Source organism: Leptodactylus fuscus, chromosome 11, assembly GCF_031893055.1.
Source record: "Leptodactylus fuscus isolate aLepFus1 chromosome 11, aLepFus1.hap2, whole genome shotgun sequence".
Taxonomy (NCBI): domain Eukaryota; kingdom Metazoa; phylum Chordata; class Amphibia; order Anura; family Leptodactylidae; genus Leptodactylus; species Leptodactylus fuscus.
Window position 1 is genome coordinate 75460987 of NC_134275.1, and position 144179 is coordinate 75605165.

Sequence of the window (144179 nt, forward strand, 5' to 3'; positions counted from 1 at the left end):
CGCCTGAGGTATGCAGAAGCACATTTGGACAAGCCAGCTTCATTTTGGAAGAAGTTCCTGTGGACTGATGAAACAAAGATTGAGTTGTTTGGTCATACAAAAAGGCGTTATGCATGGCGTCCAAAAAAAACAGCATTCCAAGAAAAACACTTGCTACCCACTGTAAAATTTGGTGGAGGTTCCATCATGCTTTGGGGCTGTGTGGCCAATGCCGGCACCGGGAATCTTGTTAAAGTTGAGGGTCGCATGGATTCCACTCAGTATCAGCAGATTCTTGAGAATAATGTTCAAGAATCAGTGACGAAGTTGAAGTTACCCCGGGGATGGATATTTCAGCAAGACAATGATCCAAAACACCGCTCCAAATCCTCAGGCATTCATGCAGAGGAACAATTACAATGTTCTGGAATGGCCATCCCAGTCCCCAGACCTGAATATCATTGAACATCTGTGGGATGATCTGAAGCGGGCTGTCCATGCTCGGCGACCATCTAACTTAACTGAACTTGAATTGTTTTGTAAAGAGGAATGGTCCAAAATACCTTCATCCAGGATCCAGGAACTGATTAAAAGCTACAGGAGGCGACTAGAGGCTGTTATCTTTGCAAAAGGAGGATCTACTAAATATTAATGTCACTTTTCTGTTGAGGTGCCCATACTTTTGCACCAGTCAAATTTTGGTTTAATGCATATTGCACATTTTCTGTTAGTACAATAAACCTCATTTCAATCCTGAAATATTACTGTGTCCATCAGTTATTAGATATATCAAACTGAAATGGCTGTTGCAAACACCAAAATATTTAGAACAAAAAATGATTAAGATTAATAGGGGTGCCCAAACTTTTTCATAGGACTGTACATTATATATTATGTATATTGTACTGATCCTGAGTTACATCCTGTATTATACTCCAGAGCTGCGCTCACTATTCTGCTGGTACAGTCACTGTGTACATACATTACATTACTTATCTTGTATTATACTCCAGAGCTGCGCTCACTATTCTGCTGGTGCAGTCACTGTGTACATACATTACATTACTTATCTTGTATTATACTCCAGAGCTGCGCTCACTATTCTGCTGGTACAGTCACTGTGTACATACATTACATTACTTATCTTGTATTATACTCCAGAGCTGCGCTCACTATTCTGCTGGTACAGTCACTGTGTACATACATTACATTACTTATCCTGTATTATACTCCAGAGCTGCGCTAACTATTCTGCTGGTACAGTCACTGTGTACATACATTACATTACTTATCCTGTATTATACTCCAGAGCTGCGCTCACTATTCTGCTGGTACAGTCACTGTGTACATACATTACATTACTTATCCTGTATTATACTCCAGAGCTGCGCTCACTATTCTGCTGGTACAGTCACTGTGTACATACATTACATTACTTATCCTGTATTGTACTCCAGAGCTGCGCTCACTATTCTGCTGGTACAGTCACTGTGTACATACATTACATTACTTATCCTGTATTATACTCCAGAGCTGCGCTCACTATTCTGCTGGTACAGTCACTGTGTACATACATTACATTACCTATCCTGTATTATACTGCAGAGCTGCGCTCACTATTCTGCTGGTGCAGTCACTGTGTACATACATTACATTACTTATCCTGTATTATACTCCAGAGCTGCGCTCACTATTCTGCTGGTGCAGTCACTGTGTACATACATTACTTATCCTGTATTATACTCCAGAGCTGCGCTCACTATTCTGCTGGTACAGTCACTGTGTACATACATTACATTACTTATCCTGTATTATACTCCAGAGCTGCGCTCACTATTCTGCTGGTGCAGTCACTGTGTACATACATTACATTACTTATCCTGTATTATACTCCAGAGCTGCGCTCACTATTCTGCTGGTACAGTCACTGTGTACATACATTACATTACTTATCCTGTATTATACTCCAGAGCTGCGCTCACTATTCTGCTGGTGCAGTCACTGTGTACATACATTACATTACTTATCCTGTATTATACTCCAGAGCTGCGCTCACTATTCTGCTGGTGCAGTCACTGTGTACATACATTACATTACTTATCCTGTATTATACTCCAGAGCTGCGATCACTATTCTGCTGGTACAGTCACTGTGTACATACATTACATTACTTATCCTGTATTATACTCCAGAGCTGCGATCACTATTCTGCTGGTGCAGTCACTGTGTACATACATTAAATTACTTATCCTGTATTATACTCCAGAGCTGCACTCACTATTCTGCTGGTGCAGTCACTGTGTACATACATTACATTACTTATCCTGTATTATACTCCAGAGCTGCGCTCACTATTCTGCTGGTACAGTCACTGTGTACATACATTACATTACTTATCCTGTATTATACTCCAGAGCTGCGATCACTATTCTGCTGGTGCAGTCACTGTGTACATACATTACATTACTTACCCTATACTGATCCTGAGTTATATCCTGTATTATACTGGGCTCACTATTCTGCTGTCACACTATTCGCTGTGTACATACATTCCTTATGTTTGGTAATATCAGGTATACTCACTATCCAGCCCCAACCATCAGTATGCATATCACACAGGACCTTCAGGGGCGTCTTTCCATCCGGGTATATGGTGTACCAGTCGCTCAGCACTGCCCCCTGACCCTGCAGCTCCTTGCAGTTCCTGGCCACTATAGTATTATGGAGATAACAGGCAGGATATGTAATAATCCACCACATAATCTATTGTACTATAGACTGAAGCACGGGTGTCTGCTACAAAGCTCCAAACCCTCTGATTTCTTTCAAGGTCATACAGTTGCCCACTAGGAAATCACTCACCATATTCTGTATCAGATTTACTGCTTTCTCCTTTTTCACCTGTAAAACATTTCCAGGAGTTATACATAAACTGATTATATATTTTATTATACATTTTTTTTTTTTTTTTTTATAAGAATTACTTTGTGGGCCAAATAAAAAATGTTTGAGCACCTAGTGGTCAGCACTGGTACTACACCTGACCAAAGACACTTTGGGATCCATCAGTCACATCATAAGACAGGTTGGATTCTGCTGATTGATTGATTGATAGTTTATTACAGAGATAAGTGGCACAAAGTAAAAATGGCAGCCACTCCTCTCCATCCTATCTATCATAGAGAAAAATGTAAAACTATCTTGTAAGGATTATCAGACTGTATATTTCAGATCTGTGGCATGTCCTCACCTTTCTCCCCTTTAACTCCTCTGAGGCCAGATTCCCCTATTTTGGGAGGAAAAAAGTAAAAAATAAAATTAATATTCCATAGATACATTGTACTAACGTGTAAGAGAAATGACCTGTGTGTAATAGGATGTATTAACGTCCTACTGATCAGTCCATAGGTATTTCTTGTACATCTATAGGAGGTTCGCTCTGTGGTTTTGCCTGTATTTCTGTATACTATACTGCTTCAGTCTATACTTATACGTAGATAGGCATTACTGCAAATTCCTGTACCATAAATGGATCATGTTATAAGCTGATCAATCAGCCCCTCCCCCAAAAGTACTATAAAAACCATATTGTGTTAGTCTTGGTATGGATCATGAAATAGATGCCATGCACGTATGGAAGTCATAAAGCAACGGGTGTATATTGGTGCATAATACACATAGGGTCCCCATCCAGTGAGCTATTACATAATTTGTAACCACAGCTACATATTAACTCTTTTCATTTATCAAACGCTTATTTTATGATATTCTGATGTGATTATTGTCATTCTTTGACCATCTTTGAGTTAACTTGTTTGAAAAACCTGTTTGCCTACAATATGTCAGTAAAGGTCAAACCTTTCTGCCCCGTCGGCCCGGCTTTCCCTGGATCTCCTTGACGTCCTGTAAGATTAAAACATCATTGAGAAATTGTATATGAAAGAATAACCTCATATAACCTGGGTGTATTCTGTATATAGTAGTGGTACAGCTGGTATACGTTATACATCTTCTTGTATATAGAGATATGGACCATGCTGGTATAACCTGGGTGTATTCTGTATATAGTAAGGTTACAGCTGGTATAACCTGGGTGTATTCTGTATATAGTAGTGGTACAGCTGGTATACGTTATACATCTTCTTGTATATAGAGATATGGACCATGCTGGTATAACCTGGGTGTATTCTGTATATAGTAAGGTTACAGCTGGTATAACCTGGGTGTATTCTGTATATAGTAGTGGTACAGCTTGTATAAGTTATACATCTTCTTGTATATAGAGATATGGACCATGCTGGTATAACCTGGGTGTATTCTGTATATAGTAAGGTTACAGCTGGTATAACCTGGGTGTATTCTGTATATAGTAGTGGTACAGCTGGTATAAGTTATACATCTTCTTGTATATAGAGATATGGACCATGCTGGTATAACCTGGATGTATTCTGTATATAGTAAGGTTACAGCTGGTATAACCTGGGTGTATTCTGTATATAGTAGTGGTACAGCTGGTATACGTTATACATCTTATTGTATATAGAGATATGGACCATGCTGGTATAACCTGGGTGTATTCTGTATATAGTACGGGTACAGCTGGTATAACCTGGGTGTATTCTGTATATAGTAGTGGTACAGCTGGTATACGTTATACATCTTCTTGTATATAGAGATATGGACCATGCTGGTATAACCTGGGTGTATTCTGTATATAGTACGGGTACAGCTGGTATAACCTGGGTGTATTCTGTATATAGTAGTGGTACAGCTGGTATAAGTTATACATCTTCTTGTATATAGAGATATGGACCATGCTGGTATAACCTGGATGTATTCTGTATATAGTAAGGTTACAGCTGGTATAACCTGGGTGTATTCTGTATATAGTAGTGGTACAGCTGGTATACGTTATACATCTTCTTGTATATAGAGATATGGACCATGCTGGTATAACCTGGGTGTATTCTGTATATAGTAAGGTTACAGCTGGTATAACCTGGGTGTATTCTGTATATAGTAGTGGTACAGCTGGTATAAGTTATACATCTTCTTGTATATAGAGATATGGACCATGCTGGTATAACCTGGGTGTATTCTGTATATAGTAAGGTTACAGCTGGTATAACCTGGGTGTATTCTGTATATAGTAGTGGTACAGCTTGTATAAGTTATACATCTTCTTGTATATAGAGATATGGACCATGCTGGTATAACCTGGGTGTATTCTGTATATAGTAAGGTTACAGCTGGTATAACCTGGGTGTATTCTGTATATAGTAGTGGTACAGCTGGTATACGTTATACATCTTATTGTATATAGAGATATGGACCATGCTGGTATAACCTGGGTGTATTCTGTATATAGTACGGGTACAGCTGGTATAACCTGGGTGTATTCTGTATATAGTAGTGGTACAGCTGGTATACGTTATACATCTTCTTGTATATAGAGATATGGACCATGCTGGTATAACCTGGGTGTATTCTGTATATAGTACGGGTACAGCTGGTATAACCTGGGTGTATTCTGTATATAGTAGTGGTACAGCTGGTATAAGTTATACATCTTCTTGTATATAGAGATATGGACCATGCTGGTATAACCTGGATGTATTCTGTATATAGTAAGGTTACAGCTGGTATAACCTGGGTGTATTCTGTATATAGTAGTGGTACAGCTGGTATAAGTTATACATCTTCTTGTATATAGAGATATGGACCATGCTGGTATAACCTGGATGTATTCTGTATATAGTAAGGTTACAGCTGGTATAACCTGGGTGTATTCTGTATATAGTAGTGGTACAGCTGGTATACGTTATACATCTTCTTGTATATAGAGATATGGACCATGCTGGTATAACCTGGGTGTATTCTGTATATAGTAAGGTTACAGCTGGTATAACCTGGGTGTATTCTGTATATAGTAGTGGTACAGCTTGTATAAGTTATACATCTTCTTGTATATAGAGATATGGACCATGCTGGTATAACCTGGGTGTATTCTGTATATAGTAAGGTTACAGCTGGTATAACCTGGGTGTATTCTGTATATAGTAGTGGTACAGCTGGTATACGTTATACATCTTCTTGTATATAGAGATATGGACCATGCTGGTATAACCTGGGTGTATTCTGTATATAGTAAGGTTACAGCTGGTATAACCTGGGTGTATTCTGTATATAGTAGTGGTACAGCTGGTATACGTTATACATCTTCTTGTATATAGAGATATGGACCATGCTGGTATAACCTGGGTGTATTCTGTATATAGTAAGGTTACAGCTGGTATAACCTGGGTGTATTCTGTATATAGTAGTGGTACAGCTTGTATAAGTTATACATCTTCTTGTATATAGAGATATGGACCATGCTGGTATAACCTGGGTGTATTCTGTATATAGTAAGGTTACAGCTGGTATAACCTGGGTGTATTCTGTATATAGTAGTGGTACAGCTGGTATACGTTATACATCTTCTTGTATATAGAGATATGGACCATGCTGGTATAACCTGGGTGTATTCTGTATATAGTACGGGTACAGCTGGTATAACCTGGGTGTATTCTGTATATAGTAGTGGTACAGCTTGTATAAGTTATACATCCTCTTGTATATAGAGATACTGACCATGCTGGTATAACCTGGGTGTATTCTGTATATAGTAGTGGTACAGCTTGTATAAGTTATACATCTTCTTGTATATAGAGATATGGACCATGCTGGTATAACCTGGGTGTATTCTGTATATAGTACGGGTACAGCTGTTATAACCTGGGTGTATTCTGTATATAGTAGTGGTACAGGTGCTATAAGTTATACATCTTCTTATATAGAAAGATATGGGCCATGCTGGTATAACCTGGGTGTATTCTGTATATAGTACGGGTACAGCTGTTATAACCTGGGTGTATTCTGTACATAATAGTGGTACAGGTGGTATAAGTTATACATCTTCTTGTATATAGAGATATGGGCCATGCTGGTATAACCTGGGTGTCTTCTATTAGTAAATTTATATTAATAAATAGAATGATTAGATTACCCTGTAATCTCCATATTGGGATACAATAACCTGACCTTTTGGACCCAGTGATCCAGCTTCTCCTTTTTCTCCAGACACTCCGGGTACACCAGGACATCCTCGGAGGACTGTCAGCTTGTCCTTGTCTCCAACCCCAATGACCTTCACTTCTGTATAGATAACACAAGAAATACAAATGAATTATAGGGGATAGTGACTGACTGTGTCTGTTACAGCGCTGTGGAATATGTTTGCGCTATATAAGTAAGCTCGACCCATTATCTCAGTCCATCCTTAAACTGGACCATTACTTGAACTACCCATCCCCTAATACTCAGAGGTAGGACAGTCTTCTTAAAGGTAAGTGTGGTCAATATGATCTCACATTCCATAGATAGAAGATCAGACATTATCATAATCTTTGGCCATCACTGGAAGGGTTGCGCATGGTGCCCATAAATATAGATATAGAATATGGCTCAATGCATTAAAGGACCTTATGCGGCCATGGAAAGATTAGTAGATATAGAATTTTTGTCCCCTATATGTCTACAATTAAACTTCTGGGTCACTACCTACCTGGGCAGGTTTCCTCCGCAGCACAGAATGTGCTAAATAAGTAGAGAAGGGAAAGTGCTGCCGTCCACATGATAGCCCACTGTGTACTTTCAGAGCCCTCTGCCTTCAGCTTCCAAAGATCTTTCCATCTGAGTATCACAGTGAAGTGACCCAAAGCAGATTTATCTCCTGGGACCGGATTTTCAACCGGATACAAAAACCTTCCTCCGGAATATCTGTAGCATCATAGTGAGCAAAATCATGTGCACCATCTTCCTGTATTCCTATGGGAAAAACTAGGGCATAGGGTCATTGGGTGGAAAGGGAGACAGACAGGGGGGTACTCTGTATGATATATCATTATTGATCCCAGGATAATGGGCGATACTGCTTACAATTAATTCACAGGATGGGACGTCCACTATAATCAACTAATATCATAACATAACCATCTCATAGGGTCTGGTGGGCATAGATGTACATAGGGGCAGTATTATAGTAGTTATATTCTTCTACAAAGGACCAGTATTATAGCAGTTATATTCTTGTACATAGGAGCAGCATTATAGAAGTTATATTATTGTAAATAGAGGGCAGTATTATAGCAGTTATATTCTTGTACATAGGAGGTAGTATTATAGCAGTTATATTCTTGTACATAGGAGGTAGTATTATAGTAGTTATATTCTTCTACAAAGGACCAGTATTATAGCAGTTATATTCTTGTACATAGGAGCAGCATTATAGAAGTTATATTATTGTAAATAGAGGGCAGTATTATAGCAGTTATATTCCTGTACATAGGAGGTAGTATTATAGTAGTTATATTTCTGTACATAGGAGCAGTATTATAGTAGTTATATTTCTGTACATAGGAGGTAGTATTATAGTAGTTATATTTCTGTACATAGGAGGTAATTTTTATTAGTAAAAACAAAACAGAAATATAACATTACATTCCAGCAGAATTAATAACTAATAGTAATATAACATAAATCAAACATGTCCGTCAGATAACACAAATGATAATCACTTTAACTTAAGAGTCCATTTCTGGCAGGAAAAAGAGGGGAAAAAAATAAATCCATAAATAAATGAACAGACTTACATAGGAGGCAGTATTATAGTAGTTATATTCTTGTACATAGGAGCAGTATTATAGTAGTTATATTCTTGTACATAGGAGTAGTATTATAGTAGTTATATTCTTGTACATAGGAGACAGTATTATAGTAGTTATATTCTTGTACATAGGAGCAGTATTATAGTAGTTATATTCTTGTACATAGGAGGTAGTATTATAGTAGTTATATTCTTGTACATAGGAGCAGTATTATAGTAGTTATATTCCTGTACATAGGAGCAGTATTATAGTAGTTATATTCTTTTTTTTTTTTTTTTTTTTATGTAGATTGTGAGCCCCACATAGAGCTCACAATGTACATTTTTTCCCTACCAGTATGTCTTTTTTGGAATATAGGATGGAAATCCATGCAAACACGGGGAGAACATACAAACTCCTTGTAGATGGTTTTTTGCCCTTGGCGGGATTTGAACACCAGGACACCAGCGCTGCAAGGCTGCAGTGCTAACCACTGAGCCACCGTGTGGCCCCTTAGTAGTTATATTCTTGTACATAGGAGGTAGTATTATAGTAGTCATATTCCTGTACATAGGAGGTAGTATTATAGTAGTTATATTCTTGTACATAGGAGTAGTATTATTGTAGTTATATTCTTGTACATAGGAGTAGTATTATAGTAGTTATATTCTTGTACATAGGAGGTAGTATTATAGTAGTTATAGTCTTGTACATAGGAGTAGTATTATAGTAGTTATATTCTTGTACATAGGAGGAAGTATTATAGTAGTTATATTCTTGTACATTGGAGTAGTATTATAGTAGTTATATTCTTGTACATAGGAGGTAGTATTATAGTAGTTATAGTCTTGTACATAGGAGTAGTATTATAGTAGTTATATTCTTGTACATAGGAGCAGTATTATAGTAGTTATATTCTTGTACATAGGAGTAGTATTATAGTAGTTATATTCTTGTACATAGGAGTAGTATAATAGTAGTTATATTCTTGTACATAGGAGTAGTATTATAGTAGTTATATTCTTGTACATAGGAGTAGAATTATAGTAGTTATATTCTTGTACATAGGAGTAGTATTATTGTAGTTATATTCTTGTACATAGGAGCAGTATTATAGTAGTTATATTCTTGTACATAGGAGGTAGTATTATAGTAGTTATATTCTTGTACATAGGAGGTAGTATTATAGTAGTTATAGTCTTGTACATATTAACAGTATTATAGTAGTTATATTCTTGTACATAGGAGCAGTATTATAGTAGTTATATTCTTGTACATAGGAGGTAGTATTATAGTAGTTATATTCTTGTACATAGGAGCAGTATTATAGTAGTTATATTCTTGTACATAGGAGGTAGTATTATAGTAGTTATATTCTTGTACATAGTAGCAGTATTATAGTAGTTATATTCTTGTACATAGGAGTAGTATTATAGTAGTTATATTCTTGTACATAGGAGTAGTATTATAGTAGTTATATTCTTGTACATAGGAGTAGTATTATAGTAGTTATATTCCTGTACATAGGAGGTAGTATTATAGTAGTTATATTCCTGTACATAGGAGGTAGTATTATAGTAGTTATATTCCTGTACATAGGAGGTAGTATTATAGTAGTTATATTCCTGTACATAGGAGGTAGTATTATAGTAGTTATATTCTTGTACACAGGAGTAGTATTATAGTAGTTATATTCTTGTACATAGGAGTAGTATTATAGTAGTTATATTCTTGTACATAGGAGTAGAATTATAGTAGTTATATTCTTGTACATAGGAGGTAGTATTATAGTAGTTATATTCTTGTACATAGGAGTAGTATTATAGTAGTTATATTCTTGTACATAGGAGTAGTATTATAGTAGTTATATTCTTGTACATAGGAGTAGAATTATAGTAGTTATATTCTTGTACATAGGAGCAGTATTATAGTAGTTATATTCTTGTACATAGGAGGTAGTATTATAGTAGTCATATTCCTGTACATAGGAGGTAGTATTATAGTAGTTATATTCTTGTACATAGGAGTAGTATTATTGTAGTTATATTCTTGTACATAGGAGTAGTATTATAGTAGTTATATTCTTGTACATAGGAGGTAGTATTATAGTAGTTATATTCTTGTACATAGGAGTAGAATTATAGTAGTTATATTCTTGTACATAGGAGGTAGTATTATAGTAGTTATATTCTTGTACATAGGAGTAGTATTATAGTAGTTATATTCTTGTACATAGGAGTAGTATTATAGTAGTTATATTCTTGTACATAGGAGTAGAATTATAGTAGTTATATTCTTGTACATAGGAGCAGTATTATAGTAGTTATATTCTTGTACATAGGAGGTAGTATTATAGTAGTCATATTCCTGTACATAGGAGGTAGTATTATAGTAGTTATATTCTTGTACATAGGAGTAGTATTATTGTAGTTATATTCTTGTACATAGGAGTAGTATTATAGTAGTTATATTCTTGTACATAGGAGGTAGTATTATAGTAGTTATAGTCTTGTACATAGGAGTAGTATTATAGTAGTTATATTCTTGTACATAGGAGGAAGTATTATAGTAGTTATATTCTTGTACATTGGAGTAGTATTATAGTAGTTACATTCTTGTACATAGGAGTAGTATTATAGTAGTTATATTCTTGTACATAGGAGCAGTATTATAGTAGTTATATTCTTGTACATAGGAGGTAGTATTATAGTAGTTATAGTCTTGTACATAGGAGTAGTATTATAGTAGTTATATTCTTGTACATAGGAGGTAGTATTATTGTAGTTATATTCTTGTACATAGGAGTAGTATAATAGTAGTTATATTCTTGTACATAGGAGTAGTATTATAGTAGTTATATTCTTGTACATAGGAGGTAGTATTATAGTAGTTATATTCTTGTACATAGGAGGTAGTATTATAGTAGTTATATTCTTGTACATAGGAGTAGAATTATAGTAGTTATATTCTTGTACATAGGAGCAGTATTATAGTAGTTATATTCTTGTACATAGGAGCAGTATTATAGTAGTTATATTCTTGTACATAGGAGGTAGTATTATAGTAGTTATATTCCTGTACATAGGAGGTAGTATTATAGTAGTTATATTCCTGTACATAGGAGGTAGTATTATAGTAGTTATATTCTTGTACACAGGAGTAGTATTATAGTAGTTATATTCTTGTACATAGGAGTAGTATTATAGTAGTTATATTCTTGTACATAGGAGTAGAATTATAGTAGTTATATTCTTGTACATAGGAGGTAGTATTATAGTAGTTATATTCTTGTACATAGGAGTAGTATTATAGTAGTTATATTCTTGTACATAGGAGTAGTATTATAGTAGTTATATTCTTGTACATAGGAGTAGTATTATAGTAGTTATATTCTTGTACATAGGAGTAGAATTATAGTAGTTATATTCTTGTACATAGGAGCAGTATTATAGTAGTTATATTCTTGTACATAGGAGCAGTATTATAGTAGTTATATTCTTGTACATAGGAGGTAGTATTATAGTAGTTATATTCTTGTACATAGGAGGTAGTATTATAGTAGTTATATTATTGTACATAGGAGGTAGTATTATAGTAGTTATATTCTTGTACATAGGACTAGTATTATAGTAGTTATATTCTTGTACATAGGAGGTAGTATTATAGTAGTTATATTCTTGTACATAGGAGGTAGTATTATAGTAGTTATATTCTTGTACATAGGAGCAGTATTATAGTAGTTATATTCTTGTACATAGGAGGTAGTATTATAGTAGTTATATTCTTGTACATAGGAGGTAGTATTATAGTAGTTATATTCCTGTACATAGGAGGTAGTATTATAGTAGTTATATTCCTGTACATAGGAGGTAGTATTATAGTAGTTATATTCCTGTACATAGGAGGTAGTATTATAGTAGTTATATTCTTGTACATAGGAGGTAGTATTATAGCAGTTATATTCTTGTACATAGGAGGTAGTATTATAGTAGTTATATTCTTGTACATAGGAGTAGTATTATAGTAGCTATATTCTTGTACATAGGAGGTAGTATTATAGTAGTTATATTCTTGTACAAAAGAGCAGTATTATAGTAGTTATATTCTTGTACATAGTAGGTAGTATTATAGTAGTTATATTCTTGTACATAGGAGCAGTATTATAGTAGTTATATTCTTGTACATAGGAGTAGAATTATAGTAGTTATATTCTTGTACATAGGAGTAGTATTATAGTAGTTATATTCTTGTACATAGGAGTAGTATTATAGTAGTTATATTCTTGTACATAGGAGGTAGTATTATAGTAGTTATATTCTTGTACATAGGAGGTAGTATTATAGTAGTTATATTCTTGTACATAGGAGCAGTATTATAGTAGTTATATTCTTGTACATAGGAGCAGTATTATAGTAGTTATATTCTTGTACATAGGAGGTAGTATTATAGTAGTTATATTCTTGTACATAGGAGGTAGTATTATAGTAGTTATATTCTTGTACATAGGAGGTAGTATTATAGTAGTTATATTCTTGTACATAGGACTAGTATTATAGTAGTTATATTCTTGTACATAGGAGGTAGTATTATAGTAGTTATAATCTTGTACATAGGAGGTAGTGTTATAGTAGTTATATTCTTGTACATAGGAGCAGTATTTTAGTAGTTATATTCTTGTACATAGTAGGTAGTATTATAGTAGTTATATTCCTGTACATAGGAGGTAGTATTATAGTAGTTATATTTCTGTACATAGGAGGTAGTATTATAGTAGTTATATTCCTGTACATAGGAGGTAGTATTATAGTAGTTATATTCTTGTACATAGGAGGTAGTATTATAGCAGTTATATTCTTGTACATAGGAGGTAGTATTATAGTAGTTATATTTTTGTACATAGGAGTAGTATTATAGTAGTTATATTCTTGTACATAGGAGGTAGTATTATAGTAGTTATATTCTTGTACAAAAGAGCAGTATTATAGTAGTTATATTCTTGTACATAGTAGGTAGTATTATAGTAGTTATATTCTTGTACATAGGAGCAGTATTATAGTAGTTATATTCTTGTACATAGGAGGTAGTATTATAGTAGTTATATTCTTGTACATAGGAGGTAGTATTATAGCAGTTATATTCTTGTACATAGGAGCAGTATTATAGTAGTTATATTCTTGTACATAGGAGGTAGTATTATAGTAGTTATATTCTTGTACTAGGAGGCAGTATTATAGTAGTTATATTCTTGTATATAGGAGTAGTATTATAGTAGTTATATTCTTGTACATAGGAGTAGTATTATAGTAGTTATATTCTTGTACATAGGAGGTAGTATTATAGTAGTTATATTCTTGTACATAGGAGTAGTATTATAGTAGTTATATTCTTGTACATAGGAGCAGTATTATGGTAGTTATGTTCTTGTATATAGGAGCAGTATTATAGTAGTTATATTCTTGTACATAGGAGTAGTATTATAGTAGTTATATTCTTGTACATAGGAGGTAGTATTATTGTAGTTATATTCTTGTACATAGGAGTAGTATTATAGTAGTTATATTCTTGTACATAGGAGCAGTATTATGGTAGTTATATTCTTGTATATAGGAGCAGTATTATAGTAGTTATATTCTTGTACATAGGAGCAATATTATAGTAGTTATATTCTTGTACATAGGAGGTAGTATTATAGCAGTTATATTCTTGTACATAGGAGCAGTATTATAGTAGTTATATTCTTGTACATAGGAGGTAGTATTATAGTAGTTATAGTCTTGTACATAGGAGCAGTATTATAGTAGTTATATTCTTGTACATAGGAGTAGTATTATAGTAGTTATATTCTTGTACATAGGAGTAGTATTATAGTAGTTATATTCTTGTACATAGGAGCAGTATTATAGTAGTTATATTCTTGTACATAGGAGTAGTATTATAGTAGTTATATTCTTGTACATAGGAGGTAGTATTATAGTAGTTATATTCTTGTACAAAAGAGCAGTATTATAGTAGTTATATTCTTGTACATAGTAGGTAGTATTATAGTAGTTATATTCTTGTACATAGGAGCAGTATTATAGTAGTTATATTCTTGTACATAGGAGGTAGTATTATAGTAGTTATATTCCTGTACATAGGAGGTAGTATTATAGTAGTTATATTCCTGTACATAGGAGGTAGTATTATAGTAGTTATATTCCTGTACATAGGAGGTAGTATTATAGTAGTTATATTCCTGTACATAGGAGGTAGTATTATAGTAGTTATATTCCTGTACATAGGAGGTAGTATTATAGTAGTTATATTCTTGTACACAGGAGTAGTATTATAGTAGTTATATTCTTGTACATAGGAGTAGTATTATAGTAGTTATATTCTTGTACATAGGAGTAGAATTATAGTAGTTATATTCTTGTACATAGGAGGTAGTATTATAGTAGTTATATTCTTGTACATAGGAGTAGTATTATAGTAGTTATATTCTTGTACATAGGAGTAGTATTATAGTAGTTATATTCTTGTACATAGGAGTAGTATTATAGTAGTTATATTCTTGTACATAGGAGTAGAATTATAGTAGTTATATTCTTGTACATAGGAGCAGTATTATAGTAGTTATATTCTTGTACATAGGAGCAGTATTATAGTAGTTATATTCTTGTACATAGGAGGTAGTATTATAGTAGTTATATTCTTGTACATAGGAGGTAGTATTATAGTAGTTATATTATTGTACATAGGAGGTAGTATTATAGTAGTTATATTCTTGTACATAGGACTAGTATTATAGTAGTTATATTCTTGTACATAGGAGGTAGTATTATAGTAGTTATATTCTTGTACATAGGAGGTAGTATTATAGTAGTTATATTCTTGTACATAGGAGCAGTATTATAGTAGTTATATTCTTGTACATAGGAGGTAGTATTATAGTAGTTATATTCTTGTACATAGGAGGTAGTATTATAGTAGTTATATTCCTGTACATAGGAGGTAGTATTATAGTAGTTATATTCCTGTACATAGGAGGTAGTATTATAGTAGTTATATTCCTGTACATAGGAGGTAGTATTATAGTAGTTATATTCTTGTACATAGGAGGTAGTATTATAGCAGTTATATTCTTGTACATAGGAGGTAGTATTATAGTAGTTATATTCTTGTACATAGGAGTAGTATTATAGTAGCTATATTCTTGTACATAGGAGGTAGTATTATAGTAGTTATATTCTTGTACAAAAGAGCAGTATTATAGTAGTTATATTCTTGTACATAGTAGGTAGTATTATAGTAGTTATATTCTTGTACATAGGAGCAGTATTATAGTAGTTATATTCTTGTACATAGGAGTAGAATTATAGTAGTTATATTCTTGTACATAGGAGTAGTATTATAGTAGTTATATTCTTGTACATAGGAGTAGTATTATAGTAGTTATATTCTTGTACATAGGAGGTAGTATTATAGTAGTTATATTCTTGTACATAGGAGGTAGTATTATAGTAGTTATATTCTTGTACATAGGAGCAGTATTATAGTAGTTATATTCTTGTACATAGGAGCAGTATTATAGTAGTTATATTCTTGTACATAGGAGGTAGTATTATAGTAGTTATATTCTTGTACATAGGAGGTAGTATTATAGTAGTTATATTCTTGTACATAGGAGGTAGTATTATAGTAGTTATATTCTTGTACATAGGACTAGTATTATAGTAGTTATATTCTTGTACATAGGAGGTAGTATTATAGTAGTTATAATCTTGTACATAGGAGGTAGTGTTATAGTAGTTATATTCTTGTACATAGGAGCAGTATTTTAGTAGTTATATTCTTGTACATAGTAGGTAGTATTATAGTAGTTATATTCCTGTACATAGGAGGTAGTATTATAGTAGTTATATTTCTGTACATAGGAGGTAGTATTATAGTAGTTATATTCCTGTACATAGGAGGTAGTATTATAGTAGTTATATTCTTGTACATAGGAGGTAGTATTATAGCAGTTATATTCTTGTACATAGGAGGTAGTATTATAGTAGTTATATTTTTGTACATAGGAGTAGTATTATAGTAGTTATATTCTTGTACATAGGAGGTAGTATTATAGTAGTTATATTCTTGTACAAAAGAGCAGTATTATAGTAGTTATATTCTTGTACATAGTAGGTAGTATTATAGTAGTTATATTCTTGTACATAGGAGCAGTATTATAGTAGTTATATTCTTGTACATAGGAGGTAGTATTATAGTAGTTATATTCTTGTACATAGGAGGTAGTATTATAGCAGTTATATTCTTGTACATAGGAGCAGTATTATAGTAGTTATATTCTTGTACATAGGAGGTAGTATTATAGTAGTTATATTCTTGTACTAGGAGGCAGTATTATAGTAGTTATATTCTTGTATATAGGAGTAGTATTATAGTAGTTATATTCTTGTACATAGGAGTAGTATTATAGTAGTTATATTCTTGTACATAGGAGGTAGTATTATAGTAGTTATATTCTTGTACATAGGAGTAGTATTATAGTAGTTATATTCTTGTACATAGGAGCAGTATTATGGTAGTTATATTCTTGTATATAGGAGCAGTATTATAGTAGTTATATTCTTGTACATAGGAGTAGTATTATAGTAGTTATATTCTTGTACATAGGAGGTAGTATTATAGTAGTTATATTCTTGTACATAGGAGTAGTATTATAGTAGTTATATTCTTGTACATAGGAGCAGTATTATGGTAGTTATATTCTTGTATATAGGAGCAGTATTATAGTAGTTATATTCTTGTACATAGGAGCAATATTATAGTAGTTATATTCTTGTACATAGGAGGTAGTATTATAGCAGTTATATTCTTGTACATAGGAGCAGTATTATAGTAGTTATATTCTTGTACATAGGAGGTAGTATTATAGTAGTTATAGTCTTGTACATAGGAGCAGTATTATAGTAGTTATATTCTTGTACATAGGAGTAGTATTATAGTAGTTATATTCTTGTACATAGGAGTAGTATTATAGTAGTTATATTCTTGTACATAGGAGCAGTATTATAGTAGTTATATTCTTGTACATAGGAGCAGTATTATAGTAGTTATATTCTTGTACATAGGAGTAGTATTATAGTAGTTATATTTCTGTACATAGGAGGTAGTATTATAGTAGTTATATTCTTGTACATAGGAGCAGTATTATAGTAGTTATATTCTTGTACATAGGAGCAGTATTATAGTAGTTATATTTCTGTACATAGGAGGTAGTATTATAGTAGTTATATTCTTGTACATAGGAGTAGTATTATAGTAGTTATATTTCTGTACATAGGAGGTAGTATTATAGTAATTGTATTTTGTCTGCTGAATGGCAGATTAATTTGTTGCGGGCATCCAAGTCCTTGACCTGTGTGATGTTTTAGGAGGCACAATACAAACTTTTAATGTACTGGTATCATAACCCACACTACCTGAATCCTATGATTTGTTTCGACTTGTAGGAGATGTCACTCTAATGTGAGTAGACTGTATCGTGTACTCTCGGTCTGTTCCCTGATACAAGGTTTCTGGAGGGGGTTAAAGGACTCACTGATAGACTCTTTTTGCAAGAAGTTCCCCTTGACCCATTCACCTATGTACTAAACCCGCTCCCATGACAGTTAGACAAGATGTCTGCCAAGTTGTTTTTGTATTTATGTAGAGTAGCTAAAACCCTGCACTTCACTGGAAATCTGTTAATTCCCCATCTGATACTGATTTGCTGGCCCTGGTTAAGGATGTCTACAATGTCTACAGTCTGGAGTACCAGTCCAAAGACATTTGATAAATTTGGGATAAATCAATAACTTTTGACAAGGCAGTACCATTTTTGGCAGCACAACACTCATTTCTTTATTACACTCTCTATGCTATGACATATAAGATGTATTAGACATTATTGTAATTATATTTTACATTTCAAGTAATTGCAACAAAGATTACAATAAAATCAAATTAGATTCATCAATTTAGCGTCATCAGTATGAGTGGAGTATGTGTAAACCACCATGGGACCAGCTGGTTTTTGTCAAATTTTTAATCATTTCTCTTCAAATATACTCCACAGCCACTTGTAGTTATAAGATGTAGGATATTTAGGAGGTTTAGATAATATGATATAACCCAGTACATGCAGCAGGGTCTACGGCTGGGGTTACTTGGTGACTTACACCTGAGGCTGCTGCGACTAACACATCTAGTTGCAAGAAGATTGAGTAGCTCTCATTTTTTTGTGAACTAGAAGTTATAGTTTCAGTAGCCTCAGGGTTATAATTAGAGATGAGCGAACAGTGAAATATTCGTTATTCATTTTAAATAGCCCCTCAATATTCGACTGTTCGAACGAATATCGAATCCCATTATAGTCTATGGGGAAAAAAAGCTTTGTTTCAGGGGAAGCCACACTTCGACTAAGGAGAGTCACCAAGTCCACTATGACACCCCAGGAAATGATGACAACACCTCTGGAATGCAACTGGGACAGCAGGTGAAGTATGTCTGGGGGCATCTAACAAGCCCAAGTACCTGTATTACGTCACTAATAATGAGGGAGCTGACTTTTTCCCATAGGAATGCATTGACCAGCGTTGATTGGCCGAATGCCATACGGAGTACAGCATTCGGCCAATCAACGCTGGTTCTGCCGGAGGCTCGTCTGTGAGGAGGCGGAGTCTAAGATCGGTCCACAGCAGTCTCCATTGTGGTCTGATCTCAGGTATAGCAGAGTTGACACAGCTCTGCTACATCTCAGGTGTAGCAGAGTGGTGCGCTGAACTCTGCTATACCTGAGATGCAGCAGAGCTGGCCGTGCACTGAGCTCTGCTACAGTTGAGATGCAGCAGAGCTGTCCGCGCGCTGAACTCTGCTACACCTAATATGCAGCAGAGCTGGCTGTGCGCTGATCTCTGCTACACCTAAGATGCAGCAGAGCTGGCCATGCGCTGAACTCTGCTACACCTGAGATGCAGCAAAGCTGGCCATGCGCTGACCTCTGCTACACCTGAGATGCAGCAGAGCATCTTAGATGTAGCAGCGCTGTGTCAACTCTGCTATACCTAAGATATAGCGGTGTAGCAGTCTCATATGAACCGAATCTGAAATCCAATCTTCGTATAAAGTCGAGGTCACCTGATTTAGCCAGCTAATTACTTTGTCTACGTTGTCGTAGTTCCTGTCCCACGTCCCCTGCACAGTTATTGGTGCAAAAAAAGCGCCAGGCAAGGTGGGAGGGGATACGAATTCTTAGTGCATTTGCCGCGTGGTATTCAATTGGAATCGAATATCTCGAGCAGCCTGATATTCGATGAAATACCAATTCGATCGAACGCCGTTCGCTCATCTCTAGTTATGTCTCTGTGAGGAAGTTGCAGACACAGTGATCTTTGGTTGCCCAATAGGAGTCACAGCCAAAGACACCACGCAGCCTTAGCCTAATGATCCCATGGTCTGCCTCAATCATACAGGCCTGATCTTCATTTCAGTACGCTGATACGAGTAGTTGTATCCTTTCCCTGTAGCCCAGTTAATGCCGACAGCCTTAGTCGTGTGCTCTCCTAGGAAATACTGTCCATTCAGGTTTGAGTTATGACAGGAATGGTACCACCACGACCCCTTGTACATCTCAGAGCAATTGTTTAAATGTTTATCATTGTCTTGGTCTTTGGTGCTAAATTTCATATTATTGTGGTTGATCATAGAGTCTCCTGTGTGTGCAAAAAAAAAATCCATCAAAAAGGAGATCAGATTCTGTTGTGGGATTACTTGTGTGCCACTAGGGGGAGCTTACTATTGATCATTGGTCTCAATAGGAGCATTATACATTACCAAGCAGTAAGCACCCTCTAGTGGTGGTTGCATAAAGTCACCCCTAATTCTAAGGCTTACTTGCACATGATCCTGTTCATGTAGCTGGTCTGTGGCTGATCAGCATGGTCTCCACTGACCCATTTGCTTCTCTGTGAGCCCAGGTTGCACAATGGACAGCTACAGGACCTGTGTTTTTGCTCCAGGGTCACTGCTGCATATATTTGCTAGTGATAACATGTATGTGGCCACAGAGATGAATGGGTCAGGCTGCTACCCAGGCTAGCACACTGACCAATTGCATGGTCAGGTGCATGAAGCCTAAATGTGATATGGACATCTATCTCGATAACTCATACATATGGGGTTTCTCATTGATAACAGAATGCACCTTTAATTATTATCCTATTATAATACTAATTGGAGCTGGGCGATTAATTGAAACATAATCAAAACAAACTCAACCTGGATAACTAACGTGATTTTGTTCACGCTGGTTACTTTGGTTCAGTTATTACAATAATTGCAGTTTTGTTTAGGCCAATCCAAAGCTGCTTTTATACTGTGGGGTGTCTTTAGACCCCAAAGTATAATAAGTGGAGACCCAGGGGAGTTGAGGACACCTAAAAAATATGTTACTTACCTCTCCTGCACTTCTGTGCGATGCCAGGGACTGGTTGATGTCACATGGCGTTGTGACACTTGCTTTTATGTGTTACAACACCATGTGATGCCGAGGCGCCAATCCCTGGCATCAGCCAGAAGTCCCAAAGACTTCAGGGAGTCGTGCTGAGGCAAGTAACACTGGGAGACAGCAGGGCGTTGTGCCGAGTGCAGGAGGGGTAAGTAACACTTTGTTTCCTCACCTCCCCTGGTCCTCCACGCTCAGGTCTGAAGAGACCCCACAAAGTTTCAGTTAGGCTGTGTTCGGTCTGAACGAATGTGCCTGGCAAAACTAGTGAGCCAAATCTTGCGAGGTTCATCCAATACTTAACCATACTAAAAGGGGAAATGCCCCAAATAATCTCCATTAGTTGTGAAAGAGGTAAAATGCCCAAATAATCCCATTTCTTTCTTGTAGGTCATAATTGCCCAGCCCAAGTAGTCGCACCTTCACTCTCCTTCCTTTAGTTGTGAGATCAGCTCCTCTAGTGGTTAAACAGGTGCATAACAGCCAGCTCTCTGCACTTACCTGCATCCCCCTCGGTGAAGCTCCCCAGGATTAATTTGTACTTTTCTGACTCCTCCAAAATTTTGAATGAAGAATATTTAGCAAATTGTTTCTTGTTTTCAAAGTCTTGCAGATCCACCCGAAGCTCCCAGGTGCCTGCGGGACCAAGATATGTTTTATAATTCACTACCGTAAAGGAAGGGGGGGGGGGGTGACTGGGGGGAGTTAAATCTGACTTGTGTCACATAACCCTGGGGTTGTGATGTTGCCAGAACCCAAGGATTCATCATCTGCATCTCAGGTAAATTGATTAATACAATCAGTGAAAAAATTAAGCAAGAAAAAGGATTTGATACTCAGCCCAAATGTTGTCGAATCTCGGTTTTCATGTATAAAGTTCCTTTTCACCGATATATCCTCGATAAGGCTATGCCCGGAAGGTTGGACTCCCTCGACTCGGAGTAGTAGGCACAAATTTCAAAGGTAAAAAAGATCCAGCAAAAGCCAAGGTGGATGGTTCAATGTAGAAAAAATTCCTTCTTTATTGTAAATCACAAATTTTCAATAAAACCGCAACGGTACAAACATTACTAGCAAAAAATAGCGTCAGACTGACACGTTTCGGATCCTATGTCCTTCCTCAAAGTCTGAACTGCCACCATTGAGATCACCACGCTATTTGAACTGTTGCTGATGAAACTATAAAGAACACCTGTTGTTGATTAATACTCCCCGGGCAACCCCTTTATTGTAATGGCCTGTCTTGGATAAGGGATCCCTTTAAGGGACATATTGTTGATATATACCTGAAGATGTGATCTTATGGAGATTGTCGTTCCCTAACCAGAACTCCGTCAACCGGCTTCCAAATCCATTCTTGTAGGAGTCCCAATCGCGAGAAAAATCAATTGATCCATCCCAACGTCTCTGGAAGACCTAAAGAAGAAGTTGGGAGTGAAATGCAAGAAAAGTTTCTTTAAAAATCCCTGTCTTTTCCAGCACTGGCCTAGCACTTGTTATTCGCTCTTATCTCTAACATCACAGCTTATCTCCCTTGTCAGATCAACCAGCAAATGCTTAGAAAGGGACAGTGAAATAAATGTTATATGACATGTAAAAATCACTTTACACTGATGTATATGGGATGTGACAGTAGAGGCCGAGCGAAGAGCCTCAGTAAGTTACTGTGATCACCCTGTGTAGTGCACAATAAATATGGACTCTCCTCAGCATCCCTCACATACAGCGTGGCCAAGAAAGACTTTGGAGACTGTTTCTTAATAAAAGTAACCAAAATCCTTTAATAAAATATATTACAAGACTGTATGAAATACAAATAATTCCCCTAAACAATGTAAAGAAAAACTTGAAGACAAAGTGGACGGTAATAAAATTAAAATGCAGATAAGGCCAAAATAAAATTACTCTTACGACCTTTGACACACTCCAAGGGGGGGGGGGGGGGGCGGTTAAACCAGTCCTTATGTCCTTTTACAACTAGACACACAGACACTTCAAAGCAGCAATAGAAACCCTGAAAGCAAAAGCCTGTAGAACCTTCTACTCCATCAGAAGACAACTGTACCACCTCAAACCACCGGTGAGGGTCTGGCTGAAGATATTTGACGCAGTCATCTCCCCGATCCTTCTCTACGGCAGCGAGGTTTGGGGCCCAGCCACCTACCCAGACCAGTCAAAGTGGGATTCCAGCCCAACAGAGAACTTCCACCTGGAGTTCTGCAAATACCTGCTCCATGTCCATCGCAACACCACCAACATGGCCTGCAGGGCAGAGCTAGGCAGACTCCCCCTATGGCTCACCATACAGAAGAGGGCGCTATCATTCTGGACTCACATACAGGGCAGCAGTCCTGGCTCTTACCACCACCAAGCCTGGCTGAGCCACAGAGCCCTGAGGAAAACTGATACCCCCAACCAAGCATCAGCCATCTGCCAAGCCAAAACCCCCAACATGCCCTGAACAAGGCTCAAATAAAAGGAGTAATTGAGAGAGACAAAGAGCGGTACATCGAGGAATGAAGAAGCGCAATAAATAACTCCAAGAAACTCACCGTGTACCAGTCACTGCAAAGGGCTACACCATGGCCACCTACCTGGAGAGAATACCCCACCCCAAACATAGACAGACCCTGAGCCGGTACAGACTGAGCGCCCACAACCTAGAGATGGGGCGGCACAGGCAGATGTACAAGCCACGGGAGAACAGACTGTGCCAGCACTGTGACCAGGGGGTCCTAGAAGACGAGACCCACTTCCTGCTACACTGCACCAAATACTCAGCTGTGAGGGCCGTCTACTACCAAAGACTCTCTGCCCACATCCCAGACTTCATATCTGCAGACGAGAAGAGGAAACTCTACATCCTACTGGGAGAAGAAGAGGCCACTGTGGAGATCGCTGCCCAATACGTGTCCAGCTGTCACCAAACAAGAGGAAGATGAGACTCCATGGACTGTTATATTTATCCCAATACACCCACCCCACCCCCACCCCCCCATATAGCGGTCACCAACTAAGAGGAAGATGAGACTCTACGGACTGTTATACCCCAAACCACCCACCCCAACCCCCCCATACCCACCACTCCCCCCCCCCACTTTACTAGCTTTGGCAATGCCAAATATCTATTCAGACGTGCCAATAAAGCCTTTTTGATTTGATTTGACTAGACACCACGTCAGTGATCAGAGGAATCATAAAACTCAAAGAGCCTTCCTGTGAACTGACATTTTTTTGGACTGTGTTTATTTGCTTGTACTGCATTCCATCAATTCTGCACCAAACACTGTATTCCAGTATAGATGTGCTTGTTTTCATATATTGTATTATATCAGCCTGATGAAGGAACCTAGCAGTCCCGAAAGCTCGCAATATGTCATCATATTTTGTTAGCCATTAAATAAAAGGTATCAACTACTGAGGACTCTCAATCTTTACATTTCTTACTATAAAGCAATTTATAACTGTGTACATACATTACATTACTTATCCTGTATTATACTCCAGAGCTGCACTCACTATTCTGCTGGTGCTGTCACTGTGTACATACAATACATTACTTATCCTGTATTATACTCCAGAGCTGCGCTCACTATTCTGCTGGTGCAGTCACTGTGTACATACATTACATTACTTATCCTGTATTATACTCCAGAGCTGCGCTCACTATTCTGCTGGTGCTGTCACTGTGTACATACATTACATTACTTATCCTGTATTATACTCCAGAGCTGCGCTCACTATTCTGCTGGTAAAGTCACTGTGTACATACATTACTTATCCTGTATTATACTCCAGAGCTGCGCTCACTATTCTGCTGGTAAAGTCACTGTGTACATACATTACATTACTTATCCTGTATTATACTCCAGAGCTGTGCTCACTATTCTGCTGGTACAGTCACTGTGTACATACATTACATTACTTATCCTGTATTATACTCCAGAGCTGCACTCACTATTCTGCTGGTGCTGTCACTGTGTACATACATTACATTACTTATCCTGTATTATACTCCAGAGCTGCAGTCACTATTCTGCTGGTACAGTCACTGTGTACATACATTACATTACTTATCCTGTATTATACTCCAGAGCTGCGCTCACTATTCTGCTGGTAAAGTCACTGTGTACATACATTACATTACTTATCCTGTATTATACTCCAGAGCTGCGCTCACTATTCTGCTGGTAAAGTCACTGTGTACATACATTACATTACTTATCCTGTATTATACTCCAGAGCTGCGCTCACTATTCTGCTGGTGCAGTCACTGTGTACATACATTACTTATCCTGTATTATACTCCAGAGCTGCACTCACTATTCTGCTGGTGCAGTTACTGTGTATATACATTACATTACTTATCCTGTATTATACTCCAGAGCTGCGCTCACTATTCTGCTGGTGCTGTCACTGTGTACATACATTACATTACTTATCCTGTATTATACTCCAGAGCTGCGCTCACTATTCTGCTGGTAAAGTCACTGTGTACATACATTACTTATCCTGTATTATACTCCAGAGCTGCGCTCACTATTGTGCTGGTGCAGTCACTGTGTACATACATTACATTACTTATCCTGTACTGATCCTGAGTTACATCCTGTATTATACTCCAGAGCTGCACTCACTATTCTGCTGGTAAAGTCACTGTGTACATACATTACATTACTTATCCTGTATTATACTCCAGAGCTGCGCTCACTATTCTGCTGGTAAAGTCACTGTGTACATACATTACATTACTTATCCTGTATTATACTCCAGAGCTGTGCTCACTATTCTGCTGGTACAGTCACTGTGTACATACATTACATTACTTATCCTGTATTATACTCCAGAGCTGCACTCACTATTCTGCTGGTGCTGTCACTGTGTACATACATTACATTACTTATCCTGTATTATACTCCAGAGCTGCAATCACTATTCTGCTGGTACAGTCACTGTGTACATACATTACATTACTTATCCTGTATTATACTCCAGAGCTGCGCTCACTATTCTGCTGGTAAAGTCACTGTGTACATACATTACATTACTTATCCTGTATTATACTCCAGAGCTGCGCTCACTATTCTGCTGGTGCAGTCATTGTATACATACATTACATTACTTATCCTGTACTGATCCTGAGTTACATCCTGTATTATACCCCAGAGCTGCAGTCACTATTCTGCTGGTACAGTCACTGTGTACATACATTACATTACTTATCCTGTATTATACTCCAGAGCTGCGCTCACTATTCTGCTGGTAAAGTCACTGTGTACATACATTACATTACTTATCCTGTATTATACTCCAGAGCTGCACTCACTGTTCTGCTGGTAAAGTCACTGTGTACATACATTACATTACTTATCCTGTATTATACTCCAGAGCTGCGCTCACTATTCTGCTGGTGCAGTCACTGTGTACATACATTACATTACTTATCCTGTATTATACTCCAGAGCTGCACTCACTATTCTGCTGGTGCAGTTACTGTGTACATACATTACATTACTTATCCTGTATTATACTCCAGAGCTGCGCTCACTATTCTGCTGGTGCTGTCACTGTGTACATACATTACATTACTTATCCTGTATTATACCCCAGAGCTGCGCTCACTATTCTGCTGGTACAGTCACTGTGTACATACATTACATTACTTATCCTGTATTATACTCCAGAGCTGCACTCACTATTCTGCTGGTGCTGTCACTGTGTACATACATTACATTACTTATCCTGTATTATACTCCAGAGCTGCACTCACTATTCTGCTGGTACAGTCACTGTGTACATACATTACATTACTTATCCTGTATTATACTCCAGAGCTGCGCTCACTATTCTGCTGGTACAGTCACTGTGTACATACATTACATTACTTATCCTGTATTATACCCCAGAGCTGCGCTCACTATTCTGCTGGTAAAGTCACTGTGTACATACATTACATTACTTATCCTGTATTATACTCCAGAGCTGCGCTCACTATTCTGCTGGTAAAGTCACTGTGTACATACATTACATTACTTATCCTGTATTATACTCCAGAGCTGCGCTCACTATTCTGCTGGTAAAGTCACTGTGTACATACATTACATTACTTATCCTGTATTATACTCCAGAGCTGCGCTCACTATTCTGCTGGTAAAGTCACTGTGTACATACATTACATTACTTATCCTGTATTATACTCCAGAGCTGCGCTCACTATTCTGCTGGTGCAGTCATTGTATACATACATTACATTACTTATCCTGTACTGATCCTGAGTTACATCCTGTATTATACCCCAGAGCTGCAGTCACTATTCTGCTGGTACAGTCACTGTGTACATACATTACATTACTTATCCTGTATTATACTCCAGAGCTGCGCTCACTATTCTGCTGGTAAAGTCACTGTGTACATACATTACATTACTTATCCTGTATTATACTCCAGAGCTGCACTCACTATTCTGCTGGTAAAGTCACTGTGTACATACATTACATTACTTATCCTGTATTATACTCCAGAGCTGCGCTCACTATTCTGCTGGTGCAGTCACTGTGTACATACATTACATTACTTATCCTGTATTATACTCCAGAGCTGCACTCACTATTCTGCTGGTGCAGTTACTGTGTACATACATTACATTACTTATCCTGTATTATACTCCAGAGCTGCGCTCACTATTCTGCTGGTGCTGTCACTGTGTACATACATTACATTACTTATCCTGTATTATACTCCAGAGCTGCGCTCACTATTCTGCTGGTGCTGTCACTGTGTACATACATTACATTACTTATCCTGTATTATACTCCAGAGCTGCGCTCACTATTCTGCTGGTGCTGTCACTGTGTACATACATTACATTACTTATCCTGTATTATACTCCAGAGCTGCGCTCACTATTCTGCTGGTAAAGTCAATGTGTACATACATTACTTATCCTGTATTATACTCCAGAGCTGCGCTCACTATTGTGCTGGTGCAGTCACTGTGTACATACATTACATTACTTATCCTGTACTGATCCTGAGTTACATCCTGTATTATACTCCAGAGCTGCACTCACTATTCTGCTGGTAAAGTCACTGTGTACATACATTACATTACTTATCCTGTATTATACTCCAGAGCTGCGCTCACTATTCTGCTGGTAAAGTCACTGTGTACATACATTACATTACTTATCCTGTATTATACTCCAGAGCTGCGCTCACTATTCTGCTGGTAAAGTCACTGTGTACATACATTACATTACTTATCCTGTATTATACTCCAGAGCTGCGCTCACTATTCTGCTGGTACAGTCACTGTGTACATACATTACATTACTTATCCTGTATTATACTCCAGAGCTGCACTCACTATTCTGCTGGTGCTGTCACTGTGTACATACATTACATTACTTATCCTGTATTATACTCCAGAGCTGCACTCACTATTCTGCTGGTACAGTCACTGTGTACATACATTACATTACTTATCCTGTATTATACTCCAGAGCTGCGCTCACTATTCTGCTGGTACAGTCACTGTGTACATACATTACATTACTTATCCTGTATTATACCCCAGAGCTGCGCTCACTATTCTGCTGGTAAAGTCACTGTGTACATACATTACATTACTTATCCTGTATTATACTCCAGAGCTGCGCTCACTATTCTGCTGGTAAAGTCACTGTGTACATACATTACATTACTTATCCTGTATTATACTCCAGAGCTGCGCTCACTATTCTGCTGGTAAAGTCACTGTGTACATACATTACATTACTTATCCTGTATTATACTCCAGAGCTGCGCTCACTATTCTGCTGGTGCAGTCACTGTGTACATACATTACATTACTTATCCTGTATTATACTCCAGAGCTGCGCTCACTATTCTGCTGGTAAAGTCACTGTGTACATACATTACATTACTTATCCTGTATTATACTCCAGAGCTGCGCTCACTATTCTGCTGGTAAAGTCACTGTGTACATACATTACATTACTTATCCTGTATTATACTCCAGAGCTGCGCTCACTATTCTGCTGGTAAAGTCACTGTGTACATACATTACATTACTTATCCTGTATTATACTCCAGAGCTGCGCTCACTATTCTGCTGGTAAAGTCACTGTGTACATACATTACATTACTTATCCTGTATTATACCCCAGAGCTGCGCTCACTATTCTGCTGGTAAAGTCACTGTGTACATACATTACATTACTTATCCTGTATTATACCCCAGAGCTGCGCTCACTATTCTGCTGGTAAAGTCACTGTGTACATACATTACATTACTTATCCTGTATTATACTCCAGAGCTGCGCTCACTATTCTGCTGGTAAAGTCACTGTGTACATACATTACATTACTTATCCTGTATTATACTCCAGAGCTGCGCTCACTATTCTGCTGGTACAGTCACTGTGTACATACATTACATTACTTATCCTGTATTATACTCCAGAGCTGCGCTCACTATTCTGCTGGTAAAGTCACTGTGTACATACATTACATTACTTATCCTGTATTATACTCCAGAGCTGCGCTCACTATTCTGCTGGTAAAGTCACTGTGTACATACATTACATTACTTATCCTGTATTATACTCCAGAGCTGCGCTCACTATTCTGCTGGTGCAGTCACTGTGTACATACATTACATTACTTATCCTGTATTATACTCCAGAGCTGCGCTCACTATTCTGCTGGTACAGTCACTGTGTACATACATTACATTACTTATCCTGTATTATACTCCAGAGCTGCGCTCACTATTCTGCTGGTGCAGTCACTGTGTACATACATTACATTACTTATCCTGTATTATACTCCAGAGCTGCGCTCACTATTCTGCTAGTGCAGTCACTGTGTACATACATTACATTACTTATCCTGTATTATACTCCAGAGCTGCCCTCACTATTCTGCTGGTACAGTCACTGTGTACATACATTACATTACTTATCCTGTATTATACTCCAGAGCTGCCCTCACTATTCTGCTGGTACAGTCACTGTGTACATACATTACATTACTTACCCTGTACTGATCCTGAGTTATATCCTGTATTATACTGCGCTCTCTATTCTGCTGTCACACTATTCGCTGTGTACATACATTCCTTATGTTTGGTAATATCAGGTATACTCACTATCCAGCCCCCACCATCAGTATGCATATCACACAGGACCTTCAGGGGCGTCTTTCCATCCGGGTATATGGTGTACCAGTCACTCAGCACTGCCCCCTGACCCTGCAGCTCCTTGCAGTTCCTGGCCACTATTGCATTATGGAGATAACAGGCAGGATATGTAATAATCCACCACATAATCTATTGTACTATAGACTGAAGCACAGGTGCCTGCTACAAAGCTCCAAACCCTCTGCTTTCTTTCAAGGTCATACAGTTGCCCACTAGGAAATCACTCACCATATTCTGTATCAGATTTACTGCTTTCTCCTTTTTCACCTGTAAAACATTTCCAGGAGTTATACATGTAAATATGTAAATATATATATATACAGTATATATATATATATATATATATATATATATATATATACAGTATATATATATATATATATATATATATATATATATATATATATATGTTATACATTTATATATTATTCATTTTTTATAAGAATTACTTTGTGGGCCAAATCAAAAATATTTGAGTACCTAGTGGAATCTATGCAGCAGTCCTATCTTTAGGGACATAAGACAAGTTGCATTCTGTTGTTTCCATAAGCGGCGTCAAGTGCAACTGGCAGCCATTTATCTCCATCCTGCCCATCATACATGTCCTTACCTTTCTCTCCTTTAACCCCTCTGATGCCAGATTCCCCTGAGCAGAAAAAATAATAATTTAAGTTTGAATACAATATTCCCATAGATACATTGTATTATGTGTGCAGAGTGTTATCTATGTCAGACAGGGTTGTGAATAAAACAAGGAATCTATGGACAAACCTTTCTGCCCCATCGGTCCAGCCTTCCCTGGATCTCCTTGATGTCCTGTAACAATAAAAACATCATGGAGAAATGTTACATAAAGGATGGTATATTCTGTATATAGTGATATGGACTATGCTGGTATAACTTAGGTATATTCTGTATATAGTGATATGGACTATGCTGGTATAACCTGGGTATCTCCTGTATATAATTATATACATACAGGATACAGCGGATATAGGTTATACATCTTCTTGTATATAGAGATATGGGCCATGCTGGTATAACCTGGGTATCTCCTATTAGTAGATGTATATTAATAAATAAAATGATTAGATTACCCTGTAATCTCCATATTGGGATACAATAACCTGACCTTTTAGACCCAGTGATCCAGCTTCTCCTTTTTCTCCAGACACTCCGGGTACACCAGGACATCCTCGGAGGACTGTCAGCTTGTCCTTGTTTCCAACCCCAATGACCTTCACTTCTGTATATATAGCAGAGGAAATACAAATATTACCAGCAATCCATCAGCAGCCCATTTCCGTCCCAGTCTGTCAATTTTCTTGGTCCGTCCATGGAAGGAACCGTTACCTGCACTATTCATCAAATGGTGTAAGAACTTCAGGTGTCTCATACTCAGGGGTGTGACAATTTCTTAAAAGGGCGAAGTCCAGTTTAACATGATATTCTTGCATTCTATAGATCAGACCTTATCAGACTTATGCCATCACAGGAGGCAAATAGTCTAAACTGCAGGGTGCTGATGAATATACCATCAGCATATGGTTCAATGCAATAGTGTACCCTATGGCGCCATGGAAGAAATAGGAAGTATAGAATTTTTGTCCCCTATATGTCTACAATAGAACTTCTGGGTCACTACCTACCTGGGCAGGTTTCCAGCGCAGCATCGAATGTGCCAAATAAATAGAGAAGGGAAAGCGCTGCCGTCCACATGATAGCCCACTGTGTATTTTCAGAGCCCTCTACCTTCAGCTTCCAAAGATCTTTCGTTCGGAGTATCACAATGAAGTGACCCAAAGCAGATTTATCTTCTAGGACCGGATTTTCTACCGGATACAAAAACCTTCCTCCGGAATACTTGTTACATCACAGCGAGCAAAATCATGTGCACCATCTTCCTGTATTCCTATGGGAAAAACCAAGCAATGGCGTCACTGAGTGGAAAGGGAGAAAGGAGAGCAGTATTATAGTAGTTATATTCTTGTACATAGGAGCAGTATTATAGTAGTTATATTCTTGTACATAGGAGGCAGTATTATAGTAGTTATATTCTTGTACATAGAAGCAGTATTATAGTAGTTATATTCTTGTACATAGGAGTAGTATTATAGTAGTTATATTCTTGAAAATAGGAGCAGTATTATAGTAGTTATATTCTTGTACATAGGAGTAGTATTATAGTAGTTATATTCTTGTACATAGGAGCAGTATTATAGTAGTTATATTCTTGTACATAGGAGTAGTATTATAGTAGTTATATACTTGTACATAGGAGTAGTATTATAGTAGTTATATTCTTGTACATAGGAGCAGTATTATAGTAGTTATATTCTTGTACGTAGGAGCAGTATTATAGTAGTTATATTCTTGTACATAGGAGTAGTATTATAGTAGTTATATTCTTGTACATAGGAGCAGTATTATAGTAGTTATATTCTTGTACATAGGAGTAGTATTATAGTAGTTATATTCTTGTACATAGGAGCAGTATTATACTAGTTATATTCTTGTACATAGGAGGCAGTATTATAGTAGTTATATTCTTGTACATAGGAGTAGTATTATAGTAGTTATATACTTGTACATAGGAGTAGTATTATAGTAGTTATATTCTTGTATATAGGAGTAGTATTATAGTAGTTATATTCTTGTACATAGGAGCAGTATTATAGTAGTTATATTCTTGTACAAAGGAGCAGTATTATAGTAGTTATATTCTTGTACATAGGAGCAGTATTATAGTAGTTATATTCTTGTACATAGGAGTAGTATTATAGTAGTTATATTCTTGTACATAGGAGTAGTATTATAGTAGTTATATTCTTGTACATAGGAGCAGTATTATAGTAGTTATATTCTTGTACATAGGAGTAGTATTATAGTAGTTATATTCTTGTACATAGGAGTAGTATTATAGTAGTTATATTCTTGTACATAGGAGTAGTATTATAGTAGTTATATTCTTGTACATAGGAGTAGTATTATAGTAGTTATATTCTTGTACATAGGAGTAGTATTATAGTAGTTATATTCTTGTACATAGGAGGTAGTATTATAGTAGTTATATTCTTGTACATAGGAGTAGTATTATAGTAGTTATATTCTTGTACATAGGGGGCAGTATTATAGTAGTAATATTCTTGTACATAGGAGTAGTATTATAGTAGTTATATTCTTGTGCATAGGAGCAGTATTATAGTAGTTATATTCTTGTACATAGGAGTAGTATTATAGTAGTTATATTCTTGTACATAGGAGGTAGTATTATAGTAGTTATATTCTTGTACATAGGAGCAGTATTATAGTAGTTATATTCTTGTGCATAGGAGGTAGTATTATAGTAGTTATATTCTTGTACTAGGAGGTAGTATTATAGTAGTTATATTCTTGTACATAGGAGCAGTATTATAGTAGTTATATTCTTGTATATAGGAGTAGTATTATAGTAGTTATATTCTTGTACATAGGAGTAGTATTATAGTAGTTATATTCTTGTACATAGGAGGTAGTATTATAGTAGTTATATTCTTGTACATAGGAGGTAGTATTATAGTAGTTATATTCTTGTACATAGGAGTAGTATTATAGTAGTTATATTCTTGTACATAGGAGTAGTATTATAGTAGTTATATTCTTGTACATAGGAGGTAGTATTATAGTAGTTATATTCTTGTACATAGGAGTAGTATTATGGTAGTTATATTCTTGTACATAGGAGGTAGTATTATAGTAGTTATATTCTTGTACATGGGAGCAGTATTTTAGTAGTTATATTCTTGTACATAGGATGTAGTATTATAGTAGTTATATTCTTGTACATAGGATGTAGTATTATAGTAGTTACATTCCTGTACATAGAAGCAGAATTATAGTAGTTATGTTCTTGTATATCGGAGGTAGTATTATAGTAGTTATATTCTTGTATATAGGGAGTAATATTATTGTAGTTATATTCTTGTATATGAGGTAGTATTATAGTAGCTATATCCTTGTATATTGGAGGTAATGATATAGTAGTTATATTCTTGTACAGAAGAGCAGCATTTTTATTTTTTTTAATATAGGGCTCACAATCTACATTTTTCCCTACCAGTATGTGTTTTTGAAAACTCATTTATTTACTCTACGCACCCTTGGCTCAATTGTATCAAATATTATCGAAGATACATTGATGATCTCATATTCATCTGGGAGGGAACAGAGGAGTCTTTTGACACCTACTGCACCTTCCTTAATGATAATCAATATGGGATCAAACTGTCAGGCAAATCCGATGCAGTATCTATAGAGTATCTGGATCTTCTTTTAATCAGTAAGGGTAATCAAATACATACCAAGACATACTTTAAAACAGTCGATTGTAACAGTTTATTGCACTATGATAGTTTACATTATAATAAATAGAAGCAAAACATCCCTTTTGGACAGTTTCGTCGGATCAGACGGAACTGTTCAAATAATGCTGACTATAAGGTTCAGAGTACCATTCTAACTAATAGGTTTAGGGAAAAGAAATATCCACCCCAAATTATACAGGCGGCTGAGAAAAGGGCAGGAGCTCTTTCCCAGTCCGACTGCCTTATTCCTAAACGTAAACTGGAAAACGAGAATTACCATTGTAATTTCATAACCACTTTTAGCTCAATGCATAACAATATTCGTAATATATTGAGTAAACACTGGCATGTGGTACGAAATGACCCCTTCCTGGGAGGAATTCTGCCCGTACAACTGGGAATCACTTACAGGAGGGCTAGGTCATTAAAGAACTTACTAGCTCCCAGCCGTTTAAAATCCATCAAGGATAAAACTACTATAGCTACTAATATTCATGTGGGGAGTTTTTCGTGCAAAAGCGCACGTTGTAAGTGTTGTCTTACTATTCAACATGGACTTACACATATTCGTAGTTTCATCACAGGAGACATCTTTGAAATGCAACATTACTTTGATTGTTCATCATCTTGGGTCATCTACGTGCTGGAGTGCCCGTGTGGCCTCCAGTACGTGGGTCGCACAACAAGACCTCTCAGACAGCGCATCAGTCAGCATAGATGTAATGTAAATAACGGCTTTATGAAACACAGCGTATCACGCCATGCTACACAATATCACCATAAAGACTTCTCGGGGTTCAGGGTTATACCAATTGATACAGTTTCATCCTTGACACCGGATAGACTTCATAGCCTCAACAGGAAGGAAATGTTCTGGATGTTTAGGCTAAACACACTTCAACCAGCAGGTCTCAATATAGCATCAGAAGATGTTACTAAAAATTAATCACAATCACGGTTATTCTAGTACTCACTACATTTTTTGCACCCCTGGTTCCAAAATCCATCTTTTGATTCGCATTATATCTATATTTAACAGACCATACCCATCTTCATGTAAAAAGAGCTCTAGTTTCTTTCTTTCCCTTCCTTTCCCCCTCTTCTCCCCCTTCCCTTTACCCCTCCCCCTTTTCTTCTTTTCCACCTCATTTATCCCTACACCCCAATAGTTTTGTCATGATCATCTATGTATGATCATTCATTTACAGATCAAAGTCAATGTAGAGATTTCACATATACATATAGTTTGGTACCATTATAGGGCTTCAATCGCTGCATCAGAATGACGAACTGAATGCATCAGCTTACGTGGTGCCCATCAGCTGCCATACATACCTGTGGACCAATCTGGTTATGTTTTATTGCGCATGCGCGCCCTTTTTTCGGGTCAACGCGGGCGCCGTCATTCCTTTCCCTCATAGGGTCGGCATGCGTGTGCGCGTCTGCATTGCCGGGATGCACGCGCGCATGTAGACCATTCTCCTCGACTGCACAGGCACGCCCCTGATGGGATGACGCATGCGCATCTGTTTCTTTTTCCCCCGATGCGGTTACGTGTAAGCACGTATGTGCGTGAGGACCGGCGCAGGCGCGGCACAACGCCCACACGCCACAACGCGCACGGGGAAGAGTTCAAATGAGCTGAATGTCAGACGGGCAGGCATGCATCCAGCCCGGCTGACCCAGGTGAGATACTACATTACCTATGGAAGTTTCAGTCTTTGATGGCTTCTTATGTAAGTCCTTACCATATGTTTCTGGCTGTCAATAGCTCTTTGTGGGAGAGAATCTATATATACTAGCCTTCACCTTTGAGAACCCTCGGGGGAACAGGTGGTTGATTAAACAAATATGTGTTACAATATGTTACCATTTTGGGAGACATTAGACAAACAAATGTAACTAATACCAGATTAGCTCTTCCCTCCCTAATGAGTGACCATTACCAGCACATGATGTACTGATATAAAATATTGTGACTGTGTTGTATTATCGGAGGACACATTTTTTTGTTGGTACCCTATTATTGCCTCCCAGCACTGATATTTATTAACGTTTATGGTTTCAATTCCTGTTGGAATCGGCCTGTTTTACGCATTTGCACTTACATTTTTTAAGGTGACTAACATTATTATTTCTTGAGATGCATATTATTCTCCTGTAAACTGTTACAACATAAGAGATATGTGTTCCATTGTATCCATTTTATTGTTGCAAGGGATGGCTTGCAATGGATCTTTTTGTGTACCTGTTGGGCTTGGTGCTTTTTGCATTTTCTTGTACTTTTTGTACATTTTATGTTTGAATTTTATATTTATATTTTATTATCTTTTATATGTATGTTTCTTTTAGTTGAATCTGCACTTGAGAAAGGATCCGTGGTGGTCCGAAACGCGTCGTGCCTTTTACTCTCAATAAATCCATTCTTTACTATTCCATCTATTTTTTTGGCTGTTATTCAAGATTTACCAGTGAGCGCAGACCCCTGCCTTTAATATTTCAAGTATGTGTTTGGAGTATGGGAGGAAATCCAAGCTAACACAGGGAGAACATACAGATGTTGTCCTTGGCAGGATGCAGTGCTAACCACTGAGCCACTGTGATGCCCCCATAGAAGCAGCATTATAGTAGTTATATTCTTGTATAGAGGAGGTAGTATTATAGTACTTTCTACGAAAATAAGACAAGGTCTTATATTGTTACTAGCTGGTACCCGCGACTTTGTCTGCGGTGATTGTACAAGTGGGTAAATACAGGCGCGGGTAAGGTTTTCGTACTGTGTATAAGGTATGGGATATGAAATGTAACTTTGTATCTTGTTTTTGCTGTAATTCTGACAGCACATGAGACTTAATTTGTATTTCAGCTGCTATACGGTGTTGGTATAAACTGTACATAGTGTCTTTGGGACAGAGGGATTACAAGTGAATATACTTTGATATACGACATTGTATGATTTGTTATTTTCCGCCAGTACATGTAAGTTTTGGGCACAGGATACTGTTGAGCAAGCAACATAAAGTCTGGCCCTGTGCATGACAGTTTAGTAACTCCATGTGCCTCTTATTAATAGCAATTAACCCCATCATGTCCCTCACATTAACCCTTGTGTAACAGTTACTGATATGTGAGAGACTTGGAGGTAATAATTAAGTATCTTCATTATTGAGGTCTTTTATTAGTACCTCCATATGTCTCACCTATTAGTAACCTTTATATGGGGAACACAGGGGTTAATATCAGGGACATGATGGGGTTTATTCCTATTAATGTGAGGCACATGGAGTTACTAACACTAAACTAATAACCCCAAATGCCTGACATTAATGAGAATAGGGATCCTATGTACCTGTGTGTTTTTCAGTTTCACTTTGCTCTTTGCTAGCAGCTTCCTCTCCTCCTCGGGGAGCCTTTGCAGGATGCAGACGGCAGGAGCTATCACTATAGCAGGCAGAGACCTGAGCGATTAAGCTCCACCCCCTGGGTTTCCTGCACCCCTCTCAAAGGGGAGTGTCCTTATGCCTCAGCTCTAGCAGAGCACTGAAGGGACCTCGGACTTCATTTAACTCTTGCAGGTCCTGTGCTGCTGGGGTGCCAGTGAAATATGGCAGGAGTGCCACTCTTGGCATGTGTGCCAGGGGTTGCTGACCTCTGCTGTAGAGGGTAATATGAATTTTGTGGCTTGCTATGGTCCAAAGTGTGTGAGATTGCAGAGATAGTGATGTGAGTTTGGGTTTTGTGTGGGTCCTGGGAAAAACGTATGTGCGCTATTGTGACGAAAAGTAGCCTATTGCGCAATCCAGTGTAGTGACTATGTTTGTGGAAAATTTCAGCCAAATCGGTGGAGCGGGTTCCTTTATATTATTAATAGGATTTTTTTTCTCCAAAAAAAGGCTAGGGTTTATTTTTGGGGCAGGTCTTAATTTTTTTTCATGAACAACAGTCAGACATTTGTCTGCTTTTTATTTTATTTTCTATCAGAAGTGAAACAGTGAAAAAACAGCAGTTTGGCACTTTTTTTTTTTTTTCTGGCTACGGCATTTACCATAGATGAAAAACATTTTTATAAGTTTGTAGATTGGGCGTATATGTTTCACAGTAATATTTTAGTTCTATAGGTATTCTAATGAAAGTGTGTGTGTGTGTGTGTGTGTTTGGGGGAAGGGGGGCTTGTACAGACTAGTACACTCAACAATGCCCGCGATCATAGGAGGTACTTTTCTGGTACATATGAGGTAGTTATTATTGTAGTTATATTCTTTTATATAGTATTAGGGAGCATTCTGGTGGTACAACCTTTTATTCCTATATTTATACATATACCACATATTAGAATAAAGCTTTTATTTACAGTGATATAAAAAAAAATGTATACATTATAGACATATTTTGCATAGTTCCTCCTCGCATTCTTCTGCAGGGACTTTCACAGCAGTATTTATGGTGATACTTCCTTGTCTTTGTCCTCCAGAACAGGATTATTTCTGGGATTTCCTTATTCCCTGTGTTTATTACCATTGAAGGGCTCCAGTTTGTTATTATCATATATGGCACCCTTTATAACTGGCCTCTGTGTTCTTGTCTGCAGTAAGAAAAGTCCCTGGATTTCTATGTGTATAAAGCCTGAGTTATTCAATCGAGTCTCCATATTTGTTCCGCTTTGTGGTTTCTGACATTTGCTGTCCTGAAAGGAAGAGGATGATATTATTACATGGCAGAACGTCTGGCAAACAGGGACGGCGTTAAGGGGAGGGGGCAAACTGGGCAATTGCCCAGGGCCACAGACTCCAAAGGGGCCCCGGGATCCGCAGCACTAGACATTTGGTCTGATGCTCCGGATCAGGGGAGCCCTAGTTACAAGTGTATTGGCGTGCTATGCATGCCAATATTGTGTACATGAAGATCTAAGATAGAAACAGGGAGCTGCAGCCCCTGCTCTGAATAGATCACTGAACAGAAGACTGAGAAGGACCTGTGGTGACGTCATCACAGGTCCTTCTGCAGAGTCCACAGCAGAGAAACACTTCAGACTCAGGACACAGCTGGGAGTCTGGGAAGGTGAATAAAAGTTTTATTATTTTTCTGACAAATTAAAGGGGCTTAGTACTAATAAAGGGGGCACATATTTACCAACAGGGAGGGGGATTATTTATTAGGAGGACTTATTGTTAATAACAATAGGGGAACTATTATATAAGGAGGGGGGATAGTTCCCCTTGCTTTATTAACAATAGATCATCCTTATAACCCCCTTACCCATTTATTATTAATATTGCCTTTATATAATACCCCCTTATATAATAGGTCCCCTAGACTTACAGTTATTATAAATAGTTCCCATATAAATAAATAAATAAATAAATAAATATATATATACAGTGTTGGCCAAAAGTATTGGCCCCCTGCAATTCTGTCAGATAATACTCAGTTTCTTCCAGAAAATGATTGCAAGCACAAACTCTTTGGTAATATCTTCATTTATTTTGCTTGCAATGAAAAAACACAAAAGAGAATGAAAAAAAAAGTCAAATCATTGATCATTTTACACAAAACTCCAAAAATGGGCTGGACAAAAGTATTGGCCCCCTCAGCCTAATACTTGGTAGCACAACCTTTAGACACAATAACTGCGCACAACCGCTCCCGGTAACCATCAATGAGTTTCATACAAGGCTCTGCTGGAATTTTAGACCATTCTTCTAAAGTGGCAGCAATGAGTCCAGCACTGAATCCCATAGAACACCTGTGGGGGAGGGGGAGAGATCTCTTGATGGCAGTTTGGAGAAGGCCCCCTTCACATCTCAGGGGGGACCTGGAGCAGTTTGCCAAAGAAGAAGGGTCTAAGATTCCAGCAGAGCCTTGTAAGAAACTCATTGCTGGTTAGCGGAAGCGGTTGTGCGCAGTTATTGTGTCTAAAGGTTGTGCTACCAAGTATTAGGCTGAGGGCGCCAATACTTCTGTCCGCACCAGTTTTGGAGTTTTGTGTAAAATGATCAATGATGTGACTTTTTCTTCATTCTCTTTTGTGTTTTTTTCATTGCAAGCAAAATAAATGAAGATATTACCAAAGAGTTTGTGCTTGTGATCATTATCTGGAAGAAACTGAGTACTATCTGACAGAACTGCAAGGGGGGGGCCAATACTTTTGGCCAATTATATATATATATATATATATATATATATATATATATATATATATATATATATATATACACCATATATACTCATATATACTCGAGTATAAGCTGACCCAAATATAAGCCGTGGCCCCTAATTTTACCACAAAAACCTGGGAAAACTTATTGACTCGAGTATAAGCCTGGGGGGGGGATCCACCATTGCAGATAAGGAGACTGGTCATGTGCTTAGTAACTCCATGTGCCTTATAGTAATAGCAGTTAACCCCATCATGTCCCTCACATTAACCCCGTGTGCCTCACATAAGAGTTACAAATATGTGGGACATATGGAGGTAATAATTAGGTATCTTCATAATTAAGGTCCTTTATTAGTACCCTCATGTGTCTCACATATTAGTAACCCTTATATGGGGCACACAGGGGTTAATATGAGGGACATGATGGGGTTAACTGCTATTAATGTGAGGCACATGGAGTTACTGAAACTAAATTAATAACCCCAAATGCCTGACAGTAATAGGCATACCCCAGCAGGTCCCTTTGTTTTACTTTCACGTCACTGTAGCTTCCTCTCCTCCATACGACAGACATCTTCTATAAGACACAATGAATCCTGGCCACCTACTTATCTGCAGATGTTACATTCTAGTGGCTACAGGACCATCACAGTCACATGACCTACATGACAAACCAATCACAGAGCAGTAGCACTTAAGGACCTCCCCCTTCGTTTAATTTTTGCAGGTCCTTCAGTTCTCTGTGCTCCGTGGACCCGGCCTCCATGTGCTGACAGCTTAGGCTGAGTTCATACGGGCTTTATTGGTCAGGATTTTGACGTGGGTACACTGATCCCATGTCCACCTTCATTCCAGTCCACTGTCCTAAGTCGAGTAAAAGTGCATCTAGTCAACAGAACAATGTAGAATTTTACTGGGGTATGTATAGTTATCACACTACCTGCGTCATGTAGCTGTGATATCTGTCCTTTCTCCAGGTAGACCCACAGCTCAGTACACTTCTCGGTTTCTCTTTTGGTCACTATGTAGCTGGCCACCGACCCTGCAACTGAGATCAGACTGAGATTTAGAGACTTTAATAAAAAAAAAAAAAAATGGCACCAATGGTGATTTTGCCCACTTGCAGCCTATGTTTGGCACTTTGTTAGGATTGATCTTTGCTATATTCACAATAAGCAAAAGTTTCCACTGTCACAGATTGGAACGACCACACGAGGCGTGGGAAAGGGCGCGATCCTGGCGGAGGGCCACGACACCGCTATGGGGCACAGGTACTAAGGTGTGGTGCATTCTTGGTGGTGTACCTTTCCTCTCACTGTTCCATATCCTGCAGCTCATTAGGAACGCAACAATTTCAGGGTTGGGGAGGGGATTAGGAGTAGAGATGAGCAAACACTGTTCGGAACACCAGTTCCGAACAGCACGCTCCCATAGAAATGAATGGAAGCGGCCGGCACGCGGGGGGTTAAGCGGCCGGCCGCCGGCAAAGTCTGCGTGCCAGGTGCTTCCATTCATTTCTATGGGAGCGTTCTGTTCGGATCGGCTGATCCGAACAGTGTTGGCTCATCTCTAATTAGGAGATGTTGGTGAATCTCGGGCCAGCCAATAGTAGGTCCATGATAGGGATCCTTGCTGTGCTGTTCTACGATTATGGTTTAGAATGGAATCACCAGCCCAGTGGACTAATAAGTTCATTTGATCAGGGCAACTCATAGATATCCGGACAATGGAGGCTGTGCTCCCTATGGGTAACATCACTATAGACATACCTACAGACAGGAGAATATTCCACCGCCGAGAATATGGCAGATGTTTTCTGAACGCACTCTGGATTACCAGCGCAGCACCTGTCCCTAGGAACAAAGACATAAAAAGGTTTTGGTGAAGCTAGTATGCCCAGGAGGTCATGTGTCTTCATTCTGCTGTAGTACTGACCCTAAGGCTCCATGTACACACCTGTGTGCCGGCTGTGTCACCACTAGCACACTGACCAATTACTATTATTGTTATTTATTTATATAGCACCATTAATTCCATGGTGCTTTACATTTGGGGTTTACATACAGTACACAAAATAATATAATACTAACAATGGCCGAATGGCACAGTGGGATACCTCTAGGTACCGCAAGGGTTTACAAAATATGAGGGAAGAGGGATAGAGACAGAAGGAGAGGGGGAGACTGGAGAAGATGGTGAAGTGGTGACAGTAGTGTTATTGGGGGTTGTAGGCCTTCCTGAATAGGTGAGTCTTCAGGGCCTTCTTGAAGTCTGCGATTGTGGAGATCAGTCTTATGTGTCTTGGTAGAGTTCTAGAGTATGGGGGATGTCTGCATACTCACAGCTCTGTATCATCAGCCCATGTATGCAGTCGTGAACCTGGGGCGAATCTCAAAACAGGTCCTGTACTTCTCCGTTTTATGGCTTGGGCTCACAGATAGTAGTGAATGAGGCTGTGATTGTATGGACAGCACATGAATGATATTGTGTCATGTATGCCATGTAATCACGTCCCAGCTACATGCCTATGGCCATGTGCATGTACTCTAAGGCCTTATTTTCATGATCAAAAATCACCATCAATAGCACAAAGTCAAATTCACTATACAGTAAGAGAGTATATGTCCTAGCCCACTGCTTATGTCTGATAATAGCCAGAGGCGTAACTAGGAATGGCGGGGCCCCCTGGCAGCTGCCTCTGCTGTAGTTACGCCACTAGCTCATCTACCAGACTTCTTTGGAACTCATCCTGTTTCCTGCATATTAATAGAAGTATATTCCACCTCTGAATCATTCGCATGCCCTTCAGTTCTGATAATCTGGCATCCCGCAGAAATAATCACATGTGGAATTAAAGGGGTTTTCCAGAATTCAGCAAAATGATGATCTGTCCTTAAGATATCAATAGATTGCTGGGAGTCATGGATCCATGAGGGATATTGTTTGAAGAAGCTGCCGTCCTTGCAAGCACAGTGTCCGCAGGTCTGTGTACCTGGCAAAGTAGTGTATTCACTTGAGTGGGACAAAGCTACAACACATAGAACCACCGAGCCTGCAGCACTCACCGGATCGCGCGGACCCTTCAAACAGCAGATTGGCAGGGGTGTGGGCAGTTAGACCCCCACACATCAGATTTGCACAACCTGTACTAAGGATAGATCAATATGTCAATCCAAAAAACTCTAACAAGAAATTATCTGGATTTATATAGGTCCATTAGTTCTAAAAATCAGGTGCATTAAAGGGGTTTATGGGACTTATAATTGATGACCTATCCCTGTGATCGTTGTGGAACCAACACCCGGATCTGCAACTTTCTTGGAATATAAATCACAGTCACACATTCATAATAGAATAAAATATAAAGTTATCACTCTCATCCACAACGCTCTCCATAATGCTGCACCTCCATACATTTCTTCCCTCATCTCTGTCTACCGCCCAACCCGTGTTCTCCGCTCACTCAATGACCTAACACTTACATCCTCTATTATCAGAACTTCCCACGCTCGTATACAAGACTTCTCCCGAGCTGCACCACTTCTCTGGAATGCTCTACCCCGGACAATCAGATTAACTCCCAATTTCTACAGTTTCAAACGCAAACTAAAAACACAACTTTTCAGACAGGCCTATCACAATGTCTAATGTAAACCCTTCCGTACTATAATTAGAATCCCCAAAATTTAACCCTCCTCTGTCCCCGCTCCCACATTTCCCTACATGATATGATGTCTTTTCAGGCTAACTTTATCTGTCCAAGCTCCATCCACATGTTAAAGGACACGACTGGTGATGGCTCAAAGTTTTATGTTTATGTAATGACAGTCACCTCTATTACAAAATTGTCTGAACACTGTATAAGCAATGCCACCCCTGCTACCTCTTGTGTCACCCCCTCTACCTCATAGATTGTAAGCTCTTGCGAGCAGGGCCCTCAGTCCCATTGTGTGAAATGAAGTTCTTTGTTATGTATCTGTCTGTATTTGAACCCTACAAATAGTACAGCGCTGCGGAATATGTTGGCGCTATATAAATAAAATTTATTATTATTTTTATTACTATTATATCATAGGGGTTGTGCTTGATGGGACTGAGCCACTGTACCATGTGACCGATGAACAGGAAGTATCTGTAGTGCAACTCTCAGTTGCATTCTCATCAAACATCACAACTGGGTCCCCCACAGATCACATATTGAGGACCGACTCTAAGGATAGGTTATCAGTACTGGAAAACCTCATTACTGGGTCAGTGGTCATTACCTGTGATGAAGGTCACTACCCCCTTCATGAATGCCTGTGACTGGCACGCTGCATAACCCTGTAAACCCTAAAAAAGAAAGGTAAATTCTGGATTACTGGCCTATCCTTAATATGGATTCCTCCTCTATAAGTCATTGTACCATCGTGTATGAGTCAGGACTATCACAAGGACAATGAGACAGCTGCATTTTGCCCTGGAGGTCACTGCAAGTCTCAGCCAGTCCTTGACTCAGGCCGGGGTTTTCTGGTTTTAAGTAAATCCAGCTCAGTCACAGTATGCTTTAACTATCTGCAGCTTTCCGATAGACCATGTGTTACGTTCCTCTGCTTACTGTCGGTGAATGGTGACATGTCTACATTCACATACTGATGGAATACTGACAGGCTGTTACAAATGTATCCAGCGCAGACTATTGTAAACACAGCAGTATGTCTCTTCTGTAGTAGTTACAATGTATCAGTCTGGAGACAAGTGTACCGACCCCTCTGCTGTGACAGGTACAATGGCACAGCCTAGTACAGGACTTACTGGGTGCTTTGCAGCCACAGTGTCGCTCACTCTCGATAGCCCAAGATTCACCATCTTCCCTCACACTGTGGATTGTACTTCCTGGTTTAGTGACAACAGCAGCACCCACTGGAGTGGAGGACTTACAGCAGTCAAACCGGACTAGCTTTATTTATCCAGGCAACTGAACAGCTTACTTACACTGCAGGAGCTGCCAGTCTTATGTTATTACAGGAATTTCTTAAAGGGGTATTCCATTTCAGCAGAATTGCCGGTTCCTCTCCCATACATCTGCATGGAGCTTTCAGAAATCCATAAGATTACTTCTATAGAATCTCCATTCAGATGTACGAAACTGATAGTCAGTTGCAGAAGTTTGTTGCATGTGAATTCCGCCTTACACTTATAAATATCGTACGTTGGATAAACTAGAACCATTAACTCCTAGTTATCTTCCAAGGTGATGAGCTCCGAGGCTGAGTTTTCGTATGTGTCATGCTGTGACATTTACGTTGCGTCACTTCCTATGAGACGAGAATCGCTTTTAGTCATTGCTGGACGACATATCGCGGACAGTCATGGAGTGTTCTATGTATTATCATGTCTTATGGACCCGGTAAGATGAGAACATACAGTGTTATCTCTTACAGATTGGCGTGTCACTGGTCTGCTGATTGTGTTTATTCACTCTCTGAGAATTTGAGATGTTTTTGGAATGTGAATGACTTGCTGGAAAATATTATTATGGTATGTAGGTCACTTCGTGTGGGATTGATATTTGTGTAACTTCAGCTTTGGCTTTCAGAGAAGATGAAGGGTCGCTGAGGAGCAACAGAGTGATGTACCAGGGCATGGGGGTGCGTATACCAGTGCAGAGATGATGCCCACTTTTTAGTAGGGGGGTGACCCTCCAGTGTAGTAGATGGGGTATTGCCTGGGGATGTAATGAATAGTAGTGAGCTCGTACCTTATACACAAGGACTACGGTATGGATCCCCTAAGTGTAGAGCTCATTCATACTTAGGAACAATCCCAGAACATCCAGGAGGCTCCTGTAAAAAAAATTTAAAAAAATTAAATGTAATGTAAAAATATTAGTTTAGGCAGTCTGATCTGGGGTCTTTATTCATTTTGGGAAACATTTGGGGGGCTATACATAAGGTTTCAGTCCAGAGTCTTTTTTTTATTTTTATTTTATACATGATAGTAAAAGGGGTCACTACTAGTGAGTAAAATACCCTACCTCGGGGGTGTGGCCTATATAAATGGGCGGGGAATTCCCTCCATTAATTACAGCCTTATGACTAATCTCATTGACTTCAAGGTATTGTGTGGTTTGGAGAAGCTGATGTTATTGGTTCTGGGGTGTAGGACCCCTCTGATCATCTGGGGACGTGCATTGGGGGACACTTCTCGCTAAACCAAAGTGTTTTTACTTTTATTCCTTATGCTTAGGAGACCAGGGCTGTGTACAAGTCTGAGGCTTGGGCTATGTTCACATCTGTGTATGAGTTCTGCGAAAAAGTCCTGCAAGTGCCAATTTTTTTTGTCCAGTGATTTCAGTTTAAAACAAGGGACACCCGGCGGTTCCTGATAAAATTAATGGGATCTATTGGGCTCCATATATAACTGCTTATATAGCCATCCCCCTCTCTTGTTCTGGTCATTCGATGGACCAGAACAACGGAGAGGCCAACGCTAGTGTAAACCGGGCATTAGTCATTAATTGAAGGAATGTTTGAGAAGGACGCAGTGCGGGGTGCGACATATTACATGATAGGGCTTAGATACACAGCTCGCTACACAGTATTACTCATGACAGAGTTAGATACAGGCATTAGAATATTTATTTATTATATATTTATTTTCAATCGCTCCACTAAATGTGTATGGCTAGCCTTAGATACAGCAACTCAACTGATAATATCACATGACACACTTAGATACAGTGACTCAGCTGATACTATTACACGACTGACTTAGATACAGTGACTCAACAGATCGTATCACTTCTAATAGAATTAGATACACTGATCAGTACAGTATCATACCTGATAGATTAGATACACTGATCAGTACAGTATCATACCTGATAGATTAGATACACTGATCAGTACAGTATCATACCTGATAGATTAGATACACTGATCAGTACAGTATCATACCTGATAGATTAGATACACTGATCAGTACAGTATCATACCTGATAGATTAGATACACTGATCAGTACAGTATCACACCTGATAGATTAGATACACTGATCAGTACAGTATCATACCTGATAGATTAGATACACTGATCAGTACAGTATCACACCTGATAGATTAGATACACTGATCAGTACAGTCTCATACCTGATAGATTAGATACACTGATCAGTACAGTATCATACCTGATAGATTACATACACTGATCAGTACAGTATCGCACCTGATAGATTAGATACACTGATCAGTACAGTATCATACCTGATAGATTAGATACACTGATCAGTACAGTATCATACCTGATTAGATACACTGATCAGTACAGTATCATACCTGATAGATTAGATACACTGATCAGTACAGTATCATACCTGATAGATTAGATACACTGATCAGTACAGTCTCATACCTGATAGATTAGATACACTGATCAGTACAGTATCATACCTGATAGATTAGATACACTGATCAGTACAGTGTCACACCTGATAGATTAGATACACTGATCAGTACAGTGTCACACCTGATAGATTAGATACACTGATCAGTACAGTGTCACACCTGATAGATTAGATACACTGATCAGTACAGTATCATACCTGATAGATTAGATACACTGATCAGTACAGTATCACACCTGATAGATTAGATACACTGATCAGTACAGTATCATACCTGATAGATTAGATACACTGATCAGTACAGTATCATACCTGATAGATTAGATACACTGATCAGTACAGTATCATACCTGATAGATTACATACACGGCTCTGCAGACATAGTCATACATTTTTCTATGTATTTCCGACCATATCGCTTTAAAGGGTGACGTCATCTCCTGTAGCTCCTCCTATCCGATCACTTCCAGTCTCTCTTCTGTACTGCGCGCTGAGGTCGGGATTTCGGTGAGTTTTCTTTCTCAGTTTTTGTCTTTTCTTGTGTATGGAGAGGCCGCGGGACCTCGGCCTGTACTGCGCGGCCCTCCCGGGTACCTGAGGAGACTGGGCGGCTACAGGCGCGGATCAGGCCCGGAGCTGCTCGGGGTCTCCCGGGTGTGAAGACTGTGTGCCCTGCAGCTGTATAGTACTACTCCTCCTATATGGTACTATTACTCCTGTATACTAGTACTACTCCTCCTATATGGTACTACTACTCCTGTATACTAGTACTACTCCTCCTATATGGTACTACTACTCCTGTATACTAGTACTACTCCTCCTATATGGTACTATTACTCCTGTATACTAGTACTACTCCTCCTATATGGTACTACTACTCCTGTATACTAGTACTACTCCTCCTATATGGTACTACTACTCCTGTATACTAGTACTACTCCTCCTATATGGTACTACTACTCCTGTATACTAGTACTACTCCTCCTATATGGTACTACTACTCCTGTATACTAGTACTACTCCTCCTATATGGTACTACTACTCCTGTATACTAGTACTACTACTACTATATGGTACTACTACTCCTGTATACTAGTACTACTCCTCCTATATGGTACTACTACTCCTGTATACTAGTACTACTCCTCCTATATGGTGCTACTACTCCTGTATACTAGTACTACTCCTCCTATATGGTGCTACTACTCCTGTATACTAGTACTACTCCTCCTATATGGTACTACTACTCCTGTATACTAGTACTACTACTACTATATGGTACTACTACTCCTGTATACTAGTACTACTCCTCCTATATGGTACTACTACTCCTGTATACTAGTACTACTCCTCCTATATGGTACTACTACTCCTGTATACTAGTACTACTACTACTATATGGTACTACTACTCCTGTATACTAGTACTACTCCTCCTATATGGTACTACTACTCCTGTATACTAGTACTACTACTACTATATGGTACTACTACTCCTGTATACTAGTACTACTACTACTATATGGTACTACTACTCCTGTATACTAGTACTACTACTACTACTATATGGTACTACTACTCCTGTATACTAGTACTACTACTACTATATGGTACTACTACTCCTGTATACTAGTACTACTCCTCCTATATGGTACTACTATACTCCTGTACGGGGCCACTACTCCTGTATGGTACTACTACTCCTATATGGTGCTACTACTCCTGTATACTAGTACTACTACTACTATATGGTACTACTACTCCTGTATACTAGTACTACTATATGGTACTACTACTCCTGTATACTAGTACTACTATATGGTACTACTACTCCTGTATACTAGTACTACTACTACTATATGGTACTACTACTCCTGTATACTAGTACTACTATATGGTACTACTACTCCTGTATACTAGTACTACTATATGGTACTACTACTCCTGTATACTAGTACTACTATATGGTACTACTACTCCTGTATACTAGTACTACTATATGGTACTACTACTCCTGTATACTAGTACTACTACTACTATATGGTACTACTACTCCTGTATACTAGTACTACTACTACTATATGGTACTACTACTCCTGTATACTAGTACTACTACTACTATATGGTACTACTACTCCTGTATACTAGTACTACTACTACTATATGGTACTACTACTCCTGTATACTAGTACTACTACTACTATATGGTACTACTACTCCTGTATACTAGTACTACTCCTCCTATATGGTACTACTATACTCCTGTACGGGGCCACTACTCCTGTATGGTACTACTACTCCTATATGGTGCTAGTACTCCTGTATACTAGTACTACTATATGGTACTACTACTCCTGTATACTAGTACTACTACTACTATATGGTACTACTACTCCTGTATACTAGTACTACTACTACTATATGGTACTACTACTCCTGTATACTAGTACTACTACTACTATATGGTACTACTACTCCTGTACTCTAGTACTACTACTACTATATGGTACTACTACTCCTGTATACTAGTACTACTACTACTATATGGTACTACTACTCCTGTATACTAGTACTACTACTACTATATGGTACTACTACTCCTGTATACTAGTACTACTCCTCCTATATGGTACTACTATACTCCTGTACGGGGCCACTACTCCTGTATGGTACTACTACTCCTATATGGTGCTACTACTCCTGTATACTAGTACTACTCCTCCTATATGGTACTACTACTCCTGTATACTAGTACTACTCCTCCTATATGGTACTATTACTCCTGTATGGTACTATTACTCCTGTATAGTACTATTACTCCTATATGGTACTACTACTCCTATATAGTACTACTGCTCCTATATACTAGTACTACTACTACTCCTATATGGTGCTACTACTCCTGTATGCTACTACTACTCCTATATGGTGCTACTACTCCTGTATAGTGGTACTACTACTGCTCCTGTATACTAGTACTACTACTCCTGTATACTAGTACTACTCCTCCTATATGGTACTATTACTCCTGTATGGTACTATTACTCCTGTATGGTACTACTACTCCTATATGGTGCTACTACTCCTGTATGCTACTACTACTCCTATATGGTGCTACTACTCCTGTATAGTGGTACTACTACTGCTCCTGTATTCTAGTACTACTCCTCCTATATGGTACTACTACTCCTGTATACTAGTACTACTACTACTATATGGTACTACTACTCCTGTATACTAGTACTACTACTACTATATGGTACTACTACTCCTGTATACTAGTACTACTACTACTATATGGTACTACTACTCCTGTATACTAGTACTACTACTACTACTATATGGTACTACTACTCCTGTATACTAGTACTACTACTACTATATGGTACTACTACTCCTGTATACTAGTACTACTCCTCCTATATGGTACTACTATACTCCTGTACGGGGCCACTACTCCTGTATGGTACTACTACTCCTATATGGTGCTAGTACTCCTGTATACTAGTACTACTACTACTATATGGTACTACTACTCCTGTATACTAGTACTACTACTACTATATGGTACTACTACTCCTGTATACTAGTACTACTACTACTATATGGTACTACTACTCCTGTATACTAGTACTACTACTACTATATGGTACTACTACTCCTGTACTCTAGTACTACTACTACTACTATATGGTACTACTACTCCTGTATACTAGTACTACTACTACTATATGGTACTACTACTCCTGTATACTAGTACTACTACTACTATATGGTACTACTACTCCTGTATACTAGTACTACTCCTCCTATATGGTACTACTATACTCCTGTACGGGGCCACTACTCCTGTATGGTACTACTACTCCTATATGGTGCTACTACTCCTGTATACTAGTACTACTCCTCCTATATGGTACTACTACTCCTGTATACTAGTACTACTCCTCCTATATGGTACTATTACTCCTGTATGGTACTATTACTCCTGTATAGTACTATTACTCCTATATGGTACTACTACTCCTATATAGTACTACTGCTCCTATATACTAGTACTACTACTACTCCTATATGGTGCTACTACTCCTGTATGCTACTACTACTCCTATATGGTGCTACTACTCCTGTATAGTGGTACTACTACTGCTCCTGTATACTAGTACTACTACTCCTGTATACTAGTACTACTCCTCCTATATGGTACTATTACTCCTGTATGGTACTATTACTCCTGTATAGTACTATTACTCCTATATGGTACTACTACTCCTATATAGTACTACTGCTCCTATATACTAGTACTACTACTACTCCTATATGGTGCTACTACTCCTGTATGCTACTACTACTCCTATATGGTGCTACTACTCCTGTATAGTGGTACTACTACTGCTCCTGTATTCTAGTACTACTCCTCCTATATGGTACTATTACTCCTGTATACTAGTACTACTCCTCCTGTATGGTACTATTACTCCTGTATGGTACTATTACTCCTGTATGGTACTATTACTCCTGTATGGTACTATTACTCCTGTATGGTACTATTACTCCTGTATGGTACTATTACTCCTGTATGGTACTATTACTCCTGTATGGTACTATTACTCCTGTATGGTACTATTACTCCTGTATGGTACTACTACTCCTATATGGTGCTACTACTCCTGTATAGTGGTACTACTACTGCTCCTGTATACTAGTACTACTACTCCTACATAGTACTACTACTACTCCTGTATGGTACTACTACTACTCCTATATAGTACTACTACTCCTATATGGTACTACTACTACTCCTACATAGTACTACTACTCCTGTACGGTACTACTTCTCCTGTACGGTACTACTACTACTGTATACAGTACTATTTCTTCTATATGGTACTACTACTCCTATATGGTGCTACTACTCCTGACATTTACAACAATAATGTTCTCATGGGCCCCTGCACACTATTGGGGAACTACAGTACTCAGCCTGCACCAGGTCAAGCCCGGACCATCCATGTTTAACCCCCAAAAAGGCATTTGTTATTTTCCTCACAAACTGGGACTATAACCCCCAATATACACACAAGTTTGCGGTCACCTCCTATTTTGTTACACTGGCGTGCTTCAGCTTGTGCTGGACTAAAACTTCCAGCATCATCTCTAAAGAAGTGGCATGCTGAGACTTGTAGTCCTTTTTGAGGATTGGATTTGGAGAACACCAGATTATATAGTAAAACATGAAATACACTATACTGCCAGCTGGTTGTCGGGATATATTGGGAGACTTTAACCTGCCATAAGATGTTGCAGCTTTCCAGAAGTTTATAGCAGGTCAGTGAGTGATAAATGGCGTATTAAATGGTTTTATGTCTGTGCGCCATTCTTTTGTGCAGTAACCGCTTATTTCCGGCTCAGTGTCCTGTTGGACCTTATAACGATGTGTTGTAAGTTGTTGTGCAAGAAGGAAGAACAAGAGATAAAGTCTTGGCTGAGTTCACACGGAGCTTTTTGGTCAGGAATTTGGTTAGGAAACTGACTCAAATTCCTCCTTCTATAGGACTGTATGGTGAGGTGTTTTTTGCGGAGGAATTTGAGTCAGTTTCCTGACCAAATAACTCCGTGTGAAGTTGGGTATCAGTCCTGGGTTTCACTATTACCGGCTTGTACCTTGTGCTGGCTGCTGCAGAAGGGGCAACTTCACCTACAGAAATGCATCCCCCCCCACCACTTCCAAAAGTGAGGGCACTTGCTGCACAGTTGCAAAGGAGGACGCTTGCTGCATTTTGCAGGGGAAGGAGGTGCTTGCTTGAGAAGGGCACTTGGTGCATTGTTACTTTTTTTTGTTATGGGAGGAGGGTTTGTTTGACTTTATAGCTTCAGATTATAGGGCTGAGCTGGACTGCAATTTCAAGCCTGAGTTTATAGGACACTACAGTGCAGAGCACTGTGAAACACCTATGATTTTAGGCTAGTAGTTTGTATAAGCCAAAGGTTTCACAACCAATGAGGGATCGCCACAGAGCTACAGCCCTACCCACACACTCCTTCCTGTACATGGGTCACCCAGGTTTTATTGCCTGACTGGGGCTTTCGATTTGCCTTTACAGCAATGTCCACATTTTCCATGTCATGCACTACAGCCGCACCTGCACATCTACAGTTATAACGTCTATTGTTTCTATTGAGCCTTTACCGCCCCCGTCCCCTATTCCTGCGGGTATTCTTAAACAGGTGTAACTGCTTTCAAGCAAATGAGGCTTTGTTTGGTGTTTCCCCCCTAGTCTGTAGCAAAAGTCCCTCTGTTTTGGAGCATGAACGCTTCTATCGCTGGCTACAGCTTGGTGCACACAATGAGCCTTATACAAACTTCAAGATTAAGAATATTTGTGTGGAGGTTTGACCAGTGCTGTGTGGTCCGCCACTGACATAGGTAAGGGCCCACTAGATTTGACCATTCGCCATTCCTGAAAATGAGGTCCTTGTCCTAGTGCTGAGGACTTGTATACATGGTCCATTGCTATTGAAATGTAGATGTGCGTAGTCTGTGGTTGCGGTTGCGTGCGAGGTGACAGGGAGTGTTGAAACACTTGCTTGTTCTGTCGTATGTCTTGTAACAACATCCTTCTCTTTAGACCACGAGTACGGGTCTAGTAAACTAAAATCTTTCACCCCTGCAGTGTGCACATTTTTGCACTGTATTATACTAGCTGAGACTATTCTAAGGGCTAGTCCAGACCAGTTACTTCACTTCATCTCTCTTTAGGGCGTTTTTCCACTCTACTCAAATGTTTTGTAAGTGACTTGGCCTTTAAGTGAACCGGGTATCTTCTTCAGGCCAGGCAGACCCGCCCGGTGTCGAAACGCATAGCCATTTTATGCCATTGTCCTTGGAGCGATAAACAGAACCAATTTATCTTAACCATCCACATCGTTTATTTTTACGTTTATTACAGATATTGCTGCCATTAGCGCTCTATCATTTCCCGGTTTTTCTACTTATCTGTTCCATTTTGCATCGCTGTGTGGGACGGTGTCCGGGTAAGAGCTGCAATTGGACTGGTGGGCTCCTGGCTGGAATCTATCAGACGGGCACAAGGACGTTATTCTTATACTTTTGTCATTTTGGCTAGTATTCAGTTGCCTCAATATATCGCCATTATGTCTGGGAATAGTTAGTGATACGAGTACCTCCTTCTGAAAATATTAAAACTTTAGGTGGAAACCATCAGCAGGTACCTACCCCTTTAAAGTCAGAAGATTAGTGCCTGAGCATTGAGAGGAGCAGCTGATATTAGTCCTATATGAAAGTAAATGACAATGAAGGACCTCGACATTGGAGAAGTAGTGATCGGAGGGGGGCAGGGAGGTTTGTACGCTTCCCCTTTTTACACTACAGTCAGCTCATGGTGCTGATGTGTTATGTCTGTTTTTGCTGTATATTATTCTAGTACAATTGTCAGTGTGCAGTAGTTTAGTTGCCATATTATATCTGCATATTGCAGTTCAGGGTGGAGTAGCTATTGACTGAAGTGATCCGGGCATGTACTGATTGATAAATTACAGAGGGCGCCAGTAGCCGGCGGAGCCCAGGGGCATACACCTATTCTGGAGGAGGACCCATACTTTGCATTTTAGTACAGGTGCAGCTGTTCCTAGGGACTTGTACACACACAGATGTATTCTGGCCCTGTTTTGTATACAGTTTCTGCATTTGAACATCATAGTATATGCTTGTGGTTGACTGCTCACTTCGTTTGTGGAAGTAGCTTTTTAGTGAAGTTTACCAGAGGATGTCCCCCCTGTGCAGACATTACAACGCCATTGGCTACTAAATTCAAATGTAGACTGCGTGCAATTAAAAGGGATGTCTGAATCCCACGAGTATCTGATCAGTGAGTTTCCAACATCCGCACCCTGCACCTATCCCTATGTATAAGGGATTGGAGTGCAGCTGCTGTGTATAGAGATATACACTGCTCAAAAAATAAAGGGAACACTCAACACATCCTAGATCTGAATAAATGAATTATTCTCATTGAATACTTTGTTCTAACAAAGTTGAAGGTGATAACAAAATCACACAAAAGTCATCAATGGAAATCAAATGTATTAACCAATGGAGGCCTGGATTTGGAGTCTCCCCCAAAATTAAAGAGGAAAACTCACTACAGGCTGATCCAACTTTGATGTAATGTCCTTAAAACATGTCAGTATGAGGCTGAGTAGTGTGTGTGGCCTCCATGTGCCTGTATGACCTCCCTATAATGCCTGGGCATGCTCCTGATGAGGCTGAGTAGTGTGTGTGGCCTCCATGTGCCTGTATGACCTCCTACAATGCCTGGGCATGCTCCTGATGAGGCTGAGTAGTGTGTGTGGCCTCCATGTGCCTGTATGACCTCCCTATAATGCCTGGGCATGCTCCTGATGAGGCTGAGTAGTGTGTGTGGCCTCCATGTGCCTGTATGACCTCCCTATAATGCCTGGCCATGCTCCTGATGAGGCTGAGTAGTGTGTGTGGCCTCCATGTGCCTGTATGACCTCCCTATAATGCCTGGGCATGCTCCTGATGAGGCTGAGTAGTGTGTGTGGCCTCCATGTGCCTGTATGACCTCCCTACACTGCCTGGACATGCTCCTGATGAGATTGCGGAAGGTCTCCTGAGGGATCTCCTCCCAGACCTGGACTAAAGCATCTGCAACTCCTGGACAGTCTGTGGTGCAACGTGACATTGGTGGATGGAGCCAGACATGATGTCCCAGATGTGCTCAATCGGATTCAGGTCTGGGGAACGGGCGGGCCAGTCCATAGCTTCAATGCCTTCATCTTGCAGGAACTGCTGACACACTCCAGCCACATGAGTACTGGCATTGTCCTGCATTAGGAGGAACCCAGGGCCAACCGCACCAGCATATGGTCTCACAAGGGGTCTGAGGATCTCATCTCCGTACCTAATGGCAGTCAGGCTACCTCTGGCAAGCAAAGAAATGCCACCCCACACCATTACTGACTCACTGCCAAACCGGTCATGCTGAAGGATGTTGCAGGCAGCAGATCGCTCTCCATGGCGTCTCCAGAGCTGCCACAGCTCGCATTGATGTGCCATCCTGGATGAGTCACTTGTGTGGGTTGTAGAGTCCGCCTCATGCTACCACGAGTGTGAAAGCACAACCAATATTCAAAAGTGGCCAAAACATCAGCCAGAAAGCATTGGTACTGAGATGTGGTCTGTGGTCCCCTCCTGCAGACCCCTCCTTTATTGAGTGTTTCTCGATAATTGCCAATAATTTCCATCTGTTGTCTCTTCTATTTGCGCAACAGCATGTGAAATTGATTGTCAATCAGTGTTGCTTAAGGCTGGTCTTACACCGCCGTAATGATTTTACGGTCTGCAAGTTGCTGATCAGCAGCATAGACACCGCAGCCACCCGTGAACTGCCGCACTCGCCCATAGAGTTCTATGGGCGAGTCCATGCAGTGCCGTGAATTCACAGCCATTACGGACCTGCTCTATAAAGCACGGACCTCGGTGCGGCCCGGCCACACCACGGATAAACTAACCGGTGGTGTAAGAGGCCGCACTGAATATAATGTGTCCACAATTGAAAACCCTCAATTGCGGACTTTCATTACGGCCATGTAAGACCAGCCTAAGTATTCCCTTTATTCTTTTTGAGCAGTGTACATTGTAGAATTGGAGCCAGGGAACTACAGCTCTTCTCATATTCACTTAAATAGGAGCAGAACTACTTTGTATACAACTTCCTGCAACTGAATTAACTCATCTGGATGTAGTTCGCGAGTGCGGTCCTGACGGATCTGATACTGAGACCTATCCTGAAGCTGTTTTCACTCCTTACATGCAAATTGTCCTTTTGTCTCTACTTTTTGTTTTAATGCAATTTTGCCAAAAAAAAAATCCAAACCATATTCACCGCAGTATATGAACACCAGTGACCTGATGTCCTTGTGTACACTATCTACTAGCACATGATGTGGGACTTATGATTCACTTATCGGTGACTATGAGAAAAGAAGTGTCATGTGAATGATCTATGCGTAGGGTCATGGAAAGAGGGAATCAGGGGCCTTGTACTGACCCAAAACTTCTCACAGCTGGGACTTTGTTACATTTGTTGTAATGGAGAGTGAGGGAGTCAGGGGCCTTGTACATACATGTACATAGTGTTTTGTTACAGATGTAATACAATGTATCCATCTGAAGTCTAATGGTCGGCTCACTTTAGCGCAGTCTCTCTGTTAAAAAAAAAAAAAAAAAATTGGCAGAAACTTGGTGGACCTCATTACGGTATATGGGGTCCGTGGGTTACCACTTTTTAAGCAACTAGGGTTTTCGGGTCCCCAAGCGGACCTGAAAGACATAAACCCCAACCCTAGTGTTCACCTAACCTTAACTGTACACATTACTGAGGATTCAGTCTGGATACAATTACAACCAGCCCTGAGCAAATGTTTCCATTGCGCACATTGTTTGCTCCCATAAATAGAAAAAGAAATAGAATGTGAAGCCTTTAAAGGGGTATTCCCATATTGTAAAGTGAGGGTATGTTACTAGGATATGTCATCACTTTGGGGGTCCGATACACCAGCCCCTCACTGTGAATGTGGCAGAATGTGCACTGAATTGGTGCTGCAGCTCCTTCTGTCTTGGGTCTGGTGAGGGTCCTAGAGGTTGGACCCTCACCAATCAAAGTGATGGTATAGCCTAGATAGAAATAAAAAACAAAAACTGACTTCTAGAAAATAGTAGCAGCCATCTTTAGAAGTTGTGGAGCTTATGTTTTGGTATAGGGTCACCGATAGGATGCACAGTCCCTGCGGTCTTCTCTTTATACTCCTATATTTCACACTCCCACCATAGCCTTATGATAACATGCACTTTACTTGTATAGTCGTCTCTTTTATTTCATTCCGTTTATTTTTTGTTCTGTTGCAGGTTTTCTATTCTTGCAAAGGAATGCAACCCACTTGTTCAGGGAAGTGTTGACACATACACGTCACATGGAGCGTATTACACATATGGAAAATCTAAGTTGTATCATACAACACCTATCTGTATATTCTTACGTCTTCCGGGAAGGTCCGCGTAATAAGGAGATAAGGCCTTTATTCTCTAATCATAACTTCAGCTAAAGACAACTTGAAACTTGGACTAAAACCTTGCAGGTAACCCAAAACATTGGAAAATGAATATGCAAAATGATAGGATGATGTCTGGTACCTTCCTATGCATAGAGTCATGTGAAGTTAAAGATGACTCCCACACTATTCTGTATATTGTACCCTATTCTTAGGGGGTTAAATGTGTGATACTATAGGGCAGGGGTAGGGAACCTTCGGCTCTCCAGCTGCTGTGAAACTACAACTCCCAGCATGCTCCATTCACTTCCATGGGAGTTCCAAGAACAGCAGAGCAAGTGTGCATGCTGGGAGTTGTAGTCTTGCAACAGCTGGAGAGCCGTACGTTCCTTACCCCTGCTATAGGGACTCTGGTACTCCAAGGCTGCAGATTTTCCAGGTCTTCAGTGGCTAGGATGTAATTCATGACAGAATAGACCCTGTTGTGATGTGATATCTTGGTTCTACCAATAAACTGTGGACATGGTCCAAGTAAAAAGTTGCAGAGTTTTTAATATAATATGTAACCATGGTCATGCAAGGGCCTGCAGTAGGGATGTAGACCCGAAACGGGACATTATTAAACAGTATTTAGCAATTTTTTAGATGCCTATAAGCAATAGAAAAACTGTTACAAAAGTATACACACCCTTTACATACATGACATTGTCGTCAGTTCCAGGAAAAATATGATTGCAAAGTATGCGGTGAAAATATTCATTTCTGTGACATTTTTCTATGCGAGAACACCAAGCCCAGGATGTGATTGAATTTTGACAGATTGATATGTTGCAATGGTAAATAAAAACTTTCCAGCGCCAAAAAAATATTTAAATAAAACTTAACTTTTACTTCATACAACTAAAATTGTAAATACAATGGATCCATATGAGTAAGGGGCATGTTTTGTAAGCCCCGAAACGCGTAAGCTATTCTTATTTGTATTTCATATGGATCCATTGTATTTACAATTTTAGTTGTATGAAGTAAAAGTTAAGTTTTATTTAAATATTTTTTTGGCGCTGGAAAGTTTTTATTTACCATTGCTACATATCTCATCCTCTTCAGTCGGGGATTTATCCGTAGCAGCCAACTAAAATGTTTTTCCATTCCTTTTCTATATATTTGTTTGGGGTCTGAGCGGTTTTTGGAAAAAGATTGATATGTTGTTGCAGAGTCATTGTACAATCCTCTGGGTATGTAGGGCCCAAAGCTTGCAAGGTTGTATGGAAGGCTCAGATATGGCACCTTGGGCGAGTTTGGAGAGGAGACTAAGATGCTGCCGCCAGACTTCTCATGCTGTGGTTTCTCTACCCCTGAGTACAAAGGATTGGCCATGTTGAAATCCAGCAGCCGGACTCTTTGCACTGGAGGGCACTAACCCGTCACCATAGATGTGTGAGAGAGTCAGGACACTACATTCACATTCATTGGTCAGCCAGTCCTGCCAAAATCGTCAGATTTGGGTGACATTCATCACATGCACATGTATCTTGAAACATTGAAACATTCCCTGATGGTGTATGGAGTGTGAAAAATGCCTTTAATCGGGACCACACGGTGGCTCAGTGGTTAGCACTGCAGCCTTGCAGCACTGGAGTCCTGGTGCTCAAATCCCACCAAGGACAAAAAAAAAAAAAACATCTGCAAGGAGTTTGTATGTTCTCCCCGTGTTTGCATGGATTTCCATCCCATATTCCAAAAAAGACATACTGATGGGGAAAAAGTACATTGTGAGCTCTATGTGGGGCTCACAATCTACATAAAATTTTTTTTTAAAAAAAAATGCCTTAAATCCAGGTCCTGTAGTGTGCACTGAGGTCTGAAGCTCTCATTCCTGTGCATGGCGCTACTCTACAGCCAGTCTCTTTCGTTTGGTACAGCGCCCCACTTGTCCGCAGACCATGTCAGGATTGCAGTCGAGTCCCATTCAAGTCATTCCAATTACATTGCCAAATTGCTTGCTCAATTCCGTGTTATTGTGCAATGGGCAAAAGTCCCAGTACTTTCCTTCTGTTGGTGTAAATGTAAAACTACCTGGAATGCAGTAAGAGCAGAATAAACAATGGGCGCCAACAGCAAAGATGTTCTCGCTGGTTTTCTGGGGCACCCAATGCTCAGCCACTTGGAGGTGCAGGGCGTATCTGCAGGCAGTGGAGGGTAGTAGTTGAGCTGCTATGTGACTGTATAGGGTCATTACACTGGCAAGGAAAGGTACAAGATTATAGTAGAACTCCGAATAGGTGCTGGGTTGTGTTATAGTGTGGATCATCAACATCAAACGTCTCTCTACTACGGTTGTGCTAAAAAGCTTACATACCCCTGTAGATTTATTTATTTTTTTGGCCTTTTTTCAGAGTGTATGAATGATAACACGAAAACTTTTTCTCCACTCATGGTTAGTGGTTGGGTGAAGCCATTTATTGTCAAATTTCAGTGTTTTTGTTTTTAAAACATAAGGACAACCAAAAACATCACAATGACCCTGTTTAAAAGTTCCCATCCCCTGGTGATTTTGGCCTGATAACATGCCCAGAAGGTGACACAAAGGGGTTTGAATGGTTACTAAAGGTGACCTCCTCACCCGTGACCTGTGTGTACATAAAAGCCGAGGGAGTTTCTGGGATCCAGACAGACTGTTGCGTCTTTCCTCCAGCCACCGACGTTTCTGGATTGTGAGCCATGAGGAGAGCAAAAGAATTGACCCTGGATCTACGGGAAAAGATAGTGGAAATGTATACAACAGGAAAGGGATACAAAAAGATATCCAAGGGACTGATGATGCCGGTCAGCAGTGTTCAGACTGTGATTAACAAATGGAAACTTGGGGGCTGTGTAAAAACCAAACCACGCTCAGGTAGATCAACCAAAATTTTGGCCACAACTGCCCGGAAAATTGTTCGGGATGCAAAGAAAAACCCACACGTAACATCAGCTGAAATCTAGGACTCTCTGACTACCGGTGTGGCTGTTTCAAGATGCAAAATAAGGAGGCACTCGAACAAAAATGATTTTCTATACAGTCTGTTGCCCCCATAGAGGTATAGTGGCACTGACGCCCTTCCCCTTCCTCCGAGCACCCCAATGAGAACACATGCAGACTTGGCTGAGCCCAGCAGATATATGTATGGGGGATTTGGAAAGAATAGCTGACACCAGGGAGCAGCAGATTATACGGCCGGGCAGTGAACTCGCTTCCCGCACTGTATTTGCATTCTGACACTGTAACTTTGTCCAGACTTTCCTGGTAACATCATTTCCATTTGTACATCCTCTTGCATGTACTTTGCCTGCTTTATGTGCTGACATTGTTTTCCTCGTCCTTTTCAGTATTTGCATTGAGCATTATTCTTATGAGAAAATACAGTATATTGCAAGATGTTGTGGTGTCAGGTCTGATCTAATACCTGCATTCACCACCAATGTGAAAAGGTGAAGACCTCTGCAATTTGCACTTTTGATGTCCCATGTTGTGTGTCTTCCAGGAATCCCATCCCTTTCTCTGATTATGGGGGCACGCACTTCTCACTTCACATGCTGTTTTTCTTAAATGTCCAATATTGGCACCAGCCCACCCATATAATTCTTGCATGTCTGCATCCCAAAACTGGACATACACTGTATAAACAGACAATCGACATCGGCAGTGATATATATACCGGCAGCAACTTCTTCAGTGTGAACTGTGCATACACACACACACCCCTCCCCCCCGGCATGTATGATAACGTATAGGAACTAGCAATACGGAGTGACCATTTACAGGTAAACTAGAGTAAGAGCCATTCTACATCTCCAAGAGCTGAGGACCCCCAATCCTCTCTTATCTGAAAATTCCCCAATAGTGTATAATATTAGGTTCCCTAAATTGGACAAACCCCCTTCATTTGAAAGAGGGTGTCCCACAATCACAACTTATCACCTGTCCACAGAGGATAGCGCTCAATTGTCAGACCCCCAGGATTTGCCTGGATCAGCAGTGTGCAGGCGCGATTGACACCCCATTCAAACAAAGCACCTGCTTGTGATCAGTGGGGACCTAAACCTTAAACATGGGTGTAAAGCAGTACATGGTGCAGACCCTAGTTGTGTGAGAAGTCTGTGTAATGGTGTGTGGTTTTAAGCTGGCAGAAAGGGAGGTCTGGTATATGGAGATTGGTAAGAGGGCCCCTATGAAGCTCTAATAAGAGGGCACAGAGGAGAACCTGAAGAGTCTGTCAGCGGAAGAGGTTCCCAGCATACTATATAATGCTATATGTAAAAGGAATACTTTCTTCCTTATTTCATCTTTATATTTGTAGCTTTCACTTCCTACACGTAGTCACCGGCTCATTTAGAATTTTCAAACTTTTCTTTCTCTTTCACATTTCGATCTTTTCCTAGCAGTGATTTTTTTCCCCTTTCTTTCTGTTTAGTGCGGACCTGGAAAACACAGGAATCTCCTCTTTGTGAGTAAGTGATATTTTCATTCATCTTTACGTGGACTGAACTGTGTGCTTGGTATTGCAGTGGATCCTATGTGGGAATAGTGGGGATTTCAGTGAAGATTACCCAGCTGTGCTTAATAGGGGCGCACCCTTTAATCGCACGAGCAGGGGTCCTGTATTCCACACGGCCAAGCATGTATGGTGTCCTTCCACTTATACTATATGGGGCTGTTGGAGAAAGCGGAATAACGTCCTATAGATCTTAAATGGAGCGCCATTCACACGGGGGAACTCGGAGCCCCCATTCTCATGATTAGCATGGATACTCCCCAGTTATACATGTTATAAAAGGCTTGTCTGAAGATTGAGGCTAAGTTCACACCGTTTTTTGGTCAGGGTTTTGGCAGAAATCTGCCTCCAAACCCTGAACCAAAAAACGCCTCACCATTCAAAGTGTACAAAACGCTTCTGAGTCTCTTCTGCTAGCGTTTTTTTTTTTTCGCTAACGGCAAAAAAGAAGCGAGATGTTCATTCTTTTTTGAAGCCTGAGCGTTTTCCGGCTCACGGCTTCAATGCAAGTCAATGTGAGCCGGTTTTACCTGCTCACGTTTTTTGGTCAGAAACCTGAAGCATTTTTGGCAAAAACCTGATCAGGAAACGCCAGGCGGTTTTTTAAAATATAATTCATGACTTCATCCCAAGAGGAAACAGATCAGGAAACTCCTCAAAAAAACGTCTCAAACGCTTCAAAAGGCAAAAAACGTCTCCGGAAACTCCTCACGCGTTTTCCAGTCCAGTTTTCACAATGCCAAAACCCTGACCAAAAAACTCTGTGTGAACTTAGCCTGAACGTTAACACTTTCCATAACTGTTTTGTCTTCCTTGGCTTCAGAAACCAATCCAAACCATTAGCTGTGCAATGTAAAGCCATGGGGGTTAGGGATGTAGCATGAGACAAGAGAAGGATGCCAGGCCCATTAGACAATGCTGCTAAGCTGGAGTCACTACTTATATGAAGCAGTGCTCAATACCCTGAAGCTAAAGAAGAGTCAGCTGGGATTTATATACACACTTTTGGCCTTAAAGGGGTTGTCCCATCACAAGGATCCTATCTCTACTGCTTGTTAATGTGGATGTAAGACTTTTCCTAAATACATTGCTTCAGCAAAACTGCTTTGTTTGTCCACTATCTTACTTTATTCATTTTTTTGGGACACATCCCTTGACTTATCTGGTCATAAGTCAAGTGATGTTTCTGCTGCTCTGAGGGGGGAGGAGGGGCTAAGTGCACGGGAGCGAGCCTGGGGGGGGGTAGTTTACCCTTTGGGGGGAAGGGGCCGCCAATACAGACCCGGCATTCGCTGTAATAGAGAGGCGGATGCCGGGGAGGGTTACACGCCTGCACAGATGCCTGCAACATCTCTATGCTTCTGCCCTGCATGAAGCCAGCAGCTGCAGGAGCGATGCTGCTATTACAGAGGGGAGGGGGTGGGGTGGAGGAGCGGAATAACAGCATCGCTTCTGCCGCTGCTGGCTTCATGCAGGGCAGGCACATAGTGATGTTGCTGGCATCTGTGCCGGCGTCTACACTCCCCGGCATCCGCCCCTCTATTACAGCGGATGCCGGGTCTGTATTCACATATGCAAAGCCAAGCGGTGAGATGCCACTGGCCCTGCGTGCGCACTCATAGACCAGTCTAGCCTTCACAATGCGAATACAGACCCGGCACCCGCTGTAATAGAGAGAGGCGGATGCCGGGTCTGTATTCGCATTGTGAGGGCATCTCGCCGTTTGGCTTTGCATATGTAACCCCGCCCACCAATGACACAACAAAGCCGGAAGAAAGAAGATTTCACAACAACGAAAACTGGTGAGTATGCGATGTGGGAATACCCCTTTAATTCCCTTGTTTTTTCTTTACCAAATCCTGGTGATGTAAGTTAATAGAACAAACAATAGATCATTCACCTCCAGTGTCAGCACGTAGGATGCATCCAGAATGATGTCGTTTCTGTGCCTGGGATGAAACGCTTTGATCAATCTTCCAAGGGAGATCCCCGTTGAGATGTTACTGGATGCCTCAGGGGATGACTCCTGTGATTCCCTCATCTGTGACCCTCGAGGGTAGAGCTTAAAAATAAACCTGTTGTCCGGATACTTCGCGTCTCTGGTCCAAGAGGTGGGGAAATCAGGAGATGCTCAAAAATAATCTCGAGGGTAGAGAGTGCTGGAGAGTGTATATCCAATGTATGCCAGTAAGGGGAGCGGCCTCCGATTCTGGGGTTCTCATCAGATACTTCTGGTATATCAATATATTACAGTAAAGTGGATCGACTCTTGAATGTACTGGGAGCATGACTGGTTAGGGGCCCCCCTTCCAAACTAAAAGGATTTCTTGTTTTTTGGTTTGAATTGAATGGGAGCAACTGGAGCAGAATTTCAGCAATCCCAAACCTCTCTATGTGCATGTGACGTGCCGCTGGCTCTGCCTGTGAAATGTAATAAGGGTCATGGCTGTGACTTTCTTTCCCAGCTCATACGCTCCTATTCGCTATACATATACTTATTACTGGTTCGGTAGCTTTGTTCCTGGGTCCTATGTCCTGTAGAGGAGGAGGACAGAAGTTTTTCTATCTACGTTACTAGTTATCTACATTAATGGACAAACAGTGGCTTAACACTGAACTCCTAACTTCACCATCGATGAGCCAGACTCCTAGGAAAATCTATTTAAAAGGGGGACTTCTACCTCCCACAGTAGTGATATATTGCTAGGACATGCGGTTACGTTATGATTGATGGGGGGGGGGGGTGCCTAAGGACGAGGAACCTGAAACACAAATTTTATTTTACAGTTTTTTTTCCTTCTTTGTGTTCCTGACCACTAGATTATGCTGAGCCCTGTAGCCGCCCCATTCACTAGAGCAGTGCTACATTATCCCTATATATGAGGACTGTGATGGGGCTGAGCACTGCCATGCCTTCATTTTCCATATTAATGGTGGCTCCAGTGGTTGGACCCCAACTGATAACATACCGGTAGAAATGCCATCATTTTAAGATGAACTACCCATTTTTCAGCTTTTTGCAACAAGACTTCAGCTGTGGATGATCAAATACTTTATACCATGTGGTTGTGAATCACTGTTGTATTACTTGCCTCAGGGTGGCCTATTTTTTTTTTATTCTCTGTTTTACTATAATGGCCACCAATGAGGGTCCCTTTTGATACAGTTACATGGAGAAAAGTGCTTCATAGACCTGCCTCCGGTACAGCCAGGCTGTTGTGTCATCGGCCTCGGAGCTGCAGATGTTTACACCAGACTAACAACCAGACACAATATTGTCATGTGATTTTATTGCATCTTCTCCCATCACATGCTGTATAATATATATTCCTACCCTTCGGCCTCTCGTGGGTATTTGCAGTTTTACTCGCCCCGCATGCAGTGCAATTGGAGCTGACAAGCCATACAGACCTAATACAAGACCTTGCTCAGCATTTGCTATAGTTTATTTCAGTCTAGACAATCCTCTGTGCTGCTGTCAGGAGTCCTCCTGGACTGCAGGATACTATTACTACTAACCAGTCTAGAGGGCATCATAGGGTAGGTTTACTCTAGTATTCGGGTTTCCGTTCTTTGGGTCCACTTAAAAAGCAGTTACCCGCAGACCCCATAGACTATAGTGGTGTCTGCTGGGTTTCCTCCCGAAAAATGTAGGGAGAAAAATCCTGCTTGCAGAACTTATCTCAGGATTTTTCAAGCAGATTCGGGGGACTGAATCCCCTAAATGACCACTGGTGTGAATTCAGCTTGAGACTGAACAGGTCTGTACAAGGGTTCCAGCCTCTGGTTAATAAGGATGTTCTTATTCAACGACATCAAGCAGAGGACATGAAGCTTATAGGGGAAGGTATCATAGCATTTATTATACGGTGGGGAAGTTTTATTTACAGAAAACAGTCCAGGCCATGCAATAAAAATCCAATATCTTCTGTGGATAAAAGACTTGTAGTTTGCTGTAGTCTCAGCCTGTTTGATCTGCCTCCTGCTGAATGCTCGAGTGATAACCTGCAATCACAGCTCCGGCGTGTTTCGTCTTGTTGGCGTCTTAACCTTATTTTGGCATAAATAATTTCCTTGTTGTGACTGTCACTCCTTTCCCTTCTTCTTCTAGTGTACTTTTCACATGGCCTCTGCAGCAGTCTCCATTTCTTCCCCACCTGGATCTTTAGACACAAACCAGCCGGGATTCAAGAAAGAAATCCTCGGGGCAAAGCTAGAGGTGAAATATCTCTGCACTGACTGCAAGAATATCCTTAGGAGGCCATTCCAGGCCCAGTGCGGACATCGCTACTGCTCGTTCTGCCTGAGGAAGATTATAAGGTGAGTAGGAGAAGGGCAGCTAAGGGTTAAATCAACCAGATTCAGCTGAAGCAAAAAAAAAACTACTCCTCCTCGCATGCCCTGAGCCACATCTATGTTCAGCATTAGCGTCACCCAAGACCACTACAAAGCAGTTCTATCTTATGCAGATAAATATCGTTGTAGGGAGCCCTTCTATTCTTTGTGTGGCTAAATATTCCATTTTTGTGTTTGCTTCAGCTCCGGACCTCAGAAGTGTGCAGCCTGTATCCAGGAGGGTATATTCGAAGAAGGCATCTCCATTTTGGAAAGCACCACAGTAAGTTGTATGATGAATTGAATTCTTCTGAAACGTCAACAAAATTGCAGTTAAAATGTTTGCAGAGTGCATGTATACACCCGTATATATCAGCCATGGGTGTGAGGGGTTCCCAGTATGTAGTAGTCGGTACTGACCAAAAGTGTCCACGGAAGGGCAACTGGTGATGGGGCTATGGAAGGACAGCGATCGGGGCGTGAAAGTTAGCCTGTCTGGTCTAATACCACATAAAACCTTATTGTAAAGTAAACTGTTGAAAAAGTTCCTACTGGCTATGATAGAAAAGTGTCAGTACACAGAGGACACCACAGTTTGTGTATATTGATTATAGTCACAGGTTGGTCAGGGCATTTATGCTGACTATGATAGATAGATTTAAAGGGGTTTTCCCATTTGCCTGTTTTAGCAGTTTTGCCTGTTGTCTCTTCATCTCACCCCCCCAACCCCCTCATCTTGTTGAACAGGACACTATGAAGCATCACAATACTTGTGATTACTAGAAATCTAACATAAATTTAGATCAGATAATATGCACATGTTTGTAGAGAATGGACTCAGTGTTATCTGTGTGTTTACATAGAGAGATAATAGACTCTGCTTTATCTGCAAACAGCAATTAGCTGAACTGGTTGTCCTGCTGGCAGAACAGTAAATGACGACATCACATGTCCTATTGCACAGGTCTGGCGTTATGGAAATGATGTGTAAATAGTGGCAGTGGTAATTTCACATAGCAGGAAAACAAAGCAGCATTGCAAAAGCAATTTATTTAGGAAAAGTTTTCAATTTACATAAGCTACCAGTATAGATAGGGTCCTTCAGATGGGAATACCCCTTTAAGTACTGGAGGGTCCTGGAGACCCTCATAATCCAGTGAGGAAGGGGAGAGGGTTTTAGTTTAGGATTTTTCAGGAAGGAGCCAAAAGTCAAAGCATATTACAATAGTTATTAATGTGCAAATAATTAAAGTTAAAGCATGTAAGAATAGTGAAAGTAAAAGGCAACCCATTTATGGTAACTGAAAGTGAAAGCATTTGGCGGAGTGAAAGCAAAAGTGAAAGCATTTGGCGGAGTGAAAGCATTTGGCGGAGTGAAAGCAAAAGTGAAAGCATTTGGCGGAGTGAAAGCAAAAGTGAAAGCCTTTGGCAGAGTGAAAGCATTTGGCAGAGTGAAAGCAAAAGTGAAAGCATTTGGCAGAGTGAAAGCAAAAGTGAAAGCATTTGGCAGAGTGAAAGCAAAAATGAAAGCATTTGGCAGAGTGAAAGCAAAAGTGAAAGCATTTGGCGGAGTGAAAGCAAAAGTGAAAGCATTTGGCGGAGTGAAAGCAAAAGTAAAAGCATTTGGCGGAGTGAAAGCAAAACTGAAAGTAAACATACATGTTATTATTTGGGTCTATGATGTGTAGGGGGTTGTTACTTTGCTTCTTGGGCTGCATGACGTTTTGGTTGATTTTCGTCATGTAGGAGCAGTCACGGTTTTCTGATGTCTGGTTGTGTTTTTCCTGCCCACGTAGGTATAGTGATGTAATCTTCCTGTACACATCTTCATGTCTTCTTTCCTTTCCATCTTCAGGCATTTTCAGATAACGCAGCGCGGCGGGAGGTGGAGAGTCTGCCAGCCGTCTGCTCCAATAATGGCTGCACCTGGAGGGGGACCATCAAGGAGTATGAGGTGAGACCCATGGCCACAGCATGGAAGAGGGGAGGCTGTGAGCTGCAATAGGTATATGAAGAGAGCGGAGCTTATATATCTGATCATCTGCAGCTGACTACAAGCAATACCATATCCTTAAACTCCACCCTTGTATAGTCATATCTGCCATGCAATGGAGACCGCAGAGGTCCCAGCTTGTTATCATGGGGACCTTGTGTGGACGTTTATTCTGTGTACAGTTAGTTCTGCAGCCACATTCTCCTCCTCCCCCCTCCTTCTTCTATGTGTTGCTTTTGTTTCGGTCACATTTTCTTTGCCTTTGAGGGTTGCAGCTTTTTCGGTGTACATGTTGTAATGCTGAAATGTTAGAAATTCTTGGAAGTTCTTTCCATTTGTTGGATAAGTCATAAGATTGCCTCCTTCTAGTAATTTATGACTTAATTGTCCCTTCCTTCTGCACTGTGATCTCTTAACTCTATTGTCTGATGACATTTTCACATCTTATACAATGTACTGCAGTTTTTGATACTAAAAATGAACATCCCTGGGGGTTCGACTTTCATTGAGTCAAGTACTTGTAATTTCAAGATCTTTGCTTGCTGTCAGGTCTTATAATCATATAGATCTAAGACTGCTGAGTTTGCTACAGTTGTATCTTGTCTGGACATTCTTCTTACCTGAATACATCAGCAGCATCTGTATCCGGACCTGATAACTTGTTACAATTTACCTACATTGATATATTGTAGCAAACTGTTTGCTAGGAGATTTGTAGTGCTGGTGCTCAGAGGCCTGACTAGAGGAAACTAACACCTCAACTATTAGGTTTCTATAGATATTGGGAGGAATTTTGTTAACCCATCCATGCCAGTTTTGGGTCCTAGTGGTGCATCTTTGATACATAGCTCGTTTTTGTTCCAAAGATGAGCCACATTGTTCTTTGACGCCTCACTCGTCCTGAATCTGGCGGCTTATCAGAATCTTTAGTACAGTATATTGTGACTTTGGTCTGTATAAAGCCCTTTATTATGTCCTTATCTCTTTCTCATCTTAATGTAAAGTTCTCATGTAGATAAGAACCTGTAGAAAAGTTTTGCAAATACTTCCCTTACCTTGTGCTGATGTTGATCTGTAGTCTTCTCCTCCGGTCACACCTAGAGCTGCAGTCACAATAAGTGCAGCCATTTAGGCAGAGCACTTCTGGAAGTGCCAGTGAGTCTATGGCTGGCACCTAGGGACTGTCAGGAAGGCTGATACATGCAGGTGATTGGCTGCTGACATGTCACTGTAAGCAGAGGGGAGTGTGTGGTCTGAAGAAGACGCTAGGTCTGTTAGATTTGTCATGTAGCAGTGTGGACTCTGCTATGCAGCTAGCACTACTGTTTGCTCTTGTATCTCTGAGCTCTGCTATTCCAGGGTTTCCTCTCAGGATGGAGCAGAAGCTATAATATATATAATATATTGGGAATCCTTGCCCTGTCCTTGTGTCTCCTCTCACCGCCCTCCACTTCATTATTAGCCTACTTTTTTATGTTTAATTTGATAACTTGAGAGATGTGAGCAAGGAGCGTCAGCCCAGGATGGCGAGCGGCCTATGAGGGCTGTGTGTTTACATTCAAACTGGATGAGTGGCTTTAAGGCCGAGGTTACTGGCAACCCGCCCAATGACTGCGAACTGGAAAGTACCGGAAAAACCAGCAGTCAGAGAGGGAGGAGCGGAGACCTAGGAGAGTAGAGGGAAGAAGAGAGCAGAAGTACAGCGGGGAGAGGTGGGAAGTCTCTTCTTTAGCTTATTTCCTTTTTTCTGTCTAGTTTTTGCTGCTATTTTTTAAATTATAGATATTTATTATTATTATAAAAAAGTTCAAATTGTCAATAAGAAAACATAATTAAAGAATGAGTACCGTATATTTCCCGTTTTTTTTTGTCATCCTTGTGGTGGACAGAGCGGCGTGATGTGCGAGCGGTGACCATTTAGACCAGTGATTTGCCCATCCATGGCTTTCCATCTTGCTGGGAGTTGTAGTTTTGCAACAGCTGGAGAGTCTCAGGCTGGACAAAGATAGGTAGTTAAGAGCTAGATTCACCAGCAGCACAGAGTATTTTGTGAAAGGAATTGTGCTTGGGTGACTGCGTGGAAGCAGCAGGGTCAGCAAACAGCAGCACAGATTATTTCAGGATGTGTCCTTGGTTCATGTGGTCCAGGAAGTGATTCAGGATATGCAATAGCAGGATATCCGTTGTGACAGTCCTCATTATGAAAGCTGTATCCGGGTGTACAGACTCGGACAAACTGTAATAGCAGAACATCCATTATGCCAGTCATTATTAATATGAAAGCCGTATAGAGGGCAGATCACGCCCATTCTGCCCTGCTAGTTGTACCCCCCCCCCCCCCCCAGCCTCAGCAGGCCCTGACACCCGCCCGCTCTTTATATGTTAGTGCTGATAAGGTCTATGAGCCAGCATTGTACAAAGGCCGGGCTAAGGGAGTGTCTGTAACGGAGCTCGCCTACCCCCAGCAATTCCCAGCCTCTCCCTATATTGTGTATTCAGTCGTAGACAATGGCTGCGGTATTATCACTGACAAGTTTTGGCGTCGCCTTTCACGTATCTACAGTTACAGTTCTCCAGGTTACATCTCCAAAGCCGACATCTGCACCTTGTCTTTTATTGGCTCAGACTAACTGTAGCCAGATATCGCCCCCTCACATCTGCCCTATAGACACAGAAGTGCATGGCCATGTAATAATAAAACCCGTAACGGCTGTGAACGGATAAAAGGCCCCATTGTTGTCTTGTACATATGGAACGTAGCGCAGTATGTGCTAGATGGTCACCCAGGCAGCAGGATAAGTGGCTGCTACACAACAGGGATATAACAACATGGGAGTGACCATCTCTCTATAGATACCTGCATTGCTGGTAACTATTTTTAATTATTGAAAATGACTGTTAGAATTTTTTGGCAATTTACGTTTTATTATTTCCTATGTCAAGAATTATTGAAAATGATAAAATAATTGTTTATATTAATTACTGTTGGCCACTAGAGGGAGCATTACCTGCTGTGTATCTACACCGCACACAGGGGGTTTTAGCTGCTAGAGGACATTTTGATGGCTCCAGGAATGGTCCTTAAGCAGTCGCACTGACACACAATACGTCACTTCATTGCTACCCTTTTAACAAGCAAAAATGATGATCTGCAGCCTTGCAGCGCTGGAGTCCTGGTGTTCAAATCCCGCCAAGGGCATAAAACCATCTGCAAGGAGTTTGTATGTTCTCCCCATATTTGCATGGATTTCCATCCCATATTCCAAAAAAGACATAATGATAGGGAAAAATGTACATTGTGAGCTCTATGGGGGGCTCACAATCTACATAAAAAATAAAAAAAAAATGATAATCTGGGCCGTACATATGCACTGTGTCTTATAAGCTTCAATGTAGCCGGGAAGAGATGTCACTGCTGCTGCTTTTAAGGACTTCTGAAGAGTCTTTGAGATGAGCGAATAGTATTCGAAACTGCAGTTTCGAATACCTCGCTCCATACGAATGAATGGGAGCAGCTGCGCGCCAGATGGCGTCGGCGTGCCAGGGCTCCTTAGGCAACTAGATATGTAGCAGCATAGAAGATCAAGTTAAAATAAGGTTCTCGGTGATGTGGCATGAATCCATTAGATGGCGCTGCGTCTGCTAGAGCCTGCAGAACCACACTGCTAACACAGCTTCTCCTAAATGCAGTCCTGACCCTAGTGCACCTGGTTTGACAGACACAGGGGTTGGTACCTAATACTACTGGTCACAGACACTAGAGCCAAGGCAGCACCAACGACTGGGCCCACAGCAGCGAGAGCCTGCTTCTAACTACTCCATTCTAGTATCTGAGGGAGTCGACGCCTGTCCTACGTCTGCCATGGGCTGTGCACAGATAGAGCTCCCTCTAGTGACCAACAGTGGCAAATAAAAAAATAAATTCATTTCCCCGTAAAATAATATTTCCCTAAATGCCAAAAAACATCTAAAATTAACAATTTTCATGAAAAGGTGTTTTTGTGACATTCCTTTTGAGCTAAACATTCAGGACATCATCTATATTGATATCTACGCTAATTAATATATATATATATATATATATATATATATATATATATATATATATCCTATTAATATTATAAATGTGAAAGTTTGTGGGTTTGTGTTTGGATGTTTGCATGTTCAGATGTTTGTTCCTCAATCACGGAAAAGCCGCTCCACCGATTTGGCTGAAATTTTCCACAAACATAGTTAATACACCCGATTAAACAATAGGCTACTTTTTGTCACAATAGCGCACATACGTTTTTCCCAGGACCCCCACAAAACCCAAACTCGCACCACCATCTCTGCAATCTCACACACTTTGGACCCCGATTTGGCTGAAATTTTCCACAAACATAGTCCCTACACTCGATTGCACAATAGGCTACTTTTCGTCACAATAGCGCACATATGTTTTTCCCAGGACCCTTTGGATGTTCGGATGTTTGGCGGTCAATCACGCAAAAACCGCTCCACCAATTTGGCTGAAATTTTCCACAAACATAGTTATTACACTCGATTAAACAATAGGCTACTTTTCGTCACAATAGCGCACATACGTTTGTGCCAGGACCCCCACAAAACCCAAACTCACACCACTATCTCTGCAATCTCACACACTTTGGACCATAGCAAGCCACAAAATTCATATTGCCCTCTGCAGCCTCGCCCCTAACCCCACACAATCACATACATATACTTTACCACTTTGCCCCTCACCTTAACGATTCTCTAGGAGGCGCTCTTTAACGCTCCGGAGCAGCCATGTTTGCCGACCCCCACCTCTCTGACAATCCGCGACACCGCCCACCCATGTCAATACCCCTAGGCGGTCTAATAAATGCAAAAAAAAAGTTTAAAAAAAAGTAAAAAAAATATAAAAAAAATAAATAAAAAGGATTAAAAATTCAAATCACCCCCCTTTCCCTAGAACACATATAAAAGTAGTTAAAAACTGTGAAACACATACATGTTAGGTATCCGTGCGTCCTAAATCGCCCGCTCTACAAAGCTATACAAATATTTTTCCTGTTCGGTAAACGCCGTAGCGGGAAAAATGGTCAAAAGTGCCAAACTGCCATTTTTTCACTGTTTGGATTCTGCTAAAAATTTGAATAAAAAGTGATCAAAGCAATAACATTTCCCGAAAATGGTAGAACTACAAAGTACACCTGTTCCCGCAAAAAAAGACGCCCTATACATCCCCGTACACGCAAGTATAAAAAAGTTACGGCTGTCGGAATATGGCGACTTTTCAAAAAATAATTTTTTAACACAGTTTTGGATTTTTTTTAAGGGGTCAAAATGTAAATAAAACCATATAAATTTGGTATCCCCGGAATCGTAACGAAGCACAGAATATCGGGGACAGGTCAATGTGGCTGCACAGTGAACGCCGTAAAACCAAAGCCCGTAAGAAAGTCGCAGAAATGCATTTTTTCTTCAAATCCACCCCATTCTGAATTTTTTCCTTGCTTCCCAGTACATTATATAGAATAAATAATGGTGGCATCAGGAAGAAAAATTTGTCCCAGGAAAAATTAAGACCTCATATGGCTCTGGGAGCGGAGAAATAAAAAAGTTATAGGGTTTAGAAGGAGGGGAGTCAAAAACTGAAATAAAAAAAAAACATCGGCGGGAAAGGGTTAACTTCAAATACTTCTGTCCCAAAGTCACTATGTAAAGTTTCTCACAACACCGTGTATATATAGCAGCTCTAATACAAAGTAACTTCAACACAAAAGTCTCACGTATTCTCTGAATTACAGCAACAAGATACAAAGTTACATTTCATATCCCATACCTTATACACAGTACGAAAACCTTACCCGCGCCTGTATATACCCACTGCTACAATCACCGCAGACGAAGTCGCGGGTACCAGCTAGTATATATATATATATATTGTGTGTGTGGTCATTGATACGTTTGATGACAGTACTGGACCTAGTATGAAAAAACCTTTTATAATTTTTACTGCGTTTTTCAGTAAGGACGCCTCAGGCTTTGGACCTGTAACTTAGGAATTACATTCTTTGCAGGGATTTTGGTGGGGTTTCCTCTGTATGTCTCCTATGTAGATTCTGGGAAATTTACCCCACCCAGCTTGCTTATCAGTTGCCACCAAACCTGCCTCGATTTATATGCCATCTGCTCTCTTCCAGGCCCTCCATGAAGGAAAGTGTCAGTTCATGTTGGTACCTTGTCCTGCCTGTAAGACTCTAATCAGGGCAACCGACCGAGACTGGCACAATGAGCGCGAGTGCCCCGAGCGCAAACTGAATTGCCGATACTGCAAACTCTCATTCTACTTTCCAGATATTAAGGTACAGGAGCTTCACCTTCATGTTTGTTCCTGGTTTAGAGGGACCATGCAAATTGTGTGGGCAAAACAGATAAGGAAACCTGACTGTTGCGTCTCTTTTCAGGCTCATGATGAGATCTGTCCCAAATTCCCAATGACTTGTGAAGGCTGCGGAAAAAAGAAGATCCCCAGAGAAAAGGTAAGTATTGTACTGGGATGGCTGGGCACTTCAAAGACATGGCAGCCCCTCCGCTTTACACATAGGTTCCTAACCCCACATCATATAAGAAATTATATTATAATGTATAGTATAAATCTACTGATTTTGACTTTAGTCATAACCAAAGTTCTTTTAAGAATTCATAAGCTCTACTGATACAAGACCTAGATCCTATTCCTCTCCAACAATGCACATCCCCGGTGTAGGGCTTGGTATTCTCTCTCTGTCCCACAATGCTTTGCAGCCGAGCATGTTCTGTGCATATATTAACCCTTTTTTACGTAGAATCTGCTGCTTGGCCCTCGATCTAAAAAATAGCTTCAGTCTGTGCAGTCACCAACCTCCCCAATTTGCTCCTCTCTATATATAACCACTTCTGTTTTAGTTCCAGGACCATGTAAAATCATGTGGCCGCTGCAGGGTACCGTGCCGGTTTCTAGTAGTTGGCTGCACAGAGATGGTAAGTGTTGGCTGTCTGTCTATGCTGGATACAGTCCCAGTAGTAGTGACCCTTTGCCATCATGAATGACCAAGCCCCATTTTGGGGTTTTCCTGCTAGTTGTGGGGCTCTTTGCAGCAGATTCTCCCTTGTGGCACATCTTCTAGGTATTACAGCAGTTCAGTTGTCGGCTGTGTAGCCCTCGATAAAGGCTCTGAATAATTATAGCTCCATTTTACACTTCAGATGGGGACGGCTGCCCATACAGAGCCCAGTCGGCTTCAAGCGAGGGGTTTAGTTCTGCAGTAATAAGCTGAGTTCACTTTTCAGCTATGCAGTCACCCCCATACAACGCCAGGTTAGTGGATCGTGCCAATATATTGTAATGCTCAGGATTTATGGACTGAACCAAACACTGGGAAGAGGGGAGGACTTGAGTCATGCTTAACCCCTGTGCTGTTCATACTATTGGGGCATGCTGGGAGTTGCAAGTGCTCAGGTCTAAACCTTATTAAACACAGACGCTTTTAAGTAGTGGGAAGAGAGTTACAAGTCTCTTTCTATAGATTAAACTTCTAAAGGTGAATTTCATGCACAGGGTTTATATAAGTCGCTGGTACTGGGCGGCAGTGTCCCCCTGTCTTCACCAGCAGATGCACTTGGCACTGATTTACTTCCTGTTCTAGTTCACCATGGGGCATGCTATTAAAGGGATTCTACCATTAAAACCTCTTTTTTTTTGTGGATAACATGTTGGAATAGCCTTTACAAAGGCTATTCGTCTCTTACCTTTAGACATGGTCTCCACCGCGCCGTTCCTTAGAAATACCATTTTTTACCGTTCTGCAAATTAGTTCTCTCATAGTGATGGGGGCGGGCCCCAGCGCTGAAAATGCGATCGGGGCATCCCCATTGCAGCTCGAGAACATGATCCTGCGATGCCTCTATCTTCGGCTGGATCCTCCCCTTCTCTGTCGTCTTCCTCCTGTGTCACCTCTGACGCCTGCGCAGTTGGCTCTGCCAGTGAGACACCAGCAGAGCCGAGTGCGAATGCTCGCCGGCGGCCGTTTTTGGGAGGCCGCTCCTGCATTGAACTACAAGAGCAAGAGCGGCCTCCCAAAAATGGCCGCCAGCCAGCATGCGCAGTCGGATCTACTAGTGTCTCACTGGCAGAGCCAAGTGTGCAGGCGTCGGAGGTGACGCAGAAGGAAGACGACAGAGAAGGGGAGGATGCAGCCGAAGATAGAGGAGTCGCAGGATCGTGTTCTCAACCAGCAGTGGGGACGCCGCCATCGCTGCCAGAGAACTAATTTACATACCGATAAAAACCGGTATTTCTAAGGAATGGCGCGGCGGAGATCACATCTAAAGGTAAGAGACGAATAGCCTTTCTAAAGGCTATTCCGACGTCTTATCCACAAAAAAGAGGTTTAATGGTAGAATCTCTTTACATAAGCTGCACCCCCTGCATCTGAAAACAGGAGGAGATGGTCCCCATTTGTGAGGCTATGAGGAGACAGCGCCATAATCGGTCATTTACTTTCGTTCCCAGGTGGAAAATGACAAATGCTTGGAACACGAGAACAAGCATGTGGCCGAGCACTTGGCAAAAGTGTGGGAATACTTCCAGCCACGTAGAAAGGAGCTGAGTGACCTGACGCAACGCATGGGAATGATGTCCGTGCAGGCCATTCCCGCCTCGCTCAGCAGCTTGCCTTCTGCAGCAGCGATGGTGACTGACGTCTCGAAGTCCCCTGATCTATTGCGCCAGTTTGAAATGGTGGATAAAAAAAGCACGATCCTTGAGAATATTGTATGTGTTCTGAACAGAGAGGTGGAGAGATCGAGCCTGGCCGTGGAAGAGGTTATGAGGCAGCGAAGGACGGACCAGGAGAAGATTGAAACTCTTAGCGCAAAGGTGAGTGCAGAAGCAATTGATGGTGGTATACTTGTGGTGTATATCATTCTTACATCATAGATATCCCCCTACATGGGTTGATATTGTCACTTCACACTCCTCTCCTCCTAATGAACGGCCTTTGATGTTTTGTGTTTAGGTGCGACAGCTGGAGCGTACGTTGGGTCAGAAAGAAGTGTTGCTAGCAGAGCTGGAGACCCGGGTGCAGGAGGCAGAACTCTCCACATATGACGGAATATTTGTCTGGAAGATTACAGATTTTGCCAAGAAACGCCAGGATGCAATCGTAGGCCGATGCCCGGCCATGTTTTCTCCACGTGAGTCACAGGTTTAGCACAATAAGTAAAACATGAATGATAAAAAGGATGGACAGAAAGAGAGAGGATCTGGACCTTTGCTTTTCATACTGATGGCCTATCCACAGGGTAGGTCATCAATATGTAAACATTGTAGGGTTCTTGGATGAAAAATGACTGACTGGTGGCTTTAAAAAAAAAAAAAAAAACTTTGGCCGCCTCTTCCTCCAGATTTACCTCCTGGAGAAAAAAAATAATCACAGAGAGATCAAAAGATCCCATTAATCCTGGAAATTTATGAACGCTTGTCAACGGCAAGCTGCCATTCCCCTTTTTGATATGATGTGTCCTCAAAGTCTGACAATACTGTTATGTTTTTTTTATCCAGCTTTTTACACCAATAAGTACGGCTACAAGATGTGCTTACGGATCTACCTGAATGGAGACGGCACAGGGCGAGGAACTCACCTTTCCCTTTTCTTCGTGGTGATGAAAGGGCCAAGTGATGCTTTACTGCGCTGGCCGTTCAATCAGAAGGTCAGTGCTATGTTGATTATAGTTGTGATATAAGTGGAAGTCACTGCTGCACCGCCAGTTTTATGGGGCTACTCCGCTGCTCTCATAGATGCCCATAGATCTCTTCTGCCTACCCTGAAAGCATGGAGAACAACGTTATATGTATACCTGGCACATAAGAACGCCCTAGTGACAGCCAGTCCCTTATGTTAATTTGACCCGTTATTGTGATGTCTTATGTTACTGTTTAGCTATATCTTATGTCAATATCAGATCAGAATGTGAATAGACTGCTGCATAGCTACAACCTGGCTGACAACCATGTGTGGAACATATACATCACAGAGCATCATCCTACAGACTTCAACTATATAGGAGGGACTATAATTGGGTCGGGGTGGTGGGTAGGAGAGATTTCTTGTGTCTACTGGGGTCTCTTTTGAAAGAGGTTTTCCTAGACTTGTGTATTGGTGATGGCCAAAGATCCAGGTTCTCCACACATCAGATGCTTGAAGAGGCCGTGATGCTCACAAGTGCTGCAGCGTCTTCCTGCACTAGACCTCCCATTCATCAGTCTCATGGTACAGCAGCAGATCAGTCTCATTCAAGCACAACTGTGCTTCATACTTAGTATAGAGGCGGTGACTTCTTCACACAGTTTCCCTGCCCCACAGATCACATCCTGATGACCTTTCTTAAAAGGATAGACCATCAATTGCAGATTTTTGCTGCGGTCTTTTGAGCCAAAGCCAGGAGTGGATAGAGCAGAAGGTTGAAGTATAAGAACTTCCTCGATGTTTCCCATTCCTTTTGTATTGCTTTTTGCCTTTGGCTCAAAAAACCTCAGCAAAATCTGCAACAAAAAAAGCTGCGCTTCCACAACGTGGGGCCTCAGCTTGAAGATGTATAAATCCGGTTTTGCTGACAGCTCGACTCTTCTTTGCAGGTCACGTTGATGTTGTTGGATCAAAACAACCGTGAGCACGTCATAGATGCCTTCAGGCCGGACACCTCGTCCTCATCTTTCCAGAGGCCAGTAAGCGAAATGAACATCGCCAGCGGATGCCCTCTCTTCTGTCCTCTCTCCAAGCTGGATGGCAAAAATTCTTACATACGAGAAGATACTATCTTCATCAAAGTCATTGTGGACCTCACCGGTCTTTAGCACAAGAAGAAACCCGCAAGGGTGAAATGACTCCTTCTGCTGTTCCCTTGTGGGATCCTAGCTGCAATGTAAAGGAGTGCCAAGCACTGTAGGTAGTTAGCAGAAGAGAAAGGTCTTGTCCTTACAAGTATCGTCCTCCTTATGGCGCTCATGTCCTCTGCATCTATGGGATCAGAATTACTGCCCTCACATTGATGGCTTTTAGTTATCCTGGGGGAAAAATTTTCATGGCTTCATATTTTAATCTGTAGTGTTTCCTGTGTAACCATTTTACCCCTGGCGAACAGGTCATGATGTATACTACTGTCTATAGCTTCCCCTCCAGCAGTCACCTAGGCCAGTCGTTCTCCACCTATAGTACACGTACCCTAGGGGGTATGTGCCACAGCCTCAATGGAATAGGGAAAAGACAAACAAAACTCTGGGATGCCCTAGCATCTGCTAGTGTTTTATTATTATTATTTCTCCGCACTGTGCTAGGCCCCCTCCCATTAGACATTGTCATGGGCTATTCGTGCAGAATATACCACATAATATTACTGATCCATAAGCTCTTCATGTCTCTGCTCTCCCTCAGAGTAGTCCCATTATTTAAAGGCATTGTCCGGGATTATGATATAAAGCTCATCTTCAGGTCAGTGGCATGTCAACTTTTGTTTACATGGCTTTGCTACTGCTCAGTGCTGTTCACATTAATAGGGTTGAGCTATGCTAGCCACTGTACAAGGTATAGCGCTGCTTGCTGGCTCTGCCCTCTTCAATACTTGTCAATCAGTATCATAGGCCTGGAGAACCCCTTTAAGAAATGCTAGCTCTGCACTCTACGTCTAAGGCTCTGTTCACATTACGATAAGGCCTTCTATCAGGCTTGTATATTGGGTAGCCAAAGGCTCCTATGGTGAGAAAAAGTACAGCGTGCAGTATATTATTGGCCAAACAGAGCCTTATCTTGGGGGGACGCTCCTCGGGATAAACCGTAGTCAGATCCAGCTTCATGACGTCCATTGTATGTTCTTTTTAGTCCTGAATCCTCAGCAGTTCCATAAGTGAATCATAGAACTATCCCATAGATGCAGAAGACATGGCCTGACGTCTCCATCCTGAGCCCGGGGCCGCGCACCTTCAAGTATCAATCAGTTCTCCTATTGGTTTTTGATCTGTCCCCATAAAGGGGACCCAGTTGTTCCATGTGGTCTGATAGTGGATAACAGGCCCCCACATCCCCCTGGCACAGGACAGACTGGAGGCAGGACAAGGGGCTAGCTGCTCTCTGACTCCTAATGCCGATCAGTCTTCCATGTGTAAGCTGTCTCTAGGGGCCACGTTATTGGTAGACGTGGCATCTAACTCCAGCTTTACAGAGATTGGTGATACAGTGTGTCATAAAGAGCTTAAAGGGGACCTTCCACCTAGTCCTGGTCATGAGGTGCACGATGTTAGCTGACTGCTCCTTGTAGATGTAGGTTTTTGGTGGAATTGCCCTTTTAAGTCTCCAACCTGTGGGGTGGACTCCAGGGCGGTGAAGGTGGCATGTGTAACCCTGCTAGGCACAGATCACATGGAAGCAGGGATACATATAGGGCGAAGGCGAAAGTGGATTATAATGCCTTGATTCTAGTCTGGTCTGGTGCCTACATGTTTGTGACATCTGACCCTTTACTCTCCCAATAGTTGTACCGGACATGTCAATCACACCCCCTAAAAGTAAGAGGGATGGGGTCTCATCAGGTAAGGCGGCACCTAGCTCTCCATTAATGGCCAGGAATGGCTCTTTGTTAGAGAGGGGTCTGCCATGGCTGGGACCCACCTCTGAGGGTATATTCACATTTTCCATATTGGTTGTAGTTATTTCTTCTATATGTGTGAATGGGGCATGAAGTGTATGACCTATTCCGCATGGAAAACCTCTGCAACAAGTCTGCTGCATGTGAATAGACCCCGATCTTGAAGGGGTTTAGTGATGGACAGGTTTGAGGAGACTATTATGGGATATCCATAATAATGCAAAGTGGATTATTGCAGGATACTGGAGGTGTGCAGTGCGGCCCCGGGCTGAGGCTTGGATGGACTAGGACCAACATGGAGGACATTCAGTGTACAGTATAAAACAGGCCGGCTCCACTATATATTATTGGTTATGTTATTTGTATAATATCCCTGCCCCACTACACACCAGAATCACAAAAATCAGCACCCATCTCTAAGTCACGTGGAGGACTGAACAGGGAGGTTATAGCATAAGGCGGCCAGTGCTACGGCAGACAAGTCACATGACCAGAAACATTCATGCGGCCTACTGTCTTATGATTAGATTGACTATAACAATAAGAGCCAAGTAGCGGACAAGTAGCAGCAAGTCCAAGTCAATTTGCATTGTGACCTGTGAATAAAATTTGCTAGTGACCAATAGGTTTAGATTTTTTTGAGACCGTCATGCTGCGAGAGGTCGCAACATGACCCCAGACCATTAATACAAGTGACCATGCGATTTTCATGTCTCTGTCACCCTAATGATACAGATGTCCAGATAAATAATGGAGAAGAAGCCACCAAGTGGTATGGCACAATATAGTGGAGCTGACCAGGGTGTGACCACTGCAGCCCCCGGTGAAGGGAGTGAGTCCCTTTAGTTAACTATGGGGGCTCCAGTGGTCAGGCCTGAAACTTAAGACTTCATTGAGTCGTATTGTAAAAAGATCAGACTAGTATTACTCATAGCATTGCATATTATTATTGGCAGGGGGTCCTTCTGTAGTGTAAGGGCTCAAAGACCACTGGAGCCACCTTTAAAGCGAGAGACTCTGATGTAATTTGGCTTCCTTATAGATACGAGGCCTCTGATATAATAGGTTTCCACCATTGTGATGGAGGAAGCAGTTCTTTTGTGGACAATAAGTTGGCTCCTGTGATATCACTGCTTCAGCTCATATCGGATGAATCATTATTGGGTGGACGACACTATTGTGGGGGGCATTCGGTCCCATTATCTGCTTTCAGACTGGAGGAGACCCCAGGTCCCATGCTGCAGGGAATCAATGCACCGGTTCTGTCTGACCTGAGGATGGGGGATGTCTACTGGATACTGGTGTCTAATGGATGTATTACGGATGTGCGCAGGCCGCTGTATGAGCCACACGGGGCGCTACTCAGGATTAATCAGATAATATCTGTGTATGGAACACTTACCAAGACTTTATATGGCGTGGATTTTATAGTAAATGTTCACTTTCTTTAGTTTTATGTCAGACTGTTCAGTGATAACGAGCAGAACCTTGAAAAATAGTGAGAAATCTCAGCACAAGCTTGTAGAATTTCTGCTGAAACCATAGACTGATCCGAGGTCTACAGGATGGATGTGATGAAGATGAAGATGGGGGTTGAGGTGGGAGGTTCAGTGATGGCTGGACAAATGTTATAAATGGTATTCAAGAAAACAGACGCAGGCACTCTCTTCTACATAGCACATCCATTAGCCAATATATAATACCATGAATGAAATGGTATTCTGTTTATTCTATGTAAATTTATTGTTAGTCCGTCAAAAAGATATGTTTTTTTTTACTAAGAGTCGCCCATGTGTCAGATATGAGTGTAAGCACCAATCGACTATATTGAATGCAGTAGGAGCTCCTACTGTATTCACAGCTCCGCTCCTACTTCACCGCAGTCTTCCGGCTCCTGGAGCTGAGGGCGCGATGTGATGACGTCATTCACATTATGCCTACCGCTCCGTGACTGAGACTGCGGGGGAGCGAGGAAAGGTGAGTATCAGTGATTTTTATGTTAAACCTTGAGGGTAAATTGAGGGGGGAACATGAAACTGGGGGCAGAGATGGGGGGGACATGAAACTGGGGGCAGAGATGGAGGGGACATGAAACTGGGGGCAGAGATGGAGGGAACATGAAACTGGGGGCAGAGATGTGGGGACATGAAACTGGGGGCAGAGATGGGGGGGACATGAAACTGGGGGCAGAGATGGAGGGAACATGAAACTGGGGGCAGAGATGGAGGGAACATGAAACTGGGGGCAGAGATGTGGGGACATGAAACTGGGGGCAGAGATGGAGGGGACATGAATCTGGGGGCAGAGATGTGGGGACATGAATCTGGGGGCAGAGATGGAGGGGACATGAAACTGGGGGCAGAGATGGAGGGGACATGAAACTGGGGTGGAGCTAGAGGAACTCTCTTAAACTGGGGGGAGATATTAAGGGGGACATTAAACTGGGGAGAACTGGAGGGGGACATTAAACTGCAGGAGTAGTTAGAGGTGGCCCTGTCTGTCTCTAGTTGCCCCCAGTTTAATGTCTCACTTCAGCTGCCATTAATTTATTTTTCCCCCTCCAACTACCCCCACTGTTTAATGTCCCCTTTAGTTTCCCCCAGTTTAAACTGGGGCACCAGGAGAGGGACTTAATACTGTGGGGCAGTTGGAAGGGAACATTATAATGTGGGGGCATATAATGTACGGGCGACTGTAGGAGGATTATACTGTGTGATGGGCACATAAAAAAAATGAATGTGAATGGGTGGAGTCAATTTTGCCAGGTATTTTGTCCTTCTTTCTGTTCTTCGAGAGTTGGAAGGTATGGCTGTGTTAGTATGGCAATGTCTTTCCTGCTGCCATGACTTCTAGGTCCTGGCTCTGCAGAGATGTGCATGCGGGTGTAGGCCTTAGTAACAGGAATGAACTTCCACATGGTGAATTCTCATTTTTAGGAAGCTTAGTTGCTAAAGGTTGAAACCAAATATGATATGATTTGTCATAAAACAGACACTTTAAATCAAAATTGCATAAGGGGACCTGTTTGTATATAGTACTATCCAAAAGTATATAGGTATGGGGGGCGGGGGGGTTAGTATAAAATTTTTTTAATGTTGCAATTTGAATTTTATCTATCCATTGCAAAACCTCTCTAGCTACCAATGGTGCAAAGTATCCCTGTCAGCAAAAGGGTTAAAACCATAGAACATTTTTTCAATCAGTATAGTGATTTTTTTATTTTTTGCACAAAATCCTGCTATTTTTTTTATTTAATTTCAAATAATTTTATTAAATTGATGTCAATGTTTAAGACTATATACATTAATAAAACATAGGGTCTGATAGTTACAAGGGGGAGGGAGGAAGTGAAGTTTAGGATAATTGTGGGAGGGGTAATGGAAGTATAAAGGGTGCTAAGAAGTCCGATGAGGATGAGCAGAAGGTGGAACAATAATTTATAATGGTTGCAATTGATTATAGTCTATAGTTCTCACTATTGTATCTTATACATGTGTAGTTTGTTGTATATTCTCTTTTACATGCTGTCAGTCACTAGATCATGTGAGTTACCAGAGCTTTACTGCGTCTAACCACGGCTGTGCTTTATCTCTAAGGAAATAGACAGTAGTTGGTGATTTGGTTCAGTCAATATTGCTATAAGTCAAAAAAATTTGAAATGAGAAAATATATTTAAAATATTTAATATTTTTAAAGAAAAAAAGCGTGCTGCAAAGTAACGGTAAGTACTGTAATTTCTGCAATGTAAGTAAAAAATATAACACAAAGTGAAGGATTAACACAACAGCCAAATGTGTTAGCACTCCCGGCATGCTTCATAGGAGTTCAAAGTGTATACATGCTGGGAATTGTAGTTCCACAACAGCTACAGCGCTCTAGCAAGTCTATATATGCACACATATGTGTGTACATAATAAATATATATTAGTCTCATTCACTTAACCAGGGTTCATCAGCCGTGCGGTCGCCATTGTATTAGCAGCCCGCACACCGCTTCATAGAATGTAATGGGGTCTATTTGCACAACTGTTACTATAAGATTCGGAGAGGGAATGGATACTGTGATTTCTAAAGCCTAGATCACAAATCACTCTTAGATTGTAAGCTCTTGCAAACAGGGCCCTCCATTCCATTGTGTGAATTGACTCTCTCTGTAATGTCTTTTTGTCTGTACTTGAACCCTTCACATTATTATCGCTATAAATATACTATCGCTCCGTAGAACAGGCGGTCAGGGGTCTCGTGCCGCATTACCTTCAGATGTGCCCTTGATACTGGAAAAGTCCACAACATTACTGAAGATATTATATATGCTTTAAGTAAGAGGAAAACATGACGAATCTCTGAATACAGAGGAAAAAAATAAAAAATTCTGTGTTTACTACTACTACTAATGCTTGTTTTTCTATAATCCTAGCTATAGGGGGGAGGAAAGGCTTGTTTTTTGTGGGATGTATTTTTTTTTTTTACCGGCTTTATGGAAACCCCCACAGAGAATGATCTGCAAGAGGTTTCACTGTATAATCTATGAGGGGGGCAGGACGATCCATCTTCTAGGGATTTCTCATGATAGGTCAGGGTAAAATCTAAGTTGTTTAACTTTAATTTTGCAGGTTAGCACAACTTTGGGAGGGGGGATGGGTGGGCAGATACCTACATTATGTGTTTTACTAGTCTTACATAGCACTTTTCGTGCAAAAAAACCCAAACCCTAGTACATGACATCAAGTGATGTAGACCCTGATATAACCAACAAATACCTTAATTATTCACTAACTTATTACTTTTTATGCCGAGTATTATTCTGCTTGTGCTGCGTTACTTTTTATGATACCAGCCTCTATGGAGGATATGTGTGCAGACTGGCATAAAACCGCAGTCATCATACACCCGGCCTCACTGCCATTATTGTCACTGTCATGGGTTTGGGACTTTTTGTCCACCAGATATCTGGTGTGTGAACTGAATAGTAAACCATATGGGATTTTTTTTTTTTGCAAATAAAACCACTTTTTATGGAAAAAAATGGTTTTATTTTAAAGGCACAGTACTTTGGAAATGAACGAAGTAACATAATTGGAGATGATCTTGTCTTTGTGGCCTGTCAGTCTCCAGTACATTCTGACAATCATAATGTGTTGTTCTGCCATTGGTCTGTTCCATTTGTGTGTACAGACTAAGGGGTGGGGCTTGCATATGGAGGTGGGGCTTAACATGTTTTGCCCTGCTGCAGACGGGGCACAGCAGGGAGGCTCCTGCTCCAGCCAGTTGTCAGGACAGTGATGGGGACATGGTGGAGTCCCTGGGACACAGACTTCTCTGTTTTATTATAATGTGGGATAAAACTAGGTGTAGAAAATGAAGAGACAATGTCACAGTTTCTTCTTCTTGGTTCAGTGTTTCTATTAAGATTTCCTTCCTTGAGTGATGATAAATGCAGGTCCGGCTCACGTTATATTTGTAGCAATATCTGCTGAACACAAATGTCTGTTCCTAGTAACTTCTTATGGAATAGATCTATGTATTTATGTATCAATATGTATAGATGTAGAACTTGCTCATATATTCATTGTGAAAGTTGTGCTATCACTCTATATTATATTAGTCAATGGTATATCACTATTACACCAATAAAGTATCATTTGATGGGTGAATAAGGCACCGTGTGTGTCATTGCTGCATTTAACCTTCTGCTTTTTAAGATGTTCCATCAATCTGAGGAAGAAATCTCTGCCCGGGGCGAAGAAGTCGAGTCAAGGTAAGCAGCGTATAGATGATGGGAGAGTCAGGGTAACAGCAGAATGTGAGGCTGGATGTGAATGGAGGCTAATGTTATCAAGCAAAAGAACAATTCTTTGTATTTGTCTTTAAAACAAACTCATTTGAGGTCTGGTCACCCCCATATGTCCATTATAGACTTATACGACCCTGGAATTTACCACAGTGTTAACTGATCTGTAAGTGATATACTACAATAAAGTGGATTATCCATATATATAACGTGTGAATGTGCATGACTTTGTTTAATTCGGTTTTTGCAAAGGTATTCAGTGACATCTGTACCGCATATCAAATTACTACAACACTATGGAGTTATTGGGGCAGTATGATAGTAGTTATATTCTTGTACATAGGAGTAGTATTATAGTAGTTATATTCTTGTACATAGGCGCAGTATTATATGAACATTCAAGCAGTGTCTGATGCTGCTGTTCTCTGCATGTCATAGATCAGGTGGTGCTAAGATACAATAATACACTTTTTTTTTTTTAATATAAAACAATGGTTTATTGATCGGTGAGTTCTGGAACAACCGTATATAACATAACTGTGAATAGCAGTGGGGGAGGGCTTGTTGCAGGGATCAGTCAGTGCAGTATTATTTGCAGTCTATATACAGCTGTTCAGTCATGGTAAATCACATCTCCTACAGGGGGCAGTATTGATCTTGCAGTCCAGCTCTTACTGGGGTGTGACTTTTGATGTAGTCACACACTAACCCCAAGCAATGTATTTTAGGATTTCTGGTGTCTCAGTCATACAGCTGGATATTTGCTCTTAGAGGAATGACGCTTGGCACATCTCTGGCAGTAAATATCCAACTTTCTGTGTGTTTTGTGGCCCCTTTAAACCTATTTTACTGAGAGGCTGCAAATAATTTGAACCCTAACACCCCCTTCCCCCAATAAGTCATTTAGCGTCAAAACACTGCACAGTAGTATACAGCCCCAGTAGTGACAATGTGTAATAGCGCCTAATTCAGGGTTAATAGAGGTGCTGTTACCATGTGACTGCTGGGACACCTAGTGATCCTTACAACAGGGGTCGGGCTCAGAGGACTACAGCACATCATAGCAGGATCTCTGAGAAGTCGGGTACTACCTGAACACAACCAGCAAGCAGAGATCTAGTAAACCATGAAGAACAGAAAAACAAAGTGAGAATGAGAAAACCCATTCATTTCAATGGGTTTTAAAAGTAATGGTGGGTTCATACAAGCATCTGGTCTCCATTATACAGGTTTCTGTGTCCGGCCGTGAGCGTCAGTGACTGTTTTGTGCTCTCCGCAGAGAAACCGTTTTTTTTTTTAACCGGACACAAAGTCCTGCATGTTCAACTTTGTGTCCGGGTAAAAAAAAAATAAATAAATAATTGTTTTGAAAAAAAACTGCAGAGAGCACAAAACGCTCATGGGCGCTTACAGCCGAATACTTTTCAAACCCACTCAAATGAAAGGGCTTGAAAGATGCCAGCAGGTTTCCATCTCCTGCCCAGTTTCGAGCAGGAAACGGAAACCTGCAGACCTGAGACCCAGGCGCAGATGTGAACCTGCTCTAATCAGTATGTAATCAGTTTGTGCCATTAGCGTCTGCTTTCAGTTTTTTTGTGCGGAGAAAAAAACTTGCAGGGCTTTGTCTCCGTACTGAAAATAAGGATTACGGACGGACAGCAAGCAATCCATTTTGTTTTGACACTGAGGTCTATAGAAAACGGATTACATACTGATAGCAATAAGTTTGTCTGTTTTGCACATGCTCAGAATGAAGAAAGGGGAAGAAAAAGAATAACTGATTAGGGTGGGTTCACACCTGCGCCCCTGTCAGACTTTGTGTCCGGTTAAAAAAAAAAAAAACCTTTTCGCTGCGGACAGGCACAAGACGCTCACTTTGCAAACCCATTCAAGTGAATGGGTTTGAAAACTGACTGCTGGGTTTCCATCCCCTGTCCAGTTTCTCTGGTCAGAAGACAAAAACCGGCAGGATTATCTAAAGCAGACATGGGCGCAGGTGTGAACCCACCCTTACTCAAAAACTGACTACATACCGACACAGTTTTCAATCAGTTTTTGAAGATGTTACATACTGATTACAAATGGATTTGCCGAACGCAGACGTGAACCAGGCCTTACTGTGAGGAACGCCTCCCTGACTGTCCTATTTATGGGCAGAGAACTATTCTTCCATAGCCTTGCACTGAGACTCTCTAAGCAGCCAAGTAAGATATCTAGGGACAACCCCCTATAGAATCATCAATGGTTGAGTAAAGCGTAGCTAATGACATAAGGTCAAGTCCCTTAATAGTTCTGACCTCCATAGCCACATTGACAATAGGGGGCAGTGCTGCACTTACATCCCACATAGAGCATAGAGCTGATTGGCTGAAAAACTGCAGAGGATACAGCCCAGGGGTACTAGCCTAATGCCACACCAATGGGCCGAGCCTCCAGATGGCTGGATCACCAGCACTGCTACACCTAGCTAAGAGAGGACCCTACATGTATCTATAGGAGCACCCCGCCAGTTATACATAGCTAGGCCATAATAACACAGGTACAGTGTCAGCTACGCTCACGCCACACACTAGTTGGGTATACATAGGCTCAGAGGATCCGGCTGCCAATTAAGAGTGTCTGGCCACGCCATCAAGTCAACGCCCTGCACCGGATAGGCGGCCGCGCTCATCACCCAACTCACCCTCTTAATCGGAAGCCTCTGAGCCTATTTATAGGCTGTATCCTCTGCAGTTTTTGAGCCAGCCAGCTCTATGCTTTATGTGGGATGAAGGCGCAGTACTGCCCCCTATTGTGACCCTGGATACGGAGGTCATAACCAGTAAGGGATTGGGCCTTCTGTTAGCGTCTCATTACTTAACCAATGATGTTTGTATATAGAGTATAGGGATTATTGTCCCTACATATCTTATTTATCTTCTTAATTCTATCAGTAAGCTCTGCTTAATAAGTCCCTATCCTAGTTATGGGCAGTGAGCTATTCTTCTAGGGGGAGGGGAGGGTGTTCCTCTCACTAAGGCTGGTCTTACACAACCATAACGTAAATCCGCAAATGGTCTGCAATTGAGGGTTTTCAATTGCGGACACATTATATTCAATGTGGCCTCTTACACCACTGGATATTATATCCGTGGTGTGGCCGGACCGCAACCGTGGTCCGCAATTTATAGGACATGGCCGTGAATTGCGGCACTGCACGGACTGGCCCATAGAACTGAGCGAGTGCGGCAGGACACGAACATCTGCGGCACCTATTGCCGATCAGCAACTTGTGGACTGTACATTCAATACAGTCATGTAAGAGCAGCCTAAAGCCCACCTTTCCACCACTGGAGAGATATTGGTGCGTTATAACTGTACCTACCAGGATCACTGACAGTGTGCTAAATTCAGCTCACTAGTGGTATATAATACCGCACATGTCTGAGGACATTAAAGGTAGACCTTAAGGTGTGTTCACACCTGGCAGGTTTTTCTGGTACAGTTTCCATACTATCTGTCAGAGTACAGGGGTGATTTCAGATGCTGCAAATCTCATCGTAAGATGAAGCAAAATACAAAAATGGGGAAAAAAACAAAACAAAAAGCAGCTGGCTTGTAGGGCTGGGGTGTCACAGGCTCGGCACAGCCTATGGTTGTAGGATTGACATAGCTTGTGCTGCAGGGGGCGCTATCTACATGGAGACTTATACTCAGCAGCTTCTAGCAGCTGTGGCCCTAGAGATGGGGGAAGGGTCACTTGGTGCTACGTGATAGACGCTGCCCCCTCACTGTAAACTGATGAAATGACAGATGACAGGAAGCAGCTGCACCGGCACCACGCAGACCCCGGTCCTATCCCCGCAGCTCGGGTTATTATATGTCAATGGAAACTTTCCAGCGACCGGTCTGTAAATAGTAGTATAGAAACATATTTATACAGTGCTGTTTGGTGTCAGAACTCCATGGCCTACAGCGATACAACTGCTCTGCTCTACCCAGCTGCTGCAGAACCTCACTAGACAGCAAAGGAAATCCCCCATCAATTAGGGATATCCTGCCTGCAAGTGGCGCTGACAATGTGACTGTGTCTGATACCAACACCCTGCACATGTTATCACCAGGAAATGATCCTACGCTTACCATGGAGACACATCCACCACAACATGCAATGTATGTCATAGTCTATGGCGTGTTTTACCCTTGCTGGAAGTGTGGACATGCTAAGGACAACCAAACTCCCTGCTGGGCGCTAATGCCCCCCTCCATTACTCACCTCACTGGGAGTATTGGGGATAGCAGGGTGCTGTACTTGGGTCATCTCCAACCCTCCCAATGAAGTGGAGGGGCCTGCAGCCACCATGGAGTTTGGCAGCCTTTCCCTGCTGGGGTGAAACACCCCCAATCTCCGGACCAGCGGGGGGTCTCAGAAGATGGCTATAGGATAAGTATTTCTATGGCATTACCTTTTTAAATCTGAAAATGGCACAAAATTTGGTGTAAACCTATGACTGCTAGATCCTGTTCACATATAGCAGAATTCGGCTGTAAGTAGTCTCATCCACACGGCAGAAAACTCTCAGTTGGAAGCGGACTGGCAGTGTGGATTATTAATAATTATTATTATTATTAATCCGCAGAGGGGCGAGTCTTCCTGTGTATTTCCCCATAGAGGAGATCACCTGTCCTTGGCTGACTTGTACAGTGTAAGACAAGTCTCCTGTTTTATCATTGGCTAAGACTACTGCAGGAGATGTGTACCAATATCTTAAGAATATATTTCATGTAATCCTGCCCTTCTCACTTATTTTTTTTTATGTAGAGTGTGAGCCCCATATAGGGATCACAATGTACATTTTTTTTCCCTATCAGTATGTCTTTGGAGTATGGGAAGAAATCCATGCAAACATGAGGAGAACATACAAACTTCTTGCAGATGTTGTCCTTGGCAGGATTTGAACCCAGGAACCCAGCACTACAATGCAGCAGTGCTAACCACTGAGCCACCGTGTTGCCCCTGCCCTTCTCATTTCTGAGCGCCTGGCTGGAGGATAGCTTTAACCTAAACCCAGAAAACCAACCCCTTAAAGGCAGCACTCACCAGGCTGTAGCAGAACTACGACTACTCCTGCTGAGAGTGTATATATATATATATATATATATATATATATATGATATGATGGTTCGTCCTGCTGGGAGTAGTAGTGCTGCAGCACCTGGAGAGGTTCATGATGGAGAAGCTGCTGTCATGTCTTTGTCACTCACATTTATGTTTTTGCCATTGTTCTAGTCCACAATAATCACCACAGATGGAAGGAGCAGAAGTCGTCCTCGGTCATTCCTGGGTGTCACAGCAACACAGTCCTGAGAGTCCACGGGTCATACCCCGATAGTCAGACCTGGAGCATCAAGTGTCATAGGACGCAGGCCAAGGGGACGGCCTCGGCAAGTATCGGGGGCAGCGTAGGGAGCGCCTGGAACGCCACACCTTGATCGTATAGTCATCACTGGCAGTCAGCAGAAGCTCCTGATCTACAGGACAGAAAGCCACAGAGTTGACTACATCATCGTGAGGCAGGGTGGCCAGGCAGGCGTTGTAGTGACGGTCCCAAATGTAACCGCAGCGATCCTCTGCACCACTGAAACAGGAAGAGGAGTGATTTATAGAAACACACTGCTGGTATCTCAGGAGCAAAGGTAACCAATACACCAAGACTGAATGAAGCACAATGAACTGATACAGAGCTGCCTGCAGGGGGAGCTCACTGCACATCATTCTAATCCTCCCAATAAACCCACATGCCGTGAGCGCCCCCAACAGGTGGATGTTTATAATAAACCAGTAATGTATCTTTTTCAGTAGTTATTCTGCGCCACATATAACAAAGCACTTGCAGACATTTTCCTATCTGTTACTTTGCAGGAACAAGTTGCAGGTAAGAGGGGATACGGGATCTAAGACCCCCACTGGCCACAAGGGTGTATTGCTCCCAATTATGGTGGTCGGACAGGTGCACCCCTGTTCCATTCATTTCAATGCATCAGATTTAGCCAAACTACAGGGCCTGGCATCATCTCTGGCAGTCCCACTGAAATGAATGTGGAACCAAACACCCCTGTCCGTGCGATTGGTGAAGAGCCCAGTCGTTTGATTGTCAACGCTCTCACTGTCCCCCTATGCTGTGGCACCAAGCCTTAAATGGGTTAAATCAAAGGTCAGATACTATGGCACTATGGACTGCAATACAAGGCGCAGAGCAATGCCAGGAGGGGCCCTGTCTGGAGTGATGGGTAAATAGATAAGACACAAGTTAGTTCACGCCTGTTCTACACCCACCTGGCGACAAAGTCTTCACTGACATCTAGGAAGATGAAGAAGCATTCGTTGTTTGGGGTGTACGCCCGGTGGCCCCGCAGAGGTTCCTTCACCTCCCGCAGGGTCCTAAGGTCAAAGACTCTGAGCTCTATTTCCTCAGCAATGGGCGGCGGGTACATGGGATTAGAGATCACACAGTCCTTAGGCCAGGAGCGGCTATTTACATAGAGATACCTGCAAAGAGCAGCCACCAAATCCGTTATAATCTGTGCAACGCTTCTGCCGCTACACAACTACAACTCCCAGCATGCTACACTCATGGCAAGATGGGAACTGTAGATTTAGAATAAAGCAGTGGTGGATCCTGCTCTCACCTGTGATCTGGAGATAGACCCATGCCTATAATGTGACCGTGAATGTTAATGACATGATCAAGGGAGTCAAAGAACTCATTGGGGCCCCGCTCCTCGCCCAGCACGGGCCCCTCTGTGGTCATCTGATGAGGAAGAAGCTGCTTAATCCCTGCAATAGACAAAACACAGTGAGGAAAGATCAGTGCAGGATATCAGCGACCCCTTGTGGTAGGACATTATTACTACACGCACTCCGAATTACAGGTTCATTGAAAACGTGGCGTTTGCTTTTCGCCAGACATCATGGAGACTTGGTGGAGACTCTTCCCTATTTTACAGACTTTTTATAGTGCTGCTAATTGATTTTAACTCCTGCATGTCTGCTACCAGACTGCATATAATAAGCCCCAATTCGCGCTTCACTTGGCGCATTGTGTGATTATAAGCAGAACATGTTACACCTTGGCCCGACAATTCAATACAATTCGCACCAGGTCCTAACTGCTGAAGATTTCTATTCTGGCGCAGACGCCGCGCAGCCTCTTCATTAATCTCTCTCCCTGCAGCAGTATTATTAAGACTGGCGTAAGATACACAAGTCTTAAAGGGGTTGTCCAGGCACATTTATATTTCAAATATACTGGGGAAGATGATAAAAATAAAAAAAAAAAAAAAAATCACTTACCTGTCCCAGTGCCCTTCCAGCACAGTCCTGTCCTTCTGCTCCAGCATCTTAAACTGCTCACTGGCTGTGATGTCCCCGATCCTTTCCGCTGAAGCCACTGATTGACCTCAGTGGTCGCGTGTGGCGGGAATTTCCACCGTAAGATAATGGACCGAGAGGACTGGACTGCGCTGGGAGGGCAAAGAGCACCAGGAAAAGGGAAGTATACATTTTTATTTTTTTCACTACCCCCAGCTGATTGTCCATATTTGCCTGGACATCTCCTTTAAGTCTGCCCCATTGTGTTTACTGGGATCACAGTCCAAGAGTTAAACTCAATTGTTAAGGCTACAATAAGTCCCAGTGTACACCTGGCCTAATCTTCGAGAACATCTTACCTATCTGATGGGGGGAGTAGGTCAGAGAGCCGGTAGTGAAGATGAGGTATTTCTTGCTCCCCTCACTGGCCTGAGGTCCGTCTAGCTGTCTTGTCCTGTATTTTGCATACCATTGGGCAACTTTAGTCTCAAACTGCTCATCGGTGAGTGTCGGCTCTGGCGCCTCCTGCTGTTCTCGGACATGGTCTTCCATTAAAAACTGAAGGGCCGCAGCAATCTGAGCATCTTCCCCTACTAGGTCCCTTTCTCTCTGGTCCTCAGCGTCACCTTCCTCTTCCTCAGTGCTGTCCCCTTCTTTCTCCTCCTCCTGTGGAGGGTTTTGTGTGGCCTCTTCACCTTTCTCTCCGGCCTCCGCCAGCAGGTCTGGGGAATCGGCCACAGTCACCATGCGGATTGTGCTGGCGTTCAGGTTCTGGATTTTGAAGAGTCTTTTCACCACATTAAGGTTCTCAGACTCAACGTCCTGGAGAAAGAGGATGAGACACAAATACAAGAATGGTATATACACACCCTACAACTCCAGCCCGCGCACTCCCGGGACATACCTGAAAGGCCTTGTTTAGCCACAGCACGGAGCAGGAGGTGACCCGGCCCATACGGTGCAGGTTCCCCGAGATGAGGTGCGTGTTATTCAGCCAGCAGCCAAACACATCGTAGGGTTTATTCCTTACTCTGGACAGAAGGTTAAACCCATCTGTGATAGAGAATGAACTACATGAACTAGCAAACCTATAAGAAGACACAAGGCCAGCGCTGCATGGTCAGACACGGGGTCAGCACCACCCACACAGGGAGCTGATGCTCCAGACAAGTGTCTTACTAGCCACTCCATTACAAAGTGACATGCTGGTGCTTCTTTCCCCTGCCTTCCCATCATGCACTGCACCTTTTTCGGGCACACGCATGCATTAGCCAACGGTAAGCCAGCTACTTGTGACACCCCTCATGTGTGATGGTAGAGGCTGGAAAATCAGCGGCTGCCTGATCTACCGCGGATCCAGTAGGTGGCGATGTTAGTATGAGGAACCACCTGCTGTGAGAGGAAGAGCTATCCCAAAAATACCAAGGGTTTGGGGGATATTGTCACTCCTTAGGGAGAGACCACCATATAGGTGTGTGGAGACTTGTTAAGCCTTTAGCACTCCACTTTGCAAGGAACTATGGGAAGAATATGCAAATCTGCCTTCCATGATGTAATTAGGAAGACAGTTGCTGCCTCATTGTTGCAAACCAATAGAGGGCGCTCACTGGAATGTGCAAGCCCGTCTTAAGACAGGATTCCAGTGAAACAACCCAATAATGGCTGCTCCCTTTAGCCTCATGCCCAACCTTCCAAGAGGCCTTTGTTTAGCAATGACGCTGGGATTAATACCAGGTATAGTCTCTCAATCGAGGACAGCTGTTTCGATCTGGTTGGATCTCATCAGCCCGATGTAGAGAGGACTGGTTTGCAACAATGAGGCAGCAACTGTCTTCCTAATTACATCATGGAAGGCAGATTTGCATATTCTTCCCATAGTTCCTTGCAAAGTGGAGTGCTAAAGGCTTAACAAGTCTCCACACACCTATATGGTGGTCTCTCCCTAAGGAGTGACAATATCCCCCAAACCCTGTCTAAGCCTCTCACCTATACCAGGTTATAGTCCTCTCTACATCGGGCTGATGAGATCCAACCAGATCGAAACAGCTGTCCTCGATTGAGAGACTATAACCTGGTAATAATCCCAGCGTCATTGCTAAACAAAGGCCTCTTGGAAGGTCGGGCATGAGGCTAAAGGGAGCAGCCATTATTGGGTTGTTTCACTGGAATCCTGTCTTAAGACGGGCTTGCACATTCCAGTGAGCGCCCTCTATTGGTTTGCAACAATGAGGCAGCAACTGTCTTCCTAATTACATCATGGAAGGCAGATTTGCATATTCTTCACAAAAATACCAAGGCAGAGGTCTAAGCAGGCTCAGCCCAGCCCAGGCAAGACTCCTGGAGCCACAGCAGCGCCACCTAATGGATCCATGCCACACTGAGAAAAAGCAACAGCTGGAATCATAGAGTGACGTGTTCTCACATGTACTGACCTTCTGAACAAATCGGATAGGTGCTGTGGTTCTCCACGATTCCAGAAAAATAACCTCAGAAATGACACCATGAGCGCCACATATGCAAGCGAAACACGGATATGCAAGGCATGATGGGAAGTATAAAAAAGGGAGTGCCAGCATGTATTGCACTGAAAGGCTTCTCATACAGTATGCATCCCCTGTAATAGAGCAATGGCACCACTACAGAATCTGACCTCTGCGTGATGGGGGATGATTGATCATTGGGGGTCTATCCAATCACCAGAATATTCACCCTGTGAAGCCGCAAGAACATGGCAAGGAGGAGATGAAATGGGGCAATCAAGCAGTGCAGCAATGAAATCCTTTGAGCTGTGGTCTTTCAGACAGGGGCGGGGGGTTATTTGAGTGATGGAGCTGGTGGGCAGAGTTCCCCTGTGTTCTGCTGATCAGTGGGGGTTCCAGCCAACACAATCTAGAGACATGAGTGTGCATTTACCAAGACTGAAGACTGCTATTTCTCCTGCACACGAGTTGTGGGGTCCTACAAAGACCCCAGACACCAGGAGCAGCGTGTCGTCAGAATTAAACTGGGAGAACTGGGTGTAGTTCCAGTGGTGTGGCCTCATGTTTGCGCTGTGCAGGAGAGACATGGGGTGCCTGGTGCTCCATATCTGCAGGACAATGAGAAGATACCATTCAGAGTGGGATGTACATAGGGTGCGAATGTATTGGGGGCTGCCGCCTCCTCCTCCTCACCTTCACCGTGCAGTCCTTCGAGCAGGAGGCACAGAGCTCTCCAGAGTGTGAGAAGCTGATGTGCAGAACCTGGTCTGTGTGCTCCCGCAGGCGCTCTGCCTCTACACACGGGGCGCTGTCACTAAGACGCTGGAACTCCTCATACCACGAATCAGAGCCTGTGATACAAGCGGCATTACACACAGAAAATATACACCACATATAAGAAGGGGCATGCTGTGTCCTATATAGGGGAAGCTATAGTGTACCTGGGTACCGGTAAATGTGCCGCGGCACCCGGTAATGGCGATAGAACAGCTCCTTCCACAAGAAGTCATCTCTGGACACCTGGTACCAGCGCCGGCACACCAGTCCCGCAGACAGCAGATCCACAGGCCCAAGGTTTAGGAAGATCTGGTAGATGATACTATCTGGGAGCAGTGAAGACCCAATGTCCGCCATTGTGACATTCTGTCGTCTTCAACCTGCACTGAATTACAAAGAGCAGAGCTCATCAGTGGTGAATACAGGTGTAAAGGTATAGTGCTGATTATATGAGTAGTAATCTCAGTATATATGCTTATATGGGGTATAATGCTGTTTGCATGGGTAGTATTTACAGTATATACTTGTATATGGAGTACAAGACTGTGTATATGGGTGGTAGAGTCAGTATATACAGTAATATTGGGCACAGCGCTGTGTATATGATTAGTAGTGTCGGTATATACGGTTATAGCACAGTGTATACTAGGGGTGTGATCAGTGTATAAAGGTATATGGTGTACAGTGTGCCTCCCCCCTGCCAATAAAGCTTCTTTGATTCTATAGGGAGTGAGGGCAGTATATACAGATATATGGTGTACAGCACAGTGTATACAGGGGGTGAGGTCAGGATATACAGATACATGGGCTACAGCACAGTGTATACAGGTATATGGTGTATAGTACAGTATATACAGGGGGTGAGGTGACTGTATACAGATATATGGGGTACAGCACAGTGTATACAGGGGGTGAGGGCAGGATATACAGATACATGGGCTACAGCACAGTGTATACAGGTATATGGTGTATAGTACAGTATATACAGGGGGTGAGGTGACTGTATACAGACAGATGGGCTACAGCACAGTGTATACAGGTATATGGTGTATAGTACAGTATATACAGGGGGTGAGGTGACTGTATACAGACAGATGGGCTACAGCACAGTGTATACAGGTATATGGTGTATAGTACAGTATATACAGGGGGTGAGGTGACTGTATACAGACAGATGGGCTACAGCACAGTGTATACAGGTATATGGTGTATAGTACAGTATATACAGGGGGTGAGGTGACTGTATACAGACAGATGGGCTACAGCACAGTGTATACAGGTATATGGTGTATAGTACAGTATATACAGGGGGTGAGGTGACTGTATACAGACAGATGGGCTACAGCACAGTGTATACAGGTATATGGTGTATAGTACAGTATATACAGGGGGTGAGGTGACTGTATACAGACAGATGGGCTACAGCACAGTGTATACAGGTATATGGTGTATAGTACAGTATATACAGGGGGTGAGGTGACTGTATACAGATAGATGGTGTACAGCACGGTATATGTACAGAGCACACACTGCCGGCTCTTGCCCTCTCTCCCTCCCCGCTCCTGCCCCAGCTCTTCTCACCTGCACTTCCGCATCCTCCGCTCTCTCCTCCCGTCCTCTCTATGATTGGTGTCGCTCTGACCCGCCCCCTGCTGCTCTATGGTGCTGGAGGCTGAGCCGGCGCTGTGTATGGCGCTATGCGGGGATAGATATAGAAAGGGAGAAGCCTCAGAGACACGTACAGCACCATGTATGTACACAGTGACACACAGCAGATCACCTTACTCTGAAGTCTTATTACAGCTATGGAGGACTGCCATCTGGTGGTGAAGACTAGTACAGCACTGCCATCTGCTGGTGAAGACTAGCACAGCACTGCCATCTGGTGGTGAAGACTAGCACAGCACTGCCATCTGGTGGTGAAGACTAGCACAGCACTGCCATCTGTTGGTGAAGACTAGCACAGCACTGCCATCTGGTGGTGAAGACTAGTACAGCACTGCCATCTGGTGGTGAAGACTAGTACAGCACTGCCATCTGCTGGTGAAGACTAGTACAGCACTGCCATCTGCTGGTGAAGACTAGTACAGCACTGCCATCTGCTGGTGAAGACTAGTACAGCACTGCCATCTGGTGGTGAAGATTATCACAGATGTGCCATCTAGTGGTAACAACTTATTACTACAGCACTGCCATATAAGCCATAACCAATATTGTATTTTAATAAGCACATGCAGACATCCATTCTCATAAAGAGAAACGCTCTGACCGGTCTGTGACTACCCCATATACACAAGCTGTGATGTCCTGTGTGTACCGTCGCCTTACATATAGTCGGCAGAGGTCAGCATGGAGGCTCTGACTGGTCTGTGACTACCCCATATACACAAGCTGTGATGTCCTGTGTGTACCGTCGCCTTACATATAGTCGGCAGGGGTCAGCATGGAGGCTCTGACTGGTCTGTGACTACCCCATATACACAAGCTGTGATGTCCTGTGTGTACTGACATCTTTCCATCTTAGCAGGGTCTTTTTCAGCAATTTGCTTTACAGCAGCTTTTTTGTGGGGGTCTGACCAGTCAGGCTAGACTTCATCCACCCCACACATATCAATGATCACTGTCGCCAGCCTTGGACACTTTTGCTCGGCATTGAACGTTACATACTGGGATCACTGCCCAGTTGTTGACATCACAGTTTGACTCTGATAGATCTGATTTTGGACTTTGATTTGAACAAGCTCTGAGGAAGGGGTGGGGTTTGTAGCCTAAAGGCCCTGAAACGCGTTATCTACTTTCGAATTTGTCCTTCAATAAACCGTTGTCGTATTTCAAGTATCAGTTTCAATCATTCCATCCACAAGGGATTGTGCGCCCACCAGGTTTTTTTTTGGTGAATGTAGTTCACTTTTTGTTGGTCCACTTACAGCTTGTCCCCAGGAGGCAGCTGTTGTTCCGGGTGAAGGCGAACCCCATATACGACCTCAGAGCCGTAACAATATTTATATTTCTATCAAAAAACCACAAAGGTTCCATCGAGAGCATCCGGTTCTTTAGAGGAGAACAACCAGCCGTTATTCTCCAACTACTAGCGCTTTATTCCACTACAAAGGAAGCGCCATTACCCTCTCTTTTTTATCCTCCTCGTTTCCACAGTTTGGCCCTGGTCACAGTTGTCAGATCTTTCCACTTGGTCATTTTTCTGCTTCCAACATATTTAATTCAAGAACTGGCTGTTCACTTCTTCATGATATTATCCCACTACTGAGAGGCGCCATTGTCACCAAATATTCCCTTCTTCTGACATGGCGTTGGCTGTATCACTACTGCTTAAAGGGATTCTACTACTTTTTTTTTCTAATGAACACATCGGAATAGCCTTAAGAAAGGCTATTCATCTCCTACCTTTAGACGTGGTCTCCGCCGCGCCGTTCCATAGAAATACCGGTTTTAACCGGTATGCAAATGAGCTCTCCGCAGCAATGAGGGCGGGCCCCAGCGCTGAAAGGCCGATGAGCGCATCCCCATTGCTGCCCAGAGCTCTTTCCTGCGCCGCCTCCTTCTTCTGCAGCAACTCCGCCTCTTCTGGCTTCTCTTGCTCTTGTAGTTCTGTAGAGGAGCATAGAGAGGCCACCCCAAAATGGCCACCGGCCAGCTCCTGTATTGAACTGCAAGAGCGGCTACCCCAAAATGGGCACCAGCTGGCTCCTGTATTGAACTGCAAGAGCGGCTACCCAAAAATGGCCGCCTCCTGTATTGAACAGCAAGAGCGGCTACCCAAAAATGGCCGCCGGCCATTTTTGGGTAGCCGCTCTTGCTGTTCAGTACAGGAGCCGGCTGGCGGCCATTTTGGGGTGGCCTCTCTATGCTCCTATATAGAACTACAAGAGCAAGAGAAGCCAGAAGAGGCGGAGTTGCTGCAGAAGAAGGAGGCGGCGCAGGAAAGAGCTCTGGGCAGCAATGGGGATGCACTCATTGGCCTTTCAGCGCTGGGGCCCGCCCTCATTGCTGCAGAGAGCTCATTTGCATACCGGTTAAAACCAGTTTTTCTACGGAACGGCGCGGCGGAGACCACGTCTAAAGGTAGGAGATGAATAGCCTTTCTTAAGGCTATTCCGACGTGGTAATTAGAAAAAAAAGTAGTTTAATGGTAGAATCCCTTTAAAATCAGGGCCCAATGTACCTGACAACCAGACACCTCCTCGTAACAATGCATTAGACTAGAAGAGCCTGAACCATGTGTGTCCCAGCTCTGGGCCGGTGAAACAATGAAGTGCATTTAGGATGCAGTATATATTATATACTTCTGCAGCTCAGACACCTTTGGCGCCATCTTAGGCAATAAGCCTCATATTCCAATTCTTTCCGCACACCACCATTACACTCTAGGCATAGCACTGGGCAGACTGGGGACACTGGGCGGACTGGGTCATTGACCTTCGGGACCACACAACAAATCTAAAGAAAACAAAGCTGCCAATTCCAGCAAACAGATAAGAATTTCCCAACCAGCAAACACTAGGCAAGGACACCATTCACTTTGGGACTTCAGTTGTCTCGTCGTACTTCATTCCACCTCTGTCAGCCATCATGTCACCCACAAGGGTGGTCCTCATCATTGTGATCCTGTGCACCCCCTCTTATACCAGGGGGCAACGGAACAAGAAGGTGCCAGAAAGTCCGATAGAGAAAATACAAAGCGCTAACAACTTCAACCCCCAGCAGGTGAGGGCCTGGGGGGCGAAGAGCAGAGGAGGGGGATCATAGCAGGGTGGAGGGGGGCAGCTGCTCTAATCTACGGTGATCTATAGAGGGGGAATCAGGGCATCTGCAGTGATCTATAGAGGCGAGCAGGGAGATCACGGCTAGGTAGCGGAGGGCAACTGCACTGATCTATACAGGAGACCAGGGGGGTAACATTAGGGTAAAGGAGGGCAACTGCACTGGTCTACAGTGATCCATAGAGGGGACCAGGGGGGTGACAACAGGGTGGAGGAGAGCAACTGTACTGATCTATAGAGAGGAGCAGGGGGATCACAGCAGGGTGGAGGAGGGCAGCTGCTCTAATCTACGTGATCTATAGAGGGGAAGCAGGGCAGCTGTGGTGATCTATAGAGGGGAGCAGGGAGATCACGGCTAGGTGGAGGAGGGCAGCTGCTCTAATCTACGTGATCTATAGAGGGGAAGCAGGGCAGCTGTGGTGATCTATAGAGGGGAGCAGGGAGATCACGGCTAGGTGGAGGAGGGCAACTGCACTGATCTATACAGGAGACCAGGGGGTGACATCAGGGTAAAGGAGGGCAACTGCACTGGTCTACAGTGATCCATAGAGGGGACCAGGGGGGTGACAACAGGGTGGAGGAGAGCAACTGTACTGATCTATAGAGAGGAGCAGGGGGATCACAGCAGGGTGGAGGAGGGCAGCTGCACTGATCTATGGTGATCTATAGGAGGGGTGGAGAGGTGGGCTCACTGCCAGGTGGAGGTGGGTAACTATACTGATCTAAGGTGATCTACAGAGGGGGTTAAGGGGAAGGGGGTGGCTGCAGTATGGACACTACATGTCCTACTCCATTGCAGGGATGGTCTCCACCTGTTATCACAGCGCAGCTGACGGTATCACACGAGACAGGATTACATGAGGTTCGCATGAACATCGCCTGTCCATTCTTTTGGCCCAATGGCGGACCTGAACAATTGGGAGGCGGACCCAATGGACCCCAATTTTGGGGTCCATCAGGTATCCTGTGAAACCGGTGGATGAAAAATCCAAGAGATGTGGTGCAGATGTAAACATAGCCTTAGACACATGGTTCAGCAGACAGCATCCCACATTGTAGGATAAGATACACAGCTCACCAGACAACATCAGATGCAATGGGATTAGATACATCAGCTGGAGGGGACTGACAGTACAGACCTTGTATGGATTCATGATCTGATGGAAGTTGTACTCTCAGTTCTCAGGAAAGTGGTATCTCCTATCAGTGGCTTCAGACTGTGCTTACCTAAAGACAAACAACCATCGTGTGGAGGCCACAATAATCCAGGCCTCGCTGTCTAAGAATGCCAAGGGGGTGGAAACAATGGCCGTCAGTACATTCCGGAAGATGTAAGACCACCGCCACCTCTATACAAGCCTGTGTGTCGTATACCGCACAGTGTGAACGCGCTCCATAACCTCTCATGTCGTCTTCTCTTTCAGGGATGGGATCTGTTGGGAGATCAAACAGGCCTATCAGCCTAGCAAATCCACTAAGGGCAGGTTCACACTGAAAGGTGGGTAACATAGTGGACGGAATAGAGTGGTGCTCCAGCTTTATATAGTCAGCAAGAGACCATCAACAAGTAGGCTGACAGATCTTATAATAACCTTATTGTAATAAAGCAATTGTATAATATTAAAATAAAAAAATAGAATCTGTGTTTGTTCTCAGCTCAGGGATATGCAGGATCGGTAGAGATAGTGGTGGGGGAGACGGACCATCAGAATTACGCCATATTGTATCACCAGAGGAGGAACAAGATCACCCTCAAACTCTACGGTCAGTACATGCAAGCAAGGCCGATACTACACGACTCTGATCACATCCAAAGCTATACCTCCCAACCATCCCTGATTCTGCGCGACAGTCCCGGATTGTGGGTCGTGTCCTGCAGTCCTGGTCGGTGGGAGGTATGTCCTGGATTCAACTCATCTGCATCTGGAGGACACAGATGAGTTGACTTCAATGAATGAAGCAGGGGCTATTCATAGACAGCTCCTGCTTCTCTGCTGTGCTCCCTGTGCACTCCAGCCCCGGGTTGCTGTAGGTGCGATGTGATGACGTCACTCATATCGCACCTCCAGCGTCTACAAAACTCCGGGAAAAGAGATTGCCGACAGAGTAGCAGGGGAGGTATCAGTGTTTTTTATGTTAAACTTTGGGTGCAAATTGAGGAGGAACATGAAACTAGGGGCAAATGAAGGGGGAACATTAAACTGAAGGCTGATGAAGGGGGACATGAAACTGGGCAGGTGAAAGGGGGACATGAAATGGGGCAGGTGAAAGGGGGACATGAAACGGGGCAGGTGAAAGGGGGAACATGAAACTGGAGCAGATGTAGGGGGGGGGCATGAAACTGGTGGTAGATGAAGGAGAGTTATTAAACTGGGGACAGATGAAGGGGGTATTAAGCTGGTGACAGATGAAGCGGGGACATTAAATTCGGGGCAGATGAGGGGGATATGAAATTGGGGGCACATTAAACTGCTGGTAGATGAAGGAGAGTTATTAAACTGGGGACAGATGAAGGGGGTATTAAGCTGGTGACAGATGAAGCGGGGACATTAAATTGATGGCAGATGAAGGGGGCAGGAACATTAAATAGTGGGAGATTAAGAGGGACATTAAACTAGGGACAGCTGGATGGAGACATTAAGCTGGGGGCAAATGGAAAGGGACATTAAACTGGGGACAACATGTCCGCTTCTAGTTGCCCCCAGTTTAATGTCATCCTCCAGTTTAATATCCCCTTCCAGCTACCCCAGTTTAATCTCCCCCTCTAGTTGCCCCCAGTTTAATGTACCACTCCAGCTGTCATTAATTTATTGTCCCCCTTCAACTACCCCCACTTTTTAATGTCCCCCTCCTGCTGCTCCAGTTTAATGTTCACCCTTATTTTCCCACAGTTTAAACTGGGGCACCAGGAGAGGGACTTCTTGCTGTGGGGCAATTGGAGGGGAACATTATAATGTGGGGGCATATAATGTTAGGGTGACTATACTGTGTGGGGGCATAAAAGAAAAATGGATGCGAATGGGCGGAGTCAACATTGAATTGGGTGGAGCTCAATTTGCCACTGCGCATAGTGCGACGCACATTTTGTCCCTCTTTTTGTTCTTTGACAGTTGGGAGGCGCCAAAGCTGCTCTCAAAATTCACATAGCCGTCCCTGGTAACTGACAAGTCCTGAGCCCCTCCCATCTGACAGCCATGTGATCGAGTAGATCAGCTCTGTCACCTGGGCTCCCACAATGCACCGCTCTCTGACGGGAAACTGACTGGAGATTTAGCATTGAATGTTAATGGAGACGAGAACGTTCGTTAATTATTTTTTTATGGTTTTATTTTTTCATAGGCCGTAAAACATCAGTGAGCGACGACGTCTACCGCAAATTTGACAATCTTGTTGCAAAGCAGGGAATCGATCTGCAATACGTCTATCCTTTCCCGTCATACGGTAGGTCTTGGGGTTAGCCTTGTGTTTTGATTTTTGGGCGGGGCTTAATTGGTGTAAGGGGTGTGGCTAACAAAAGAGGTGGGGCTTCCATTAGCCATTTATTATACGGTTCTTACCTCGAAGTTCTTCCCTTGACAGGTTTCTGTGAGTCAGCGGATCAGTTCCATATTCTCAATGGTAAGTCATCACTCGCGGGGCGCTCCAATGTCGCCAGTGTGGAGACTTTTGTCATCAAGCTGAGCACTAGTCACACACGTAGAAACTTACTAAATTCTATTGGTTGCCCTTGAAAATGGATGGCAACTTTTCTCTGGTTTCTGTAGATGTGACTGAGCTCCCATGATGCTTTGCTCTCATCTAACAGGAAACCAATTCTTAATAGCGCTTTAATATACAGAATAAAGCAGATTGGTGGTGTAAAGTTCTCCTTTAACATTTGGTCGTTTCTATTTTAGAAGTCCCTAGATGACCGCGGCAGCCATGAGGAATTGGGCGCTGCTACAGGATGACGGTGCTTATGCCCATACCAGCCTGCTTTATATACAATGGGCCAGGACCTGGGACATTTTATATGTGGGGGGTGGGGGTGGCTGTGACCAATGCAATGATCCTGTTACCTCTAAATCATAACATTACCTGCAAATATAAGACCATTTTTCATTCCCTTGTGTGATGTCTTGACATAGGTAGCACTACATTATCTATAGGGGCTTTCATTAGACCCTGGAATCACATATAGTTACATTTGCTACCTTAGTGTTAGTCTTAACTGTAATTCTAGTATTCTATTCTTGAACCTGGCTGCTCAGGATGAACAGAACTCAACACCCTAGAATCTGTGGCTTCATTTATAATGGGGTTTAAATCATTCTGCAGAATATTACAGACATAGAATAGTTGCAGCACATTGTAGGAATATATAGGGTGTGTATATGTTTGTCCAGGGAGTAGGCCCCTTTAAGGCCCAATGCACATAGTTCTGTGCTATCACACACTGAGCCCAGATTATTCCCAGCAGGATCGGCCCCGTCCAGGCTCTGTCCCCCAGCTGACCACAGCATGCACAGCCCAAGGCGCTGACACCTGCCCACAACAGCCTGGATCATTCCCTGACAAACAAAACATGCTTGTGGCTCTCAGATACTTGGGGTCAGTGCGGGGAGAGGTCCGGACCCGTGTCCTGATGTTTTCCTTTAAATCGAGCCCTGCCCCTCCATCTCCCCCCGTATTCCCTGCAGGTTTTATAATCAGAGATGGAATTTGTGGATGTTTGCGGCTTATATAAAGCTTTAGGTGGGGTGGGGTTCAGGCAGGGGGGAGCGATGTGACCAGACGTACACTATACATAAGGCTTCAAGATGTCCTCACTTATACAATAGATGGAGATTACTGAGGCCGTATGCAAACGCTCTAGCGGGACCCCAATGATGGCATGTCCTATAGCACTGCTCTCCTAGTATAGGGACAAGGAGCTTCTACCAACTCTGCACCCCCTATAGTCACAATCCTACATATAAGTAGAAGGAAGGTCTGAATATGGGTCAAATACACCTTTCTAGCTATTAGACCTACAAATCCCCTGCACAGATTTAAAGAGGTTATGCCATAAAACATCACTCCCCTCTATAGGATAAATTGCAGATCAGTGAGGGTTTGAGTGAGACCCCAGCAATCCTTGAGTTGAGGGGTTTTCTGTACCCCACATTGTGAATACAGCAGTTGGAAAAGCATCTGACCCCCTTGCCGGCTCCCATCTCCGGTGCTCTTATTGAAATGAATTGGATAAGGAGTACGCTTTCGTCCACTGGGGGTTCGGCCACTTTTCCAGAAGCTGCATTTACAGCAGGGGATATTGTGGGGATCTCAGTGGTCAGACCTCCATCCCTCAGCAATTTATCCTATAGATGAGAAATCTGCTTTATGGCATAATCCTGACTGTCTGCAGCCACCTCTAGGAAAAGCTGACTGCTTACTGTATTGCTTTTTGTTCGGCGTCCGAACAAACACTGGAACCCCCATCTATCTTGAGAATGGAACCCTGTTTGGGGCCACAAGTGAATGAGAGAGGGCCATACAAGTGCAAGTCTCTCCTTTGCTTGGACGGGCAGGATGCTTGGCTATTTCCATAGGTCCCTGGAGAGCCTCCCGCATGCACAGCCCCCTCATCGGGGCCCATTGTCTGATACTTTGTTTAGGAGCATCTCTGATGGTTCCAGGCCTTAAACCCACAGGAGAACATTGACTGGTCCAGGGGCCACATGATGGCCATTTGCCAGACTGAAATGAATATTCAGCCCCTTCATAACAGGTGTTCAGTCTACCAGCAACAGAAAAGCGGGGTGATTGGCGCCCCCTATTTATCCCCCCCTAAAGTAACAACACCTGAGAGATGTGAGCACTATGTGCAACGTAGGCACATACCGCAGTCCTATACATTGGAGGGGCCCCTGTAGTTATATGGCTGAGCCTCGCACTTTACCACCCGGATTTTAAGAGCTCGGTTTCTTGTATAATGAGATTATCGGATAATCTGCGTTGCGACGTGAAATGAGGCCACGCCAAAGTAAGGCATTCCAGTGTCTATGGCAATTCCTTCTACAATAACCCAGCGGGCTGCGCTCAGATTTATAGGGATCATTTCTACATCCTGCAGGGAACCTCAAGTCACCCCAAAGACGGGAACCCCAGGGGAGGGTAAATCCTATTATAGTCGAATGGAAAATTTTATGCAAAGCAGATAATCCTGGATCATTATAGGAAGGGGGTGCAGGGGACGAGATTCTGGGGACAGCAACCTGGTAAAATCTTTGCTGCGTATAGAACATGGTCCTCTGACTGGAGCACACATGGACGTCCATGTTTTAGGGTAACCAGTGAGATGCACAGGGACCCTGTAGAGAAAGAATTCTAGGGGTTAAATCCCAGTGACCACCTCAGCCATCCCTGTTACCTGGCCCCACAAACTGTGCATCCTAGCTCAGCTCTCTGCCTGTTATATACACACAGACTGTTAGATAACATGTTTTCCATCGGCTTTCGCAGACACACAACACATGCAGGAATGTACCAGGCGCCCAGGCCAGGACAATATGACAAAGAGTCCAGTGCCCGCGGCCAGGGGAACCAAACAGCAAGAAAAACTGGTGTGTGTGTGGGGGTTTACATAATGACACACACACACACACACACAAACACCCACTCACCCACCCTTACTGCTACATACTTTACATAGGCAAATTTGCCATTCAGGGGTCTAGGAAAGTTGGATAACCACTGAGTGATGTTACAGCCAGTGAATAGAAACATTCTGAATCTGAAGACATGTCCTGGTCATGTGACACAGGTGAAAGGAACTGATACATTGTAACTATAAGAAACCAACAAAAGTACTCAAAGATCTCGGGCTCTGTTTACATTTGTAATGTGTAATGAAACATGTAGATGACACAATGTTATGGGGGAATCTGTAGATGACACAATGTTATGGGGGATCTGTAGATGACACAATGTTATGGGGGGATCTGTAGATGACACAATGTTATGGGGGATCTGTAGATGACACAATGTTATGGGGGATCTGTAGTTGTCACTCTTGTGGTGGGATCAGTAGATGACACAATTATGGGAGGGGGGTCTATGCATGACACACTGTAAAGGTACGTTCACACAGGTCAGATTTACATATTGAAAATCCAATACATATTTTAATACAAGATCTGTCATGGATTTACACAAATACAAACTCCATTCATTGGGGCTTTTCTTGGTGGGAATCAGTAGCTGCTTCACAGATTTTTTTTTTTTCTGCAGTTTGTGAACAGGATTGTAAATCATCAATGATATGTGTTATAAGATTTGAAGCGGATTCTGCAGAACCTGGACTGAAATGTGCAGCTCACTTATCACTTACTTGCTTCTATAGATTTCTAAGTTATATACTGGATCTCTACCATACACATTATATATTATATACTGGATCACCACCATATACACAGTACATTATATCCTTAATCACTGTCATACACAATGTACATTACATACTGGATCTACACTACACATTGTAAATTACATATTTGATCTCCATCACACACACTGTACATTCAGGGCCAGTGTTGGGGGGGGGGGGGGGACTGGGCCCAATTATTATTCTCTGGGGTCTGAAGAGATCCCAGAGTATCCTACTTCCTACTAATCCTACTAATATTATAAAGTGAAAGTTTGTATGTTTGTTCCTCAATCACGCAAAAACGGTTCAACGGATTTGAATGAAATTTGGCACGTAGATAGATTGTAACCTCAATTAAAATATAGGCTACTTTTTATCCTGGTAAATGACATGGCTTTATGACTGTTATGAATTTATGTTCACATACCATATTACACTGTTCTTATCTCACCTTCTGAGAAAATCAGGGCTGTTATCTCTCTGTGTAAACACTCACTAACCCTCAGTGTGTATACACATTTGCATATTATCTGATCTACTCCAGTGCAGACAAAGTCACAATAGCAAACACCTTTAATCCAAATTGGCAGTTTGCCAATTTTCAACATGCCGGAAAAAAGAGAATCTAATTAAACAACAACAACTATGAAGGAAGTCAACAGAGTTCTACTCAAGCGCAGCTGAGGAGGATCATCTACGCCAACAACACGCTCATTATATGGCATCCCAGCGAGCTGCTGAGATGCCGGAGCAATCACGGGCACAGCATGAGGAACGAGTTCAGCGGCAGGCCAGCTTGACAGCTGCAGAAGCGCTGGAGCAGGCGGATCATCAACACCAACAACACACTCATTATATGATGTTCCAGCGAGGTGCTAAGATGCCAGAACAATCACAGGCACAGTGCAAGAAACAAGTTCAGCGCCAGGCCAGCTTGAGAGCTGCCAAAATGCCGGAGCATGCGAATCATTACGCCAACAACATGCTCATTATATGGCGTCCCAGTGAGCTGCTGAGATACTGGAACAACCACGGGCACAGCGCAAGGAACGAGTTCAGCAGAAGGCCAGCTTGACAGCTGTCGAAATGCTGTAGCAGGCGGATCATCAACACCCACAACATGTTCATTATATGGCATCCTGGCAAGCTGCTGAGATGCTGGAACAATCACAAGCACGGTGCGAGGAACAAGATCAGCAGCAGGACAGCTTGCTAGCTACAAAAATGCCGGAGCAGGCAAACTAGCAATGGCAGAAATTTGCTGAATATAGGCGGATCATCAACGCCAACAACCCGCAGACGAAGCTGCAGGCAGAAGCTAGTAATATAATAATAGCACTGAGGGAGTCCACTATGAAACATTATACTGGGGAAGCCCCCTGGAGAGCATTTTATAATCTGTGGGGCCACTGTGGAGCATTATACTGGGGGCCCCTCTGAAGCTATTATTTATGAGGGGAACTATTTGTAAGGGGGGTACAATTGATAAGTGGATTTATTTATAAAGGGAGCTACTGGTAATAATGGGGACTGTTATTTATAAGGGTAACTATTATTTATGAGAGAGCTATTAGTAATAAGGAGGAATTATTTATAAGGGAGCAGTATTATTTCTACGAGGTGACTGTTACAGATAAGGCAGAGTATTATTTCTACGGGGTGACTGTTACTGATAAGGGGGAATTTTGATACAGTGCGCTATTTATCATTTATAAGGGCGCTATTACTGATAAAGGTGTAATAGTATTTATAAGGAGGCGTTATAACAACTGATGACTGGTTTAAAAAGTCTATTAGGCGGTACAAAGAATTGTGTGTGGGAAAATGGGGGTTATTATTGTTTTGGGGGAAGAAAAGAGGCTTCATTGTCATACACACTGTACACTACATACTTGCTTACTGCCATACACACTGTACACTACATACTTGCTTACTGTCATACACGCTGTACATTATATGCTTGCTAACTGCCATACACGCGGTACATTACATCACTGATCATTTCCATATACACTGCATATTACATGCTGGATCACCACCATATACACTGCATATTAGATACTGGATCACCGCCACACACACTGTGCATTATATACTTGATCATTGTCATACACAAAGTGCATTACATATTTGATCACTGTCATGCACACTGCACATTATATCTCAGATATGGTTGTATGTGCGTTCATGATCACAGATGCGGTTTCTTGTCACATGTCCCGCCGCCGCAGGCACTTCCAGCGTATAACTCCATACACAGCATTTTGGGATTTCTTTGTTATTCACTCTAATGAAGTCAATGTGCTGCACAGCTGGAATAGGCAGAAAAACTGATGACACCTTTCTGCCCCACACCCCCCCCGCCCCAGCTGCCTCCCCTACCCACTGGGCACATTCCATAACATTCTCTGCAGGGGGCACATAGAGGGTGATGTTAAGACTTGCTAGTTCCAGCCCCCAGCCTGCACCCAGCTGTGGGATTGTCCAGTGAACCTCTATATAAGAGCACTAAGAGTCCAGGACCAGCATCAATTCAACAGCAGACATCAGAAGACTTTAGGAGCAACCTAGGACCATGAAGGGACTCGTGCTCAGCTTAGCCCTCGTCGCCCTGTCTGTCCTGTGTGCCCATGGGGATGTGCCCGTACAGCCGGACTTCCAAGAGGAAAGGGTGAGCCACAGACCTGACCACACTAGCCATAGGAGGGAACCTCCCTATTAGCACTGCTATGTAGACTTACTGTATATACATGGACAGCCACATATAGCAGAGCTGAGTGTGTTCATTTTACATAGTATTTACATGATACATAGTGTATAGTGTGTGTATGTGTGTGTGTGTGGAGTGCAAATTCCCACTGCCAAAACCATGAGGCTCAAATATATAGGAGTTGGAGTGCTATAAGATCTCTGCTTGCTGTCAGCGAATGGGATTATTCTAGTTTACACCCCAACTATGAAAACCTGCACAGCTGAGGGATTGTTACAATTTCATCCAGTTTATATAATCCTCTGTGAGCTAAACACATCAGCGGCATACATCTCTCTGCTGTCCTGAGAACTTGTTACAATGTATCAGTGCAGGTAAAATGTATCAGCCTGTTTACATAATGTAGGAACTTCTACAACTGTAGCAAATACTTGAGGTAAGTTCACATGGTGAATTGGGGGCAGAAAGATCTCCTACTCTCACTGACTTCAGTGGAAGGTTTTGTGGAATCCAGATCAAACTGGACGCTTCCTTTTTCGGGTTTGTGGTGCAAAAATTCCGCTGTGTGAACCTGCCCTTATATTTATTAGATCTGTACAGGTTTTTAGCCTCTGGATGTTCCTGTTTATTGGCAGCAAGCAGTTACTGTAAGAATTAGGTAATGTTTCTGCTTTAGGTTGCTGCTGGTAACTAGCGCTCCTCTCTTCTGCAGATTGTAGGGAAGTGGTATGGCATCGCTCTGGCCTCCAACTCTAACTGGTTCCAAGGCAAGAAACAACAGATGAAGATGTGCACGACTGTCCTCACCCCCACTGCTGATGGGAACCTTGATGTTGTCGCCACCTACCCCAAGTAAGGCAAAGATACGAGCTAAGAGAGTGGTTTTTAGGACCCTAAATCCTTTCTGTTTCAGGGAAAGCTGGGTGACAATCAGCATGGCCTACATTATAGCTCTAATGAGGGTTGCCACCCTGCTTTAAACTGTTGGGAAAAAAGATGTAGCTCTAAGTAAGTCCTGTTACTGTAATATTCCAGACTGGATCGATGTGAAAAGAAGAGCATGACCTATATCAAGACCGAACAGCCTGGACGCTTCCTGTCCAAGAGCCCACGTAAGTCGTAGCCATGTTAGGCGTTTGTGGTGTGTGCCAGGGGATAAGCCATGGGTTGCTACAACATAGAAACCATACTGTAAGCGGGTGTAGAGAGAATGCATAGCTTCAAAGAAGATATACAGACACTAAGTGACGGCAGCAAGTTTTGCTATGAATAGTCTGAACTTAAAGGGGTATTCCAGAACTATGATATTGAACTTCACTTCTACTTCTCTGTACATTGGCATCACCTCCATTGGTTGTATGGCCATGGCATGCTGTCGCTCAGCAGAGCAACAATACCTAGCATACCAATATACAATGAAGATGTCATAGCAGTATTAATAACACAAACCCAGAATACCCTTTTAATTTCTTCCCGCCACAAGACACACCAGGCGCCGCTTATCTTCAGGTTCGTTCCTATGTTAAAGTAAACTGTCTATGGAGCTATGGATAACGTATAACCATGCTTCCTCTCTAAGGTTACGGCAGCGATCACCTTATCCGTGTGGTAGAGACCAACTACGATGAATACACCTTGATGCACACAGTCAAGACCAAAGGCAGTGAGGTCTACACCATTGTTTCTCTGTTTGGTAAGTGCCCCCCATGAGACCAGGGGTCAGAAGTAATCTATTACATTGTGATATGGACCTGTCTTTCTCTCTTTACTTTTCAGGAAGGGAAAAGAGCCTGAGATCTGAGCTCCTGGTGAAATTCCAAAATTTTGCCAAGGAACAAGGACTGACTGATGATCAAATCCTAATTCTGCCTCAAACTGGTAAGTTATGATATATAGGGGTAATGCACATTGCACACATGACATGGATACCCATGTAGTTACAGCCTGGCAAGGATCAATGGTTTGGGCAAAGTTAGTAGCATAGGCCCATCCCATAGTCACAGCTGTAGCACCCCCAGGACAAGCACAATGTACAGCACCTCTATGCCCATAGAAGCTGATAACAATCCAGGGCCCAATAACAACCCCACAGCAGCAATAACGCCCCCTTACAGCCACAATGCTCCATGACAAGCACCATGTCCAATACCAGGTTCACAGCCGGAGGGCCCCATAACAGCTACAGTATGACCTCACAATCAATGTGCAACCACTACAATATGTACCTAGAGCAACTACAGTGCCCCATGACCTCCACTATAGCGCCTATAGTGCCCTTTATCAGTCAGTATCATCTCATAACAAATGAGGTCTCTATAACTGCCATACTGCCCCATCATGGCCACACTGCACTGATTCTCCCCAGCCCCTTCCTATTATACTGATCTAACGTTCTGTCTTCTCCTTACAGATAACTGCATGTCAGATGTCTAAAAGGTGAGTACCAGCAAAAAGAGCTGACTGATCCTGCAATGTCCGCCATGTCTGGTCACATTATCAAGACCCAGAGAACGGAGACTATAAGTCTACAAGACCTATAGCACAGACTAAATAGCCCATTATAGGAGAGACTGTATATATTTCCAGTATCATAGAATGCTGACAGTTTTGCAGAACATCTTAAAAGGATGTGTCATCAATAGAAATGGCAATAAGGGGGCGTTCACACTACCGTTGTTGTCCGTTATGAAGGTGTCCGTTTAAAAGAAAAAAAACGGACACCTATCATAACGGACATTAACGGACACTAACTGATGCTAACTGATGTTAATGTGTCCGTTTTTTTAACTGATCCATTTAATGGATCAGTTAAAAAAAAAAACGGACACATTAGTATCAGTTAGCATCAGTTGGTGTCCGTTTTTTATACTGTCCGTTTTTTCTTTTTTGCTGTTTATGCTTTCTGAGCATGTGCAGAAAATAAACGGACAGAAAAAAACGGACTGTAACTGATGGCCATCAGTTACTGTCCGTTATATGTCCGTTGCCCATAGACCTGAATGTTAAATAAAAAACGGACACTTTCTGTCCGTTTTTTCAAACGGACAAAAAAATCCTGCATGTGTGATTTCTCTGTCCGCTTGAAAAAACGGACATGGTTGTTAACGGACCCTTAAGGACACAAACGGACACAAATTGACAACAGATGAAATCCTATTGAAATGAATGGAAATTGTAACGGACACAGCTAGTGTCCGTTGCTAAAATCTTGAACGGACAGTAGCAACGGACACTGCAATCGGACACCAACGGTAGTGTGAACGCCCCCTATGTAAACTGGATATGCATGTAAAGTATTGCTATTTTAAAAAAATAAAAAATACTTTCAGAAATATTGCAATTATCTGCTTATAATAGTGCCCCCTGGTGTTGAAAATCTATAGATCAGTGCACATTTTTCTAATGAAGCTATTAGTCATGCGCCCAGTAGAATACAGTACAGCTTCTGCTGTATCCTCAGTAAAAGCAGCAAGGATATCATACAGGCAGGACACAGACTTTCCCCTGCTTATCTAGTTGCTTTCCCTTCAGTGTTTGCAGTCTGTGCCAGGATTTTTACCATATATTGTTATAAATGCTGCTCCCCATATTGGCCTAGTCTATGTCCAGCCTAAATAATATCACTGTCCAGCAGAATCTATACTGTGCCCATGACCACATACATAGAGATTTACTAATTGTGTTTTTTTCTTTTATGCTACAGAAAGAAGTCAGTACCCTAACATGTCCACTAGATGGCGTCTCTGTTATAGATGGATAGCTTGCTACTGTAATGTTTGTACAAGTCTGCACACAATAAACTGCATGATTCCCCACAGCCGCCTCCTGTTATATACTGTGTGACATGATTGTTTCATTTCTCAGGACACAAAAACTATTGGATACCTGTACTTGCTGCATGTAGAATTCAGTTTTCTCCTTACTCTAATACTCTGTGCTGCTGGGAGCCCTACACCTACTACTATCCCCACTGGACTTCTAGTTACATTCTGCTGTTACTATCGCATGCAGTGCTATCCTCACTAAATACAAGTTATTAGGATAAGCTGGCCATACACTTATTCCATACAGCAGCTATTCCTTCCAACCCCCTACACACATATATACACTGGGCTGAGTTGAGCATATTATTATTATTATTATTGTTTATTTATATGGCACCGTTTATTCCATGGTGCTTTACATTTGGGGGTTACATACAATACACAAACTATACAAACAAATTTAATACTAACAATGACTGACTGGCACGGTGGGGTAGAGGGCCCTGCCCGCGAGGGCTTACAATCTATGGGGGAAGGGGGTAGAGACAGAAGGAGAGGGGGGAGACTGTATAGATGGCGGTGCGGTGATAGTGTTATTGGAGGTTGTAGGCCTTCCTGAATAGGTGAGTCTTCAGGGCCTTCTTGAAGCCTGTGACTGTGGGGGTCAGTCTTATGTGTCTTGGTAAGGTGTTCCAGAATATGGGGGATGCACGGGAGAAATCTTGGAGACGGATGTGTGAGGAGCAGATAAGAGCAGCGTGGAAAAGGAAGTCTTTGGAGGATCTGAGCATATATGGGGTCTGAATGGGGCGAGAGAGATAAACCCCTGCCAGACATCACTGGTGGCTTATCAGGGGCATAACTATAGGGGGTGCAGAGGTAGCTGATGTAACCAGGCTCTGGACCCTAAGGGGTCGCCAAAGGTCCCTTTGCTACATAAAATAAACGACTAAAATAATCTAAATGGCACAAGATAGGTAAGGGGCCCCATAAAAGATTTTGCATTGTGGCCCACGAGCTTTAAGTTACACCTCTGGGCTCATCTCATCTCTCTCTAAGAACATAAGGAGTGTCAGGAGGTCCTATACACATTAGATGGTAATCTGGGCCCGCCAAAATCAGAGGGATCAATAAACATGTTATTCTTCTTTTTCCTTAAATACTCTGTGCTTCTAGAAAGCCTAATCAAGAAATAGGCAACCTTACAGAGGTTAGAGACGCACTGGACTTACTCAGGAGGGTCCTGAGATCTACTTGGTACAATGTCAGGACCATGGAAGAATTGTTTGGCTGTTATTGGGGGCAATGACTGAAGTCATTCATGATCCTCATCTTCTCCATTTGGTCCAGATCAGCAAGAAGACATCTTCCTGCCATGACTAATCTCTACAGACTTTGCCTTCCAGAAATCATTGGTTCCTCACTTTTACATCTTCCTCTACACCTTCTCAATACACACTTCTCAATTCTGACACCCTAAAGAGGCCCATACACCGGAGGGGACTGGTGGGATAGTACTAATACTGTGCCCAGGGCCCTAAAATACTGAACTAACTGTGAAAAACAATAAATAATACTGCCATACACATAGTGCCCCCCAGTAAAAACGAATCCCCAGAAAATAACAGTGTGCAGATAGTGCCCCTGATATTAACGAATGCCACACACACACACACACACACACACACACACACAGAGTGCCTCCAACAATAATGGTGCCACGCAGATAGCAGCCATGACAGTAATAGCGCCACACACACACAGCATGGCACCCAAAGCCAATTCCCCCACGTCCAAACCGCAGCACAACAGATGGGGTATTCCTGCCCCTGTGTGCGGTTTAGGACAGGTGGAATTTTAATGAAATTAATAGTAATTAACCCCCCCCCCCATATAAGAAGGTAAGACGAACCTCCTCCCCTTGTGTTTTATTCTGTCCTGCCATAAAAGTACCCTCAGTGTATTAGTACCAAAGTGCCCACATAGTAACTGGCACAACAGTAGGTGCTTATACAGTGACCCCACAATAATGGTGCCAACCAAAGATCCCCTAATGTCAGAAATATCCAGTTTGCCTCTATTATACCCCCCAGATTATGACATGGCCCCATCACAATCAACCTTTTCCTCACTATCATCATCACAAGATTGCATGCTCCCGATAATATCAGCACACTCCTCTCCTGACATACTCTGTGCTGCTGGTGACTACCTACCACTCACCTACACTCTTTCTTCATTCTAAACACTGCACCTATGAAAAGCAACCCTGTGCTCACTAATATCACATGATAATAAAGATCACTGCCGTCACAAAATGTGTGCTGATGGGGAATATTCTCCTTCCAATAACAAGACCACATATCAGCACAACCATCTCCTGAAATCCTCTGTGCTGCTCAGATCCCAGCACCTCCGTTGCCATATTTATAATCTATCACTCACGTATATGCAACCCTGTCTTCTCAAACGTCATCAAATGAACGGACAAGGTCATTGACCAACCCCACCAAGCCTGTACACTCATGTCCTGAAATACTCTGTGCTGCTGTGACAGTCTAAACTTATATCCAAGGTGGACCCCTGTATCCAAATACATAGGGTTTATTTTAGGTGTTTTTCAACACAGAGTCATCAAGCACTATAATTTAGGGCTGACCCCTGACCTGAAGTGGCCTCATTGTAACCTGGCAGGTATCTTATATTACAGGTGTTATCACTGAGAGGAGGGGAAACAACCAAGATGTTCTGCCTTATCAGATAAGACGCTGATTTGGCACAATCAGGACCTGATAAGAAAGATAATGTGAATAAGATCCGATCTGGGAATAAGAAGGTTGTAATACAATCTGTCCCAGAGAACTGTGGACGTGACCCTCTCACCCACTTGTGACCTTGGCAGAACCCCACAAGTCACCCAGAGCTGGCACACCATGTTCTCTACTCTTATCTGCGGCGCCACAGCTTTTGTATCCAGGTTTAGGATTTGTAGAGAGGAGACCACAGGCGGCATGGTGGCGCCAGCCTTAATACAGAAAAACAAGAGGAGCCTCTTCTCTACACTCCAAAAATGTACAAAAATATCCAGAAATTAGGCCACATAGTCCGGCTGATACTATAGCCCCGCAGTTCTCAACCTGTGGTATGTGGAGGGTGGGAGGCAGAGACTGGTTGTATCAGTACTGAGAGGGGTGGTCAGTGGGGGTACAAGAGCCCCAGGGGCCAGGGGTGAGCTGAATTCAGCACTCACTGCTACAGGCACAGAGTTCTGGAGTCACATCAGACCCCAGAGCCAAGAGTAGTACAGCACTCCCTGGGAGTCATAGAGGGGGCATATTATACAGCGTAAGGGCACTGCAAGGGCCATTATACTTTCTGGGAGGAACTTGGGGTCATCACACTGATGGGGTAATTAAACTGTGGAGGGTACTGACAGGGCCATTATATTGCATGAGTGGACACTGAAGGGGCTATTATACTGTGTGGGGTAGAACTGACAGGGCCATTATACTGTGTGTGTGTGTGGGGGGGGGACACTGAGTGGGCCATTATACTACATGGGGAGCACAGAAGGAGCCATTGTACTACATGTGGGGGCATTTTTCTGTGTGAAGGGACACTGAGAGGTCATATTATACCACAAAAGACCAACATACTCTGTGTAGGCACTGCGTGGGATATTATTCTGCCTGGGGGGCAGTGAGCGAGCCATTTAACTGGAGGAACTAAGGGCATTATGCAGATGGGTGCCCCAATGCCCCCAAACACTACCTTTCTTTTCAAACCACATTGCCATATAATTGGCTCTGCCAGGGTAATATCATAAAAGCTGCCACTTTAATAGGAGGAATATTGCTGCATGCTGTGCTATTCCCATCAAATCTGACATACCTTAGGGTGGCTCCAGGTGTGCCTTATTTTGTTAACATGTATCACTGATCGCTACCTTGGGGGTTCTTGAAGATCATCCCTTAAGCAGTACATTCACTACTAGAAGTCGGCTGATGCGCCTATTCTGCGTATTATATGCACCACTGGAACATCAGCCAACACCTGGTAAGAGTCCACAAGATCCATTTTTGAGAGTGATCTGCTGGTGTACCCTACTTTCCACCTACCTGATTGTATTGTAGTCTATGGGAATCAAATGATTGCAAGTTCAAAATTTGTATGATATATATATATATACAGTCCTATGAAAAAGTTTGGGCCCTATTAATCTTAATCATTTTTAGTTCTAAATATTTTGGTGTTTGCAGCAGCCATTTCAGTTTGATATATCTAATAACTGATGGACACAGTAATATTTCAGAATTGAAATGAGGTTTATTGTACTAACAGAAAATGTGTAATATGCATTAAACCAAAATTTGACCGGTGTAAAAGTATGGGCACCTCAACAGAAAAGTGACATTAATATTTAGTAGATCCTCCTTTTGCAGAGATAACAGCCTCTAGTCGCTTCCTGTAGCTTTTAATCAGTTCCTGGATCCTGGATGAAGGTATTTTGGACCATTCCTCTTTACAAAACAATTCAAGTTCAGTTAAGTTTGATGGTCGCCGAACATGGACAGCCCGCCCTCAAATGATCTGAAAACAAAGATTGTTCAACATAGTTGTTCAGGGGAAGGATACAAAAAGTTGTCTCAGAGATTTAACCTGTCAGTTTCCACTGTGAGGAACATAGTAAGGAAATGGAAGACCACAGGGACAGTTCTTGTTAAGCCCAGAAGTGGCAGGCCAAGAAAAATATCAGAAAGGCAGAGAAGAAGAATGGTGAGAACAGTCAAGGACAATCCACAGACCACCTCCAAAGAGCTGCAGCATCATCTTGCTGCAGATGGTGTCACTGTGCATCGGTCAACTATACAGCGCACTTTGCACAAGGAGAAGCTGTCAGGGAGAGTGATGAGAAAGAAGCCGTTTCTGCACGTACACCACAAATAGAGTTGCCTGAGGTATGCAAAAGCACATTTGGACAAGCCAGCTTCATTTTGGAAGAAGGTCCTGTGGACTGATGAAACAAAGATTGAGTTGTTTGGTCATACAAAAAGGCGTTATGCATGGCATCCAAAAAAAATAGCATTCCAAGAAAAACACTTGCTATCCACTGTAAAATTTGGTGGAGGTTCCATCATGCTTTGGGGCTGTGTGGCCAATGCCGGCACCAGGAATCTTGTTAAAGTTGAGGGTCGCATGGATTCCACTCAGTATCAGCAGATTCTTGAGAATAATGTTCAAGAATCAGTGACGAAGTTGAAGTTACGCCGGGGATGAATATTTCAGCAAGACAATGATCCAAAACACCGCTCCAAATCAACTCAGGCATTCATGCAGAGGAACAATTACAATGTTCTGGAATGGCCAACCCAGTCCCCAGACCTGAATATCATTGAACATCTGTGGGATGATTTGAGAGCAGGCTGTCCATGCTCGGCGACCATCAAACTTAACTGAACTTGAATTGTTTTGTAAAGAGGAATGGTCCAAAATACCTTCATCCAGGATCCAGGAACTGATTAAAAGCTACAGGAAGCGACTAGAGGCTGTTATCTTTGCAAAAGGAGGATCTACTAAATATTAATGTCACTTTTCTGTTGAGGTGCCCATACTTTTGCACCGGTCAAATTTTGGTTTAATGCATATTGCACATTTTCTGTTAGTACAATAAACCTCATTTTAATCCTGAAATATTACTGTGTCCATCAGTTATTAGATATATCAAACTGAAATGGCTGTTGCAAACACCAAAATATTTAGAACTAAAAATGATGAAGATTAATAGGGGTGCCCAAACTTTTTCATAGGACTGTATATATATATATATATATATATATATATATATATATATATATATAAATAAAAAAAGAAGATTGCTTGGCACTCACCAAAAGTTGCGTAAAAAGTTGTAAACTTTATTGAAGAACGTCCATACAAAGTTAAAAGCGGGAGGAGGCACGCTCAGCAACCGGGCGACAGCTGTTTCGTATACAAAATATAATTTTTCAAGCTTGTTCATATTCGTATATATATATATATATATACATATATATATATATATATATATATATATATATATATATATATATATTTATTTATTTATTTGAGTATAAGCCAAATTTTTCAGCACAGTCTTTGTGCTGAAAAAGCCCCCCTCGGCTTATACTCAAGTCAAGCAAAAAAAAAAAAAAAATATTATTATTTATTTTTTTTAATTTATAATGTTTTTTTTAAATTAATTAATTAATTTAAAAATAGTAAAAAAAAAAAAAAAAAAAATATAATAAAAAACATTAAGTAGATAAAAGTTCTAAATCCCTCCTTTCCCTAGAATACATATAAAAGTACAAAATGACTGTGACACACATACACATTAGGTCTCCCTGTGTCTGACAGTGCCTGGTCTACTGAATATAGGGATCTGCAGTGCTCCTGTTCCGTCGGGAAGGGGTTAATAGGAGCACTGCAGATCCCCTATATTCAGCCAGACTGAATTCCAAATGGGGGGAAAAAAAATTCCTCAAGCTCAGGGAAGGGACAGACAGACAACCAAAACACCCCCTCCTTAGCACCTACTGCACCCCAAAACTCCGACCATTTAATTTTTGAAATTTTGAAATTTTCCAGCCCCCCCCCCCCCCTCGGCTTATACTCGAGTCAATAAGTTTTCCCAGTTCTTTGTGGTAAAATTAGGGGCCTCGGCTTATATTCGGGTGGGCTTATGCTCAAGTATATATGGTATATATATAATATATATAGTTCAAATCACCCCCATATCCCTAGAATACACATAAAACAAAAACATTACTGTTGAAACACATACAAGTTTGGACAGTGCCGCACCTCCCATGAGGCGACCTGAAGCGAGCGCTTCAGGCGGCACTATGCCAGGGCCTCAGGGAGGGCGGCATTTTTGCTAACCTAAGCCAGTCCAGGACAAACTGTCCTGGACTGGCTTATCACCGAGCGGTGGTTTGGGGAGGCCGCTGGATCAGCGCTGCTCCAGCAGCCTCCCCTCACGCTAAGGCAGAGAGCAGGCAGTCTCCAGGCCTACTCTCTGCCGGTGAACGGGGCTAAGCCCCGCCCCTTCACCCGGCCCCGCCCCCGATCCACCCGCCCCCGATATACCCGGCCACGCCCCCGATCCGCCCCCTCCTCCCAGCGGGGGGGGGGGGGCTTTCTGCAGTTAGCCTCGGGCGGCGAAAGGGGAAGGTTCACCCCTGCGTTTGGAATCCCTGTGTCCGGTTCTATTTACATTGGTGAAATATTATATTATTATGTTATTAAATATTTGACAAATTTTTTTGCTTCAAAATTTTTTTCCCTATTTTCCTCCTCTAAAACCTTAGTGCGTCTTATCGTCCGCTGTATCTTAATAGTCCGAAAAATACGGTACATTGTGATCCCTATATGGGGCTCACAATCTACATTTTTTCTAAAAAAATGGTGGTTTGGCACTTTCAATCTTTTTTCTTGCTACAGCGTTTACCATACTGGAAAAATATGTTTATACATTTGTAAACCGGGGCGTTTTCGGACACAACGACACAAGTATATGTTTTCGGACGTTTTTGGCCGTTTTCGGACACAAGTATATGTGTTTCATGGTATTTAAGTACTTTTATATGTGTTGTAGGGAAAGGGGGGTGATTTGAGCTGTTATTATTATTTTTTATTTATTTATTTATTTATTTTGATGCGGGAAGCCTGAAGAAAGGGTAGCTCGCTTCTTTTTTCCATGAGCGGGAACAAACCATTACAGAAAAAAGGCACTAGCGGTCTACATAGACCTCTATTGTGAGGGGACGGATTTTGAGGTGGATTCGGCGTCAAAATCCGCCCCCTCTTGACCTTAGGGGTCTTGAACCCCAGGGTTTCTGATCACTAATGCAATGCATTACAATACTTGGCAAAAAAATTGAAATTCTATTACAGGGTACATAGAGTAGCCTCCAATAGAATCCATTGAATAATAGGCCTAGGAACCTTCACAAGACTCCCGGCTTTCATGACATGCCGGCGATCACCAGGAAAATGGCAGTTCCCACGCACCGCTGGGAAAATGGCGCCTTGATCAGCTTTGATTGAGACGTCAAAGGGGTTAATGCCCACGATCGGTGCTCGCACCGATCATGGACATTAGCGCCGGGTGTCTCCTGTATAAAACAGCAGACACCGGGTGGCAATGGCTCCCAAGCCACCGCCATGATTAAACACCCAGCATCTGCCATACTAGTTTGGCAGATGTTGGGAAGGGGTTAAAAGACCTGTCCATACCACAAATACGTTATACATGTTATGGAAAGAGATCTCCCTTAATAAAGATCAGCCCAACCCTGCATTTCCACAAAAAACCCCACCCCAAACTCTTTCACCCGCTGGGCCATAGGAAAATTGGCCTACATGTAATGTATGTACACAGTGACTGTAGCAATAAAATAGTGACTGTAGCTCTGGAGTATAATACAGGATGTAACTCAGGATCAGTACAGGATAAGTAATGTAATGTATGTACACAGTGACTGCACCAGCAGAATAGTGAGTGCAGCTCTGGAGTATAATACAGGATAAGTAATGTAATGTATGTACACAGTGACTGCACCAGTAGAATAGTGAGCGCAGCTCTGGAGTATAATACAGGATAAGTAATGTAATGTATGTACACAGTGACTGCACCAGCAGAATAGTGAGCGCAGCTCTGGAGTATAATACAGGATAAGTAATGTAATGTATGTACATAGTGACTGTACCAGCAGAATAGTGAGCGCAGCTCTGGAGTATAATACAGGATAAGTAATGTAATGTATGTACACAGTGACTTTACCAGCAGAATAGTGAGCGCAGCTCTGGAGTATAATACAGGATCAGTAATGTAATGTATGTACACAGTGACTGCACCAGCAGAATAGTGAGCGCAGCTCTGGAGTATAATACAGGATAAGTAATGTAATGTATGTACACAGTGACTGCACCAGCAGAATAGTGAGTGCAGCTCTGGAGTATAATACAGGATAAGTAATGTAATGTATGTACACAGTGACTGCACCAGCAGAATAGTGAGCGCAGCTCTGGAGTATAATACAGGATAAGTAATGTAATGTATGTACACAGTGACTGTACCAGCAGAATAGTGAGCGCAGCTCTGGAGTATAATACAGGATCAGTAATGTAATGTATGTACACAGTGACTGCACCAGCAGAATAGTGAGCGCAGCTCTGGAGTATAATACAGGATAAGTAATGTATGTACACAGTGACTGTACCAGCAGAATAGTGAGCGCAGCTCTGGAGTATAATACAGGATAAGTAATGTAATGTATGTACACAGTGACTGCACCAGCAGAATAGTGAGCGCAGCTCTGGGGTATAATACAGGATAAGTAATGTAATGTATGTACACAGTGACTGCACCAGCAGAATAGTGAGCGCAGCTCTGGAGTATAATACAGGATAAGTAATGTAATGTATGTACACAGTGACTGTACCAGCAGAATAGTGAGCGCAGCTCTGGAGTATAATACAGGATAAGTAATGTATGTACACAGTGACTGCACCAGCAGAATAGTGAGCGCAGCTTTGGAGTATAATACAGGAGAAATAATATATGTACAGAACTTTGTTATTACTTCATTATTGGTGAGGAAAAGTAAGTTGAGACCCAAAACATATAAAATACACAACTATGGTGCTTACTATAAAGATATAGATATGTAAAAATATAATGGATTATTTTTACATTTTTGGCACCTGCTGCTCCTTAAACTGAAATTAATCCCTCATTAAAAACCAAAGACTTTAGGTCGCTTATTACATAATGCACTTACTTCCAACAATTTTTTTTTTTTTTTTTTTTATCTCTGGCGTTCTGCTCATGCTCCTGATTTATGTATATATAGGGACACGAGAAGAAGAGAACCTCACATCAACACATCATTACAATCGCAACCATGCTCCAATTTACAGCAGCCGCTCTGCTCCTCCTCTTCATCCAATGCCAAGCTCAGGATGTAAAGGTCCAGGAAAATTTTGACCCTGTTGGGGTAAGTGCAGAGAATTAATCAATTTTTTTCTATAAATGTAGGAAACAGTTTTCATGTTATTACACTTCACAACCAATTGGATTCCACTGATATTTTTTCGGAGTCAGCAACCTGCAGCAACCAGCAGTTTTAGCTCATATTCATTTCATCCTAAATTTACTACAATAATTGCACTTTTTCCTTTGCCTGGCCCTGTTTCAGTATCAACTTACCAAACTAAGCTCAATATATACTACACTAAACAGTATAATATGTACAAGAATATAACTATCGATACTATAATACTGCCCACTATGTACAAGAATATAACTACTATAATACCGCTCCTATGTACAAGAATATAACTACTATAATACTACTCCTATGTACAAGAATATAACTACTATAATACTACTCCTATGTACAAGAATATAACTAATATAATACTGCTCCTATGTACAAGAATATAACTACTATAATACTGCTCCTATGTACAAGAATATAACTACTATAATACTACCTCCTATGTACAAGAATATAACTAATATAATACTGCTCCTATGTACAAGAATATAACTACTATAATACTGCTCCTATGTACAAGAATATAACTACTATAATACTACCTCCTATGTACAAGAATATAACTACTATAATACTACCTCCTATGTACAAGAATATAACTACTATAATACTGCTCCTATGTACAAGAATATAACTACTATAATACTACTACTATGTACAAGAATATAACTACTATAATACTACTACTATGTACAAGAATATAACTACTATAATACTGCTCCTATGTACAAGAGTATAACTACTATAATACTACCTCCTATGTACAAGAATATAACTACTATAATACTACTCCTATGTACAAGAATATAACTACTATAATACTGCTATGTACAAGAATATAACTACTATAATACTACCTCCTATGTACAAGACTATAACTACTATAATACTACCTCCTATGTACAAGAATATAACTACTATAATACTACTCCTATGTACAAGAATATAACTACTATAATACTGCTCCTATGTACAAGAATATAACTACTATAATACTGCTTCTATGTACAAGAATATAACTACTATAATACCGCTCCTATGTACAAGAATAAACTACTATAATACTACTCCTATGTACAAGAATATAACTACTATAATACTACTCCTATGTACAAGAATATAACTAATATAATACTGCTCCTATGTACAAGAATATAACTACTATAATACTGCTCCTATGTACAAGAATATAACTACTATAATACTACCTCCTATGTACAAGAATATAACTACTATAATACTGCTCCTATGTACAAGAATATAACTACTATAATACTGCTCCTATGTACAAGAATATAACTACTATAATACTACCTCCTATGTACAAGAATATAACTACTATAATACTACCTCCTATGTACAAGAATATAACTACTATAATACTGCTCCTATGTACAAGAATATAACTACTATAATACTACTACTATGTACAAGAATATAACTACTATAATACTACTACTATGTACAAGAATATAACTACTATAATACTGCACCTATGTACAAGAATATAACTACTATAATACTACCTCCTATGTACAAGAATATAACTACTATAATACTGCTCCTATGTACAAGAATATAACTACTATAATACTGCTATGTACAAGAATATAACTACTATAATACTACCTCCTATGTACAAGAATATAACTACTATAATACTACTCCTATGTATAAGAATATAACTACTATAATACTGCCCCTATGTACAAGAATATAACTACTATAATACTGCTAATATGTACAAGAATATAACTACTATAATACTACCTCCTATGTACAAGAATATAACTACTATAATACTGCTCCTATGTACAAGAATATAACTACTATAATACTACTCCTATGTACAAGAATATAACTACTATAATACTACTCCTCTGTATAAGAATATAGCTACTATAATACTACTCCTATGTACAAGAATATAACTACTATAATACTATCTCCTATGTACAAGAATGTAACTACTATAATACTACTCCTATATACAAGAATATAACTACTATAATACTGCTCCTATGTACAAGAATATAACTACTATAATACTACTCCTATGTACAAGAATATAACTGTATAATCCTGTGCTGTCTCTTGATTCCTGTATTAACCATTGCTATCTCCATAGTTTTCAGGTGATTGGTTTGGCCTCCTAGCAGTATCAAACTGTCCCATGTTTCAAAAAATGAAAAAGGACATGACCCGTCCTATTATTAAATACACATGGGATGGCTATAATATGAAAACCAGCGTGGCTTTCAAATCGTAAGTATCTGTTATGAGATATTGTATAACTATCGCGGTCATTGATGATTTATCAGACAGATACTGATACAATATTTCCTAATCTCTCTTAGAGATAAGGGCTGCCAGCAGATGGATGCCAATCTAGTGACTGTCGCCAATGGGCACTATAAACACGACTCTGGTCAGTATTCTTAGCCCTGTATCATCATTTTACACCTGACATTTTACTACTCCTAGACCAATGTACTGAAACAATCCCTCAGCTGTGCGAACGTGTCAGCTTCTGAATATAAACAATGATTCACTCCATTCATTGACAGCAAGCAGTGTTCTTAGCTTTATTATAAATGGAGTTAAGTAGTAGTGGGTTGCCATATACCGCTTGCCACTTTTCAGAGTCTTCCTGGGACTAGACAGCTCTTCTCACAGGTTGTTGCTGGTATATACTGGTGTCACTGGTCATCTCATATGACAATAAATCCCATCCTTTCCACACAGCACAAGGAAATACTGAAATTATCATCACCGGCGCGGACAAGTCATTTGCTATGGAATATAGGAAGATGGTGCATGAGGGAAGTCCTTGCACAACCCTCAATCTGCTAGGTAAGGGATAAAGCGCACTACACAAACGGTTAACCCTGTTCATTAGAAGGGAATTCCTAATCCCAACCATAAGGTGGGCATGGAGAGACCTGGGACCACCATTGATGTTAATGTAATGAATGTATGGACATGCAGGCTCCTCCAAACAGACAGACGCTCTTTATATATTTTTCTATGCTCTGACTTTGTATTTGCAATTGGAGCCCATGTGTACATTCCCCTTGCATGTTTACCCACATTGGCACATGGGCCCATACATCTGCCTAGTACTGTAACTGTGTGGTGTAACTGGTTGTAATTGCTCTTCATCCCCAGGGAAAAATGATAAAATGCCAGATGAAGTGAAAAATAGATTCGTAGGTTACATGCATCAATTGGGGCAAAAGGATGAAGACCTGAAAGTTTTCCAGAATGGAGGTATGGAGAACGGACGAATGCAGGGCCTGAACTGGAAGATGTACGGGAGATAGGATTGTAATATGGGAAAATATAGGATTGTAATATGGGGATACATAAGGTATAGGATTGTAATATGGGAGTGTATGGGATATAGGATTGCAATATGGGAATCTACAGGATATAGTATTGTAATGTGAGAATGTATACGATATAGGATTGTAATATAGGGATGTATAGGATATAGGATTGCAACATGGGAATGTAAGGGATATAGGATTGTAATATGGGAAAATATAGGATCTAGGATTGTAATATGGGGATACATAAGATATAGGATTGTAATATGGGAACGTATGGGATATAGGATTGGAATATGGGAATCTACAGGATATAGTATTGTAATGAGAGAATCTATACAATATAGGATTGTAATATGGGGATGTATAGGATATAGGATTGCAACATGGGAATGTAAGGGATATAGGATTGTAATATGGGAAAATATAGGATATATGATTGTAATATGGGGATATAAGATTAAAATATGGGAATGTATAGAATATAGGATTGTAATATGGGAATGTATAGGATATAGGTTTTTAATATGAGAATGTATAGGATATAGGATTGTAATATGAGGATGTATAGAATATGGGATTGTAATATGTGAATGTATAAGAGGATACGATTGTAATATGGGAATGAATAGGACATAGGATTGTAATATGGGGATGTACAGAATATAGGATTGTAATATGGAAATGTACTGTATTGGAGGATAGGATTGCAATATGTAATATGGGAATGTATAGGATTGTAATATAGGAATGTATAGGAGGATAGGATTGTAATATGCAAATGTATAGGATATAGGATTGTAATATAGGAATGTATAGGAGGAAAGGATTGTAATATGGGAATGTATAGGATGTAGGATTGTAATATGGGAATGTATAGGATATAGGATTGTAATATGGGGATGTATAGAATTGTAATATGAGAATGTATAGTATATAGGGTTTTAATATGGGGATATGTAGGATATAGGATTGTAATATGGGAATGTATAAAACTGTAATACAGTATATACAGTAATACAGTATAGGATTATGATATGGCAACATATGGGATATAGGATTGAAATACAGGAATGTATAGGATTGTAATATGGGAATGTATAGGATATAGGATTATGCGATAGTACTATACTCGGATACAGGATCTTTGCGATCCCATTTTAGATATGACACTATGGTGTGCGGATGTTCCTCACCCTTCAGAGCTGTTATTCATTATAATGTCTGTTTTTGATATTTTCACAGGGGAATGTGTCCCCAAGTAAAGTCAGGTAAATTTCTATCTGGTTAATCTAACATCTGATAATCCACAAAATCTGATGCTCTAGAATCTGCTCCCGGCACATGACAGCTATTCCTTTTGACCCCTATACACTTGCACCCTCTAAGCTCACCATGTGTGCATGATCTCAGTAAGGATAGGGCAGCTCATCTCTCAAGGGGGGGGGGGGGGGAGGCACAGGAGCTGACATTTTTACATTTAACTTGCCCAGTGCTTCTTTTCACGCCCCCTCCCCAGGTATGGCTGATCATCATGTAATCTGTATGGCCAGCTTAATGTATAGGAGAAAAAACTAAAATGAATGATTGGGACAGCAGCAGATAGTCGGTGAACATACCAATAGAATATCCCTGTAGGGAGCTAATGGGCCATAGAAGAGAGAGGGCCAGACCCAAGTTGTCCTTTTTCCCTGAACTTTTCTCCTTTCCTGTTAGCAAAAGGAGGAGATAAGGGGGAAAATAGGCAGGAGCATGTCCTAGGGGTATAGAGGGTCAAAGTAGGGTCCCCTGACCTCCAAGTACCCCAATTGATCCATAATCATGTGATAAACCAGAATCCTGCGCACTTCAGCAAGCCTGATATTCTCCTGTATAGATGTATCCCCTTCTTCTCCATTCTATCATATATGTGACGCTTATATTCTCCCGTATAGATGTATCCCCTTCTTCTCCATTCTATCATATATGTGACTCTTAGCTAGCTTCTACCAATATTGACTGTGTGATAGGTGGCTGATCTCAAGAACAATGACCTCTGACCTTCTGCCCTGTTTATGTTTTACAGAGATTTCACCAAGTAAAGCAAATTGCTCACATCCCCCTGAAATTCACACTCCAGCTCTCACTATACCCCCAAATCTTCTCTGATCTATTGTTGAATCAAATAAAACCAAACAAAGCAAAGATATGTCTTGTGTATTATGTACTGAGACGCTGTATCTAAGCCTATGATGTGTGATACAGTCTATAGAATAACTGTATGTAATCCCATCGTGTGTGATATTGTTTGCTGAGATGTGTATCTAATCCTATCATGTGTGACACTGACTGCTGGCCTGGGGTATCCAATCCTACCATATCCGATAAGGCGATGTACCCAGTGGCGTAACTACTGAGGCAGCAGGGGTAGCAGCTGCCACAGGGCCCGGGACATTAGGTTTTTTTTCCCCTTTACCAGCTGGAGTTACTACAGCCGGTAACGGGCCCTATTTTCTTATCGATCCTGGCACTGGCCGGGATCGGTAAGTGACGCTGCGGGCCCCACAGACATCATTATTATACTCATGGGTCTTTTCAGACTCCCGAGTATAATGATCGGGGGTCCAGGAAAGGTAAGCAAACATAAAAAAATCGTGTTACTTACCTTTCCAGGCTCCTGGTAGGTTCGAGCCTACTTCTGGACGCTGCCTGACATCACATGGCCGGGAAGCAGGTCCCGGTCATGTGACATCCTGGACGTCATTAATGAAGGCCGACACCACCAAGGACTGCAGGGGAGCTGGAGATAGAATATAATAACTGTTCATGGGAGCCCACAGTGGGACATAATACTGTGTGCAGGGGCCACTATGGGATATAATACTGTGTGCAGGGGCCACTATGGGATATAATACTGTGTGCAGGGGCCACTATGGGATATAATACTGTGTGCAGGGGTCACTATGGGACATAATACTGTGTGCAGGGGTCACTATGGGGTATAATACTGTGTGCAGGGGCCAGTATGGAGCATAATACTGTGTGCAGGGGTCACTATGGGACATAATACTGTGTGCAGGGGTCACTATGGGATATAATACTGTGTGCAGGGGCCACTATGGGACATAATACTGTGTGCAGGGGCCACTATGGGATATAATACTGTGTGCAGGGGTCACTATGGGGCATAATACTGTGTGCAGGGGCCACTATGGGATATAATACTGTGTGCAGGGGCCACTATGGGACATAATACTGTGTGCAGGGGTCACTATGGGATATAATACTGTGTGCAGGGGCCACTATGGGACATAATACTGTGTGCAGGGGCCACTATGGGATATAATACTGTGTGCAGGGGTCACTATGGGGCATAATACTGTGTGCAGGGGCCACTATGGGACATAATACTGTGTGCAGGGGCCACTATGGAGCATAATACTGTGTGCAGGGGTCACTATGGGGCATAATACTGTGTGCAGGGGCCACTATGGGGCATAATACTGTGTGCAGGGGTCACTATGGGGCATAATACTGTATGCAGGGGCCACTATGGGACATAATACTATGCGCAGGGGTCACTATGGGATATAATAGTGTGTGCAGGGGCCACTATGGGATATAATACTGTGTGCAGGGGCCACTATGGGATATAATACTGTGTGCAGGGACCAATATGGAGCATAATACTGTATGCAGGGGCCACTATGGGACATCATACTATGCACAGGGGTCACTATGGGATATAATAGTGTGTGCAGGGGCCACTATGGGGCATAATACCATGTGCAGGGGCCACTATGAGGGATAATACTGTGTACAAGGACCACTACGGAGCATAATAGAGAGTGCAGGAATGGGGGGGTGTCGGTCGGGGTCTTCAGCGGGCGTCGGTCGGGAAGGGCGAGCATGTCAAAAGTTCGCCACGGGGCCCCGCCGGTCCTAGTTACGCCACTGAATGTACCTAATCCTATCATGTGTGATACTGTGTGATGAGGGAGCGTGTCTAATCCTATGATGCATGATAACATCAACTAAACTGGTGTATCTATTCCTATGATATCTGGGACTGTCTGCTGTATTGGTGCAAGGAAAAAATGAGTGAACCATGGTTGCCCTAACACTCTGGGCAAATCTACCCAGAAGAAGACAAAACCCCCACAATGGTGATACCATCTTTCCTATTGGTCCCCTCACCCCTGATTAGACAGATTTCTGTACTGTCCATTTATACATATGTACACTGTATTACAGCAAGAGAATGGTAATGAGCTGCAATACCAACCACGGCCACAGGGTATGACGCTGTGCTTTTGAATGGTTGGAAGGGAGAGGACTCCTTAATCCTTTCTGGACTCCTTTTACAGCACGTATCTCCTGATAGAAATAAAGGACTTGGCATGTTAAAACACAAAGTCTCTGATCCTTGAGATCATCTACTGTGGGGGAGAGCAGGAAGGCCGCCATATATAATAGATGGTCGGCCAGCGTCCCTGAAATTGGTGGGTTCAGCCAATGGTCATCTAAAATCTATGCTAGACATAAAATTTGAGTACCCGTATATCCCTAGTGTCACAGGCAGTATACAGGGGCGCACAGCTCTGCTATATCACTAATGTTTGTTAGGTCTGGTGAAAAACAAGAAGAATCTTTACTTTTAGATCTCAGAGATAAAGTTCTGTTTAGTGGTTAATGATTGTGAGCAAATAAAAGGAGAAGTTCAAAGATAAAAGGACAAAGGAAAAGAAACTGCTAGAAATACAGAGGAATCACCCCAAAATAATCTGCTTATTAAGCAAAATATACATGGGGAAGACACACAGAAGACTCAAGAGTATAGAGATCCTAAGAAACTGATTCTTTATCCTGTACCCCAAGTATCAGCCTGTCATTATCCTGTACCCCAAGTATCAGCCTGTCATTATCCTGTACCCCAAGTGTCAGCCTGTCATTATCCTGTACCCCAAGTATCAGCCTGTCATTATCCTGTACCCCAAGTATCAGCCTGTCATTATCCTGTACCCCAAGTGTCAGCCTGTCATTATCCTGTACCGCAAGTGTCAGCCTGTCATTATCCTGTACCCCAAGTATCAGCCTGTCATTATCCTGTACCCCAAGTATCAGCCTGTCATTATCCTGTACCCCAAGTATCAGCCTGTCATTATCCTGTACCCCAAGTGTCAGCCTGTCATTATCCTGTACCCCAAGTATCAGCCTGTCATTATCCTGTACCCCAAGTGTCAGCCTGTCATTATCCTGTACCCCAAGTGTCAGCCTGTCATTATCCTGTACCCCAAGTATCAGCCTGTCATTATCCTGTACCCCAAGTGTCAACCTGTCATTATCCTGTACCCCAAGTATCAGCCTGTCATTATCCTGTACCCCAAGTGTCAGCCTGTCATTATCCTGTACCCCAAGTGTCAGCCTGTCATTATCCTGTACCGCAGGTGTCAGCCTGTCTTTATCCTGTACCCCAAGTATCAGCCAGTCATTATCCTGTACCCCAAGTATCAGCCTGTCATTATCCTGTACCCCAAGTATCAGCCTGTCATTATCCTGTACCCAAAGTATCAGCCTGTCATTATCCTGTACCCCAAGTATCAGCCTGTCATTATCCTGTACCCCAAGTGTCAGCCTGTCATTATCCTGTACCCCAAGTGTCAGCCTGTCATTATCCTGTACCGCAGGTGTCAGCCTGTCTTTATCCTGTACCCCAAGTATCAGCCTGTCATTATCCTGTACCCCAAGTGTCAACCTGTCATTATCCTGTACCCCAAGTATCAGCCTGTCATTATCCTGTACCCCAAGTGTCAGCCTGTCTTTATCCTGTACCCCAAGTGTCAGCCTGTCATTATCCTGTACCCCAGGTATCAGTGTTAATTTTACACTAGGTTTTGCAGACAACTTTAGGTTCGAGGTCTTATATTCTTGCTGACTTCCATAATAGATATACAGTATGTTGTATTGATTTGCTGTCACTGCTGTTGCCCCCGCATGTACTGTGATGTGTTTCCGAAGTGGGGGAGTGTTCACCATGTCCCCTTTATTTGAAGTTCAGATCAATACATCTTCTGACCATTGGTCAGATTTTGTGATGAAACCCTGAGTCCACCTCACAGGTTGCGTCCTTCACTTGCACATTACACAATTGTTAGCTGACAGAAGCCGCAGTTTATCAGGGAGCTGATCGTGAACATGAAGGCTAGCTTATATCTCCTGCCAGTTATCCTGGCTCTAGTGACCGGGGGCCCGGTTCAGACCGAAGATGCCATCCCAACACAAGAGAACTTTGATGTTACTGGGGTAAGAATCAGCACACTACAGCTACAAGGATATCAAGGATTTCTAGATCCTTCACTTTGATAGAGAGTCGCTTAACTAGCAATCCCAGTCCAGTCAGAATGGCTATTTATACATTTCCATTATATATTAGAATCTCAGTGGGACCTGGGGCAATCCTTATTTTAACCCATTACGTCTCTTTGCCTTTTTCAGATCTACGGTAAGTGGTACGACATTGCTATCGGATCGACGTGCAAATGGCTGAAGAAATACAAGACCAAATATGACATGGGGACTCTGGAGCTGAATGAAGGCCAGACAGATGAGGAGATCCAAACTCTCAGCACCAGGATGAGGTACAGTAGTATATAGTTTAATATATGGGGTCCCAAATATCACTGTGCCACATAAGAGGGCACAGCACTATACAGAGCACAGTACCAGGTATACATAGGACTCTGCCACATAAGAGGGCACAGCACTATACAGGGCACAGTACCAGGTATAAATATCACTCTGCCACATAAGAGGGCATAGCACTATACAGAGCGCAGTACCGGGTATACATAGCACTCTGCCACATAAGAGGGCACAGCACTATACAGGGCACAGTGCCGGGTATAAATATCACTCTGCCACATAAGAGGGCACAGCACTATACAGAGCACAGTACCAGGTATAAATATCACTCTGCCACATAAGAGGGCATAGCACTATACAGAGCGCAGTACCGGGTATACATAGCACTCTGCCACATAAGAGGGCACAGCACTATACAGGGCACAGTGGCAGGTATACATAGCACTCTGCCGCATAAGAGGGCACAGCTCTATACAGGGCACAGTGCCGGGTATAAATATCACTCTGCCACATAAGAGGGCACAGCACTATACAGAGCACAGTACCAGGTATAAATATCACTCTGCCACATAAGAGGGCATAGCACTATACAGAGCGCAGTACCGGGTATACATAGCACTCTGCCACATAAGAGGGCACAGCACTATACAGGGCACAGTGCTGGGTATAAATATCACTCTGCCACATAAGAGGGCACAACACCATACCTCCCAACCGTCCCGATTTCCGCGGGACAGTCACGATTTGGGTGACATGTCCCGCGGTCCCGGTTGGAGGGAGGTATGTCCCGATTTCAACTCAGATCTGCGTCCAGAGGACGCAGATCTGAGTTGAACACATATGCGGCTGAAGCAAGGAGCTGACACAGGTCAGCTCCTCGCTTCGCCGCTGCCCGCCTCTCTCGCTGACACATGCGGCTGAAGGAAGGAGCTGACACAGGTCAGCTCCTCGCTTCGCCGCTGCGTGTCTCTCTCGCTGACACATATGCGGCTGAAGCGAGGAGCTGACCTGTGTCAGCTCCTCGCTTCGCCGCTGCTACTGGCTTGTAGATGCGATGTGACACATCGATGTGTCACATCGCGTCTGCAAACCAGGAGCCGGTGGCAGCGGCAAAGCGAGGAGCTGACCTGTGTCAGCTCCTTCCTTCAGCCGCATGTGTCAGCGAGAGAGGCGCACAGAGAGCGGCGAGGGAGCGGAGGAGAAGGTAAGTTTAATGTGGAGGTGGAACGTGAATCTGGGGGCAGATGAAGGAGAGGACGGCATGACACTGGGGGCAGAGATGGAGAGGACGGAATGACACTGGGGGCAGAGATGTGGAGACATGAATCTGGGGGCAGAGATGGGGGACATGAATCTGGGGGCAGAGATGGGGGGGACATGAATTTGAGGGCAGAGATGGGGGGACATGAATCTGGGGGCAGAGATGGGGGACATGAATCTGAGGGCAGAGATGGGGACATGAATCTGGGGTCAGAGATGTGGAGACATGAATCTGGGGGCAGAGATGGGGGACATGAATTTGGGGGCAGAGATGGGGGACATGAATCTGGGGGCAGAGATGGGGGAAATGAATCTGGGGGCAGAGATGGGGGACATGAATCTGGGGGCAGAGATGGAGGGGGGACATGAATCTGGGGGCAGAGATGGAGGGGACATGAAACTGGGGGCAGAGATGTGGGGACATGAATCTGGGGGCAGAGATGGAAGGGGGACATGAAACTGGGGGCAGATGAAGGGTGTATATGAAACTGGGGGAGAGATAGAGGGGGGACATATAATTTACAGGTGACTGTCGGAGGATTATACTGTGTGCGGGCACACGAAAAATTAACGAGTGGGCAGAGTCAACACAAAAGTGGGCGGGGTTAAATTTGCCGCAGCGCGCTACGCGCACCGCACATTTTGTCCCTCTTTCAGTTCTTCAAAAGTTGGGAGGTATGCAACACTATACAGAGCACAGTGGCAGGTATACATAGCACACTGCCACATAAGAGGGCACAGCACTATACAGGGCACAGTGCCGGGTATAAATATCACTCTGCCACATAACAGGGCACAGCACTATACATAATACAGTGCTGGGTATGAATATCACTCAGCCATGTAGATATAGCACTGGTGCCCCATAGCTTCAAGTTTCTCTCCTGCCCTCAGTACTTCATGGCCTGATGTGATGGTTATTCACTGCCCTCTAGTGGCTGCCTGAGTGTACAGCAAGTAATAAAGCACATACAACTGAATTCTTACTGATTGTTTCCTATTAGACATGGAACATGCACACAAGTTTCCGGCAGCTACAAGAAGACCGATGTCCCCGGGAAATTCAAATACTTCAATGACAGTGAGTTTATTATAGATGTCCTGCTGTGACATGCCATTACTATCAGTATAACAGCCTGTATGTCCTACCTGCAGAATACAACGCAGAAATTGTGAATTACATTGTATACACCAACTACGTTGAATATGTTACGATGCTGATGAGGAAGACCAAGAAAGGCGAGACCACCACAACAGTCAAGCTGTACGGTAAGTCCAATGCGATGGTGTTATCTGCTGCATGGTCCGCAACTACATGAGCTCAGTCCTAGAAGTATGATATTGTATATGTTCTGTAATACAGCAGATAATAGCTTCAAGGTGCACTCACAGATACACTGTATTCTGCCTAGTTAGAGCGTAAGGGACGGAGCATGAGACACTGGGATTCTGTCTTTGGTGTCATGCTCCGCCACCTCTGCACCACTGAACAGTAATAGGTATGTAGAAGTAACTCCACCCAAAATTCATCTTCTGCATTACAATGTAAATCTTACATTAGCTTTAAAGAGAACCCGTCAGCAGGTTTGGGGCCCCTAAACCAGGAATTTATCCCAATGCATGGGCAGTGCAAGGTGTACTTACCTCAGCCTCAAGTCATGAGTCAGTATCTGCCAAATTAAGGCGCGAACAGGATAGGGGTCACTAGGCTTGGGGCCTAAATTCCTGATAGCAGAAGGACATGCTGCTGGTTTAGGAGTCCCAAAACTGGTGACAGGTTCCCTTGAAGTGCTCTGTGACTTTATTGTTCTTCTTTTTGAGGACAGGGCGGACCCCAGAGTTGAGGCAGAGTCTCATCGATGACTTCAAGCAGTTTGCTTTGGAACAAGGAATTGCAGAGGACTCCATTTTTATGCTTCAGAATAAAGGTAATTTTGTCGCTATTATTACTTGTCTAAAAGCTATAATTTGTACATGGGTTAGTGGCGAGGTAAAGACGTTGCATTACGTTTCAGACCCCAATATGTTTATTACCTGCTAATAGTTTCAGAATGTTCCCCCAAGTAATACAAGCTGAATGTGTGTCCAGGATGACTCTGCCTTCACTATCTCATGTTTCAGCACAACTTCATTTCTGCCCTTCCTCTTGTCCTTTGTGCTGACAGACACTGATGCTGAGGAGCACATTGACTTTCCTTTTCTTCCACCTGCAGAATATGTCATTTGTGCTATATCGCCTGTGTGATCCAAACCCTTCCCTTGTAGACTGCTACATGCTGTCCTTTTTCAATGCTCTAAGCCTGGGTGTTCTGCCTTTCCTGAAGACTTGGATGCGACCCCTTCCCATTCTCTACTATTGGCAATTTCAGGGCAATTTTTTTAATTTTTTTTTTAAATGTCTGTTAGAGCTATTAATGGGTTAATAAATGCACCTATATACCTTTAGCAGTGTTATGAGTGATTTTTGGGTGTCTGTAGGAGCGCCTGGTATCTCCTGCATTTGTTTAAAGAGGATCTTTCATCAGTTTGGGCACAGGCAGCTCTATATACTGCTGGAAAGCCGACAGTGCGCTGAATTCAGCACACTATTGGCTTTCCAGATCTGTGCCCCGGGTAAAGCGCTATCGGTCCCGGTACTGTAGCACTTTACAGTCAGAAGGGCGTTTCTGACAGTCAGTCAGGAAAGTCCTTCTCTACAGCAGCGCCTATAGTGCTGTATAGTGTGAGCGGGGAGGAACGCCCCCTCCCTCTGCTCACACAGCTCGTCCATAGACGAATATTATCAGAAGGGGAGGGGGCGTTCCTCCCCGCTCACACTGTTCAGCGCGATAGGCGCTGGTGTGGAGAAGGACGTTCCTGACTGACTGTCAGGAACGCCCTTCTGACTTTAAAGCGCTACGGTACCGGGACCCATAGCGCTTTACCCGGGGCACAGATCAGGAAAGCTGATAGTGCGCTGAATTCAGCGCACTGTTGGCTTTCCAGCAGTATATGGAACTGCCTGTGCCCGATCTGATGAAAGGTCCTCTTTAAATGCTTCAGCTTCCTGCTACGTAACTTCCTCACTAACCCCTCTCACCTCTCTCCCTCCTTCCTCTCTCTCTTCCTACCTCCCATACACCCCCTCCCTGTCTTTCTAGCTAGCCCACCCTTCCCTACCTACCCCATTATATATAATACTTACCTTCCTTTGAGATGGTGCACACTCTTCTCCCAGTGCTGCTCTGTTCTCTGATCCACCTCTATTGCACATGCGGAAGCTGCGCAGTAGAGGTGGATTAATCGGCAGCAGTGCACAGAGCAGCGCTGCGAGAAGCGGCAGCAGTCAGAAAAGAAGGAGGAGCCATCCCCTAGGAATAGGTGTGGAGGGTAAGTATAATACAGTGGATGGAGGGGAGTAGTAGTCACAATCCTTTTCCAGAAATGGGGAAACGGATCGTCACCGGATATCAGAAAATGTCCCTGGGACAGTCATGTGACCGTGCCAGGGAAAATGGGTAAATATACATTTTTGATTATGTTAATTAGAAAGTAGGGGGAAGGTGTTTACATTAGTGTGGAGCTTTCCAGTTATCCTGGACAACCCCTTTAAACAATGAGAGAAGGCAGGATGAGAGAAGAGAGAGTGGCAGCAGTCAGGAGGTGTGTGCGCTCAGATCTATGTCACATGCACCAGGACAGTCCGCTAGGTAAAGGAGTTAAACAGACTATAACAACAAAACAATAGGAAGTTTAGTGAAAACTATTTAGAAAGTTGATAAAATTTGCATTAAATAAGCAATTCACCAATACAATTGTCACATGTATGACTTAATATGTCTCTGAGGGTTGTCAGCAGTAAAAGTGCGGAGCAAAGAATTCATTTGCCCTACACTCAAGCATCTACCTAGCTTGAAATGGCTATTACCAGAGAGAAAACATTCCATCTCCTATTAGGGAAAGGATAACACTATGGGCTGTGTGACTCTGCTTAGAGTTCCCCCATTCTTCAAGATTAGCAAACAGATACGGAGGACAAGTCAGGGGGTTACATCATCCTTGTACCCTGCAAGAAGGGGAAAGTAATGGGCTTTGATCTTTCCTGTCACACAAGAACCAGCAGCTCTATCACAAAATCAGAATTAGGGCTAGTTCACACGGGGCAAGTCGGAATCCGCCTCAGAATCCGCTGCTCCCATTGACTTCAATGGGAGCCGCTAACTTCTTTTTTCAGCTAGCTTTTAGTGGAAAAAAGAAGCAAGCTGCCCTATTTTGCGGCAGATTCCACGACTGAATCGGCGTCTGCGGCGCGAGCCTCCGGCCCATTCATTTGGGCCTGATCCATCTCGGAATGCCACAACGGAATGTGTGAACTATCCCTTATGATACCCACTAATAACCAGGAGCACTGAAAAAAAATTCAACATGGAATATACAGATGTAATAAAGGATAGATAGATAGATAGATAGATAGATAGATAGATAGATAGATGATAGGAGATAGATAGATAGATAGATAGATAGATAATGACATAGATAGATAGATAGATAGATAGATAGATAATAGATAGATAGGAGATAGATAGATAGATAGATAGATAGATAGATAGATAGATAGATAAGTAGATACTGTAGATAGATAGATAGATAGATAGATGATAGATAGATAGATAGATAGATAGATAGATAGATAGATAGATAGATATGACATAGATAGATAGATGATAGATAGATAGATAGATAGATAGATAGATAGATAGATAGGAGATAGATAGATAGATAATAGATAGATAGGAGATAGATAGATAGATATAGATAGATAGATAGATAGATAGATAGATAGATAGATAGGAGATAGATAGATAGATAGGAGATAGATAGATAGATAGATAGATAGGAGATAGATAGATAGATAGATAGATAGGAGATAGATAGATAGA

General features: G+C 42.1%; 9 protein-coding genes across 12 annotated transcripts in view; 5 read left to right on the forward strand and 4 right to left on the reverse strand.

Moving 5' to 3' along the window:
- LOC142184687 (ficolin-1-like) overlaps positions 1-7655 on the reverse strand; it is an 11726-nt gene extending 4071 nt beyond the window's left edge. The window contains exons 1-6 of the mRNA XM_075259742.1: positions 7586-7655; positions 7063-7176; positions 3838-3882; positions 3230-3265; positions 2842-2880; positions 2563-2690 (exon numbers count right to left, since the gene is read on the reverse strand). Coding sequence (XP_075115843.1) covers positions 2563-2690; positions 2842-2880; positions 3230-3265; positions 3838-3882; positions 7063-7176; positions 7586-7655 — 432 coding nt within the window. The remainder of the gene's footprint in view (positions 1-2562; positions 2691-2841; positions 2881-3229; positions 3266-3837; positions 3883-7062; positions 7177-7585) is intronic.
- A 12174-nt stretch (positions 7656-19829) lies between these two features.
- On the reverse strand, positions 19830-36171 carry LOC142184638 (ficolin-1-like). Its single transcript, XM_075259650.1, has 10 exons — positions 36078-36171; positions 32049-32311; positions 31532-31645; positions 31171-31215; positions 31010-31045; positions 30628-30666; positions 30349-30476; positions 22485-22614; positions 21700-21834; positions 19830-20407 (listed from the first exon to the last, which is right to left on the reverse strand). Exons 2-10 carry the CDS (start codon positions 32116-32118, stop codon positions 20160-20162), a joined length of 945 nt encoding a protein of 314 aa, XP_075115751.1. The 5' UTR covers positions 32119-32311; positions 36078-36171; the 3' UTR covers positions 19830-20159.
- A 2959-nt stretch (positions 36172-39130) lies between these two features.
- On the reverse strand, positions 39131-45823 carry TMEM141 (transmembrane protein 141). Its single transcript, XM_075260009.1, has 5 exons — positions 45694-45823; positions 45165-45231; positions 42669-42752; positions 41840-41947; positions 39131-39426 (listed from the first exon to the last, which is right to left on the reverse strand). Exons 1-5 carry the CDS (start codon positions 45745-45747, stop codon positions 39371-39373), a joined length of 369 nt encoding a protein of 122 aa, XP_075116110.1. The 5' UTR covers positions 45748-45823; the 3' UTR covers positions 39131-39370.
- Positions 45824-48719: 2896 nt separating this feature from the next.
- Positions 48720-84913, forward strand: TRAF2 (TNF receptor associated factor 2). 3 transcript variants are annotated; one of them, XM_075259988.1, is made up of 13 exons: positions 48720-48788; positions 59232-59461; positions 63829-63865; positions 68021-68229; positions 68449-68527; positions 70100-70198; positions 76429-76590; positions 76693-76767; positions 77174-77248; positions 78780-79145; positions 79285-79462; positions 79830-79978; positions 80904-84913. In XM_075259988.1, the coding sequence occupies exons 4-13, from the start codon at positions 68033-68035 to the stop codon at positions 81120-81122; spliced, it is 1599 nt and encodes a 532-aa protein (XP_075116089.1). In that variant the 5' UTR covers positions 48720-48788; positions 59232-59461; positions 63829-63865; positions 68021-68032; the 3' UTR covers positions 81123-84913. The 3 variants fall into 3 exon arrangements, with proteins under 3 accessions (XP_075116089.1, XP_075116090.1, XP_075116091.1); XM_075259989.1 differs by having other exon boundaries at positions 63829-63861; XM_075259990.1 differs by lacking the exon at positions 63829-63865.
- A 5112-nt stretch (positions 84914-90025) lies between these two features.
- On the reverse strand, positions 90026-100924 carry FBXW5 (F-box and WD repeat domain containing 5). Of its 2 annotated transcripts, none has more exons than XM_075260626.1 (9): positions 100887-100924; positions 99470-99685; positions 99222-99379; positions 98962-99136; positions 96953-97101; positions 96408-96870; positions 95367-95514; positions 95014-95226; positions 90026-94315 (listed from the first exon to the last, which is right to left on the reverse strand). In XM_075260626.1, exons 2-9 carry the CDS (start codon positions 99660-99662, stop codon positions 94084-94086), a joined length of 1731 nt encoding a protein of 576 aa, XP_075116727.1. In that variant the 5' UTR covers positions 99663-99685; positions 100887-100924; the 3' UTR covers positions 90026-94083. The 2 variants fall into 2 exon arrangements, with proteins under 2 accessions (XP_075116727.1, XP_075116726.1); XM_075260625.1 differs by having other exon boundaries at positions 99470-99690; positions 100887-100919.
- A 2889-nt stretch (positions 100925-103813) lies between these two features.
- On the forward strand, positions 103814-107817 carry C8G (complement C8 gamma chain). Its single transcript, XM_075260928.1, has 6 exons — positions 103814-104030; positions 105266-105417; positions 105511-105584; positions 105743-105850; positions 107426-107527; positions 107666-107817. The coding sequence occupies exons 1-6, from the start codon at positions 103896-103898 to the stop codon at positions 107815-107817; spliced, it is 723 nt and encodes a 240-aa protein (XP_075117029.1). The 5' UTR covers positions 103814-103895.
- Positions 107818-113987: 6170 nt separating this feature from the next.
- Positions 113988-117998, forward strand: LOC142184208 (lipocalin). The gene is made up of 7 exons (XM_075258965.1): positions 113988-114144; positions 114896-115035; positions 115219-115295; positions 115763-115876; positions 115960-116061; positions 116594-116619; positions 117887-117998. Exons 1-6 carry the CDS (start codon positions 114049-114051, stop codon positions 116614-116616), a joined length of 552 nt encoding a protein of 183 aa, XP_075115066.1. The 5' UTR covers positions 113988-114048; the 3' UTR covers positions 116617-116619; positions 117887-117998.
- Positions 117999-127894: 9896 nt separating this feature from the next.
- On the forward strand, positions 127895-131373 carry LOC142185501 (olfactory protein-like). Its single transcript, XM_075260930.1, has 5 exons — positions 127895-127987; positions 130179-130315; positions 130408-130478; positions 130796-130903; positions 131219-131373. Exons 1-5 carry the CDS (start codon positions 127895-127897, stop codon positions 131371-131373), a joined length of 564 nt encoding a protein of 187 aa, XP_075117031.1.
- Positions 131374-137553: 6180 nt separating this feature from the next.
- AMBP (alpha-1-microglobulin/bikunin precursor) overlaps positions 137554-144179 on the forward strand; it is a 9339-nt gene continuing 2713 nt past the window's right edge. Inside the window, exons 1-5 of the mRNA XM_075260005.1 lie at positions 137554-137661; positions 137854-137996; positions 140265-140341; positions 140416-140529; positions 141087-141188. Of these exons, the coding sequence (XP_075116106.1) occupies positions 137554-137661; positions 137854-137996; positions 140265-140341; positions 140416-140529; positions 141087-141188 (544 nt within the window). The remainder of the gene's footprint in view (positions 137662-137853; positions 137997-140264; positions 140342-140415; positions 140530-141086; positions 141189-144179) is intronic.

Excerpts from the sequence above, each read along its gene's own strand:
- TMEM141 (XM_075260009.1), bottom strand. The coding sequence starts at position 45,747 with ATGGTGAATCTTGGGCTATCGAGAGTGAGCGACACTGTGGCTGCAAAG. Across the intron at positions 45,232-45,693 it reads CTGTGGCTGCAAAGCACCCA|GGTTTACAGGGTTATGCAGC; the intron begins GTAAGTCCTGTA and ends TTTCTTTTTTAG. Across the intron at positions 39,427-41,839 it reads ATCACAGCTACATGACGCAG|GACAGCAAATGTCAGAAACC; the intron begins GTAGTGTGATAA and ends TCTTCCTTTCAG.
- TRAF2 (XM_075259988.1), top strand. The coding sequence starts at position 68,033 with ATGGCCTCTGCAGCAGTCTCCATTTCTTCCCCACCTGGATCTTTAGAC. Across the intron at positions 68,528-70,099 it reads CCATTTTGGAAAGCACCACA|GCATTTTCAGATAACGCAGC; the intron begins GTAAGTTGTATG and ends TTCCATCTTCAG. Across the intron at positions 79,146-79,284 it reads TTGAAACTCTTAGCGCAAAG|GTGCGACAGCTGGAGCGTAC; the intron begins GTGAGTGCAGAA and ends TTTTGTGTTTAG.
- LOC142185501 (XM_075260930.1), top strand. The coding sequence starts at position 127,895 with ATGCTCCAATTTACAGCAGCCGCTCTGCTCCTCCTCTTCATCCAATGC. Across the intron at positions 127,988-130,178 it reads AAAATTTTGACCCTGTTGGG|TTTTCAGGTGATTGGTTTGG; the intron begins GTAAGTGCAGAG and ends CTATCTCCATAG. Across the intron at positions 130,316-130,407 it reads ACCAGCGTGGCTTTCAAATC|AGATAAGGGCTGCCAGCAGA; the intron begins GTAAGTATCTGT and ends AATCTCTCTTAG.
- C8G (XM_075260928.1), top strand. The coding sequence starts at position 103,896 with ATGTCACCCACAAGGGTGGTCCTCATCATTGTGATCCTGTGCACCCCC. Across the intron at positions 105,418-105,510 it reads GTCAGTACATTCCGGAAGAT|GGATGGGATCTGTTGGGAGA; the intron begins GTAAGACCACCG and ends CTTCTCTTTCAG. Across the intron at positions 107,528-107,665 it reads CTATCCTTTCCCGTCATACG|GTTTCTGTGAGTCAGCGGAT; the intron begins GTAGGTCTTGGG and ends TTCCCTTGACAG.
- FBXW5 (XM_075260626.1), bottom strand. The coding sequence starts at position 99,662 with ATGGCGGACATTGGGTCTTCACTGCTCCCAGATAGTATCATCTACCAG. Across the intron at positions 99,380-99,469 it reads GCACATTTACCGGTACCCAG|GCTCTGATTCGTGGTATGAG; the intron begins GTACACTATAGC and ends CTTGTATCACAG. Across the intron at positions 99,137-99,221 it reads CGAAGGACTGCACGGTGAAG|ATATGGAGCACCAGGCACCC; the intron begins GTGAGGAGGAGG and ends ATTGTCCTGCAG.
- LOC142184638 (XM_075259650.1), bottom strand. The coding sequence starts at position 32,118 with ATGTGGACGGCAGCGCTTTCCCTTCTCTATTTATTTGGCACATTCGAT. Across the intron at positions 31,646-32,048 it reads TGCGCTGGAAACCTGCCCAG|AAGTGAAGGTCATTGGGGTT; the intron begins GTAGGTAGTGAC and ends CTATATATACAG. Across the intron at positions 20,408-21,699 it reads CTTCACCGAGGGGGATGCAG|GAGACTCTATGATCAACCAC; the intron begins GTAAGTGCAGAG and ends TTGCACACACAG.
- LOC142184208 (XM_075258965.1), top strand. The coding sequence starts at position 114,049 with ATGAAGGGACTCGTGCTCAGCTTAGCCCTCGTCGCCCTGTCTGTCCTG. Across the intron at positions 115,036-115,218 it reads GTTGTCGCCACCTACCCCAA|ACTGGATCGATGTGAAAAGA; the intron begins GTAAGGCAAAGA and ends GTAATATTCCAG. Across the intron at positions 115,877-115,959 it reads CACCATTGTTTCTCTGTTTG|GAAGGGAAAAGAGCCTGAGA; the intron begins GTAAGTGCCCCC and ends TTTACTTTTCAG.